The sequence below is a fragment of the Ornithorhynchus anatinus genome, chromosome 5 (assembly GCF_004115215.2).
Source record: "Ornithorhynchus anatinus isolate Pmale09 chromosome 5, mOrnAna1.pri.v4, whole genome shotgun sequence".
Taxonomy (NCBI): Eukaryota; Metazoa; Chordata; class Mammalia; order Monotremata; family Ornithorhynchidae; genus Ornithorhynchus; species Ornithorhynchus anatinus.
Window position 1 is genome coordinate 102,610,815 of NC_041732.1, and position 120,006 is coordinate 102,730,820.

The 120,006-nt window shown below is 55.3% G+C and overlaps 3 protein-coding genes and 2 long non-coding RNA genes across 5 annotated transcripts; 3 read left to right on the plus strand and 2 right to left on the minus strand.

Annotated features, from left to right (window-relative positions):
* The first annotated feature begins 1,465 nt into the window (after positions 1–1,465).
* On the plus strand, positions 1,466–13,572 carry BOLA3 (bolA family member 3). The gene is made up of 4 exons (XM_029064497.1): positions 1,466–1,544; positions 3,635–3,758; positions 8,588–8,676; positions 12,977–13,572. Exons 1-4 carry the CDS (start codon positions 1,503–1,505, stop codon positions 13,040–13,042), a joined length of 321 nt encoding a protein of 106 aa, XP_028920330.1. The 5' UTR covers positions 1,466–1,502; the 3' UTR covers positions 13,043–13,572.
* A 1,444-nt stretch (positions 13,573–15,016) lies between these two features.
* On the plus strand, positions 15,017–19,609 carry LOC103165514. Its single transcript, XR_484581.3, has 2 exons — positions 15,017–15,523; positions 18,748–19,609. It is a non-coding gene; the product is annotated as an uncharacterized LOC103165514 (long non-coding RNA).
* A 4,369-nt stretch (positions 19,610–23,978) lies between these two features.
* Positions 23,979–52,867, minus strand: MOB1A (MOB kinase activator 1A). The gene is made up of 6 exons (XM_029066728.2): positions 52,770–52,867; positions 49,505–49,671; positions 44,669–44,762; positions 30,513–30,646; positions 28,878–29,041; positions 23,979–25,100 (listed from the first exon to the last, which is right to left on the minus strand). Exons 1-6 carry the CDS (start codon positions 52,781–52,783, stop codon positions 25,023–25,025), a joined length of 651 nt encoding a protein of 216 aa, XP_028922561.1. The 5' UTR covers positions 52,784–52,867; the 3' UTR covers positions 23,979–25,022.
* Positions 52,868–62,390: 9,523 nt separating this feature from the next.
* On the plus strand, positions 62,391–96,800 carry MTHFD2 (methylenetetrahydrofolate dehydrogenase (NADP+ dependent) 2, methenyltetrahydrofolate cyclohydrolase). The gene is made up of 8 exons (XM_029066665.2): positions 62,391–62,620; positions 74,506–74,690; positions 80,969–81,091; positions 85,786–85,938; positions 87,824–87,931; positions 92,538–92,630; positions 94,374–94,499; positions 96,524–96,800. The coding sequence occupies exons 1-8, from the start codon at positions 62,391–62,393 to the stop codon at positions 96,685–96,687; spliced, it is 1,182 nt and encodes a 393-aa protein (XP_028922498.2). The 3' UTR covers positions 96,688–96,800.
* A 14,339-nt stretch (positions 96,801–111,139) lies between these two features.
* LOC120638392 lies at positions 111,140–117,252 on the minus strand. Its single transcript, XR_005660043.1, has 3 exons — positions 117,002–117,252; positions 115,721–115,788; positions 111,140–111,706 (listed from the first exon to the last, which is right to left on the minus strand). It is a non-coding gene; the product is annotated as an uncharacterized LOC120638392 (long non-coding RNA).
* Positions 117,253–120,006: the final 2,754 nt, after the last annotated feature.

Genomic DNA, 120,006 nt, shown 5'->3' on the forward strand with positions numbered 1-120,006 from the left:
TGGGCGGATGGATGGATGGATGGATGGATGGATGGATGGATGGATGGATGGATGGATGGATGGAGGAGCATCATGGCCTAGTGGCAAGAGCCGGGGCTTGGGCGTCAGAGGTCGTGGGTTTTAATCCCCGTTTCACTACTTGTCTGCTCTGTGACCTTGAGCGAGTCTCTTCACTTCTCTGGGCCTCAGTGACCTCATCTGTAGAATGGGGATGAAGCCTGTGAGCCCCACGTGGGACAATCTGATCACCTTGTATCTACCCCAGTGCTTAGAACAGTGCTTGGCACAAAGAAAGCGTTTAACAAATACCATCGTCATCATCATCATTATTATGGATGGATTCCTGGGGACCCCACGGCCTCGCCTTTGGGGGGGGGGATTCATTCATTCAATAGTATTTATTGAGTGCCTACGATGTGCAGAGCACTGTACTAAGCGCTTAATTCCATAACCTCCCCCCTCTCCCCCAGGGTCCAGCTGCTCCGAACAGCTTTGCTGCCAGAAAACCGGGCCGGGGCCATCAGCTCCCCTTGGGCAGGGAACACCCCTCTTCTGTTGTACCATTGAACCCTCCCAACCGCTTAGTCCACTGCTCTGCACCCCAGCCTTCACTTTGCTAAGTTGAGCAACATAGCATCGTAGACAGAGCACGGGCCCGGGAGGGAGAAGGTCGTGGGTTCTAATGCCGCCACTTGTCCGCTCCGGGACCTCGGGCAAGTCCCTCCGCTTCTCTGGGCCTCAGTTCCCTCATCTGCAAAACGGGGATGGAGCCCGTGAGGCCCCCCGTGGGACAGGGACCGCGTCCGACCCCGTTTGCTTGTACCCACCCCAGCGCATAGTACACTGCCTGGGGGAAGCAGCGTGGCTCACTGGCAAGAGCCCGGGCTGGGGAGTCCGAGGTCATGGGTTCGAATCCCGGCTCCGCCGCTTTCCAGCTGTGTGACTTTGGGCCAGTCACTTCACTTCTCTGGGCCTCAGTGACCTCATCTGTCAAACGGGGATTAAAAACTGTGAGCCGCACGTGGGACGATCTGATGACCCCGTATCTCCCCCAGCGCTTAGAACAGTGCTTTGCACCTAGTAAGCGCTTAACAAACACCACCCTTTTTATTATTACAAAGTAAGCGCTTAACAAACGCCATCATGATTCTAGGCGCTCAATAAATACGACTGAGTGAGCGAGTGAGAGCGCGGGCGGGCTGAGGAGGAGGGGGGTGTGAGGCGTCTTCCGGGGCGGCAGGGGGCGCTCGGCCCCCCTCCCCCCCGCCGGGCGCGCGCGCTGTCCCGAGTTGCCCTTTTCCCTCCCCCCCCCCTGCTTCGACCGCGCCCATGCGCGCGTGCGCTGAGCCGCGTTCTATCCCGCGCAGGCGCGCTCCCCCGTCACGTGGTGCCGCCGCGGCCCGCCCTCCCCCCCCCCGCCGCACGCGGCCGCGGCGCGCGCCCCGCCTCGCGCCCGGCTCCGCTCCGCCCCCTGGCGGCGGCTTTGGGGCCTGCCCTTGGCCATGGCGATGGCGGCGGCCGCGCGGCTGCTGTGCGGGAGCCGGGTGAGGAGGGGGAGGGGAAGGGAAGGGGGAGGGGGAGGAAGGAGGTTGGGGTGACCCTCGGGGGGGCCCTGAGAATTGGGGGGTGCGGGGAGGGGTCTGCCCCTCCTCCCCAGGCGGGTGACCTTGGGCAGCGCCCGCTGTCACCTCTGCCAGCCTCGCCTCTGCCTCCCTCCGTGGCCTTTCTGGAGCACCCACTGTGTGCAGAGCGCTGGGGAGAGGGCCGTGCAACAGCCAACATGGTTCCAATGGGTGTGAGCCTCACGTGGGACCGCCTGATGACCTTGGATCTCCCCCCGCGCTTAGAACAGGGCTTCGCACATAGGAGACGCTTAACAAACACCACCCTTGTCAGTATTGTTAAGCACATTCCCTTCCCCCAGTGAGGTGACAGTCTAGAGGAGGAGAGCCAGACTTTAATGGAAATGTGGAAATGACAGATGTGGACATAAGTGGTGCGGGGAGGAGCAAAGGGAGCCAGTCATTCATGCATTTAATTGTAGTTATTGAGCGCTTACTATGTGCAGCGCACTGGACTGAGCGCTTGGAATGGACAATTGGGCAACAGATAGAGACCATCCCGGCCCAACCACGTGCTGACGGTCCAAACAGGGGAGACGGATAATAATGGTGGTATTTTGTAAGCGCTTACTGTGCGCAAAGCACTGTTCTGAGCGCTGGGGGGGGATCCAAGGTGATGTGGTTGTCCCACGTGGGGCTCGCAGTCTTCACCCCCATTTGACAGATGAGGGAACTGAGGCCCAGTGAAGTGACTTGCCCAAAGTCACCCAGCTGACAAGCAGCCGAGCCGGGATTGGAACCCACGACCTCTGACTCCCAAGGCCGGGCTCTTTCCGCTGAGCCACGCCGCAAGTCGGGGCGACGCAGAAGGGAGTGGGAGCCGAGGAAAATCGGGGCTCAGTCAGGGAGGGCTTCTTGGAGGAGGCGGGCCTTCGACACATTCCAAGCGCTTAGTCCAGTGCTCTGCACATTGTAGGGGCTCAGTAAATACGATTAAACGAATAAGGCTTTGAGGTGGGGGTGGGGGGAGAGTCATCGTCTGTGGGATTAGAGGAGGAAGAGCTTTCCAGGCCAGAGGGTCGACGGCGGGACCGGTGAGCCGGAGGCCCAGGGAGGAGGTGAGCGGCGGCAGAGGAGCGGAGGGTGCGGCCCGGGATGGAGGAGGAGGAGAGGAGGGAGGGGAGGGAGGAGGGGGCCAGGGGATGGACACCTTGGAAGCCCGTGGTGACAAGTTTTTGCTCGATGCAGAGGTGGATGGACAACCGCCGGAGATTCCTGAGGAGCGGGGGTGACATTCCTTCATTCGGTGGCATTTACTGAGCGCTTACTGTGTGCAGGGCACCGGACTAAGCGCCCGGGAGAGGACGATACAACAATAAACGGAGCCCAGGCCTGGGAGTCAGAAAGTCATGGGTTCTAATCCCGGCTCTGCCACTTCTCCGCTCTGTGACCTTGGTCAAGTCATTTCACTTCTCTGGGCCTCAGATACCTCATCTGGAAAATGGGGATGGAGATCGCGAGCCCCAAGTGGGACAACAACCCGATGACCTTGTATCTACCCCAGCAGTTAGAAGAGTGAGCGCTTAGAACGGTGCTTGGCACATAGTAAGCGCTTGACAAATGCCATCATCCTCCACAGATACGTTCCCTGCCCACCGCAAGCTGACAGTCTAGAGAGTGCACCGGTACCTCGAGGATCCCTGCTCGGGGAGCTAATCGGTGGAGTTGGACCCGGGTGGCAGTAATGATAATGAGAATAATTATCACGGCCCGTGTTGAGCGCCTGCTCTGTGTCAAGCACCGTTCTAAGCGCTGGGGTAGATCGGAGCCGATACCGTTCCGGCTTCAGGTCTGCCCCGGGGCCTGCTGTGTGAGCTCAGACCCTCAGCTGCCCTCTCTGGGCCCCGGGGCCGCGGCCGTCCGGGAGGGGCCGGGGAGGCAGCCCCCCGACTCCGGGAGCCCGCGGCCGAACTAGAGGCCGCCCGGTCCGGGGGGGCTCCGGGGGCGGGCGGCCGTGGCCGCCGTCCCCTCCGCGGGGCCGTGGCCTGACCCGCCTCTCCCGACGGCTCCAGGTTCTTCTGCTGGGCTGCCCGCGGAGGACGTTCGCCGCTCAGACGCAGGGAGAGCTGAGAGTCGCCCGCCTCCTCCGAGAAAAGTTTCCTCGGGCTGCGGCCATCAGAGTCGTGGACATCTCAGGTGACTGCTGGGGGCCGGGAGCTCTCTCTGCGGGGCTGGGACTGCAGTAATCACGATGGTATTTGTAAAGCGCTTACTTTGTGCCGAGCGCTATTCCGAGTGCTGGGGTAGATAGAAGGTCATCAGCTGGTCCCACTTAGGGCTCACGGTCGTAATCCCCGTTTTACGGATGAGGGAACCGAGGCACCGAGAAGTCAAGTGGCTTGCCCAGAGTCCCACGGCCGACAGGTGGCGGAGCCGGGATTAGAACCCATGACCGACGACTCCCAGGCCCGGGCTCTTGCCACTAGGCCAATGCTGTCTCTCGCATCCGGAGCCCAGAGCGGGGCCTTTTAGCCCCGGCCCTGACGGGGGCCGCAGACACCCCCCGAAGCTCCTCCCACCCACCAGCTTTTTGGACTGATTGTGTGCGTTGGATGGTTCCGTTGGATTCTCCCTAGTGCTCAGTACAGTGCCGTGCACAGAGTAAGCCCCCCACAGATACCCTTGACCGACTGTTACTGTGACTGTTGAGAAGCAGCGTGGCTCACTGGAAAGAGCCGGGGCTTTGGAGTCAGAGGTCATGGGTTCGAACCCCGGCTCTGCCACTTGTCAGCTGTGTGACTTTGGGCAAGTCACTTCACTTCTCGGTGCCTCAGTTCCCTCATCTGGAAAATGGGGATGAAGACCGTGAGCCCCACGTGGGACAACCTGATTCCCCTGTGTCTACCCCAGCGCTTAGAACGGTGCTCGGCACGTAGTAAGCGCTTAATAAATACCAACATTATTACATTATTATGTTACACTGGGGAAGGAGCAAGGCCTCGTGGATAGAGCATGGGCTGGGGAGACGGACCTCTAATCCCGGCTCTGCCACTCGTTTGCTCTGTGACCTTGGACGAGTCACTTCACATCCCGGGGCCTCGGTCCCCTCACCTGGAAAATGGGGATGAAAACTGAGCCCCTCGCGGGACAGGGATCGTGTCCAACCCGACTATCTTGCATCTCCCCCAGCGCTTAGAACAGTGCTCTGCACATAGTAAGCGCTTAACAAATACCAACATTATTATTATTATCATTATTATTAGTAGTATTTTTCCCTTTGAACCTACCCTTTGGTGTGGCTTCACCATCCAGAGCATAAGCAGTGTAGCCTAGTGGAAAGAGGCCGGGCCTGGGGGTCAGGGGACTTGCGTTCTCACCCCAGCTTTGGCCGCTGGGTGACCGTGGGCAAGACCCTTCACTTAATAGCGCGGCTAGTGGAAAGAGCCCCGGGTTTGGGAGTCAGAGGTCGTGGGTTCTAATCCCGACTCCGCCGCTTGCCAGCTGTGTGACTGTGGGCAAGTCGCTTCACTTCTCTGGGCCTCAGAGATCTCATCTGTCAAATGGGGATGAAGACTGTCAGCCCCACGGGGGACAACCTGATCACCTTGTATCCCCCCAGCGCTTAGAATAGTGCTTGGCACAGAGTAAGCCCTTAACAGATACCACCGTTATTATTATTATTGTTAATAATAATGATAATCATCATCACTGTGCTATTTGTTAAGCGCTTCCTACGTATCAGGCCCTGGACTAGGTCCTGGGGTGGATCCAAATAAATCGGGTCAGACACAGTCCCCGTCCCATCTGGGCCTCACAGTCTTCATTCCCATTTTACAGATGAGGGGACTGAGACCCAGGGAAGGGAAGTGACTCGCCCAAGACCACACGGCAGACAAGGGGCGGGGCCGGGATTAGAACCCACGACCTCCCGACTCCCAGACCTGGGCCGTAGCCACTAGGCCGGGCTGTTTCCGCGGATGGGGCGGTGTCTCCCTGCCCCTCCGCTTCAGTCCGGCGGAAGCCTCGTGGGCCGGGAGTGAGTCTTGGTTGTGGTTCTGTGGTGTCTCCCGAGCGCTTAGCGCAGTGCGCTGCGCCCAGAGGGTCCTCAGTAAACGCCGTTAACGTTGACGAAGGGCGGCGTCTGAGGGGGCGGGGGCGAATCCTCTCTGTTCCCCGTCTCCTCGGGGGGTCCCAAACCGGAAGGGGTCCCAGAGTCCTGTCGTCCGTCAGTCCGTCGAATCGCATGGAGCGCTTACTGCGTGCGGAGCGCTGAACTGAGCATTTGGGAGAGGACAGCACAACACTAGAACAGACACATTCCCAGCCCACAACGAGCTGACAGCCCGGCGAGGGGAGACGGACAGGAATAGAAATAAATCGATGACGGATACGGACGTAAGCGGCGCGGGGCCGGGAGGGGGGATGGAGAAGGGAGCCGTCGGGGCGACGCCGAAGGGAACGGGAGAAGAGGAGAGGGGGGCGCAGCCAGGGAAGCCTTCTTGGAGGAGGTGGGCCTGCGATAAGGCTTCGAAGCGGGGCGGGGGAGAGTCATCGTCTGTGGGATGGGAGGAGGGAGGGCGTCCCGGGCCAGAGGCGGGACGTGGGCCGGGGGTCGGCGGCGGGCCGGGCGGGCCGGACGCCCGAGGCCCAGTGCGAGGGTTGGCGTTGGAGGAGCGGAGGGTGCGGGCAGGGTTGGAGCAGGGGGCCGTGGGGGGTCCGAGCACCGGCCCGCCCTTCCGGGGCAAAGGCCCGGGGTCGGGCGAGCGGCAGCGGGGAGGGATTTCTTCCCGAGATCAGGGACCTCCGTGCAGGTGGCCCTGAAGGGTGGCGGGAGAGGCCTCCTCTTCCTCTTCTCCTCTTCCTCCTCCCCGTCTTCCTCCCGGCCCCCTCCCCCTACCAGAGAGGGTGGGGCGGGGTGGCGGTGAGCGAGCCTCGCCCCCCCCCCCCGGAGACCCGGGCAGCGGGCCGCCCCACCCTCGGGGCCCACCGGCCGCTGCCTGCCCCGGATAGCTAATCTGGGAGAGCCGGCGGGGGGGCGGCGGCCTCTTCGCCGTCTTGGTCGCCATCGTGGTGGCCGCTTACTGTTCATTCATTCATTCATCCATCCATCCATTCATTCGATAGTATTTATTGAGCGCTTACTATGTGCAGAGCACTGGACTAAGCGCTTGGAATGGACAGATCGGTAACAGATAGAGACGGTCCCTGCCCTTTGACGGGCTTACGGTCTAATCGGGGGAGACGGAAAGACAAGAATACTGTGGCCCGGGCGCTGTCCTAAGCGCCGGAGTCGATACCCGCTGATCAGCTGGGACACAGTCCGGGTAATAATAACGATGGGATCTGTTAAGCGCTTACTATGTGCCAAGCACTGTTCTAAACGCCGGGGGAGAGACAAGGTCATCAAGTCGTCCCACGTGGGGCTCACCGTCTTCATCCCCCTTTTACAGATGAGGTCGCCGAGGCCCAGAGAAGTGAAGTGTCTTGCCCAAGGTCACACAGCTGACAAGCGGCAGAGCCGGGATTAGAATCCACGACCTCTGACTCCCGAGCCGGGGCTCTCTCCACCGAGCCACGCTGCTCCTGTCCCCCACGGGGCTCACCGTCTTCGTCCCGTTTTACAGAGGAGGTAACTGAGGCACAGAGTACAGAGCAGTGTATTGAGTGCGTGGGAGAGGAGTCCAATTCAACGGGTCGGGCAGACCTGGTCCCTGCTCAACGCAAGCTTTCAGTGTAGACGAGCATTTAGTACAGTGCTTTGCACAGAGTAAGCGCTCAGTAAATACGACCGAATAGACTGCTGTCGGGTTCAGGTACCCCTGGATGGGTCTGCAGCCTGTGAGCGCTGTGCGGCCCGGCACGGAGGCTGCAGCACGGCCCAGTGGTTAGAGCCGCGGCCTGGGAGGCAGGAGGACCTGGGTTCTCATCCCGGCTCCGCCCCTCGTCTGCTGCGTGACCTCGGGCGAGTCGCTTCACTTCTCCGGGCCTCAGTTCCCTCGTCTGTCAAATGGGGATGGAGACCGGTGAGCCCCACGTGGGACCGGGGCTGTGTCCAACCCCATTTGCTTGTATCTCCCCCAGTGCTTAGTACAGCGCCTTGCATATAGTGAGCGCCTAACAGAGAAGCAGCATGGCTCAGTGGCAAGAGCCCGGCTTGGGAGTTAGGTCGTGGGTTCTGATCCCAGATCTGCCACTTGTCTGCAGTGTGACTTGGGGCAAGTCACTTCATTTCTCTATGCCTCAGTTCCCTCATCTGCAAAATGGGGATTAAGACTGGAGCCCCATGGGGGGCAACCTGAAGCTCATTGTGGGCAGGGAGCGTGGCTCAGTGGAAAGAGCCCGGGCTTGAGAGTCAGAGATCATGGGTTCGAATCCCGGCTCTGCGACTGTGGGCAAGTCACTTCACTTCTCTGTGCCTCGGTTCCCTCATCTGGAAAATGGGGATGAAGACTGTGAGCCTCACCTGGGACAACCTGATGACCCTGTATCTACCCCGGCGCTTAGAACAGTGCTGGGCACATAGTAAAGCGCTTAACAAATACCAACATTGTTATTATTATTATGATTGTCTGTTTATTGTATTGTCGTCATGGCTCAGTGGAAAAAACCCGGGCCGGGGGGGTCAGAGGTCATGGGCTCTAATCCCGGCTCCGCCACTTGTCAGCTGTGTGACTTCTCTGAGCCTCAGTTACCTCGTCTATAAAATGGGGGTTAGGACTGTGAGCCCCACGTGGGACAACCTGATCACCTTGTATCCCCCCCAGCGCTTAGAACAGTGCTTCGCACAGAGTAAGCGCTTAACAAACACCATCGTAATTATTATTACTACTCTCCCAAGCACTTAATACAGTGCTCTGCACACAGTAAGCGCTTAACAAATACCACCACTATTATTATTATTACTCTCTCAAGCGCTTAATACAGAGCTCTGCCCACAGTAAGCACGCAGTAAGTACGACTGAGTGAACGAGGTCCGGTTGTTATCATCATCCTCACTTACAATCTTTGGCAAACGCTCGTCGTAGGCGGCTGCGGAGCAATGTACGAAATCCACATCGAATCCGAAGAGTTTAAAGAGAAAAGGACCGTGCAGCAGCACCAGATGGTCAATCAGGTTCGTGTCGTGCTCCACCCCGGGGTCGGGCGGCTGGCCGGTGCAATCGTCTCTGCAGTCCTCTGCGCGGGAAGCTCCTTGCCGGCGGGGAGTGGCTGGCGTGTACTGTGCTGTCCTAAGCGTTCATTCATTCATTCAATAGTATTTATCGAGCGCTTACTATGTGCAGAGCACCGGACTAAGCGCTCGGAATGAACGAGTCGGCAACAGATAGAGACGGTCCCGGCCGTTCGACGGGCTCACGGTCCGATCGGGGGAGACGGACGGACGAGAACGACGGCGATAGATAGAGTCGAGGGGAAGAACGTCTCGTAAAGACGATGGCGACTAAATAGAATCGAGGCGATGTACAATTCATTGACAGAATAAATAGGGCGATGGAAATATATACGGTCGAGCGGACGAGTACGGTGCCGTGGGGAAGGGAAGGGAGAGGGGGAGGAGCAGAGGGAAAAGGGGAAAAAGAGGGTTTAGCTGCGGAGAGGTGAAGGGGGGGCGGTAGAGGGAGTAGAGGGAGAAGAGGAGCTCGGTCTGGGAAGGCCTCTCGGAGGAGGTGAGTTTGAAGTAGGGTTTCGAAGAGGGGAAGAGAATCGGTTTGGCGGAGGCGAGGAGGGAGGGCGTTCCGGGAACGCGGGAGGACGCGGCCCGGGGGTCGACGGCGGGACGGGCGAGACCGGGGGACGGCGAGGAGGCGGGCGGCGGAGGAGCGGGGCGTGCGGGGTGGGCGGTAGAAAGAGAGAAGGGAGGAGAGGTAGGAAGGGGCGAGGTGACGGAGAGCCTCGAAGCCTAGAGTGAGGAGTTTTTGTTTGGAGCGGAGGTCGATGGGCAACCACTGGAGTTGTTTAAGAAGGGGAATGACGGGCCCAGATCGTTTCTGCGGGAAGATGAGCCGGGCGGCGGAGTGAAGAATAGACCGGAGCGGGGCGAGAGAGGAGGAAGGGAGGTCGGAGAGAAGGCCGACACGGTGGTCTAGCCGGGATATAACGAGAGCCCGTAGCGGTAAGGTAGCCGTTCGGGTGGAGAGGAGAGGGCGGATCTCGGCGATATCGTAGAGGTGAGACCGGCAGGTCTCGGTAACGGATAGGACGCGGGGGGCGAACGAGAGAGACGAGTCGAGGACGACGCCGAGATCGCGGGCCCGAGAGACGGGAAGGACGGTCGCGCCGTCCACGGTGATGGGGAAGTCCGGGAGAGGACCGGGCTCGGGAGGGAAGACGAGGAGCTCGGTCTCGCTCACGTCGAGTTTTAGGTGGCGGGCCGACATCCGGGCGGAGACGTCCCGGAGGCGGGAGGAGACGCGAGCCCGAAGGGAGGGGGAGAGGACGGGGGCGGAGACGTAGATCCGCGGGTCATCCGCGTAGAGACGGTCGTCGAAGCCGTGACAGCGGATGAGTTCGCCGAGGGAGTGAGTGTAAATGGAGAACGGAAGAGGGCCGAGAACCGACCCTCGAGGAACTCCGACGGTTAAAGGATGGGAGGGGGAGGAGGCGCCGGCGAAGGAGACCGAGAACGACCGGCCGGAGAGGTGAGAGGAGAACCGGGAGAGGACGGAGTCCGTGAAGCCGAGGCGAGATAAGGTATGGAGGAGGAGGGGACGGTCGACGGTGTCACAGGCGGCAGAGAGGTCGAGGAGGATCAGAATGGAGTAGGAGCCATTGGATTTGGCAAGAAGGAGGTCACGGGTGACCTTAGAGAGAGCAGTCTCGGTAGAGTGGAGGGGACGGAAGCCAGATCAGCAGCCAGAGCAGCAGCGTGGCTCAGTGGAAAGAGCACGGGCTTTGGAGTCAGGGCTCATGAGTTAGAATCCCAGCTCTGCCACTTGTCGGCTGTGTGACTGTGGGCGAGTCACTTAACTTCTCTGTGCCTCAGTTCCCTCATCTGTAAAATGGGGATTAAGACTGTGAGCCCCACATGGGACAACCTGATTCCCCTATGTCTACCCCAGCGCTTAGAACAGTGCTCGGCACATAGTAAGCGCTTAACAAATACCAACATTATTAGATCGGAGGGGGTCCGGGAGAGAATGGGAGTTAAGGAATTCTAAGCATCGATTGTAGACGACCCGTTCTAGGATCTGGGAAAGGAAGGGTAGTAGGGAGATAGGGCGATAACCGGAGGGGGAAGTGGGGTCGAGAGCGGGTTTTTTTAGGATGGGGGAGACGTGGGCATGTTTGAAGGCAGCGGGGAAGGAGCCCTTGGAGATCGAGTGGTTAAAAATAGAAATTAAGGAAGGGAGGAGGGCAGGGGCGACGGTTTTAATAAGGTGAGAGGGAATGGGGTCCGAGGCGCAGGCGGAGGGGGTGGCACTCGCGAGGAGGGAGGAGATCTCCTCTGAGGATACCGCAGGGAAGGATGGGAAAGTAGGGGAGGGGGTCGGTGGGGGGGAGGGGAGAGGCGGAGGGGTGACTTTGGGGAGCTCAGACCCGATCGTGTTGATTTTCGTGAGGAAATAGGTGGCCGGATCATTGGGGGTGAGAGATGGGGGAGGGGGAGGAACCGGGGGCCTAAGGAGAGAGTTACAGTTCCGGAACAATCGGCGGGGGTGACGGGCATGGGTGTCGATGAGGGAGGAGAAGAAGCTTTGCCTGGCGGAGGAGAGGGCAGAGTTAAGGCAGGAAAGGATAAATTTGAAGTGTGTGAGGTCGGCTCGGTGCTCGGACTTTCGCCAGCGGCGCTCGGCAGCTCGACCGTAGGAGCGTAGGAGGCGGACGGAGGAGGCGATCCGGGGCTGTGGGTTAGTGGAGCGAGAGCGGCGGAGGGAAAGGGGGGCGAGAGAGTCGAGATGAGTAGAGAGGGTGGAGTCGAGAGCGGACACCCGATCGTCGAGAGTGGGAAGTGAGGACAGGGCGGCGAGGTGAGGAGAGATGCTTTTGGAGAGACGGATGGGATCGAGAGAGCGGAGGTCTCCGTGGGGCAGTAGCGAAGATTTGCGGGGGGAGGGAGTGTGAGAGATGAGGCAGGTGAGAAGGTTATGGTCGGAGAGAGGGATTTCAGAGTCGGTGAGGGAGGAGATAGTGCAGCGGTAGGAGATGACGAGATCGAGGGTGTGACCGAGTCGGTGAGTGGGCGCGGTATGGTGGCTAAGCGCTTAGCCCAGTGCTCCGCACACAGCAAGCCTCATTGATTGATTGGCGTTTACACCATACCCGAAGAACAGAGGTTCGTATTTTCCCGGCCACCCAAGCTAACCCTGTCCCTGAGAAACTAGGGAAGCGGCTCGGCCTGGAGGGAAGAGCACGGGCCTGGGAATCAGAGAACCTGGGATCTGATTCCCGGCTCCGCCGCTCCTCCGCCGTATGACCTCGGGTAAGTCACTTCAGATTCCCTGAGCCAGAGTTCTCTCGGCCGTAAAATGGGGATTCAATCTTCCCGCCTCCGGCTTGGCCCGCCGAGGCCCATGTGGGACGGGGACCGTGTCCAACCTGATGAGCTTCTTTTTACCCAGTGCCCGGCACATAGTAAGCGCTTAACAGATACCGTTAAAAAACCCAAAAACCCTCCAGCAGGCAATCGATGGCAAGTACGACGACGATACTTGAAGGGTGATATAATGAGTTAGTAGATGTGCGTTGTGGGCAGGGAATGGGTCTGTTCATTGTTCTGTTGTACTCTCCCACGCATTCAGTAAAACGCTTTGCACGCAGTAAGCATACAATGAATACGATCGAGTGAACGAACAGATGAACACAGTCCCTGTCCACAACGAGCCCGGCAGCTGAGCTCGAGGAGACCTTCGGGTCGGCTCCCCGTTCTGATCCTGCCTCTGGCCACCGTCTCGCCGTGTGACCGTAAGCAAGTCATTTTCTGACTCGGGGCCTCGGTCTCCTGCTCTGTCAAACGAGGGCGGGGGAGTGAACCCGGGGTCACCGCAGAGAGCATTATTCCGAAGGAGGGAGCCACTATCACCCCCAGCTTTAGTAAAGGATTTCGCGGGGACTAAATCATCCTTATTATTAGGGTATTTGTTAAACGCTCACTAGATGTGTCAAGCACTGTTCCAAGAACCGGGGTAGATCCAAGCTAATCAGGTTGGACCCAGTCCCCTGTCCCGCATGGGGCTCACACTCTTAATCTCCATTTTCCAGAGGAGGGAACTGAGGCCCAGAGAAGCGACTTGCCCCGCGTCACCTGGCGGATGAGTGGCAGAGTCGGGATTTGAACCCAGGTCCTTGGGACTCCCAGGGCCGGGCTCTACCCCCAGGCCGCACTGCTTCTGCAAACTACTGGAAAACTGGAGAATTCTGTCACGCGGAGGCAGGCGGGGGCGAGTGCGAACTAATGCGCCTCTTTATTTCTTTAGGCACTAAAAGAAGAGATTAAAGAAATGCACGGCCTAAGGATATTCACGTCTGTCCCGCGGTCCTGAAGACACCCCCCTCACCCCACCCCCACCCCCGCCTCTCCCTCTCCCTCTCCCTCGCCAACCCCAGCCGGTCCCTGCGCGGGTTGAGACAGTTTTCCAAGATGACCGACGAGCCCATTTGCCCAGCAGCCCGGAGACTTGTAATCGCAGATAGAGATTTTGGCCGTCGGGATGCTCGTTCGGTGCAGAGCGACGCCGGAGGTGCGATTTCTGAAAAGGGTGATGCTCCTGTTTGCCCTTTTCCCCTCGGAGGGAGACGCCGGACTTTGGTTCTAAAGAAACAGAGAAGGTCGTGGCTCCCGTTCACCCGCGGCCTCGGGTCCCCCCGTCTCCCTTCCGCCGTCGGGGTTTGCTAGCGCTCTGCGCGCGGTCAGCGTTCAGTAAATACCGTTGCTGCCTCGACGGACTGGTAGAGATGGGGTGACCGGTCACCTTTCGGCCTCTATGACTTGGGGAGGTTTTTTTTTTTCATTCTTTATTTAAGATCGGCAGCGGAGTAAGAGGAAATAAAAATCCGAGCTTGTGACGTCCAAGTGTGAGTCGCGTGCCCGAGCGGAAATTTCTGCAGACCGATGCTAGGTCTCCTCTGCCCCGGAGGAAAGGGGAAAAATGGGTCTGGCCGTTGGCCGTTAGAAAGCGAAGGAGATTTGTTTGTCAGGAATGTCTGTAATTATTATAATAATGGTATTTGTTAAGCGCTTACTATGTGCCAAGCACTGTTTTAAGCGCAGGGGTCCACGCAAGGAGATCAGGTTATTCCACGGGGGGCTCACAGAAGCAACGTGGCTCGGTGGAAAGAGCCCGGACTGGGGAGTCAGAGGTCATGAGTTCTAATCCCGACTCCCCTGCTGTCAGCTCTGTGACCTTGGGCCAGTCACTTCACTTCTCTGGGCCTCAGTGACCTCATCTGGAAAATGAGGATGAATAATAATAATGTTGGTATTTGTTAAGCGCTTACTATGTACCGAGCACTGTTCTAAGCGCTAGGGTAGACACAGGGGAATCAGGTTGTCCCACGTGGGGCTCACAGTCTTAATCCCCATTTTACAGATGAGGGAACTGAGGCACAGAGAAGTTAAGTGACTTGCCCACAGTCACACAGCCGACAAGTGGCAGAGCTGGGATTCGAACTCATGAGCCCTGACTCCAAAGCCCGTGCTCTTTCCACTGAGCCACGCTGCTTCTCTAAAGACTAGTCAAGTGAAGCAGTGGGAGTGGAGAAGGAACAAAGAAATCTGTAACTGACTGTGATCAATTAATTATAAATTCCACTCTGGAGCCCCACGTGGGACAACCTGATCACCTTGTATCTCCCCCAGCGTTTAGAATAGTGCTTGGTACATAGTAAGCGCTTAACAAATGCCCTTATTTTTTTTTCTCTGTGCCTCACCTGTAAAATGGGGATTAAGGCTGTGAGCCCCACATGGGACAACCTGATTACCTTGTATCTCCCCCAGTGTTTAGGACAGTGCTTGGCACATAGTAAGCGCTTAATAAGTACCATTATTATTATTATTAATCCCCATTTTATAGGTGAGGTAACTGAGGCACAGAGAAGTCGAGTGGCTTGCCCCAAGTCACAAAGCAGACAAACGGCAGAGCCAAGATTAGAACCCTCATCCTGTGACTCTGACCTAGGGAGGAAACATTACAAAGGGCAGCTTAGGCCGTGAGCTGCGGGCGGGTCCCAGACTGTGCCTCACCTCACAGAGGAAGTCTGTAACGGGCAGGGAACCTAACTGCTAATTCTGATGCAACAGAACCTCCCAAGCGCTTAGTACAGTGCCCTGTACAGAGTAAGTGTTCAACACATATCACTGACTGATCATCGGGTAGGTGCCCAGCCCTGCGTATGGTCTGGGCACATAATAAGTGCTTAACAAATACCACTATTATTAGTAATGATTATGCTAATTAGAGAAGCAGCCTGGCTTAGTGGCAAGAGCCCGGGCTTGGGAGTCAGAGGTCATGGGTTCTAATCCCAGCTCCTCCACTTGTCAGCTGTGTGACTTCGGGCAGGTCATTTCACTTCTCTGGGCCTTATCACGCTTATTATTATGACGTCTGCGCTGGGACGTTGCGTGCCTCCGTGGGTGTGCTGATGCTCGTGTAAGTGCCCACAGTGTGTGGCGCAAGGTACTGCCAGAGTCTGGGAGAGACTTGGCCGTCCAGGCCGCTCGTCGCGGTCAAGGAGCGAAGTCTTTGATCTGGTTTCCCGTCGGGTAGCGGCAGTCGGTGGGCGTGAGCAGCCTCTGATATTTCTGTCGTAGGCTCAGCTGCCGGGCTGAGAAAACGGAACTTTAATTTTCCGCAGCTTCTACCGTGACCTTTCGGGAAAGGATGGAAAGTTTTTTTTGCCCGTCACGACGCGAGAGAGCTACGTGACCGGTCGACCGTCGTCGCCGATCTGACCCGGCTCCCGCCGCGCCGCTCTGACGACGTCTGCGTTACGGCAACGATGGGCTGACTTACCGGAGGCCTCGTGTACGTCTTACGCCTCGTCAGCGCGCCGCTTCCTTCCCGGTTCTGGTTGGCATCTGGCCCGCGGGCCGCGTCTCTCCTCTCAAACCGTTCCCTCCGCTGTCGGGCGGCACTCGCCGTAAAGAAGGCCTTCGTTCTCGTCTCTGATCTCGTTCTGCTGTGGTCGGGGTCAGCGGAGCGTCGGCACTGTTCTCGACCGTCCGCTCGGGATTAATAAGGACCGTGGTATTCGTTAAAGCCTTCGCTGTGTGCCAGGCCCTGTACCGAGCGCTGGGGTGGATCCAAGCGGATCAGGTTGGGTACAGTCCCTGTCCCGTGCGGGGCTCGCAGTCTCCACCCCCCTTTTGCAGATGAAGTAACTGAGGCCCAGAGAAGCGATGTGACTTGTCCAAGGCCACACAGCAGATAAGTGGGGGAGTCGGGATAAGAACCCGGGACCTTCCGACTCCCGGGCCGGTGCTCTGACCATTAGGCCACGCTGAGATTAATGGGGAGAAGCAGCGTGGCCTAGAAGGCCCTGGCTAATCCCAACTCCACCCCCGGTCACTTAATAATAATGATATTTGTTAAGCGCTTGCTATGTGCCGAGCACTGTTCTAAGCGCTGGGGTCGATACAAGGTCATCAGGTTGTCCCACGTGGGGCTCCCGGTCTTCATCCCCATTTTCCAGATGAGGTCACCGAGGCCCGGAGAAGTGACTTGCCCGGAGTCACACAGCTGATAAGTGGCGGAGCCGGGATTAGAACCCACGACCTCTGACTCCCAAGCCCCGGGCTCTTTCCACTTAACTTCTCCGTGCCTCGGTTCCTTCGTCTGGAAAATGGGGACGAAGACCGCGAGCCCCACGTGGGCGATCGGGTCGGACGTCGTCCCCGTCCCACGTGGGGCGCGCAGTCTTCATCCCCATTCCTCAGCGTCGGGTACAGTGACATCTCAACGTAAACCCGTGGGGAGGAGGAAGCGCCTCTTCCAACTCTGTTGTAGCCCGTCCACCCCAGCGCTTAGTCCGGTGCCTACCACGGAAGCGCTTAACGAATCCCCCAATTATTATTATTATCCTACAGATGACCCCATCGTCTCCTCTCTACCCCAGTGCTTGGCACAGAGTTAGTGCTTAATACTTTAAGCTAAGCACAACCTCCATCCCCTCCCACACGGCCCACACCCGGATGGGCACTGGCTTCTAAATAACCGGCTCTAAGTAGTAGAGCAAATGATTGGCTCTGTCATTATCATTAGAAGCCGAGGAGGCTCGAGGTTTGAAAATTTCTCTCCGGCTCCGAGGCGGGAGAAGGGGGAAGGCGCAGGAGGAAGGCGTGAAGGGGCCGGTGCCCGCTCAACCCGCAGAGGAGGAGCTGAGCCAGCCCGCGGGCTCTCCATTTCTCAGCCCGCTGAAACGGATCAAGGAACCGCCCCGCGGGCCCGTGTTCCTCGGTGTCGTTACACATCACCTCCTGCTCCTTCGCCTCAGGGCTGAATGAATGGAAGCCCTGGAGCGGGACCTTTTTTTTTTTTTTTCCTTAAATGCTATTTGCTAAGTGCTTACTAAGTGCCAAGCACTGGAGTAAGACGGATTTAGAGAAGCGGCGTGGCTCAGTGGCAAGAGCCCGGGCTGGGGAGTCGGAGGCTGTGGGCTCTCAGCCCGGCTCCGCCGCTTGTCGGCTGTGTGACCTCGGGCGGGTCGCTGCGCTTCTTTGGGCCTCGGTTCCCTCATCTGTCAAATGGGGAGGAAGACTGGGAGCCCCACGGGGGACGACCTCATTACCTTGTATCTACCCCAGTGTTTATAGAACAGCGCAGTAAGTGCTTAACAATACCAGTATTATTATTATTATTATTAATAATCCCCATTTTACAGGTGAGGTAACAGGCACCGAGAAGTTAAGTGGCTTGCCCCAAGTCGCAAGTCAGACAAATGGCAGAGCCAAGATTAGATTACCTGATTACCCCAGCGCTTAGAACAGTGCTTGGCACATAGTAAGTGCTTAAATGCCATCATCATCATTATTATAAGCTAATCAGGTTGGACACAGTTCCTGTTCCATGGGGGGGGGGGGGCTCACAGTCTTCATCCCCATTTTCCCGATGAGGGAAAAGAGAAATGAAGCGACTTGTCCAAGGTCTTACAGCAGACAAGGGGCGGAGCCGGGATTAGAACCCAGGTCCTTCTGACTCCAGGGCCTGTGCTCTATCCACTAGGCCGTGCTGCTTCTCAGTCCGATCACCTTGTATGTACCCCAGCGCTTAGTGCAGGGATTGGCACAGATTAAGCGCTTCACTCTAAGCTCGTGGTGGGCAGGGAAGGACACCTGCCAACTCTCATATTATACACTCCCAATCACACGGTACAGCACGTAGTAAGCGCTCAATCGATACCACTGATTGATTGGGGGCTCCCTCGCAGATGAGGGAATTGAGAAGGGAAGTGACTCGCCCCAGCTAACAAAGCAGCCAAGTGGCGGAGGGGGAATTAGAACCCAGGTCCCCCTCTCTCCACCAGGCCACACTGCTGCCCTTAAAAGCAGAGTCTTAGCGTCGCCCCTTAACGACATTTCCCGCCCTCCTACAGCCGGACCCCTCCCTCGCCCGCTGCACCTGGTCGAAGGCTTTGTTTCTCTTCGACAACTGGGACGGAGTCGCCTTGCTCTGGAAATCCATACTCCGCCGGGGACTCGGAATCAATCCATCGGTGGTGTTAACTGAGCACTTACCGTGTGCCGAGCCCTGTACCGAGCGCTTGGGAGAGGACGACAGAGCTGGAAGACAACGGTCCCTGTCCTAGATGACCTTACAATCTAGAGGATCTGCGGTGATTTAACGGCTCTTGACGGAAGAAGCGGTGTGGTCTAGTGGGTAGAGCCCGGGAGTCAGAAGGAGCTGGGTTCTGATCCCCGCTCCGCCACTCGCCTGCTGGGTGACCTTAGGCAAGTCACTTCTCTGGGCCCCATTTCCCTCATCTGTAAAATGGGGATTTAAGTCAGTGAGCCCTATTTGGGACAGGGACCGCGCCCAACCCGATTTGCTGGTTTCCACTCCAGCGCTCAGTACAGCGCCCGGCACATAATAAGCCCTTAACGAATACCACAATCATTACGGTGACCGAGGGTTCCCATACCGGCCCAACCCCTGAAGCTCACCCAAGGCAGGAGAGTACTCCGGACCCGTTTCCGAAGAGCTCTCCGAAACTGCTTGGCTACTTCACCGTGGTTCTCAATTTTCCGTTCCAGCGGACCCCCCTAAGGAACTCGGCCTCCTGGCTCCAAGGCAGCCCTTTACGGAAGGAGCGAATAACTCCCGGGGAAAAACAGCTCGGACACTGCCGTGGGTTTTAATTAGATCGAGTCATCTCATTCCACATGCTTTTTATTCTGGTGAAAAATAAAGTTACAAAAGTAGATACAAAAACACTCTGTAAAAAGTATAATAAACAGTCCACTCCCCCCCCCCCCACCAACTTCCCCAAGCCCCTAAAGCTTTAAAGAGCAACATATAGAATTTATTTTCTGGTAAAAACTTTATAAAACTCTTCTGTGGACCAAGGCTACTTGAGGCAAACCGTCTTTGAGGCATTAAAAGATGAATAAAAGACAGGAGGAGCAGAGACGGTCGGATGAGCCGGGCGTGGGGCGAGAGAAACTTTCCCCCGAGACAGAAAGTCCCTCGCTCGCGTTACCGACCACCGTTTCCGGAAGCCCGACGGCGAACACGAGTCTTGAGCCGGAAAGCCAGCCGAGCACGCTTCGCCGCCGGCGGCTTCGACGGGAGGCTGGCTTACCCGGTCGGGGGAGACGGCGCCTCGCACCGTGCTTGGCACCGGGTAAGCCCTTGAACAGATCCCCTCAAAAGGCGAGAATAAACCACGCTGGAGGCAGGGAACGTGTCCACCAAGTCGGATGTGCTGCATCTCCCGAGCGCTCAGTACCGTCCCTCTAGACGTGGCTCGTTACGGGCAGGGATCGTGTCTGCTAAATCCGTCGGGGCTCTCCCGAGCGCTCAGTAGAGTGCTCTGCTCAGAGCAAGCGCTCAATAAATAGCATTGATTAATGGCTCCGGCCACAATAAACAGTCAATAGGAAAGGTGAAACACAACATTTGATGGTATTGATGCCTGTCTACCCGTTTCGTTGTCCGTCTCCCCCCTCAAGACCGCGAGCCCGTCGTCGGGCAGGGGTCATCTCTATCTGTTGCCCAGTTGTACTTCCCAAGCGCTTAGTACAGTGCTCTGCACACAGTAAGCGCTCAATAAATACGAATGAATGTGCGGAACTCTGACAATAGATACTGTAGTACCTACCCTATCACATTTTTCTGCTGCAAAGACTGTCCTCGTAAAGAATACAGACGAAATGAACAGGTGACTTCCTAGTTTTCAGGCTCCTCAATCGAGCAGTAGTACTCCAACAGCTTTGTACAGTGCTCTGCACACAGTATATCTAATAATAATAATGATGTTGGTATTCGTTAAGCGCTTACTACGTGCAGAGCACTGTTCTAAGCGCTGGGGTAGATACAGGGTCATCAGGTTGTCCCACGTGAGGCTCACAGTTAATTCCCATTTTACAGATGAGGTAACTGAGGCACAGAGAAGTGAAGTGACTCGTCCACAGTCACACAGCCGACAAGCGGCAGAGCCGGGAGTCGAACCCATGACCTCTGACTCCGAAGCCCGGGCTCTTTCCAGAGCCACGCTGCTTCCCAAATATCTCTATCAGATATGTCGGTTAGAGTGGTATATTAGGCAGGGATTGTCTCTATCTGTTGCCGAATTGTACATTCCAAGCGCTTAGCGCAGTGCTCTGCACATAGTAAACGCTCAATAAATCTTATCGAATGAATATCAAGAAGGAGAGAGGAGAGAGTTTTGCCATCTGTATCTGACGCAGTTCGCCTCTAAGCAGCCTGAGGCTATTTTCTCTTTCGCCTCCTTGTCGCTCTTTCTGCAAAGAGTATGCGCTCGATAATTAAATTCCATGGATCGACTGAGTACTTAGGCTGGGCAGAGCACTGTACTGGACTCTTGGAAGAGTACGGTGGATGAAGAAAGAAAAAGGAGAAAAAGGAGAGGAAAACATGAGCCCTGCACACAACGAGCTTGCAGTGTAGCGAAGCATAAAAGAAAGGCCAGATAGGAGCATCTCAAACTGCTGAACTGAGGCCTCCCGCCTGAAATGATACTAATAACTCGTATTTGTTAACTGTCTCTTAAGTGCCAGGCACCGTACTAAACGTTGGGCACCAAAAGGCAGTAAAAGCGTGAGTGACTCCCCTGGACACTACCCTGTTCTGTTTCAAGGATTTCTACTTCCAAAAGTACTCTTTAGTCAAATTCTTCTCCCTACTGTCTTTAAAGCAAAGTGGCACACAGAGATGGATGGCTTAGTGGACAGAGACGGTCCTGGGTTCAAATCCCGGCGTGGCCACTTGTCTGCTGTGTGGCCTTGGGCAAGTCACTTCTCTGGGCCTCAGTTCCCTCATTTGGAAAACGGGGATTAAGACCGCGAGCCCCTCGCGGGCCAGGGACTGGGTCCAGCCTGATTAGCTGGTATCTGCCCTAGCACTTAGCACGGTGGCTGGTACGTACTAGGTGCTTAAACAGCATTTAAAAAAAAGTCACAGATGCTCTCTCAAACAACCAGGTCACGGTGAAATCTGCTCCAACAGCAGCCATTTGGGATGCTTCGAAGACCAGGGTTTTTACACCTGCTCTCTTTTCCGTTTTAAAAAAGAAAAGCGCATGCCGGTCGGACCTTTCTATTCTTTTTTTTCCCCTCCTTAAAGTTTCAAGCAAGGCTGAAAATAAAAACACTGTGAATTTTTTACTACGCTAAGGCCTTTTAAGAGGGCCGGTCATTTACTGAGAAGATTTACCGAAATGTCCGCTAAGGACCGAAAACACCAGGGTAACCGTTTTCTTGGAGTGTTTTACAGAGGGTTGATTGGCTTGTTTTTGAGGAGGGAGAACGCCTTAAACGCGAGCGAAAAGTTAGCTGAAATAATCACGGTTTTTGTTAAGCGCTTACTATGCGCCAGGCACTGTTCTAAGCGCTGGGGTAGATACGAGATAATCGGGTTGTAGGTCTCGGTATCCTCCCTGGTGTACAGAAGGGAAGGCAGTGTGGCCTAGTGGACAGAGCCCGGGCCCGGGAGTCAGGTTCTAATCCTGGCTCCGCCACTTCTCTGCCGTGTGACCTCGGGCAGGTCACTTCCCTTCTCCGGGCCTCACTTCCCTCCTCTGAAAACTGGGAGACTAAGACCGTGAGCCCCATGTGGGACATGGGACGGTGTCTAACCCGATTTGCTTGCGTCCACCCCAGCGTTTAGTACAGCTCCCGGCACATAGTAAGCGCTTAACTACCATAAAAAAGGGAAAAAGAAAGAAGAGAATCACGAGGTACCCGGACTCGGCCCTCCCAGTGAAGAAATACGGGGCGAAGAGCTCGTCTCTAGACTGTAAGCTCGACGTGGGCAGGGAGTGTGTCTACTGTCCTCTCCCAGGCGCTTACTCCAGTGCTCTGCACGCAGTAAGCGCTCAATAAATACGACTGAATAATGAGTGAAAGCAACCAGCGAGGAGGGACTCAGGTGGGGCTGGACAAGGGCCCCGGGGGAGGAGCCCGAGCTTGACTACATTCTAGCCAAATCGTCGTGCTCGCGTCAACGGGGGCCGTTCGGGGTGTAGACGGCCAACGCTTTTTCTGCGGCACCGACCGGCTGACAAAGGTCCTACTGGCCTCGCTCTTCTCTCTGTGTTGGGGATGTTCTGGGTGTTGCCTGCCTTAACATCCACCTTAGGAAGTTGCCTTTTTTCCCGGCAGTCCTGGGACAAATAACGACTGAAAAATGGGGCAAAAACAGGTATACTGTCCTCTCCCAAGCACTTAGTACTGTGCTCTGCACACAGTAAGCGCTCAATCCGACTGAATGAACGAATGAGGCGGTGTGGCCTAGTGGGAAGAGCCCCGGCTTGGGAGTCGGGAGGACCTGGGTTCTCATCCCGGCTCTGCCATCTGTCTGCTGTATTTCCCTGGGCGACACAGTCACTCAACCTCTCTGAGCCTCCAATTTCCTCATCTGCCAAACGGGGATGGAATACCTGTCCTCTCTTCCTCTGAGACAGGCCTTCCCTGACTAAGCCCTCCTTTCCTCCCACTCCCTTCCGTGTCCCCCTTTTCTCATCCCCATTCCAGCCCCACCCCCGCAATTACATCCCTATCTCACATCGATTTATTTCTACTCCTGTCCGTCTCCCCCTCTAGACCGTCGGCTCGCGGTGGGCAGGGAACGGGTCCGGTTACTCTTCCACCGTCCTCTCCCAAGCGCTCAGTGCAGTGCTCTGCACAAAGTAAGGGCTCAGGAGATACGACCGACTGAGTCCGACCTGGTGACCCGGCATCTGCCCCGGCGCTGGACACCCAAGAGGCTCTTAGCAAAAAGACCACGAGCGGTTCGGGTGTTTGGGCCTCTCCCCCGCGGGGTCCTTGCTCGCTGCCCGGCCTGGACGATGGAACCGTCCACCCGCTTCTGACCTACGGAACTGTGCTGTCGCCAGCCCGGGGAGATTTCGGAAAACCGGCGCTGCTCAGGCTGGTTTGAAACTACGGTGCCGACGGATTCAAACTCGCCGAGGTGTGCGGCGTCTGCTTCTCGATACGCTCTGGACGACCGAGCTACCCATGTATCTGGAATGTACGGGGTCCGAACAACCACCTAGAAATCAACCCGAACTACCGAAAGCACTCCAGGCACCCAGACGCACCAGCACTCAGTACGGCGCCTGGCACAGAGTAAGCGCTTAACAAATACCATTAACAAAAAAAGAAAGTACGAAAGGAGACACGCTCAGATTTCCCGGCAAAATCGAGAGGAAAAATCCCGCTTTAGCCTTCGCTCGGTCCATCTCTCTTTAGAGCCGGGGCTTGGGGGTCGCGGGACTTGGGTTCTAATCCCTGCTCCGCCACCTGTCTGCTAGGTGACCTTGGGCAGGCTATTTCACTTCTCTGGGCCTCAGTTCCCTTGTCTGAAAAATGGGGATAAAAACTGTGAGCCCCCCTGAGGGACAGGGACAGTGTCCAACCTGATTAGCTCGTTATCTACCCCGGCGCTTAGTACAGAGCCTGGCACATAGTAAGCACGTAACCCATACCGTTCAATCATGCCTTGGTTTATCAGCCTGGTTTTTAAGGAGGTCGGCAAAGCCCATATAGTAGCCCTCTGAGCCGTGACTGTCTTGTGTCCACGCCATTCAAATCAGAAGCTTATTTCCCCGTTCGCATCCTCTCTGATTCCCGGCTTTTTGTCTCTCCTCCATCTCACTGCTCAAATCGTCGCATTCTAACAGCCACGTCTTCCCACCCCGGTCAATAAATACTATTGAATGAATAAAAGTCTTCCTGAGGCTCGAAGGCAAATTCAAAGTGCATCTAAAAATACAGACTTCAAACCCAGGAAACTAAAACTGAAAATCATTCAAGCATTTATTTTTTTAAAAAAGACCCCCCCCCCAAAGTAGTTTTTCCCACACAGAGCATTTTAAAAGACTTTGAACGTCAGGAAGAGCAGGCTTTATAATACCATCTTGCATTTTTCCTAGAAAGCTCTCCCCGCAAATTCCCTGGAGAGAAGAGGAATCTGGATTGAAGCCAACCAGAAGGGCGGCTTCCCCAAAACGAGACAAACCAGACCGTGTCCCCCGGGCCCCAAAACCACCCAGACCCTTGGGCAGATTATATACGTAGTCACAACACTCCCCGAAAGCATCGCCGACTTAAAAAGTAATTTTAAAAATTCATTTGGCTGTTTCCCGCATCAACTCTTGATCGCTCTATGACCTGATTCTATATATTAAAAAAAAAAAAGCCACAGGTGTCGATGTCCATTGGAAACAGGCCAGCACGTGTAGAAAGAAGAAAAAAAAGTGACCGTCTAGTTTAAAAAACAAAATACTGACACGTCAAGCTTCGAAAGAGCAAGAGCTTCATCCCATGTAAAAAAAAAAAAAGTCTCTAAAAACTTGCTATGGAAATTTAGCAGAGGGCTTTATGAAAACGTCTCGAAAAGAAAGAAAAATCTCATCGGGAGATTAACCATTTTGGCGAACTATCGCTAGGAAGACATTCCGAACGTCAATGACTTCTCCCTCCTGACCCAGAAGGGGAGACTTCCTTCTCAGCTGCAGAAGCTGGAAAAGAGACCGAGTCGTAAGGCTATTTTACAAGAAAGCGGGATCACGACCGAAGAATTTCGGCCCCGCGAGCAACGGGTGGGGCCAAAAATAGGACCTCGGGACCCGCAGCACCAGGGCAGTGCCAATTCTCTCCGGGGCCTCTCGCCCTAAACCGCCGCCCCCGCCGGAGGGTGGAGGGGGGCTTTACGATTCGCCCTACGTCGTCGCTGTCACTAACCGATCGCTAAACGGCAATGAAAGGGCTGCAGTGGCAGATGAAGCGGATAAATGCGGAACGGGGATCTCAAAGCGGACGGCGGGGCCCTCCCGCAGTGGCTTTTATCTGTCTTTGGAGCCGAGCTTCTCGATGAGTTCCTGAAGGGGTGCCAACTCACGCCTGTCGATCAGGTTGAACTCCTAGGAGGGAAAAGCAGAGAGACGAGAAGGTCGGACCCGGCTCTTCGACTCGCGGGGGGATGCGCCCGTTCAGGGTGCCAACGGGGCCGGACTCTCCTTGGGTCAGTCGGTCGTGTTCAACGAGTGCTTACCCACTCGCTCATTCAATTCAATCGGGTGGACTGAGCGCTTACTGTGTGCGGAGCACTGGGCGAGGCGCTCGGGAGAGGACAACACCGCAGTGAGCGGACACATTCCCCGCCCGCGACGAGCTTACCGTCTGGGGGCGGGGGGACCGATACAGAGAAACGAAATGACAGATAGGGACGTAAGCGGAGTGGGGTCGGGTGGGGGAGAGCCAAGGGAGCGGGTCGGGGCGACGCAGAAGGGAGTGGGAGATGAGGAAAAGTGGGGCTCGGTCTGGGAAGCCCTCTTGGAGGAGGTGGGCCTTCAGCAGGGCTTTGAAGAGGGGAGAGTCGTCGTCTGTTGGATTTGAGGAGGGAGGCCCTTCCAGGCTAGACGGAGGACGGGAGCTAGTGGGAGAAGTCCGGGCCTGGGGATCAGAAGGACCCAGGTTCCACTCCCGGCTCCACACCCCCCGTCCGCTGTATGACCGTGGACAAGCCACCTCACCTCTCTGTGCCTCGGTTACCTCATCTGCAAAGTGGGGATGAAGACGGTGACCCCCATGTGGGACAGGGACCGTGTCCAACCTGACTACCCTCTATCTACCCCAGGGCTTAGGACGGTGCCTGGCAAGACACCGCACTTCTCTGGGCTTCAGTTCCCTCACAAGGAAAATGGGGATTGAGACCGTGAGCCCCGGGTGGGACGGGGATTGGGATCCAACCCGATCTGCCCGTATCCACCCCAGCGCTTAGTAGAGTGCCTGGCACACTGTAAGCGCTTAACAGATACCGCAACGATTATTATCGTTCCTGCACTGGACTAAACGCTTGGGAGAGAACAGTGTACTAACATAACAGACACATTCCTTGCTCACCGGGAGCTTACAGACCTTCAGCGTCCGGCTGGGCTGCTTTGATGGGGACGGGTGTCCAAAAGGACCCTGGCCAATCCATCAGCCAATGAGCTTTACTGAGCGCTTACTACTACTAGTAATAATGATAATTATGGGATTCGTTAAGCGCCTACTAGGTGCCAAGCACTGTTCTAAGCGCTGGGGTAAATACAAGGTAATCGGATTGTCCCACACGGACGGTCTCAAGCCCCATTTCAGAGATGAGGTAACTGAGGCACAGGGAAGTTAGGTGACTTGCCCCAAGTCGCACAGTTGACAAGTGGTGAAAACGGGGATTAGAACCCGTGACCCATGACTCCCAACCCCGGGCTCTTGCCACTAGGCCACGCTGCTCTTCGCAGAGCTTGGGAGAATATAATGCAACCCACTGGGCGGACCCGACCCCCGTCCTTTAGGAGTTCACGCATTTATTCATCCGTTCAGTCGTATTTATCGAGTGCTTACTGTGTGCAGAGCGCTGTATTTAAGCGCTCGGGAGAGGACAGTACAACAATAAACAGAAACATTCCCTGCCCACAGGGAGCCGATAGGCTAGAGGGGGAGACGGACAGGAATAGAAATAAAGGATGCATATGGACAGAAGTGGAGTGGGGCTGGGAGGGGGGATGAATAAAGGGAGCCAGTCGGGGCGACGTGAAAGGGAGTGGGAGAAGAGGAAAGGGAGAGCATAGTCAGGGAGGGCCTCAATAATAATAATAATAATAATAATAATTTTGGTATTTGTTAAGCACTTACTATGTGCCAAGCGCTGGGTAGAAACAAGGTAATCGGGTTGTCCCACGGGGGGGGGGGGGGGTCACAGTCTTCATCCCCATTTTCCAGATGAGGTCACTTGAGACCCAGAGAGGCGAAGTGACCTGCCCAAAGTCACACAGCTGAGAAGCGGCGGAGCCGGGATCGGAACCCTTGACCTCTGACCCCCCAGCCCGGGCTCTTTCCACTGAGCCACGCTGCTTCTCTTACGAGTCCAGCGCATCGCCCGTCTTGCCTTGGCCCTCTTGCCCGTGTCCTGCGATGACCTCCCTCCCCATACCCGACCGACGATGACTCTCCTCGCCTTCGAAGCCATCTCCACCGAGAGGCCTTCCCGGACTGAACCCTCCTTTCCCTCTTCTCCCGCTCCCTTCTGCGTCGCCCTTACACTTGGATCTGTTTCCCTCTTTTCCCTCGGCCCCAAGGCGCTTCCGTCCCTATCCGTCGTTTATTTCCGGTAAAGTCAATCCCCCTCCAGATTATCAGCTCGCTGTGACCGCGGGGACCGCGTCTACCGGCTCTGTCATTCCGTCCTCTTCCAAGGGCTCGGTACAGCGCTCGGCACACGGTCGGCGCGGCGCTCAACAGAGGCTGAACGATTGACCGTGGGGGAGGCAGACAGAAAAATCAATGACACAGGTAGGGGGAAGGGGCTTGTTTCCCCAAACCAGGGGGCGGTGCCCGAGTGAAGGGGGATGTCTCGATAATGACTAAGGCCCGGGCTAAGCATTAGGGGTAGCTTTGAGGTTGGCCGTTACGGGCTGGGCAACGCTCGTTTCGAACTCCAGTCCTACCGCACACTTGGCTCCCCTGAAGCCAACCTAGTCACCGTACCTCGTTCTCGTCCCCCTCACGCCAACCCCTCGCCACCTCCCACCCCTGACCTGGAACGCCCTCCCTCCTCACCTCCACCAGACTAGCACACTTCCCCTGCTTCAAAGCCCTCCTGAGAGGTCACCTCCTCCAGGAGGCCTTCCCAGACTGAGCCCCCCTTTTCCTCAGCTCCCCCTCCCCTCCCCATCGCCCCGACCCCCCGCCTCTGCTCTACCCCTCTCCCCGCCCCACAGCACTTGCCTATATTCGTACATATTTATTATTCTTTTCATTTCACCACCGATGCGTACACATCTATAATTCTATTGATTTATATTGATGCTACTGGTGCCCGTCTGCTTGTTTTGTTGTCCTCTCCCCCCTTCTAGACCGCGAGCCCGCTGTTGGTCTCTATCCGTTGCCGAATTCTACTTTCCAAGCGCTTGGTACCGTGCTCTGCGCACGGTAAGCGCTCGATAAATACGACTGAATGAATAAGCATAAGAAGCATGAGAAGCAGCGTGGCTGAGCGGAAAGAGCCCGGGCTTGGGAGTCGGGGGTCGGGGGTTCGAATCCTTGCCAGCCGTGTGACTCTGGCCACGTCACTTCACTTCTCCGGGCCTCAGTGGCCTCGTCTGGAAAACGGGGATGAAGACCGCGAGCTCCACCTGGGACAACCCGATCGCCTTACCCCGGCGCTTAGGACGTAGTGAGCGCTTAACAGATGTCGTCAATGTTAGTGCTATCATCAGTAAGCCCTCCTTTCCTCGTCTCCCACTCCCTTCTGCGTCGCCCCCATTCGCTCCCTTCATTCATTCCCCGCTCCCAAACCCGCGGCAGACACGTCCGCGTCCGTCGCTTCTCTTCCGATAGACAGGTCCGTCTCCCGCTCTAGACCGTAAGCTCGGTGCGGGCAGGGAACGCGTCCGCTCTACTGTCCTCCCGCGAGCGCTCGCTCGGCCCAGCGCCCTGCACCCGGTGAGAGCTCCACAGACGCGACCGGCCGAGCGTCACGTCGCGGGAGATGGGCGGGGGCTGAGGGAGGGGCCGGCTCGGGATCGAGCCCGTCCGGGGGCGGGGATGGCGGGGCGGACGGGCCGGCGGGGATCCCGGGGGGGGGGGGGGGGGGGGGGCCGGCTTCCAGAAGGGCGGAGGGCAGGGGAGGGCTGAGGGGCAGGGCCGTGACTGACCTGAACGAAGAAGATAAAGTGCTTGAAGGAGGTGTTGAGGTGGGCCTCTTCTTGCAGCTGAATCACGGAGTCAAAATGCTGGTGGTAGATGTGGGCGTAAACCCTAAACAGACGCTTCAGGATCGTCTTGGCCACCGACATGAAGTTCTTAGGGAACGGGACCCCTTCGGACCAAACACACACACACACACACACCTCGGTCGATCGAGCCAACGGATTTCCCGAGTGCCCGCTACGTGCAGGGCGCTGGCAAGCAGCGGGGCCCAGTGGAGGGCAGCCAGAGGGACCCGGGTTCTAATCCCGGCTCGGGCCCCTCGTCGGCCGACCTGGGGCGGGTCGCTTCACTTCCCCGGGCCTCGGTTCCCTCCTCTGGAAAATGGGGATGAAGACTGGGAGCCCCTTGCGGGATAGGGCCGGGTCCAACCCGATTATCTTGTATCCACCCCGGCGTTTAGTATAGTGCTTGGCACATGGTAAGCGCTTAACAAATATCGCAGCAGCGTGGCTCGGTGGAAAGAGCCCGGGCTTCGGAGTCAGAGGGCATGGGTTCGACTCCCGGCTCTGCCACTTGTCAGCTGTGTGACTGTGGGCGAGTCGCTTCACTTCTCTGTGCCGCAGTGACCTCATCTGTCAAATGGGGATTAACTGTGAGCTTCATGTGGGACGACCTGATGACGCCGTATCTACCCCAGCGCTTAGAACAGTGCTCTGCACGTAGTAAGCGCTTAACAAATGCCAACATTATTATTTTTATTATCATTAGCAGTGTGGCTCAGTGGAAAGAGCCCGGGCTTGGGAGTCGGAGGTCATGGGTCCTAATCCCGGCTCCGCCACTCGCCAGCTGTGTGACTCTGGGCAGGTCACTTCACTCTTCTGTGCCTCAGTGACCTCACCTGGAAAACGGGGATGAAGACTGTGAGCCCCACGTGGGACAACCTGATCACTCTGGATCTACCCCAGCGCTTAGAACAGTGCTTGGCACATAGTAAGCGCTTAAGAAATACCGTAATTATGATGACTATAACAGAGTTGGCAATCGCGTTCCCTGCCCTCGACGACCTCACAGACTAGAGGAACACACATCTTCAGTCTCAGGTCCAACAGCGAGGGCAAGAGGCTAGCTGCTCTTACAGAACCATGGCCTGGGAGTCAGAAGGATCTGGGTTCTAATCCCGGCTCCACCACGTGTCTGCTGTGTGACCTTGGGTGAGTCATTTCACTTCTCTGTGCCTCAGTTCCCTCCTCTGGCAAACGGAGATTGAACTGGGAGCCCCACGTGAGACGGGGACTGTGTCAAACTGGATTGTTTATTTCCACTCCAGGGTTTAGTACAGTGCCCGGTACCTAGTAAGCGCTTAACAAACACCATTATTATTATTAACACATGCCATTAAAAAATATAAATTCTAAAAGAAGTCGCTTCCCCTATTCATCTAATTAAGATGGAATTTTGCTAAGCGCTTACCATGTGCCAGGTAAATAGTAGAGTAGGTGTGAGGTTTTCATTTTGGCCGCGGTCCCTGTCCCGTGTGGGATTTACTCCCCATTTACACATGAGGGACCTGCGGCCCAGAGAAGTGAAGCGACTCGTCCAAGGTCACTTCGATCCAGGCCCCTCAGCATCTGGAAACTCACCGATCTTGGAAGGGAAGAGGGTCTCGTCGTCCAACTGGTCCTGTACCCAGGTCATCAAATAGTCGATGTATTTTGGAGCGGAGCACTTGATCGGTTTCTTTATATTGGTCCCGTCTGCCCAGTGGTATTCATATCTACGGGGAAAATGGTTTCAGTGAGACGCCGGCCCAGAGCCCGTGTCCTTCCAAACACGCGTAATTTCGCTCAGTGGTATTTATTGAGCGCTTACTGCGTTCAGAGCACTGTACTGAGCGCTCGGGAGAGGACGATACAGTGACAAACGGACACATTCCCTGCCCACAATAAGCTCACGGTCTAGACTGGGGTTGGGGGAGAGAGGAGACAGACATTAATACAAATAAATGACCCATATGGACACAAGCGGGGTGGGGCTGGGACAGGGGGAGAGCGAAGGGAGCGAGTCGGGGCGACGCAGAAGGGAGCGGGAGCAGAGGAGAGGAGGGTGCAGTCGGGGAAGGCCTCCCGGAGGAGGCGGGCCGTCGATAAGGCTTGGAGGGGGGGAGAGTTATTGTTCGGCGGGTCTGAGGAGGGAGGGCCTTCCAGGCCCGAGGCGGGACTTGGGCCAGGGGTCGGCGGCGAGACAGACGAGATGGAGGGACAGTGAGACAGTTGGAATTAGAGGAGCAAAGTGTACAGGCTGGGTTGGAGTAAATTTATTATATTTATAATAAATAGAAATTAATCATTTCCTCCAGCCTGGATCATTCTCCCAAAGTCCCGACTGGAAGGCAAATCCCTTGCTGGAGACTTGCCAGAGGACCGGCAAAGTCCCACACTGGATGGGACAATTGTGGGTATTCAATCATTTATAACAATAATAATAATAATTGTGGTATTAGTTAAGTGTTTACTACGTACTAGGCACGGGGGTGGATCCAAGCCATTCGGGTGGGACCCAGTCCCCGTCCCACACGGGGCTCACAGTCTCCATCCCCGTTTTATAGATAGGGGAACTGAGGCCGAGAGAAGTCGGGCGACTCGCCCCAGGTCACCCAGCAGACAAGCGTATTTCTCCCCAGGGACTTTCTGAGCGGACGGCGGGGACGGTCCCGGTCCAAGGCGAGGGCGAGACGTGGCCGCCGCTCGAGACCACGAGAGGCCACTACGGGCCCGGGACCCGGGGTCGTTCGGGGTTCCCGGGACCCGGCTGAAAAGGTCGGTCGTATTTACTGAGCGCTTATTGTGTGCGGAGCACTGGACCGAGCGCTCGGGAGCGGACAATACGACAGTATATAGACACATTCCCTGCCCACAGCGACCTGACAGTCTAAAGGGGGAGGCAGACATTAATAGAAATAAACGATACGGACCTAAGCGCCGTGTGGTGTGGCTCGGTGAAGAGGTCCCGGGCCTGGGTTCTAATCCCGGCATCGTCACGGGCCTGCTGCGGGAGTTGGGCAAGTCACTTTGCTTCTCTGGGTCTCGGTTCCCTCAACTGCAAAATGGGGACTCAATCTCTGGGTTCCCTCCCCTTTAGACCGGGAGCCCCACGTGCGACCCAATTAGCTCGGCCTAGTGGGTGGAGCCCATGCCTGGGAGTCAGAAGGTCACGGGTTCTAATCCCGGCTCTGCCACCTGTCTGCTGTGGGACCTAGGGCAAGTCGCTTCACTTCTCCGGGCTTCAGTTCCCTCATCTGTAAAATGGGGATTAAGCCTGTGAGCCCCACGTGGGATGGGGACTGTGTCCAACCCGATTTCCTCATATTTATCCCAGCGCTTAGAACGGTGCCTGGCACATAGGAAATACTTAACAAATACTATAATTATTATTATTATTACCCCAGTGCTTGGTACAGTGCCTGGCCCATAGTAAGCACGTAACAAATACCACCTAAAATTTTTTTTTGAAACTACTGTGATTATTTCTTACCCGCTTACTATGTGAGAAGCAGCATGGCAGAGTGGAAAGAGCGCAGGTTTAGGAATCAGAGGCCGTGGGTTCTAATCCCACTCCGCCTCACGTCTGAGTGACCTGGGGCAAGCCACTTCACTTCTCTGTGCCTCCGTTCCCTCACCTGGAAAATGGGGATTAAGAAAGTGAGCCCCACGTGGGACAACCAGATGACCTTGAATCTACCCCAGCTCTTAGAGCAGTGCTTGGCACGGAGTGAGCCCTTAACGAATGCCATCATTATTATGTCTAAGTGCTGGGACAGATCCAAGCTAATGGGGTTGGGCACAGTCCCTGTCCCACTTTGGGCTCACGAGCTAAGGAGGAAGGAGCTGGATTGACTCCCCATTTTACGGATGAAGAAATAGGCAGAGAGGAGGGAAATGGCTTGTTCAGGGTCACAGAGCACTGTACCGAGCACTCGGGAGAGTACGATACAACAGAGTTGGCAGACACGTTCCCTGCCCACGGCGAGCTTAGTCTAGAGGAAGCCGGGGCGAGAGGGACAGGGAGATGGAGACGGAGAGAGGGAGACAGGGAGACGGGGAGAGGGAGAGAGGGAAACAGGGGGAGGGAGAGGGTAATTATAATAATAATGTTGGTATCTGTCAAGCGCTTACTATGTGCAGAGCACCGTTCTAAGCGCTGGGGAGATACAGGGTCATCAGGTTGTCCCACGTGAGGCTCACAGTCTTCATCCCCATTGTACAGATGAGGGAACTGAGGCCCAGAGAAGTGAAGCGACTTGCCCGCAGTCACACAGCTGACAAGTGGCAGAGCCGGGACTCGAAGCCATGACCTCTGACTCCCAAGCCCGGGCTCTCTCCACTGAGCCATGAGGGTAACAGGGAGAGGGAGATAAGGAGAGAGAGGGAGAGGGAGAGAGGGAGATAGGGAGAGGGTAACACGGAGATGGAGATAGGGAGATGGAGACAGGGAGAGGAAGAGAGGGAGGGGGAGAGAGGGAGTCAGGGAGAGGAAGACAGGGAGAGGGTGACAAGGAGATGGAAAGGGAGGGGGAGAGAGAGACAGGGAGAGGGAGACAGGGAGACAGGGAGAGGGTGAAAGGGAGATGGAGACAGGGAGATGGAAAGGGAGGGGGAGAGAGGGAGACGGAGAGGGAGACCGGGAGAGAGGGAGACGGAGAGGGAGACAGGGAGAGGGAGACAGGGAGAGGGTGACAAGGAGATGGAAAGGGAGGGGGAGACAGGGAGACGGAGAGGGAGACAGGGAGAGGGAGACAGGGAGAGGGAGACAGGGAGAAGGTGACAGGGAGATGGAAAGGGAAGGGGAGAGAGGGAGATGGAGAGGGAGATGGGGAGAGAGGGAGACGGAGAGGGAGACAGGGAGAGGGAGACAGGGAGACAGGGAGAGGGTGAAAGGGAGATGGAGACAGGGAGATAGGGAGAGGGAGACAGGGAGATGGAAAGGGAGGGGGAGAGAGGGAGACAGGGAGAGGGAGACGGGGAGGGATGGAGACAGGGAGAGGGAGACAGGGAGAGGGAGACAGGGAGAGGGAGACAGGGAGAGGGAGACGGAGATGGCAAGGGAGGGGGAGACAGGGAGACAGGGAGAGGGAGACAAGGAGAGGGAGACAGGGAGAGGGAGACAGGGAGAAGGTGACAGGGAGATGGAAAGGGAAGGGGAGAGAGGGAGACGGAGAGGGAGATGGGGAGAGAGGGAGACGGAGAGGGAGACAGGGAGAGGGAGACAGGGAGACAGGGAGAGGGTGAAAGGGAGATGGAGACAGGGAGATAGGGAGAGGGAGACAGGGAGATGGAAAGGGAGGGGGAGAGAGGGAGACAGGGAGAGGGAGACGGGGAGGGATGGAGACAGGGAGAGGGAGACAGGGAGAGGGAGACAGGGAGAGGGAGACGGAGATGGCAAGGGAGGGGGAGACAGGGAGACAGGGAGAGGGAGACAGGGAGAGGGAGACAGGGAGAGGGAGACAGGGAGAGGGTGACAGGGAGAGGGAGACAGGGAGGGGAAGGCGGGGGGGAGACGGGGAGAGGGAAAGGGAAATGGGGTGAGGGAGAGGGTGACGGGGAGAGGGAGACATGGAGAGGAAAGCTCTAGCCTGCTGGCCCTATTTCTGACTGGCGGAAAACTCTTTCCAAGGGAGAGAAGGATGAGACTGGGGAAAGGAGATAAAGAGAAAAGGGAAGAGAGGCAGAAAGGGGAAAGAACGGGAGGAGGGGAAGTGTGGGGCGGGGGGCGGGGGCCGGGGGGAGGGGAAGAAAACTGCAGCATTTGCGGAAAGAGCTGCTGGGGAAAGAGAAGGAACCACAGGGCATCTGCTAGCAGGAGATTTCAATGGTACTAACCAAATACGGCAGCAGGCATTTCGCCCGAAATGATGCTATCTGGATAAAAAGGAAGGTTTCATTCTTTTTTTTTTTTTGGCAACCAAAGGAGATCGAAGTGTACACTCCAAGCGCTTAGTACAGTACTCTGCACAAAAAGTAATAATGTTGGTATTTGTTAAGCGCTTACTATGTGCAGAGCACCGTTCTAAGCGCTGGGGGAGATACAGGGTCATCGGGTTGTCCCACGTGAGGCTCACAGTTAATCCCCATTTTACAGAGGAGGTCACTGAGGCACAGAGAAGCAAAGTGACTTGCCCACAGTCACACAGCTGACGAATGGCAGAGCCGGGAGTCGAACCCATGACCTCTGACTCCCAAGCCCAGGTTCTCTCCACTGAGCCACGCTGCTTCCCCATAGTAAGCGCTCAATAAATACGATTGATTGAATTAAGGTGACACCTCCTCCAAGAGGCCTTCCCCGATGAAGCCCGCCTTTCCCCGGCTCCCTCTCCCTTCCGCGTCGGCTCTGCACTTGGATCTGTGACTTTGGGGCATTTGAGAGCCGCTCCATCCTCAACCCTGCGGCACTTCTGCACCTGTCTATGAATTATACATTCTAAATTCTTTATTTATAGTCCTGCCCCTCTAGACCGTTTGTTCGGGAAACGCGTCCGCCAACTCTGTGGTACTCTACCCTCTCGGGCGCTTAGTACAGTGTTCGTCACACAGGAAGGACTGAGGAAATACCAACGACGAGACTGAGAGGGAGAGAGAGTGCAGCGTCGAAGAGCCCGGGCTCGGGAGGCAGAGGATCCGGGTTCTAATCCCGGCTCCGGCACCTACCCGCTGTGTGACTTTGGGCAAGTCGCTTCACCCCTCTGGGCCTCAGTTCCCTCATCTGGAAAACGGGGATTCAATCTATCCCTGTTCTCCCTCTTACTTGGACTGGGAGCCCCATGTGGGACCTGATGATCTTGCATCTTCCAACGCTCAGTACGATGCTTGGCACATAGAGACCCTTACGCTGAGAAGCAGCGTGGCTCAGTGGAAAGAGCACGAGCTTTGGAGTCAGCGGTCATGGGTTCGTATCCCAGCTCTGCCACCTGTCAGCTGGGTGACCGTGGGCAAGTCACTTCGCTTCTCTGTGCCTCAGTGACCTCATCTGTAAGATGGGGATTAAGACTGTGAGCCCCACGTGGGACAACCTGATTCCCCTGTGTCTACCCCAGCGCTTAGAACGGTGCTCGGCACATAGTAAGCGCTTAACGAATACCAACATTATTATTATTACAGACCACAATCATTATTAGAGACACGAAAACAGGGAGGTGAAAACAGAGGAGACGACACAAAAGGCTAAGAGCCTAGTGGATAAGAACACGGGCCTCCAAGTCAGGACTTGTGTTCTAATCCCGACTCCGTCACTTGTCTGCCGAATGACCCTGGGCAAGTCACTTGACCTCTCTGGGCCTCAGTTCCCTCATCTGTAAAATGGGGATGAAGACTGCGGGCCCCATGCGAGACAGGGACCGAGTCCAACCTGATTATCTTGTATCTCCCCTAGTGCTTAGTACAGTGCCTGGCGCGTAGTAAGTGCTGAATAAATACCATTTAAAAAAAGAGCTTAGGGGACGGGGGGTAGCTGCCCGGGGAGAGAGCATGGGGGTCACTGCGACCCCCTAAACTCACTTGATTTCATTTCCCAGCAGCCCGGAGTTTGGGGGGAGAGGGGCGTCGGAGGGGGAGGCAATGGTTGATAGTTATGGAACTTAGGAATAATAATCATATTAATTATTGTAGCATTTGTTAAGCGTTACTATGTGCCAGGCACTGTATTAAGCGTTGGGGTAGATACAAGAAGATCGGGTTGGACCCGGTCCCCGTCCCACGTGGGGCTCACAGATGAGGGAACCGAGGCCCGGAGAAGTGAAGTCACTTGCCCGAGGTCACAGAGCTGTCCAACGTCAGAACCGTTAGAGAAGCAGCGTGGCTCAGTGGAAAGAGCCCGGGCTTGGGAGTCGGAGGTCACGGGTTCTAATCCCGGCTCCGCCACTGGTCAGCTGTGTGACTTCACTTCTCCATGCCTCACTGACCTCATCTGGGAAATGGGGATGAAGACGGTGAGCCTCATGTGGGACAACTTGATCATCTTGTATCCCCCCAGTGCTTAGAACAGTAGGCACGTAGTAGGCGCTTAATAAATGCCATCATTAACCGGAATTAGAACCCAGGTCTTTCTGACTCCCAAGCCCGGGTCCTAGCCACGAGGCCACGCTGCTTCCCGGGTCATAGCGTGGGCACCCCGGGGCAGAGGTTTTCCCCCTCTGACCACCCCCCCTCCCCCCGGGGAGTTATTCGCCCCCGGCCCGGAAGCGAGCGGAGGGCCGCCTCTCCCGGGAAGCCGCCATTTCGTGTCCCCGTCTTCCAGCCCCCGACCGACCTCCGTAGGTCGGTGAGGCCGCCCAAAGGGTCTGAGGCCCCCGCCGGGACACCCACCGAGCAAACGAGGGTCGAAGAGGAAGTCTTCAGAGGAAGCCACGCTAAATTTAGAAAGGGGAAACCGCGCGGGGCAGACAGCGCCGGGCCGAGAAGGCCTGGCCGCCGCGCCGGGCCCCGAGCGGAGTCACGTCGCAGGTTCCCGACCGATCGCATCTGCCCGACCGGCCTCGCGGGAGGCGGCCGGGAAGGAGTCCAGAGGGGATACAGCCCTCGTTTCCCAGCCCCGGGACTTTTGGCTGTGACTTCCCCACTGGGCCTCCCCCGTCGCCAGGGGAGGGGTGGCCCGCAGAAACCAGAGCCCCGTCTCCGCCGGCGGGCCAGTTTCGTTTTCGACATCAGCTGCGAAAATGGCCCGACTGCAGTTGAGGTCAGAGAGGCGGCGTTGGGGACGGAGGAGCGGCTCACCACTCCCGACTCTCAGAGGACCGGGGTGCGACTTTCGGCTCCGCCGCTTGTCTGCTGTGGGAACCGGGCCTCAGTTCCCTCATCCGCAGAATGGGGATTGAGACCGTGAGCCCCACGGTGGGCTGGGGGGACAGGGACTGTGTCCAACCTGATGACCTCGTATTTACCCCGGTGCTTAGAATAGTGCTTGGCACACTGTAAACGCTTCACTACCGTAATTATTATTACCTGCTCTCCCTCTCCCTTTGTGAGGCCCATGTGGGACCTGATGATCTTGCATCTAACCCTGGCGCTTGGTATAGTGCTTATTAAAAATAAGAGTAATAATAATAATAGCATTTATTAAGCGCGTTCATACAAGTAAATCGGGTTGGACACAGTCCCTGGGCCCACATGGGACTCACGGTCTTATCCCCATTTTAATAATAATTTTGGTATTTGTTAAGCGCTTACTACGTGCAGAGCACTGTCCTAAGCGCTGGGGGAGATCCAGGGTCATCAGGTCGTCCCACGTGAGGCTCACAGTTAATCCCCATTTTACAGATGAGGTAACTGAGGCACAGAGAAGTGAAGTGACTTGCCCGCAGTCACACTGCTGACAAGTGGCAGAGCCGGGATTCGAACCTATGACCTCTGATTCCCAAGCCCGGGCTCTTTCCCCTGAGCCACGCTGCTTCTCATATTTTACAGATGAAGTAACTGAGGCCCAGGGAAGTGAAGTGACTCGCCCAAGGTCACACAGCAGACAAGTGGCAGAGCCGGGATTGGAACCCACGACCTGCTGGCTCCCAGGCCCGGGCTCTATGTCAGTGAGTTAGTCGGTCCTATCTATTGAGTGCTTACTGGGTGCAGGGCACTCTACCAAGTACTTATTATTATTACTATTATTATTATTACAGTGCCATAGAGTCGTCGCCAATTCCTAGCGACTCCACGGATAGACTTTCTCCAGAACGTCCTGCCCTCTGCCATCATCCGCAACCTTCCTAACGGTTCTTCCGTTATGGTTGGGATGGTCTCTCTCTGTCTAGTTGCCGGGCTGCCTCTCCCACCTTTTCCCTGGACTTTTCCCAGCATTAATAATAACAATGTTGGTATCTGTGAAGCGCTTACTATGTGCAGAGCACTGTTCTAAGCGCTGGGGGAGATACAGGCTAATCAGTTTGTCCCACGTGAGGCTCACAGTCTTCATCCCCATTTTACAGATGAGGGAACTGAGGCCCAGAGAAGTGAAGTGACTTGCCCCCAGTCTCACTGCTGACGAGTGGCAGAGCGGGGATTCGAACCCATGACTTCTGACTCCCAAGCCCGGGCTCTTGCCACTGAGCCACGCTGCGTCTTCTCCAGAGAAGCCGTCCTCTTGATCATGGGTCCAATATCTGCTCATCTAAGTCGAGTCATGGGCCTTCCAAAGACCACTTTGGTTTCATCTGCTCCAAAATCCATTCACTTGTTTTTCAGGCAGAAGTGCTTGGGAGTGGCTCCGCCACTTAATAATAATAATAATTTGGTATCTGTTAAGTGCTTGCTATGTGCTGAGCACTGTCTATAAGCGCTGGGGTAGATACAGGGTAATCAAGTTGTCCCGAGTGAGGATCACAGTCTTCATCCCCATTTGACGGACGAGGGAACTGAGGCACCGAGAAGTCAAGTGACTTGCCCAAGGCCACACAGCTGACAAGTGGCAGATCCGGGATCAGAACCCACGACCTCCGACTCCTAAGCCGGTGCTCTTTCCACTGAGCCACGCTGTTTCCCTTGGCTGTGTGACTTTGGGCAAGTCACTTCACTTCTCCGGGCCTCAGTGCTCTCAACTGGAAAATGGGGATGAAGACCGCGAGCCCCACGCGGGACAACCTGATCACCATGTATCTACCCCAGCGCTTAGAACAGTGCTCGGCACATAGTAAGCGCTTAACAGATACCATCATCATCATCACCATCAAACACGTCTACCAGCTCTATTATACTGCACTCTCCCAAGCGCTTAGCCCGGGTGCTCTGCACACGCAGGTGCTCAATAAACACCACCGACTGATCGACTAAGCTTGCTTTGGGAAGGGAACGTGCCTATCGACTCTACTGGGGCGCAGAGAAGTGCCCAAGGTCACCCAACAGACAAGCGGCGGAGCCGGGATTGGAACCCAGATCCTTTGGACTCCCAAGCCTGGGTTCGTCCCACTATACACAGGGCACACGTCTAGCAGCTCTGTCGTTCTCTCCCAAGCGCCTGGCACGGTGCTCTGCACACAGTAAGAGCTCGAAAATTACTGATTAAGCTCACTGTGGGCAAGGAACGCCTCCACCAACTCCACTGGACCGGCCTCGCGTTCACTCGGTCGCATTTATGAGGCGCTCACGGTGCGCACAGCACTGTACTAAGCGCTTGGGAGAGGACAATACAATAAAGAGTGACGATCCCGGCCCACAGAGAGTTCACAGTCTCCCGAGAGCTTGGCCCAGTGGTCTGCACGGAGCAAGAGCTCGACGGCTACGACTGACGGACGGATTTGACTTCTCTGCTGCCCGACCACCCTCCCCTCCGAGACGACTCCGGGAATCTCCCGATTTTTCCCCCTTCCTCTCCCACCGCTCCTTCTCCGTCTCCTCCGACGGCTCCGCCTCGCCGGTCCCGGAACCGCTGGGACGGCTCCCAGGGGGTCACGGCTCCCGCAGCTCTGCTCTCTGCCCCCCGCTCCGCCCGTCTTCGGGATGTGCTGAGCGCTTCCTCAGATGCGGAGCGCCGGGGAGAGGACGACCCGGCCGGCTCGGGAGGGACGCCGCACCGCCTGGGGGTCCCGAGCCCCGGCTCTGCCGCTCGTCCGCTGTGTGACCGCGTGGCGAGAACCCACAGTGAGCTGCTTTTTTTGTGACTTTGACCCTGTGAACAACAACAACTTTGCAATGCCACTGATGGGCTCTACCTGGGACAGGTGATTGCGGACCGGTGCGGGGAGGAGGAGCAGGGAGGGAGGCGAGGCTTTCTCTCCCCGTTCTACCCCGTAAGGGGCCGGGGCCCGGACCCGTCAACAGCTTCCGGCACACTGTAAACGCTTTAACACCGTAATTATTATTACCTGCTCTCCCTTTGACTGTGAGCCCCATGTGGGACCTGCTGATCTTGCATCTACCCTGGCGCTTGCTACAGTGCTTATTAAAAATAATAGTAATACTAATAATAGCATCTGTCAAGCGCTGACGTACAAGTTAATCGGGTTGGACACAGTCCCTGGGCCCACATGGGACTCAAGGTCTTATCCCCATTTTAATAATACTGTTGGTATTGTTACCGCCTGCCAAAGGCAGATAAAAGGCGGTCGTTCTGAATCTCGAGGGGGCACGCTGAAGGAGCCCCGAAGGCGGCACGCAGAGAGGCAAGCAGGGAGCAGCAGAGAAAAGAAAAAGTTGGTATTTGTTAAGCGCTTACTATGTGCAGAGCACTCAGCGCTGGGGAGATCCAGGGTAATCAGGTGGTCCCACGTGAGGCTCACAGTTAGTCCCCATTTTCCAGATGAGGTCACAGGCCCAGAGGAGCGACTTGCCCCCAGTCACATAGCTGACGAGGGGCAGAGTCGGCATTCGGACTCGTGACCTCTGACTCCCCAGCCCGGGCTCTGGCCACTGAGCCAGGCTGCTTCTCAGCAGCACCCGGGAGCAGAGAGGAGCGTTGGCACGCTGGGCTCCTTTGCCCACAGACTGGCACTGGACCCTCGGGTGGTGGAGTGAGGGAGCGTAGGTACCTGTCGCTCCCTCGCACGTTGGTATAAAGCTTTTCGCAATAACCTCGGCGATCAGAGGTGCTGTTCGACCTCTCCTCCGTGCCACCGAGGATTTCCCCCATCCGGGAAGGTCCTGGTTCATTACTGAGCGCTTACTATGTGCAGGGCACTGTGCTAAGCGATCGGGATGTACAATCTGGCAACAGATAGAGACAATCCCCGCCCAATGACGGGCTCACAGTTGGTACAAGCCGGGGGCTCGCGACACCAGGAAGCTTTAATGAGGAAGCTGACGGCGCTTAGCACAGAGGAAGCGCTTCGCTTGCGAGAGGCAGCGTGGCTTAGCGGAAAGAGCCTGAGCCTGGGGCGTCGGGGGTCACGGGCTCTGATCCCGGCTCCGCCACTTGTCAGCTGTGTGACTTTGGGCCAGTCACTTCACTTCTCTGTGCCTCAGTGACCTCATCTGGAAAATGGGGATGAAGACTGGAAGCCCCATGTGGGACAGCCTGACGACTCTGTATCTACCCCGGCGCTTAGAACACTGCTTGGTATGTAGTAAGCGCTTAAATACCATTATCAGAGAAGTAGCGTGGCTTAGTGGAAAGAGCCCGGGCTTGGGAGTCAGAGGTCATGGGTTCTAATCCCGCCTCCGCCGCTTGTCTGCTCTGTGACCATGGACAAGTCAATTCATTTATCTGTGCCTCATTGACCTCATCTGGAAAATGGGGATGAAGACCGTGAGCCCCACGGGGGACAATCTGATGACCCTGGATCTACCCCAGCGCTTAGAACAGTGCTCGGCACACAGTAAGCGCTAACACCATCATTATTATTAGCTGTAAAATGGGGATTGAATCTGTGAGCTCCGAGGGGGACGTTGACCGCGTCCAATCGGATTAGTTTGGATTTACCTCGGGGCTTAGTATGGTGCCTGGCACATAGTAAGCGCTCAACAAAGGCCATAAAAAAACCAAAACCAATACAGTAGAGTTGGTAGACATTATCCTGGCCTACCAAGAGCTGACGCTATAGTCTTGGACGTCCTCCTGCCCGTCATCTAAATTATTTAGACTGTGACCCCCACGTGTCTGACCTGATTATCCTGTAGCTACCCCAGCACTTAAAACAGTGTGCTTGGCACACAGGAAGCGCCTAACAACATAATTATGATTATTTTTTAGGTGACAATCAATGGTATCTATGGAGCGCGTACTGCTTGCAGAGCACTGTACTAGGCGCCTGGGAGCGTTTAACAGAGTTGGTCAACACGGTCCCTGCCTAGAAGGAGCTTAGTCTAGAGACCAAAATTAGCCTCTTTTATCTAAACTCTCTCCTCAGCCTCGTCCCCGTCCCACCAGCTCACACCCTCCTCGTCACCTGCCACCTCACTCTCCTGTCCTCCCTCCTACGGGAAGCAGCGTGGCGTAGCGGATCGATCCCGGGCCTGGGAGTCAGACGGTCATGGGCTCTAATCCTGGCTCCGCCACTTGTCTGCTGGGTGACCTCGGGCAAGTCACTTCACTTCTCTGGGCCTCAGTTCCCTCATCTGTAAAATGGGGACTGAGACTGTGAGCCCCACGTGGGACGGGGACTGTGGTCCAACTGAACTGGCTTGGGTCCACCCCAGCGCTTAGCACAGTGCCTGGCACAGAGTGAGTGTTTAACTGATACCAGAATTATCATCATCATCTCCTCTGCCACCTTGTTCTCCATTTTTCCCTCATCTCATCTGCCCCTTTGCTCTTCTCTCGTGCCGTGTGCCGTCTTTTCTTTCCTCCCTCATCACGACTGCCACCTCGCTCTCCTATCCTCCCTCTCCTTGTCTGCCATCTCATTCTCCTTTCTTCCTTCATCTCATCTGCCACCTCGCTCTTCTTTCGTCCCTCATCTGCCACCTCACTCATCTTTCCTGCCATCTCCCTCTTCCCTCATCCCGTCTGCCACCTCACTCTCCTTTCTTCCCTTTCCTTGTCTGCCACCTCACTCTCCTTTCCTCCCTCATCTCATCTGCCATCTCCTTCTTCTTTCCTCATCTCGTCTGCCACCTCGCTCTCCTTTCCTCCCTCATCTCGTCTGTCACCTCACTCTCCTTTCCTCCCTCTCCATGTCTGCCATCTCCTTCTTTCCTCACCTCGTCTGCCACCTCGCTCTCCTTTCCTCCCTCAGCTCATCTGCCATCTCCTTCTTCTTTCCTCCCTCAGCTCATCTGCCATCTCCTTCTTCTTTCCTCACCTCGTCTGCCACCTCGCTCTCCTTTCCTCCCTCAGCTCATCTGCCATCTCCTTCTTCTTTCCTCATCTCGTCTGCCACCTCGCTCTTCTTTCCTCCCTCATCTCGCCCGCCATCTCCTTCTTCTTTCCTCATCTTGTCTACCACCTCCCTCTCCTTTCCTCCCTCTCCTTGTCTGCCATCTCCTTCGTTCCTCATCTCGTCTGCCACCTCGCTGTCCCTTCCTCCCTCACCTCGTCTGCCACCTCACTCTTTCCTCCCCCATCTTGTCTGCCACCTCGCCCTCCTTTCCTCATCTCGCCTGCCACCTCGCTCTCCTGTCCTACCTCGTCATCTGCCACCTCACTCCCCTTATCTTACTCAGCCAAGCCTACTGAGCACTTACTGTGTGCAGAGCACTGTACTAAGTGCTTGGGTGAGTAAAACATAACAGATAAATTCCCTGCCTACGACGAGCGTTACAATCTAGAGGGGGAGACAGACATTAACAGAGATAAATGTCATTAAAAAAAGTCATTTCACTTCTCTGTGCCTCAGTTCCCACATCTGCAAAACGGGGATTCAATATCCGTTCTCCCTCCTACTTAGACGGTAAGCCTTGTGTGGGATCTGGTTAACTTATATCTACTCCCAGAGCTTAGAACAGTGTTTGAATACATATTAAGTACTTAACACATATAATAATAATATAGAATGAACTTCCGGGCACAAAGGTACAGAAATCTTTACAGTAAGTCAGTCAGTCGGTCGCATTTATTGAGCGCTCGCTGTGTGCAGAGCACTGTATTACGCGCTTGGGAGAGGACAACGGTACAGACACATTCCCTGCCCGCAACGAGCTTACGGTCTAGAGCGCGGAGACGGACACTAACGGAATTGGTTTTGACGCCTGATCAGTTGTTTTGTTGTCTGTCTCCCCCGTTTAGACCGTGAGCCCATCGTCGGGCAGGGACCGTCTCTATCCGTTGCCCAACTGTCCATTCCCAGCGCTTAGTAGAGTGCTCTGCACAGAGTGAGCGCTCAATAAATACGACGGAACGAACGTATGGCAAGAAATCAACGACAGGGCACACAAACCCGTCTTACCTCGGTCCTGCGGACATCACTGCGCAACTTGATTCCGTGCAGAATTCAGTGATGGTCCCGTATAACATGTTGATCTGATTGAAGAAATCGACAGCTGCAGGGACAGAAGGAGGGAGTTCAGCGGGACGGAGGCGGGTCAGTGTGCCCGTAGACATAAGCGCTGAGGGAATACCACCGACCGACAGGCTGATCCTGCCTTTCCTCGGCTCCTTTTTTTAAAAGACACGGGAACTCTTTTCTTTTTTTGAGTGCTTCCCTCGTTTAAGCGCTTACTACGGGCCAGGCACTGTACTGAGCGCCGGGGTCGGGACTCTTCAGTCTGGGATTAGAACTGGGTGTCCTTTAATAAGAATAATGGTTATTATTTAATTACTTAATAATAATAATCGTTAAGCGCTTACTATGTGCCGAGCGCCGTTCTGAGCACCGGGGTAGATACAAGGTAATGAGGGTGTCCCACGTGGGGCTCAGGGTCATCATCCCCATTTTCCAGGTGAGCTCACTGAGGCCCAGAGAAGTGAAGTGACTCGTCCAAAGTCACGCAGCTCCTAAGTGGCGGAGCCGGGATGAGAACCCACGACCTCTGACTCCCCAGCCCGGGCTCTTTCCGCTGAGCCACACTACTGTCCTTTAGTGCACGGGCTTGAGAGTCAGAGGCCATGGGTTCGAATCCCAGCTCTGCCACTTGTCAGCTGTGTGACTGTGAGCAAATCACTTCACTTCTCTGCGCCTCAGTATCTCATCTGTAAAATGGGGATGAAGACAGCCTCACGTGGGACAACCTGATGACCCTGTATCTCCCCCAGTGCTTAGAACAGCGCTCTGCACATAGTAAGCGCTTAACAAATACCAACATTATTATTATTAGTGACAGGAGCAGTGGATCTGAGGCGTGGCTGAAGAGTTTCCTCGGTGTCACAGCTAGAAAGGGCTCGGGCAGCACATCCTCCATTCAGTCACTGATTCCTTCGCTCGATCCTATTTCTTGAAACCTCACTGTGTGCAGAGCAATGTACTAAGCGCTTGGGACAGTACGATAGAAGCAGCGTGGCTCAGTGGAAAGAGCCCGGGCTTTGGAGTCAGAGGTCATGGGTTCGAATGCCGGCTCTGCCACTTGTCAGCTGTGAGACTGTGAGCAAGTCACTTCACTTCTCGGTGCCTCAGTGACCTCATCTGGAAGATGGGGATCACCTGTGAGCCTCATGTGGGACAACCTGATTCCCCTGTATCTATCCCAGCGCTTAGAACAGTGCTCTGTACATAGTAAGCGCTTAACAAATACCAACCAAAAAAACCAATAGACACATTCCCCTCCCACAATGAACTATCTCTTCCATCTCCTCCAAGAAGCCTTCCCTGACTGCGCCCTCCTTCCCTCTTCTCCCCCTCCCTTCTGCGCCGCTCTGCCTCGCTTTCTTCATCCCCCCTCCCCGCCCCACACCACTTATGTCCATCTCCATTATTTATTTATAGTAATTTCTACCTCCCCTTCTAGACTCTGAGTTCACTGTGAGCAAGGAATGTGTCTATCGCCTCTGTTGTCGTGTCCTCTCCTGAGGGCTCAATACCGGGCTCTGCCCGCAGCAAGTGCTCGGTAAATAAAATATGAAAAAAAAATAAATGTTGGTATTTGTTAAGCGCTTACTATGTGCCGAGCACTGTTCTGATCCCTGGGGTAGATACAGAGTCATCGGGCTGTCCCACGTGGGGCTCCCGGTCTTCATCCCCATTTGACAGATGAGGTCACTGAGGCACTGAGAAGTGACTTGCCCACAGTTACCCAGCTGACAGGTGGCAGGGCTGGGATTCGAACCCATGACCTCTGACTCCCAAGCCCGGCCTCTTTCCACTGAGCCACGCCGCTTCCCAGTAAATACAATCAACTACCTGAGGCGAATTTGTAAACCCAATCTCCTCAGAGTCATCCGACTGAGCTCGCTCTCAACGACAACAACGGAACCAGTTCTACGTGGGAAACCGGAGGTTCGCAAAGCTCCGGGGAAGCAGCACGGCGCAGTAGCCACAGCACAGGCCTGGGAGTCGGAAAGTCACGAGTTCTAATCCTGCCTCTGCCACACGTCCTCTGTCTGACCTTGGGCAAGTCGCTTCACTTCTCTACGCCTCCTTTTCCCTCATCTGGCAAACGAGGATGGAGACTGAGCCCCACGTGGGACAGGGACTGCGTCCAACCCCATTTGCTTCTATCCATCCCAGCGCTTAGTGCAGTGCTTGGCATTCATTCATTTAAATCGCATTTATTGAGCGCTTACCGTGTGCAAAGCACTTTACAAGGGCTTGGGAGAGTACGCTATAACAACCGACACGTTCCCTGCCCACAACGAGCTCGCAGTCTAAAGGGGGAGATGGACATTAATATAATAATAATGCTGGTATTTGTTAAGCGCTTACTGTGTGCCGAGCACTGTTCTAAGCGCTGGGGTAGATAGAGGGTAATCAGGTTGTCCCACGTGAGGCTCACGGTTAACCCCCATTTTACAGATGAGGTAACTGAGGCCCAGAGAAGTGAAGTGACTTGACCACAGTCACACAGCTGACAAGAGGCAGAGGGGGGATTCGAACTCATGACATCTGACGCCCAAGCCCTTGCTCTTTCCACTGAGCCACGCTGCTTCTCTAATATAAATAAAGAGATAAATGCTCCGTCAGGCAAGCCTTCCCGGAGGAGATGTGCGTTCCATAAGGCTCTGAAGCAGCGCAGCGTGGCTTGGTGGAAAGAGCACGGGCTTGGGAGTCAGAGGACATGGGTTCGAATCCCGGCTCTGCCACTTGTCAGCTGTGTGACTGTGGGCAAGTCACTTAACTTCTCTGTGTCTCAGTTCCCTCATCTGTAAAATGGGGATTAAGACTGTGAGCCCCACGTGGGACGACCTGATTCCCCCATGTCTACCCCAGCGCTTAGAACGGTGCTCTGCACATAGTAAGTGCTTAACAAATATCAACATTATTATCGTGAAGGGGGGAGAGCAATTATCTGTCTGATACGAGGACGGAGGGCGTTCCGGGTCAGAGGCAGGATGTTCAGACTGTGAGCCCGTTTTTGGGCCGGGATTGTCTCTATCTGTTGCCGAATCGTTCATTCCAAGCGCTTAGTCCAGTGCTCTGCACACAGTAAGCGCTCAATAAATACGACTGAATGAATGTGGCGAGAGGATGGCGGCGAGATAAGCGAGATCAAGGTACAGTGAGAAGGTGAGCATCAGAGGCTGTAGTGGGACGGCAGCGTCAATACTGTGACGATATTAAATAATTATAAAAAAACCCCCCAAATAATGATGCCATGACTATTATTACCTACTCTTATTAACAAATATGTGCTCGGCACATAGTAAGCACTTAAATACCACAGTTTGGGGAGTTTTTTTTGGACATCTGTCCAGGTTCAGTTCTGTGTCCCTAAAAATACAGGTATTTAAGATCTCTCCGGGGGCATTTGGACAGAAAACATGAGGGTGTCACACTGAGAACAGGAGAGCCCAGGCCTAGGAGTCAGAAGGTTGTGGGTTCTAATCCCGGCCCCACCACTTGTCTGCGGTGTGACCTTTGATGAGTCACTTTGCTTCTCTGGGCCTCAGTGACCTCACCTGTAAAATGAGGATGGAGACTGTGAGCCCCACGTGGGGCAGGGGCTGTGCCCAATCCCATTTGCTCGCATCCACCCCAGCGCTTAGTCCGGTGCCTGGCACACAGGAAGCGCTTAACGAGTACCACAATTATTATGATTCAGTACAAAGTCAGCGCCCAATTCCACTCGCAGCAGCTCTGCGTGAGACGCGGGCAAAGGATTCATGGCCTCGATTTTTCCATCTCCAAAATGGGTCCAACGCCCCCTCCCACCAGCTTACAGGAGAGCTGGGAGCTCTTCACCGGCGACACAATCCCAAATCACACACTGTCATCACAACCACACTCCTTAAATGAACATCCCAGTTCTCTTTACGGTATTTGTCAAGCACTTACTGTGTGCCAAGCTCTGTACTAAGCGCTGGGGGCGACGGAAGACATTCAGGTTGGGGAAGCAGCGTGGCTCAGTGGACAGAGCCCGGGCTTGGAAGTCAGAGGTCCTGGGTTCTAATCCCGGCTCCTCCACTTGTCAGCTGTGTGACTTTGGGCAAGTCACTTCGCTTCCCTATTGGGTAAGTGCTCAATAAATATGACCGAATGAATAAACTTCCTTAGCGGACTGCTAAAAGGAAAAAAAAAGAAAAGGTGGTGAATGTGGAAAATAAAGGGCCTAGGAGTGCTCGTTTTGGAAAAAGGGAGAAAAAAATTCCAAATTACGAAGCCACGGAAATCACTGAGGAGCCCTGCAGTGGAAAAGAGGCACCCACAAACCTTCGAAATAATGATAATAATAATGTCGGTATCTGTTAAGCGCTTACTAAGTGCCGAGCACTGTTCTAAGCGCCGGGGTAGATACGGAGGGTAATCGGGTTGTCCCACGTGAGGCTCACAGTCTTCTTCCCCATTTTCCAGATGAGGCCGCTGAGGCACCGAGAAGTGAAGTGACTTGCCCACAGTCACACAGCTGACAGGTGGCGGGGCCGGGATTCGAACCCACGACTTCTGACTCCCAAGCCCGGGCTCTTTCCACTGAGCCACGCTGCTTCTCTAAAACCCCTCGGGCCGGGGCCGAACCCATCTGCCCGTCTCCACCCCAGAGCTCATTTCAGTGCCTGGCACATAGTAAGCGCTTAACAAATGCCATGACTATTATTACCTACTCTTATTAAATCGGCAGCCAACAGGGATGGGAGAATACCGATCACCTCATCTCATCTCGGAATTTCGGGAAGTTAGCTTTCCCTCCGGACTTACTGTTGACTGCGATCCACTCGTTGAGATCTTCCCCTTCGGGCAACATGACGGCTTGTCTTAGATTTCCGCTGCCCAAGGTTGCCTCCGCATGCTTCAGGAGCTCGTACTGATGCGACCCTTCGGGGATGTTCTTCTTGGGTTTGAACGTTTTAGAAGACCGGCTGCCACTGTTGGGCCAAAAAAAGAAATAATTGATATGTTTTAACTAGGGAACGGCGCATAATCAATGCCACCGACCGACTGGCTGCGCTTGAAACCACTCAAGGAGATTTTAAAACCGGGAAGCTGACGGGTATTAATGAATGTTGGTATTTGTTAAGCGCTTACTATGTGCAGAGCGCTGTTCTACGCGCTGGGGTAGATACAGGGTCATCAGGTCGTCCCACGTGAGGCTCACAGTCTTAATCCCCATTTTCCAGATGAGGGAACTGAGGCGCAGAGAAGTGAAGTGACTTGCCCACAGTCCCACAGCTGACAAGTGGTAGAACCGGAATTCGAACCCATGACCTCTGACTCCCAAGCCCGTGCTCTTTCCGCTGAGTCCCGCTGCTTCTCTATGAGCAAGTGGAGCGGATAATTAGCTCAGAGACGCTCTCTTCCTGTCCGTCTTTGGGAAAACGATCCGCACTGGGAAACTCCCGTTGCAAGTGAAATGAAAGTGGAATTTTTCCATTTTCCAGGGAGAGGTGCGACAGCCCTGCTTCTTCTCCTCGTTTTACCACCTTCTCCGGCGGCCTCGGGAACGATGAGGCCCGCGGGAATTCTCTGCTCGACCGTAAGCTCTTTGAAATGCTGTGCGTTTGCAAGCTCCCATTTCAAGAGAAAGTGGAATTTTTCCCATTTTCAAGGGAAAAATGTGACAGCCCAACTTTTTCTCCTTCCTCCTAGTTTTACCGCCTCCCTCGAGAACGATGAGGCCCACAGGGATTCTCTGCTAGACTAAGTTCCTGGATGGTAGGGATCGTGTCTGTCGACCGTAGGAGAAGCAGTGGGACCCAGTGGAAAGCGCACAGGCCTGAGGGTCGGAGGACCTGGGTTCTAATCTTGACTCCGCCACTTCTCTGCTGTGCGCCCTCGGGCAGGTCATTTAACTTCTCTGTGCCTCCGTTACCTCATCTGGGGTTTAAGACTGGGACCCCCAAGTGGGACGGGGACTGTGCCACTATTATCTTAATAACTGTGACCTGATTTATCTTCATAACTGTGATATTCTTTAAGCGCCACGTGCCAAGATCGTACTAAGCGCCGGGGTCTCGTTCATCTGCACTAGTGCTCACTACAGTGCCTGGTACACAGTGAGCGCTTCAATACCATTTGAGAAACAAAACAGATGACAAAATAAGCGCTCAATACATTGTTCTGCACCAAGTAACGAATTCCACTGAGTGACGGAAGGACTGCCGCCTAAACTCCTTGGGGGCAGGGAATATATCCACCAAGTCTGCTGTATTATCATACTGTCCTCTCCCAAAGCGCTTAGTCCAACGCTCTGCACACAGTAAGTGCTCGATAAATATGATTGACCGCGCTCCCCTTTGAACGGATAATTCAAATAATCCGATAATACGGAAGCTGTAGGGCGTGACCGGGGGTAGGTCGTTTAACTTCTCCGTCCCCCTTCCCCATCTGTAAAATGAGAATTCAATCCCCGTTCTCTTTTTCGCTTAGGTTGGGGGCCCCGTAATAATAATAATAATTGGGGACTTTGTTCATTCATTCAGTAGTATTTATTGAGCGCTTACTTCGTGCAGAGCACTGTACTAAGCGCTCGGAATGGACAATTCGGCAACAGATAGAGACCAGGGACGGGCTCACAGCCTAATCGGGGGAGACAGACGGATAAAAACAAGACGACTTGATCATGATAAATAGAACCGAAGGGGATGGACACCTCAAGAACAAAACCAAGAGGGTAAAAACATGGAACGCTTCACGGATTTGCGTGTTAGGTGATTAGTACGTGCTGGGCAGCGTACTGAGCGCCGGGGCGGACAGCAGCAGAGGGGGTGGGACACGGTCGCGGTCCCGCGTGGGGCTCCCCGGCTCCAACCCCATTGGACAGGTGAGGGAAGCGAGGCCCAGGGAAGTGTAATCCCACCTGTGGCGGAGGCGGGATTGGAACCCAAGACCGTCTACCTTCAGGCCCCCCCACTTACGTCATGCCTTAGGCCCCGCCCAGACCCGACGTCACGTTTCAGGCCCCGCCCCCACTGCGCCTTTACGTCACGACCTTGACCACGCCCCCGCGCTCTGACCTAGGCCCCACCCCCACCCTTACGTCATGTCTCAGGCCCCGCCCCCAACCACGCCCTTACGTCCCACCAGAGGCCCCGCCCCGATGACGCCCTCACGTCCTGCCCTGCCCCCAGGCCCCGCCCACAACCCCTCACCCGCCCCAGGCCCCGCCCCCTCATTGCATGCGAAGCATTGGGGCTCGGGGGCAAGAGCCCGGGCTTGGGAGTCAGAGGTCGGGGGTTCGAATCCCGCCTCTGCCGCTTGTCAGCTGTGTCAGTTCACTTCTCTGGGCCTCAGTTCCCTCGTCTGTTAAATGGGGATGAAGCCCGTGAGTCTCCCGTGGGACACCCTGATGACCCTGTGTCTCCCCCAGCGCTTAGAACAGTGCTCTGCACATAGTAAGCGCTTAACAAATACCACCATTATTATTCTTATTATCCTGCCAGGCCCCGCCCCTCCCACCCTGCCTCTTGTCCCACCTTCAGGCCCCGCCCCCTCCTGCTCCCAGGCCCCTCCCCCGCCCTCACACCTTCACCAGACCCCGCCCCCTCTCTCACATGTCACCTGACCCCGCCCCCTCAGCACGTGCCTCAGGCCCCGCCCCCTCAAACACGTCATCTGCCCCCGGCCCTCCCTCAGGCCCCGCCCCTCTCTGTCACGTCCATCTGGCCCCGCCCCCTCAGACACGCCACTGACCACGCCCCTCAGCACGTGCCTCAGGCTCCGCCCCTCCCTCCGACGTGTCACCTGGCCCCGCCCCCTCTCTCCGACACGTCACCTGGCCCCGCCCCTCGGCACTTCCCTCTGGTCCCGCCCCTCCTTCAGACACGTCATCGGGCCCCGCCCCCACTCTACGTCATCTGGCCCCGCCCTCAGGCCCCCGCTCCTCCCATCACCCCCTGACCCCGCCCCTTCTTCACACCCTCCCCTGGCCCCGCCCCCTCCTTTAGCCCCTCCCCGCAGTGGCCCCTCCGGGTCCCGTCCGGGCGGCGGGCAGGGGGATCGCCCCGTCCCCCTCCCCCTCACTCACAAGAGGAAGCTCATCTTGCGTCCGGGGTGGCGGCTTGGGCCGCCGTCGTCGTCCCCCGCCTTCCCCGCCCCGGGCGCTTCGGCGTCGCGGGCCCCGGCGCGCACGCGCGCCCCCACTCCCTCTCGCGGGCGCGCGCCGGCGCGCGAACCCCCCGGGCCTGAACTTGGCGACCCCGCGCCCCAACTCTCCCCCAAAGTGCCGAACCCAACTCCGGCTCTCGCGAGAGCACGCTCGGGCGCGCCAGCCCCGCCCGCGAGAGAGGGGGGCCGGGCGGGAGATGGAGGGGACGGAGGCAGCCAATGAGCGGCCCGGATCTGGGAGCGCGCGCCCGGCCGGGGGAGGGGGACGGGGGCAGCCAATGAGCGGCCCGAATCTGGGCACGAGCTCAGCGGGGGGGGCGAGGGGGACGGGGACAGCCAATGAGCGCCCGGATCTGGGCGCGCGAGCCCAGCCGGGCGGGGAAGGGGGACGGAGGCAGCCAATGAGCGGCCCTGATCTGGGCACGAGCTAATGAGCGCGCGCGCTCAGCCCAGCGGGGGGGGGGACGGAGTCAGCCAATGAGCGGCCCGGATTTGGGCGCGAGCTGACACCCGCGCGCGCGCCCAGCGTCTTCTGGGAGGCCTGAGTGTGTCCCCCCCCCCCCGGGGGCGAGGACCGACCCGGCCTTATAATAATTACAATGATCCTAATAATCATAATGATGTCACATTATTATCATTATTAATTAATAATAATTATTAATAATAATTATTATTTCTTAAGCGCTTCCTAGGTACCAAGCACTGCTCTAAGCGCCCGGGTAATAATAATAATAATAATGTTGGTATTTGTTAAGCGCTTACTATGTGCCAAGCACTGTCCTAAGCGCTGGGGTAGACACAGGGGAATCGGGTTGTCCCACGTGAGGCTCACAGTTAATCCCCATTTTACAGATGAGGGAACTGAGGCCCATTGAAGTGAAGTGACTTGCCCACAGTCACACAGCTGCCAAGTGGCAGAGCCGGGATTCGAACTTATGACCTCTGACTCCCAAGCCCGTGCTCTTTCCACTGAGCCACGCTGCTTCTCTGGTCACTAGGTTCTACGTAATAATGATATTTCTTAAGCGCTTATTAGGTGCCAAGCACTGTTCTAAGCGCCAGGGTAGGTCCAAGGTCATCAGGCTGTGCTTAATAATAATGAGAATGTTCTTTCTTAAACGCTTATTAGGTGCCAAGCACTGTTGTGAGCGCCAGGGTAGACACAAAGTCACCAGGTTGTACTTAATAGTAATAATGATGATATTTCTTAAGGACTTATTAGGTGCCAAGCACTGTTGTAAGTGCCAGGGTAGATGCAAGGTGATCAGGTTGTGCTTAGTAGCAATGCATGGCTCAGTGGAAAGAGGCCAGGCTTGGGAGTCAGGGGTCGTGGGTTCTAATCCCGGCTCCGTCGCTTGCCAGCTGGGTGACTGTGGGCAAGTCGCTTCACTTCTCTGGGCCTCAGTTCCCTCATCTGGAAAATGGGGATGAAGACTGGGGAGCCCCACGTGGGACACCATGATCACCTTGTATCCCCCAGCGCTTAGAACAGCGCTTGGCACATAGTAAGCGCTTAACAAATACCACCCTTTTTTTAATTTTAATAAGGATAATGGTATTTCTTAAACGCTTATTAGGTGCCATGCACTGTTCTAAGCGCCAGGGTAATAATAATGTTGGTATCTGTTAAGCGCTTACTATGTGCTGAGCACTGTTCTAAACGCTGGGGGAGATAGAGGGTCATCAGGTTGACCCACTTGAGGCTCCCAGTCTTCATCCCCATTTTCCAGATGAGGTCACTGAGGCCCAGAGAAGTGACTTGCCCACAGTCACCCAGGTGACAAGTGGCAGAGCTGGGATTCGAACCCATGACCTCTGACTCCCCAGCCCGGGCTCTTTCCACTGAGCCACGCTGCTTCTTATTCCATACTAAGAAGTCCACAGTTTGACTTGCCCCAAATCACACAGCAGACAAGAGGTGGACCTGTTGGTATTTGTTAAGCGCTTACTATGTGCCGAGCACTGTTCTAAGCGCCGGGGTAGACACAGGGGAATCAGGTTATCCCACGTGGGGCTCACGGTCTTCATCCCCATTTTACAGATGAGGGAACTGAGGCCCAGAGAAGTGAAGTGACGCCCACAATCACACAACTGACAAGTGGCCTAGCCGGGATTCGAACCCATGACCTCTGACTCCAAAGCCCGTGCTCTTTCCACTGAGCCACGACCTGTGTTTAGAACCCAGGTCCTCTGACTCCCAGGCCCAGGCTCAGACAGTGGGTGGGCAACCCCTGGAGGGTCTTGAAAAGTGGGGAAAGGTGGCCTCGATGGTTTTGCAAAAAAAAATGATCTGGGCAGCAGAGCGAAGCATCCACTGAGGTGGGGAGAGACAGGAAGGAAGTTTCGTACTCACCCCCACACTTAGTTTACCCCCTTCTCCTCCTCACAGCACTCGTGTATACTCGTATATATTATTTACTACTCTATTTTATTAATGATTTGTATATATCTACGATTCTCTTTATCTCTTTGGATGGTACTGATGCCCGACTACTTGTTTTCCTCTTTTTATAATAATAATAATACTGTTGGTATTTGTTAAGCGCTTACTATGTGCCGAGCACTGCAGCGTGGCTCAGTGGAAAGAGCCCGGGCTTGGGAGTCAGAGGTCATGGGTTCGAATCCACGCTCTGCCACTTGTCAGCTGGGTGAGTGTGGGCAAGTCACTTCACTTCTCCGGGCCTCAGTGACCTCATCTGCAAAATGGGGCAACGTGGGGCAACCTGATTCCCCTGTATCTCCCCCAGCGCTTAGAACAGCGCTCTGCACATAGTAAGCGCTTAACAAATACAAACACTGTTCTAAGCGCCGGGGGAGATCCAGGGTCATCAGGTTGTCCCATGTGAGGCTCACAGTTAATCCCCATTTTACAGATGAGGGAACTGAGGTACAGAGAAGTTCAGACTTGCCCACAGTCACCCAGCTGACAAGTGACAGAGCTGGGATTCAAACCCATTGACCTCGGACTCCCAAGCCCGGGCAGTTTCCACTGAGCCGTGCTGCTTCTCGTATTTTATTCATTCATTCATTCAATCGTATTTATTGAGCGCTTACTATGTGCAGAGCACTGTACTAAGCGCTTGGAATGGACAGTTGGGCAATAGATAGAGACCATCCCTGCCTAATAACGGGCTCACAGTCTAAAGGGGGGAGACAGGCAGCAAAGCAAAACAGAACAAAACAAAAACAACTAGTCTGGTGTAGATATTAGACTGTGAGCCCGTCTCCTCCAAGAGGCCTTCCCTGACCGCGCCCTCCTTTTCTCCCATTCCCTTCTGCATCACCCTGACTTGTTCCCTTTAATTCATCCCCTTTCCAGCCCCACACCACTTCTGTTCGTGTCTGTAATTTTATTTATTTCTATTAATGTCTGTCTCCCCCTCTAGACTGTATCCCCGTTGTGGACAGGGAATGTGTTTGTTATTTTGCTCTACTGGACTCTCCCAAGCTCTCAGTACCGTGTTCTAAGGGTAGGGATCGTCTCTTCCTCTGGCCGAACTGTACTTTCCAAGCGCTTAGTACAGTGTAGGGATGGTCTCTGTTGCCGAATTGTCCTCTCCCAAGCGCTTAGTCCAGTGCTCCGCACACGGTAAACGCTCGATCAATACGATTGAATGACTGTTCTGCACACAGCAGTGCTCAATAAATATGATTGAATGAATGAACAATAATAATAATAATGTTGGTATTTGTTAAGCGCTTACTCTGGGCAGAGCACTGTTCTAAGCGCCGGGGGAGATACAGGGTCATCAGGTTATCCCTCATGAGGCTCACAGTCTTCACCCCCATTTTACGGATGAGGGAACTGAGGCCCAGAGAAGCGAAGTGACTTGCCCACAGTCACACGCTGACAAGTGGCAGAGCCGGGATTCGAACCGGTGACCTCTGACTCCCAAGCCCGGGCTCTTTCCACACAGAAGTGCTCAAGAAATACGCTTGAATGAAGGAATGTGCTGCACACAGTAGTGCTCAATCAAGACGAGTGAATGAACGAGTGTCCTGCACACATTAAGCGCCCGATAAGTACGATTGAATGAATAATTGAGTGAATAAACCTACAGATTTAGGTCCCACAACGAGCTTAGAGTCCGGAGGGGGAGACAGAGATGAATACAAATAGGTAAATGAGGGATGTGGACAGAAGCTGTAGGGGGCTGAGAAGGGGGATGAAGAAAGGGAGCGAGACAAAGGATGGAGAAGGGAGGGGGAGAAGAGGAAAGGCGAGACTGAGTCAGGGAAGGCCTCCTGGAGGAGGTGGGCCTTCAGGGAGGCTTTGAAGCGGGGAAGGGGAGAGTCCTGGGGTCACTGAGGAGTCCTGCGTGTGACTGAGGGCAAGTCACTTCACTTCTCGGTGCCTCAGTGACCTCATCTGTAAAATGGGGATGACTAATAATAACAATGTTGGTATTTGTTAAGCGCTTACTGTGTGCCGAGCACTGTTCTAAGCGCTGGGGTAGACATAGGGGAATCAGGTTGTCCCACGTGGGGCTCCCAGTCTTCATCCCCATTTGACAGATGAGGTCACTGAGGCCCAGAGAAGTGAAGTGACTTGCCCACAGTCACACAGCCGACAAGAAGACTGGGAGCCTCAAGTGGGACAACCTGATTCCCCTGTATCTACCCCAGCGCTTAGAACGGTGCTCTAAACAGAGTCAGCGCTTAACAAATACCAATATTATTGTTATTATTGTTATTATTATTATTATTATCATCATTAAGTCCGGCCAGGTCTCTCCCTCCCTGGGCCGCACCCGCCTTGTCCTTTCTTCGCCGCTAGGCGGCGCCCACCTCAAAGGCAACCCTGCGCTATTCATTCATTCGTTCACCCATTCATTCATTCATTTTTCATTCATTCAATCGTATGTATTGAGCACTTACTGTGTGCAGAGCACTGGACTGAGCACTTGAAAAGTACAATTGGGCAACAACGGAGAGAGAATCCCTGCCCTCTTTCATTCATTCATACATTTGTTCGTTCATTCATTCATTCAATCAATCGTATGTATTGAGCACTTACTGTGTGCAGCGCACTGGACTGAACACTTGAAAAGTACAATTGGGCAACACACAGAGAGAATCCCTGCCCTCTTTCATTCATTCGATCATATTTATTGAGCACTTACTGTGTGCAGAGCAGTGGACTGAGCACTTAAAAAGTGCAATTCAGCAACACAGAGAGAGAATCCCTGCCCTGGTTTGTTCATTCATTCATTCAATCATATTTACTGAGCACTTACTGTGTGCAGAGCAGTGGACTGAGCGCTTGAAAAGTGCAATTGGGCAACACAGAGGGAGAATCCCTGCCCTCGTTTGTTCATTCATTCAACTGTATTTATTGAGCGCTTACTGTGTGCAGAGCAGTGGACGGAGCGCTTGAAAAGTGCAATTGGGCAACACAGAGGGAGAATCCCTGCCCTCTTTTGTTCATTCATTCAACTGTATTTATTGAGCGCTTACTGGGTGCGGAGCACTGTACTAAGCGCTTGGAAACTACGATACAGAGACAATCCCTGCCCTCATTGGTTCATTCATTCATTCAGCGTGCTTACTGTGTGCAGAGCACTGCGCTAAGCGCTCAGAATGTACAAGTCGGCAACAGATAGAGGCGATCCCTGCCCTCAATCATTCATGCGGGCATTCAGTCCTATGTCCTGAACCCTTACTGTGTGCAGAGCACTGTGCTCAGCGCTTAGCATGGACAGTTGGACAAGAGACAATCCCTGCCCTCATTCCTTTGTTCATTCACTCACTCACCCATTCATTCATTCAATGGTATTTATTGAGCGCTGACCGTGCGCAGAGCGCTGGGGAGAGGACCATCCAGCGGTCTGCGGAGGCGGGGGCAGAGCCAGACAGCCACAATAAAAAGAAATTGAATTACACATGTGGGTTGAAGTCCATTTGGGGGAAGCAGCGTGGCTCAGTGGCAAGAGCCCGGGCTTGGGACTCAGAAGGTCATGGGTTCTAATCCCGACTCCGCCACCTGTCAGCTGGGTGACTGTGGGCAAGCCGCTTCACTTCTCTGGGCCTCAGTGACCTCATCCGTCAAATGGGGATGAAGACTGCGAGCCCCACGGGGGACCACCCGATCACCTTTGTCTCCCCCAGCGCTTAGGACAGTGCGCGGCACATAGTGAGCGCTTAGCAAATACCACAATTAGTAATATAAGTGGTGCGGGGTTAGGAGGGGGGATGAGTGAAGGGAGCAAGTCAGGGCGACGCAGAAGGGAGTGGGGGATGAGGAAAAGTGGGGCTTAGTCCGGGAAGGCCTCTTGGAGGAGGTGGGCCTTCCCGGATTAAGCCCCCCCTTCCTCTTCTCCCGCTCCCTTCATCTTCTCCCTGACTTGCTCCCATTATTCATCCCCCCTCCCAGCCCCACAACACTTATAATACTACTACTACTAATGATGATATTTGCTAAGCGCTTCCTATGTGCCAAGCACTGTCCTAAGCGCTGGAGTAATCATAATAATAATAATGTTGGTATTTGTTAAGCGCTTACTATGTGCCGAACACCGTTCTAAGCGCTGGGGGAGATACAGGGTCATCGGGTTGTCCCACGTGAGGCTCACCGGCTTCATCCCCATTTTCCAGATGAGGGAACTGAGGCCCAGAGAAGTGAAGTGACTCGCCCACAGTCAACCAGCTGACGAGTGGCAGAGCCGGGATTCGAACTCATGACCCCTGACTCCCAAGCCCGGGCTCTTTCCACTGAGCCACGCTGCTTCTCTTGAGTAGATACGAGGCGATCACGTTGTCCCTTGTGGGGCTCACACTTTTAATCCCCCTTTTGCAGATGAGGTCACCGAGGCCCAGAGAAGATAAGTGACTTGCCCAAGGTCACACAGCGGACAAGTGGCGGAGGCAAGATTAGAACCCACATCCTCTGACTCCCAGGCCCGGGCTCTTTCCACTAATGATTCATGTCTTTCTCCCCTGCTCTAGACTGTGAGCGCGTTGGGGGCAGGGAAGGTGTCTGGTTATTGTTGTATCATACTTTCCCAAGCGCTTAGTACAGTGCTCTGCACACGTAAGTGCTCAATACATACGATTGAATGAATGACTTGTCTCTCTTTGTTGCTGAATTGTACTTTCCAAGCGTTTAGTACAGTGCTCTGCACATGGTAAGTGCTCAATACATACGATTGAATGAATGGTCTCCCTTTTTTGCTGAATTGTACTTTCCAAGCGCTCAGTACAGTGCTCTGCACGTGGTAAGTGCTCAATACATACAATTGAATGAACGAATTGGCTCTATTTGTTGCTGAATTGTACTTTCCAAGCGCTCAGTACAGTGCTCTGCACGTGGTAAGTGCTCAATACATACAATTGAATGGTCTCCCTTTTTTTGCTGAATCGTACTTTCCAAGCGCTTAGTACAGTGCTCTGCACGTGGTAAGCGCTCAATACATATGAGTGAATGAATCGTCTCTGTTGCTGACTTGTACTTTCCAAGCGCTTAGTACAGTGCTCTGTACGTGGTAATTGCTCAATACATACGATTGAATGAATTGTCTCCCCTTGTTGCTGAATCGTACTTTCCAAGCGCTTAGTACAGTGCTCTGCACATGGTAAGCGCTCAGTACGTATGAGCGAATGAATCGTCTCTGTTGCTGACTTGTACTTTCCAAGCGCTTAGTACCAGCGCTGAGCACCCGGTAAGCGCTCAATACATGCGATTGAATGAATGGTCTCTGTTGCTGAATTGTCCTTTAAGCGCTTAGTACAGTGCTCTGCACGCAGTCCCAGAGAAGCAGCGTGGTTCAGTGGAAAGGGCCCGGAGTTGGGACTCAGAAGGTGGTGGGTTCTAATCCTGATCCCGCCTCTTGCCAGCTGTGTGACTTTGGGCAAGTCCCTTCACTTCTCTGGGCCTCAGTTCCCTCATCTGGAAAATGGGGATGAAGACTGGGAGCCCCACGTAGGACAACCTAATCCCCCCGTATCTCCCCCCAGTGCTTAGAACAGTGCTTGGCACATAGTAAGCGCTTAACAAATACCAACATTATTATTATTAGCAAGCGCTCGATAAATATGATTAAATAAATGAACGGTCTCCGTTGCTGAATCGTACTTTCCAAGCGCCTAGTACGGCGCTGTGCACGCGGTGAGCGCTCAATACATGCGAGCGAATGAATGAATTGGTCTCTGTTGCTGAATTGTACATTCCAAGTGCTCAGTACAGTGCTCAGCACATGGTAAGTGCTCAGTACATACGATTGAATGAATGAATGGCCTCTGTTGCTGAATTACACTTTCCAGGCACACAGTACAGTGCTCTGCACACGGTAAGTGCTCAGTACAGTGCTCAGCACATGGCAAGTGCTCAGTACATACAATTGAATGAATGAATGGCCTCTGTTGCTGAATTACACTTTCCAGGCGCTCAGTACAGTGCTCTGCAGGCACATAAGCGCTCGATACATGAGTGAATGAACTGTCTCTGTTGCTGACTTGTACTTTCCAAGCGCTCAGTACGGTGCTCTGCACACGGTAAACGCTCAGTACATACGATTGAATGAATGGCCTGTGTTGCTGAACTGTCCATTCCAAGCGCTCAGTACGGCGCTCTGCAGGCGGGAAGCGCTCAATACATATGATTGAATGAATGAATGGCCTCCGTTGCTGAACTGTACAATCCAAGCGCTCGGCACGGTGCTCTGCACGCGGTAAGCGTTCAATACGTACGATTGCATGAATGTTCCCCGTTGTTGAATTGTCCTTTCCAAGCGCTCAGTACGGTGCTCTGAACACAGTAAGCGCTCAAAAAACGAATGAGTGAATGAATGGTCTCGGTTGCTGAATTGCACATTCCAAGCGCTCGGTACGGTGCTCTGCAGGCGGTAAGCGCTCAGTACATAGGAGTGAATGAATGAATGGTCTGTGTTGCCCAACTGTATATTCCAAGCGCTCAGTACGGTGCTCTCTGCAGGCGGTGAGCGCTCAGTACGTACGAGTGAATGAATGAATGGTCTGTGTTGCCGAACTGTACATTCTAAGCGGTCAGGACGGTGCTCTGCACAGGGTAAGCGCTCAGTACATAGGATCGAATGAATGAATGGTCTCTGTTGCCGCATTGGACCTTCCAAGCGCTCAGTACGGTGCTCTGCACAGGGTCAGCGCTCAGTACGTACGAGTGAATGAATGGATGCTCCCTGTTGCTAAATTGTAAATTCCAAGCGCTCAGTACGGTGCTCTGCAGGCGGTAAGTGCTCAGTACGTACGAGCGAGTGAATGGATGGGGTGTGTTGCCGAACTGTGCATTCCAAGCGCTCAGTACATAGGAGCGACTGAATGCACGAATGAATGCACGAATGAATGCATGAATGAATGAATACCCCCTTCTTGTCCTCCCCCCCCCCCCGGCGGGGCCTCCCGGCTTATGCAACGGCGGCGGGCTGTTGCCGCTGCCCCTCCCGTCCAATCAGCGCCCGGCGAGCCCTCGGCGGCGGCCAATCGCGGGCCGCCCCGCCTCCGACGTCATCCCGGGGCCGCGCTTCGGGCGCCCACCAATGGGAGGCCGCCGGGCGGGGGGGTTCGGCCAATGGGCGGCGGGGGCGGCGCGGCGCGCGCCGGGCCCGGGGTAAAAAAGGCGGGAGGCGGCGCGCGGCGGCCCCTGTGTGCGGCTGGGCCCGGGCGCGAGGGCGCCATGCTGCAGCTGGTCGGCAGGAGCGGCCCCGCCGTGGCCCGGCTCAGCCCGCCGCTCTCCCGCCTGCTCCGCCCGGGGCCGCCCCGCTGCAGGCCCCGCACCACCCTCCACCTCTCCGCCGCCCGGTAAGACCCCCCCCCCGATTCTCCCTTCCAAGCGCTCTGCACGCGGGGGGCGCTCAATAAATACCCCCGAACCCCTCCGTCCACGCGTTCATCCGGGGATGGTCTCCCTCCGTTGCCCGACCGTCCCTTCCAAGCGTCCAGCACAGCGCTCTGCACCCAGTGGGCGCTCACTAAATACCCCTGAATGAATGAATCCATCCGGGGATGGTCTCCCTCTGTTGCCCAGTTGTATTTTCCAAGCGCTTAGCCCAGCGCTCTGCGCCCAGTAAATAGGCCTGAATGAATGCATCCATCCATCCTCCATTCATCCATCAGGAATGGCCTCTATCCGTTGCCCAGTTGTCCATCCCAGGCGCTCAGCACAGCGCTCTGCACCCAGTAGGCGCTCAGTAAATAGGACCGAACGAATGAATCCATCCATTCATCCAAGGATGGTCTCTATCTGTTGCCCAGTTGTCCATCCCAGGCGCTCAGCACAGCGCTCTGCACCCAGTAGGCGCTCAGTAAATAGGACCGAACGAATGAATCCATCCCCCATCCATCCAGGGACGGCCTCCCTCTGTTGCCCAATTGTCCCTTCCAAGCGCTTAGCGCAGTGCTCTGCACCCAGTAAGCGCTCAATAAATACTATCGAATCCCTCCATCCGGGGATGGTCTCTATCTGTTGCCCAATTATCCATCCCAAGCGCTCAGCACAGCGCTGTGCCCCCAGGAGGTGCTCAATAAATACGACCGAATGAATCCCCCCATCATCCATCCATCCCCCATCCATGCTTAGTACAGTGCTCTGCACCTAGTAGGCGCTCAATAAATACTATTGAATGAATAAATGAATCCAGGGATTGGCTCCCTCTGTTGCCCAATTGTATTTTCCAAGCGCTTAGCACAGGGCTCTGCACCTAGTAGGCGCTCAATAAATACGACCGAATCCATCCATCCATCATCCGTCATATCTACGGGGCTCCAACTGTGTGCGGAGCACCGGAGCGCTTAGTACAATGCTCTGCACGTAGTAAGCGCTTAGCGAGTGAATGAATGAATGATCCGGTGACTCCTTGGTAGCTATTGAGCGCCTGCCTGTGCGGGGCCCCGAACTAATCGATGATACCTATTGGACGCCCCCAAGTGTGGAGCACTGGACTGATCCCTCCAGGAGTCCACGGTAGCTATTGAGCGTCCACTCTGTGCTGAGCGCTGAACTGATCAATGAATCGGTGCTAGGCCTGGGGCACCCACTCTGTGCCGACCGCTGAACCAATCAATTGACGGTAGCTATTGAGCGCCTACTCTGCGCAGAGCACTGGACTGATCAATGAATCGGGGGGACCTATCGGGTCCCTGCTCTGTGCCGAGCACTGGGCTGATCAGTCGGCAAGTCATCGGTAGCTACTGAGCGCCTGCTTTGTGCAGAGCACTGGGCTGATCGATCAGTAAATTATGGGTAGCGATTGAGCGCCTACTTTGTGCAGAGCACTGGACTGTCGTTTCTTGTAGTGTCCTCTCCCCAGTTCTTAGTCCAGTGCTCTGCACCCAGGCAGCGCTCCATAAATAGGACTGATCGAATGATGGCACGGGAGAAGCCGAGCGGGCAGATCCCGGGCCTGGGAGGCGGAAGGTCCTGGGTTCTAATCCCGCCTCTTCCCCCTTGTCTGCTGTGTGACCCCGGGCCGGTCACTTCACCTCCCTGGGCCTCAGTTGCCTCATCTGGAAAATGGGGATGGAGACCGTGAGCCCCACGGTCCGACCCCATTGGCTTGCATCCTCCCCAGCGTTTAGTACAGTGCCCGGCACATAGTAAGCGCTTAAATGCCACCCAAACCATCTATTATTAATATTATTACTGCAAATGATCATAAGGGTGACTTTGCTCCTCCATCCTCCCTCCCGTCGCCGCTGCACCTAGATAGAGCTGTCATTCATTCAGTCATATTTATTGGGCGCCTACCGTGTGCAGAGCCCTGTACTAAGCGCTTGGAGAGCCATTTCTCTATTTTCTCTATTTCTATTCATGCCTGTCTCTCTCCCCCTGGACTGTGAGATCGTTGTGGGCAGGGAACGGGCCTGTCACATCGTACTAGTCGCCTCTCCCCAGTGCCCTGCCCAGAGCGAGCGCTCAGTGAATAGGATCGAAAACCCTTCCGGCACTGTGGGTGGTTGTATTTCTTGGCGCTGGTGCCCGCCTCCCCTTCTACACTGTCACCTCTCCTTTCGGGCAGGGAAAGGGTCTCTTTAGTGTTGGAGTGTCCTCTCCCAAGCGCTCAGTACAGTGCTCTGCACACAGTCGGCGCCCAATAAACAGGAGCAAGCGAGTGAAGGCGGGAAAGAGGTGCGAGAGCCGCAGGATTTTAGACTCTTGATGTGCAGGGGAGGGGAAACTTATCTGGGGTGGGGGGCTTCCCTCGCCCTATCCCCCCCCCCCCCGGTGTCATTGAATTATCTCTATTAATAATAATAATTATAATGGTATTTGTTAAGCGCCTACTGGGCGGCAGGCTCCGTACTAGGCGCTGGGGTGGATACAAGTAAATGGGGTTGGACACAGGTCCTGTCCCACTTTTGTCCCCATCTCCCTCCCTCCCCCCGTGTCATTGATTTATTTCTATTAATAATGATAATTATTATTATAATGACGGCTTTTGTTAGGCACCTACTAGGTGGCAGGCTCTGTACTAAGCGCCCGGGTGGATACAAGCAAACTGGGTTGGATACAGGCCCTGTCCCACTTTCATACCCATCTCCCTCCCTCCCCCGTGTCATTGATATATTTCTATTAATAATAATAATTATAACAATGATGGTATTTGTTAAGCACTTAGTGTGTGGCAGGCTCTGTACTAAGCGCCGGGGTGGAGGCAACCAAATCGGGTCGGACGCAGTCCCCGTCCCACTTTTGTGGTCTCCCCACCCCCCCCCCCCCGCCGCCATTTATTTCTATTAATAAGCATGATAATAATAAAACGATGGCTTTTGTTAAGCGCTTACTATGTGCCAGGCACTGTACTAAGCGCTGGGGTGGCTACAAGCAAATTGGGTTGGACCCAGGCCCTGTCCCATTTTCGTCCCCATCTCCCTCCCTCCCTCCCTCCGTGTCATTGATTTATTTCTATTAATAAAAATTATTATTACCATAATGATGGTATTTGTTAAGCACTTAGCGTGTGGCAGGCTCTGTACTAAGCGCCGGGGTGGAGGCAAGCAAATCGGGTCGGACGCAGTCCCCGTCCCACTTTTGCCCCCCCCCCGTGCCATTTATTTCTATTAATAATCATGATGATAATAAAACGATGGTATTTGTTAAGCGCTTACTATGTGCCAGGCACCGTACTAAGCGCTGGGGTGGCTACAGGCAAATCGGGTCCCTATATTAATGAATGTCCGTCCGTCCCCCCCCCCACCTCCCATGACCGTGAGCTCCTTGTGGGCAGGGAATGTCTGCTCTCGTCCTCTCCCAGGCGCTTAGCACAGTGCCCCGCACGTAGTAAGCGCTCAATAAGTAGATTGAAGGAACGAGCAGCCGCCCCAGTGCTCAGGACAGGGCTTGGGGCCCAGTAAGAGCTGAAGGAACAGCAGGAAAGAGAAAGCAAAACAAGGGAGGAAGAAAACCAACCTCCCACCCCGGTTTTTTGGGGGTGTTGGGGTGTCTCCCCCGCGCCCCCGGGGGCTACGTCTGCGGCACCCCCGAGTTTGGGGCGGCACCCCCGAGTTTGGGGCGGCACCCCCGAGTTTGGGGCGGCACCCCCGAGTTTGGGGCGGCACCCCCGAGTTTGGGGCGGGCCCGGGCTGTGGCGGCTGAGGAAATCCCCCAGCAGGTTGCCCCGCATCCCTCGCTCCCCGCCTCTTTTCATTCAGTTGCCTTTATTGAGCTCTTACTATGCGCAGGGCGCTGTACTAAGCGCTTAGAAGAGGAGAGTGCGACCCGACCCGTAAACAGGCCCATTTCCTCCCAGCAGTGAGCGTCTCCCCCCCCCCCCCCCCTTGTCCTCCCGCAGCCCCTGGGGGCAATCGTTAGGCACTCACTATGTGCCAGGCCCCCGTGCTAAGGGCTGGGGTGGATCCCCGTCTGCCGCGTGACCTTGGGCGAGTCACCTCATTTCTCGGGGCCTCGGTTCCCTCCTCCGAAATGGAGATGGAGACGGTGAGGAAGCGGGGCCACCCCAATTAATAATCATAACGTTGGCATTTAAGCGCTCATTAGGTGCTGAGCGCTGCTCTGAGCGCCGGGGGGGAGATGCAAGGGGATGAGGTCGGCCCACGTGGCGCTCACGATCCCCATCCCCGTTTTGCAGATGAGGTTACCGAGGCACAGAGAAGTGAAGTGACTCGACCGAGGTCACGCAGCATTCATTCAGTTCCTCGGTTGTATTTATCGAGCGCTGTCCTAAGCGCTCGGAAAGTCCAGTTCGGCCATAAGGAGAGGCCGTCTCCAGCGGACGGGTGGCGGAGGCGGAACCAGAACCCAAGACCTTCCGACTCCCAGCCCCGGGCCCTCTCCACTACACTGCCTCTGGTGTAATGTTGGGATTTATTAAGCGCTTACTCTGTGCAGAGCGCCGTTCTAAGCGCCGGGGGAGACACGGGGTCATCAGGTTGTCCCCCGTGGGGCTCACCGTCTTCATCCCCATTTTACAGACGAGGTCACTGAGGCCCAGAGAAGTGACTGGCCCATAGTCACCCAGCTGCGCCGGGGGGGGGGGGGGGAGCTGGGATTCGAACCCGTGACCTCTGCCTCCCAAGCCCGGGCTCTCGCCACCGAGCCACGCCGCATCTCCATATGCCGTCTCTCGCGGTCCGTCTCCCCCGTTTAGACCGTGATCCCGTCACTGGGCACTCCCGAGCGCCTAGTGCAGCGCTCAGCACATAGTGAGCGCCCGATAAATACTACCGAAGAAAGGATCCGGTGTTCCGGGCTACGTTCTGCTCTGCCTTAATGTACCAACTCGGAGTTTCCCGATCTAAATCGGGAGGGCCACTGCCTGCCCCTCCCCTGTCGCCGCCGCCGCCGCAGCGCTCAGAACGGTGCCTGGCACGTAGTAAGCGCCTGACAGATGATCGTTAGCACATCGAGGGATGTCTGAGGCGCCCCGGCCTAGGAGAACTTAGTTTTCGAAATTCCCCGGGGGCCTCGCCTCCTCTCCGCTCCCCCCGCCCTCCCCCGGAGGCGTTCAGTTCGTTTCTCTGCTCGGTAAATCCCACCCCGACTGATCTGGAAATGGCCCCGAGGATCGGTATGAATCGTCTCGGGGGGCGTCCTCGCCGGCTCCGCGGTAGGTTCAGGAACGAGGAAACGATTTCGGCTTTTTAACTCCGAAAGGTGATGTTGTCGTAGGGAAGTGACTAAACGGTGGGGAGGATTCATGAGTCCGGGGGGAGATTGCCCCTGGGTTCACGGGACCCAAATAAGGGAGAGATCATAAGAATCAATAATGGCGGGATTAAGCGCTTACCATTCCTTCAGTAGTATTTATCGAGCGCTTACTATGTGCGGCGCACTGGACTAAGCGCTTGGAATGGGCAGTTGGGCCGCGGATAATAACGTGGGTATCCGTTAAGCGCCCGCTACGTGCCGAGCGCCGGGGCAGACGCGGGGGAATCGGGTTGTCCCCCGTGGGGCTCCCGGTCTTCATCCCCGTTTTGCGGGGGAGGGAACCGGGGCCCAGAGAAGTGAAGCGACTCGCCCACAGTCACCCAGCTGGCAAGTGGCGGAGCTGGGATTCGAACCCGTGACCTCCGACCCCAAAGCCCGGGCTCTTGCCGCTGAGCCGCGCTGCTTCTCCCAGACCATCCCTGCCCGTCGACGGGCTCGCGGTCTGAACGGGGGAGACGGACGAGCGAAACGGAATGAACCGAAAGCAAGACAACGGCATCAAGATAAAAATGATAACCGTGGTACCTGTTAAGCGCCCGCTGCGTGCCGAGCGCCGTTCTAAGCGCCGGGGGAGAGGCGGGGTCGTCGGGTGGTCCCACGTGGGGCTCCCGGTCTTCATCCCCCATTTGACGGATGAGGGAACTGAGGCCCAGAGAGGTGAAATGACTTGCCCACGGTCACCCAGCCGACGAGCGGCGGAGCCCGGGATTCGAACCCACGCCCTCCGACTCCCCAGCCCGGGCTCCCGCCGCTGAGCCGAGGAAGAAGCGGGAGGTTTTCCACGTAGGATTGAGACTTTTAAAATCATCAGGTCCCACCCGGGGCTCACGGTCTAAGTAGGGGGAGTCAGAAGGGCGTGGGTTCTAATCCGCTCGCTCCGCCGGGTGACCTTGGGCGAGGCGCCGCACTTCTCCGGGCCTCAGTTTCCTCATCTGGAAAGCGGGGATGAGGACCGTGAGCCCCCCGCGGGACAGGGACTGCGTCCAACCCCATTTGCTCGAACCCACCCCTGCGCTCAGTACGGTTCCGTGGCACATAGTAAACACTTCGTAATAATAACTGGGGTATTTGTTAAGCACTTACTATGTGCCAGGCACCGTACTGAGCGCGGGGTAGAATCAAGCGCCTAGTCCAGGGCTCTGCACCTAGGAAGCGCTCGATAAATCCGATCGAACGAATCCGAGTCAGCTGTGTGACTGCGGGCCAGTCGCTTCACTTCTCTGGGCCCCAGTTTCCTCATCTGTAAAATGGGGATGAAGACCGGGAGCCCCACGCGGGGCGACCCGATTCCCCCGTGTCTCCCCCAGCGCTTAGAACGGTGCTCCGCACAGAGTAAGCGCTTAACCGTTGCCGACGTAATTATTATTATTAAATCGGGTCGGACCCAGTCCCCGATGGGACCTGGTGATTTTGAAAGTCTCAATCCTACGTGGAAAAACCTCCCCCTTCCTCCTTGGCTCGGCGGAAAGGGGCCGGGCTGGGGAGTCCGAGGTCCTGGGTTCGAATCCCCGCTCCGCCGCTTGTCGCCTGGGTGACTTGGGGCAAGTCACTTCACTGGGCCTCAGTGACCTCATCTGGAGACTGGGGATGAAGACCGGGAGCCGCACGGGGGACCACCTGATCGCCTTGGATCCCCCAGCGCTCGGGACGGTCTTCGTCCCCGTTTTCCCCAGGAGGGAACCGGGGCCCGGAGGAGCGAGGCCACCCGCCCCGGGCCTCACGGCAGACGGGTGGCGGAGCCGGGATTAGAACCCGCGCCCTTCCGACCTCCGCCCGGCAGGCCCCGCCGCCTCCCTGCAGATGCCGCGGATGTTGACGATGATTCCTCTTAGGATACGGTAACCGGAGCGGAGGGATTAACCGGGGCAGCCCGGGACCCCTTCGGCGGCCTCTCGTTTCCTCCCGGGTTCAGACTCTCAGGTCTCCCCCGGCCGGGAGGGCGGGAGCGGGCGTGGGGGTTCCTTCGTCCCAGAATAGATCCGGACTGGATCCGGAATGTCCCTGGATAAACACGAGTTGTACGGGACCGTCCTCTGATTATCGGCTCAGAGGGCGGAGTTCCTTAAAGCCGGAATAGACCGGGAGGTTTAATGATAACGTTGGTATTCGTGAAGCGCTTACTATGTGCGGAGCGCTGGGGGAGATACGGGGTCGTCGGGTTGTCCCCCGTGAGGCTCACGGTCTTCGTCCCCATTTTCCAGATGAGGGAACTGAGGCCCGGAGAAGCGAGGCGACTTGCCCACCCAGCTGACGGGGGGCAGAGCCGGGATTCGAACCCAGGACCTCCGACTCCCAAGCCCGGGCTCGTCCCACTGAGCCACGCTGCCCCATTCTGTGTCCTAGGAGCGGCGGGGCTCTGTGGCAAGAGCCCGGGCTTGGGGGTCGGAGGTCCTGGGTTCGAATCCCGGCCCCGCCACCTGTCATTTCATTCAGCAGTATTTATTGAGCGCTCACTAGGCGCAGAGCACTGGACTAAGCGCTTGGAATGGACAAGTCGGCGACAGATAGAGACGGTCCCTGCCCGTTGACGGGCTTACAGTCTAACATTGTCAGCTGCGTGACTCGGGGCAAGTCACTTCACTTCTCTGTGCCTCAGTTCCCTCGTCTGTCGAATGGGGATGAAGACCGGGAGCCTCAAGTGGGACGACCTGATGCCCCCGTATCTCCCCCAGCGCTTAGAACGGTGCCCTGCACATAGTAAGCGCTCAACAAATACCAACGTTATAATTATTTAAGTAAAATCAGCTGATAGACAATGAATACGAATGATATCTCTCGAGCTCTTCCTCGGCAGAACGCCGTTAGAAACTCTTTACGAGAGTACGGTACGGTTGACGTAACAGCCGTCTTCAAGATAGCAAGATTCACCGGAAGCGGCGTGGCTTAGTGGGTAGAACCCGGGCCTGGGGGGCAGAAGGTCATGGGTTCTAATCCCGACCCTGCCACCTGTCAGCTGTGTGACCTCGGGCAAGTCACTTCACTTCTCTGCGCCGCAGTTCCCTCATCTGTAAAAGGGGGATGAAGACCGGGAGCCCCACGGGGGACAATCTGATCACCTTGTTTCCCCCCCCCCCAGCGCTTAGAACAGTGCTTGGCGCGTAGTAAACGTCCGTCTCCCCCAGTTAGACCGTGAGCCTGTCGGTGGGCAGGGATCGTCGCTATCTGTTGGCGAATTGTCCATTCCAAGCGCTTCGTACAGTGCTCTGCACAAAATAAGTGCTCAATAAATATGGCTGAATGAATAGTAAACGCTTAACAAATACCAACATTATTAAGTGGAGGAGCCGGGATGAATAATAATAATAATAATACTAATGTTGGTATTTGTTAAGCGCTTACTGTGCCGAGCACCGTTCTAAGCGCTGGGGTAGACACAGGGGAATCAGGTTGTCCCACGTGGGGCTCACAGTCTTAATCCCCATTTTACGGATGAGGGAACTGAGGCACAGAGAAGTGAAGTGACTTGCCCACAGTCACACAGCTGACCTGGCTCCCAGGCATAGAGAAGTAAAACGACCCGCCCAAGGTCAGTCAGTCGATTAGACCGTGAGCCTGTCGGTGGGCAGGGATGGTCTCTATCTGTTGCCGAATTGTCCATTCCAAGCGCTCAGTACAGTGCTCTGCACAAAATAAGTGCTCAATAAATATGATTGAATAGGAAACGCTTAACAAATACCAACATTATTAAGTGGGGGAGCTGGGATTAGAACCCGTGACCTGGCTCCCAGGCACAGAGAAGTAAAATGACCCGCCCAAGCTCCGTCAGTCGATTAGCCTGTCAGTGGGCAGGGATCGTCGCTATCTGTTGCCGAATTGTCCCTTCCAAGCGCTTAGTACGGTGCTCTGCACATAGTAAGCGCGCAGTAAATACCGTTGAATGAATTAGATCTGTCAGGTGTATTTATTGAGCACGTACTGTGTGCAGAGCAGACAAGTAGCAGAGCGGGACTAGAACCCGGGACCTTCTGACCCCCAGGCCCGTCCTCTAGTCCAATTCTGCTTCCGTCGCAGAGGCAGGTATCTCCTCCGCCATTATCGATATCTACCGAGTGGTCGACGGTGAGGCGGACTGGCTGGAGCCCGGGCCTCGGAGTCACACAGGTCATGGGTTCCAATCCCGGCTCTGCCATCTGTCTGCTGTGTGACCTTGGGCCAGTCACTTCACCTCTCTGGGCCTCGGTTCCCTCATCTGTAAAACGGGGATCGAGACAGCGAGCCCCACGTGGGACAGGGACCGGGTCCAACCCCGTTTGCTCGTCTCCACCCCGGCGCTGAGTACGGTGCCTGGAACCTAGTAAGCGCTTAACAGATATCATCGTCATTATTAGTAGTAATGATTATAATTATTAAAACATGGTACCAAGCCCCTGGGGGAGAACAACTAAATAAAGACCACTGACAATTGCTGCCCTCCCGGAGTTTACGATGTAATTTACAAAGCGAGTGTCGATTCTATTGCTGTTTTCGAACTTACAAGGTTTTTGCAAATAGTGTCCCTCTGTAATAATAATGTTGGTATTTGTTAAGCGCTTACTACGTGCAGAGCCCCGTTCTGAGCGCTGGGGGAGATCCGGGGTCATCGGGTCGTCCCACGTGAGGTTCACGGTCTTCCTCCCCATTTTACAGATGAGGTCACCGAGGCCCAGAGAATCATAATAATGTCGGTATTTGTTAAGCGCTTACTACGTGCAGAGCACCGTTCTGAGCGCTGGGGGAGATCCGAGGTCATCGGGTCGTCCCACGTGAGGCTCACGGTCTTCGTCCCCATTTTACAGATGAGGGAACTGAGGCCCAGAGAAGCGAAGTGACTCGCCCACAGTCACGCAGCTGACGCGTGGCAGAGCCGGGATTCGAACCCGTGGCCTCTGACTCCCAAGCCCGGGCTCTTTCCACTGAGCCACGCTGTTTCTCTGTACGGGTTTTGTGTCTGATAGCTGATATTTTAAGAAGACTGTGACCTGACACGCCTGCGCATTCTGAGGTATTAAAAAATAAAGCAGACCGTGCTGCGGCTTCTAATCCAAATCGGGCTAGCTGGAGAATGGCTTAGAGGAAGATTCAGTTCTGGGTTCGGCCCTGGCCGCTGTCGGATTGACCGGCCCGATAAGGCCGGACCAGATCTCGTTGAACTGGCCAGACGAAAAGCGGGTTCTGGGAGCTTTGGGTCCCCAGAGAGGGACGTGAGGCCCGGGGGCGGGGGGGGGGCGGGGGGGGTCGGCCCTGATGGAGAACGGCAGGCCTCGCTTGGGCGGCGTCGACGAGAAGCGGCAGCGGGTGGCCCGATGGGTAGGGACAGCCCGGCCCGGGGAGTCGGAAGGACCCGGCTCCGGTCATTCGTTCGGTAGTATTTATCGGGCGCTTGCTATGCGCGGAGCGCCGTGCTAAGCGCTTGGAATGTACAGTTGGGCAGCGGATGGAGACCGCCCCTGCCCAATCACGGGCTCACGGTCTAATCGGGGGAGACAGATGGACAGAAACAAGACAACTTAATAGCCATAAATAGAATCAAGGGGATGGACACCTCATTAACCAAATAAATAGGGTAATCAAGATCTGTATAAATGAGCGCCGAGGGGAGGAGCGGAGGGAGAGGGGGGGGGAAGGGGGCTTAGCTGAGGGGAGGTGAAGGGGGAGCAGAGGGAAAAGGGGAAGCTCAGTGTGGGAAGGCCTCTCGGAGGAGGTGACCTCTCAGCAGGTTCTAATCCCGGCCAAGTCACCTCACTTCCCTGGACCTCAGTTCCTTCGTCTGCAAAATGGGGATGGAGATTCGGAGCCCCACGCGGGACTGTGTCCGACCCGATTGAGGGTGCTTAGAACGGTGAGCGCGTTGTGGGCAGGAATGTGTCTGTTCTCTTGTCCTCTCCCAAGCCCTCCGTCTAGTGTTTTGTGCACGGTAGGCGCTCACTAGATACAACTGAATGAATGACTAAATGCCTGGCCCCTAGTAAGCGCTTAACAAATCCCATGGAAAAAAAACAGAGTAAGTGCTTAACCTGTGCAAAAAAATATAGTCAATGCTTAACAAATACCGTTTTTTCCAAAAAGCACATCCTCCGCCAGTGGAATTTATAATAATAATAATGTTGGTATTTGTTAGGCGCTTACTATGTACAGAGCGCTGTTCTAAGCGCTGGGGTAGATACGGGGGGATCAGGTTGTCCCCCCGTGAGGCTCACCGTTAATCCCCATTTGACAGATGAGGTAACTGAGGCCCAGAGAAGCGAAGTGACTTGCCCACGGTCGCCCAGCTGACAAGGGGCGGAGCCGGGATTCGAACCCGGGACCTCCGACTCCGAAGCCCGGGCTCTTTCCCCCGAGACGGCGTGCGAAGCGCCGTTGCCGGATTGTATTTTCCAAGCGCGCCGCGCACGGTAAATACAACTGAATGAACGAATGAGGGCTGGGCACCCTCGGCGGCGCCCCCCCCCCCCCCGCCCCGCACCCCGGGACGATCCCCGGGCGTCCGGGTCGGAGCTCTCTCGGGTTGCGAGGCCGAGCGCGTCGCTCCCTCCCTCCGCAGGAACGAAGCCGTGGTCATCTCCGGAAGGAAACTGGCCAGGCAGATCCGAGAAGAGGTGCGGCACGAAGTGGAAGAGTGGGTGGCCTCCGGCAACAAAAGGCCACACCTCAGCGTCATCCTCGTGGGAGAAAACCCCGCCAGCCACTCCTACGTGCTCAACAAAACCAAGGCGGCGGCCGACGTGGGTATGTTCCCCCGAAGACAACGCGCCCGATTGGGATTTTGTCTTCAGCCGAGAATCAGAATCAACTGTGGTATTTGTTAAGCGCTTACTCCGTGCCGAGCACTGTTCTAAGCGCCGGGGGATACCAGGTGATCGAGTTGTCCCACCTGGAGCACACGGTTTTACTCCCCGTTTGACAGATGAGGTAACTGAGGCCCGGAGAGGTGAAGTGACTTGCCCAAGGTCACACAGCTGACTAGCGGCGGAGCTGGGATTAGGACCCGTGCCGCGTGGCCTAGTGGGAAGATCTCTGACCTGGAAGTCGGAGGGTCGTGGGTTCCAATCCCGGCTCCTCCGCTTACATGATGATAATGATGGTAGGGTTAAGCGCTTACTCTGTGCAGAGCACTGTTCTAAGCGCCGGGGGAGATACGGGATCATCAGGTTGTCCCACGTGAGGCTCACAGTCTTCATCCCCGTTTTACGGATGAGGTGACTGAGGCCCAGAGAAGTGAAGCGATTAGCCCACGGTCACCCAGCTGACGAGTGGCAGAGCGGGGATTCGAACCCACGACCTCTGACTCCCAAGCCCGAGCTCTTCCCACTGAGCCGCGCCGCTTCTCCTTGTCTGCTGGGTGACCTCAGGCAAGTCACTTCTCTGGGCCTCAGTGACCTCAGCTGTAAAATGGGATGAAGACTGAGACCCATAAGGGACAGGGATTGGGTCGAGCCTGATGACCTTGTATCTCCCCCAGTGCTTAGAACGAGTGCTTGGCACATAGTAAGTGCTCAGTTAATACCAAAATTGTTATTGTTGTCATTAGGAGCCCGGGCCTGGGAGTCGTGGCGGGGCCTGGATTCTGATTCCGGCTCCGCCCGGGCCTGCTAGGTGACCCTGGCCAAGTCGCTTTGCTTCCTCGGGCCTCAGTTCCCTCTCCGCAAAATGGGAATTTGATCCTTGTCGATAGTAATAATGGCCATATTTGTAAAGCGCTTAATCTGGGCCGGGCACTGTACTGAGCGCCGGGGTGGGTACAAGCAAATCGTGTTGGACTCCGTCCCTGTCCCATGTGGAGCTCCCAGTCTCAATCCCCCATTTTACAGATGAGGGCGCTGAGGCCCAGTGAAGTGACTTGCCCAAGTTCACACAGCAGACAAGAGGCAGAGCTGCGATTAGAACCCATGACCTGCTGACTCCCCCTGCTTATTATGGACTGTGAGGCCCAGGTGGGACCTGATGATGTTTATCAACCCCAGCGCCTAGTACAGTACTTGGCACGTAATAAGCGCTCGATAAATTCCCCAGTGATCATTATCGAAGCCCTTGGAGGCAAGTATTCGGCATTTCCGCGCATAATAATAACAGTTTTTTGTTATCCCCTTACTATCTATCTGCTGTACTGAGCCTTGGGGTAGAAAGCAAGATCAACAGATAATAATAATAATGGTATTTGTTAAGCGCTTACTATGTGCTGAGCACCGTTCTAAGCGCCGGGGTGGTTACAGGGTTGTCCCACGGGGGGGGCTCGCACTGTGTGACCGTGGACAGGTCACTTCACTTCTCTGGGCCTCGGCGACCTCATCTGTAAAATGGGGATGAAGACGGTGAGCCTCACGTGGGACAACCCGATCACCCTGTATCTCCCCCGGCGCTTAGAACAGCGCTCCGCACGTAGTAAGCGCTTAACAAATACCAACGTTATATTAGTCAGATGAGGGAACTGAGGCTCAGAGAAGGGAAGCGGCTTGCCCGAGGTCACACAGCGGACAGGTGGCGGAGCCGGGATTAGGACCCGTGACCTCTGACTCCCGACCCCGAGCTCTCTCCGCGCCGCTTCTCTAGCCACCCGGGCCTCCGCCGCCCGTCGGGTGGGGACGGGTTCGAGGATCCGCTTGGGGAGGGTGAGAGACTGAAGTCGGAAAGGCTAAGCCACGGAAGGTTGATTCCGCACGGCGATTTGAGCTTCCCTTGCGGGAGGGATACGCTTATACGTAGTTACTCGCACCCACTCTCCTCCACACAGAGAAGCAGCGCGGCTCAGTGGCAAGAGCCCGGGCTTGGGAGTCCGAGGTCGTGGGTTCGGATGCCGGCTCTGCCGCTTGTCAGCTGGGCGACTGTGGGCGAGTCACTTGACTTCTCAGTTCCCTCATCTGGACAATGGGGACGAAGACAGTGAGCCTCACGTGGGCCGACCTGATTCCCCTGTATCTCCCCCAGCGCTTCGAACAGTGCTGTGCACCTAGTAAGCGCTTAACAAATACCGACATTATTATTAGCCCCACAGACGCTTCCCACTCGGGAGGAATTCACTGAGGCTGCCTAGCTCCAACTCCTAGCAGCTGGTGGAACCGGGAAAGAGCTATGGGGGGTGTCCGGGGGCTACTTTTCCAATCACCTGGCTAATTGAGCTCTCCGGGAATGCCCGTTTCATTGTCGTAGAAGCAGCGTGGCTCGGTGGCAAGAGCCCGGGCTTGGGAGTCAGAGGTCATGGGTTCGGATCCCGGCTCGGCCGTTTGCCAGCCGTGTGACTTTGGGCAAGTCACTTCACTTCTCTGGGCCTCAGTTCCCTCATCTGGAAAATGGGGATTGAAAACGGTGAGCCCCACGCGGGACAACCTCATCACCTTGTATCCCCCCCAGCGCTTAGAACAGTGCTCTGCACATAGTAAGCGCTTAACAAATACCACATTATTATTATCACTCTGCAGAGCACTGGACCAAGCACTTGGGAGAGGACAATAGAACAATAGACAGACACAGTCCCTGCCCGCAACGAGCTGACGGTCTAGAGGGGGAGACGGATATGAATGGAAAGAAATAAATGATAATAATAATGTTGGTATTTGTTAAGCGCTTACTTTGTGCAGAGCACTGTTCTCAGCGCAGGGGGAGATACAGGGTGATCAGGTTGTCCCACGTGGGGCTCACAGTCTTCATCCCCATTTTACAGATGAGGTCACTGAGGCACAGAGAAGTGAAGTGACTCGCCCACAGTCACACAGCTGACAGGCGGCCGAGCTGGGATTCGAACCCATGACCTCTGAGTCCTAAGCCCGGGCTCTTTCCACGGAGCCACGCTGCTTCTCTGATGATGGAGCTGCACACAAGTGGGGTGGGGCTGGGAGAGGGGAAGAGCAAAGGGAGCCAGTCGGGATGATGCACAAGGGAGCGGGAGAAGAGGAAAGGAGGGCGCAGTCAGGGCAGGCCTCTGGGAGGAGATGGGCCTTCGATAGGGCTGTGAAATAATAATGATGGCATTTGTTAAGCGCTTACTATGTGCGAAGCACCGTTCTAAGCGCCGGGGAGGATACAGGGTCGTCAGGTGGTCCCCCGTGGGGCTCACAGTCTTCATCCCCGTTGGACGGTTGAGGGAACTGAGGCCCGGAGAAGTGAAGTGACCTGCCCGAAGTCACCCAGCTGACAGGCGGCGGAGCTGGGATTCGAACCCGTGACCTCTGAGTCCCCAGCCGGGCTCTTTCCGCTGAGCCACGCTGCTTCTCTATGCGGAGGAGCGCGGTCTCCTGTCAGATAGGCGCGGGGGGCCAGAGGCGGGACCAGGGCGACGTGTCGGCGGTGAGATGGACGGGCTAGAGGGACAGCGAGAAGGCTGGCACGAGAGGCTCCGGCGAGGGGGTCGGTTCAGTCGTTCAGGGGTATTTATTGAGCGCTTACCGTGTGCAGAACACTGTACTAAGCGCTGGAAACGGGCATTCGGGCGACAGATAGAGACCGTCCCCGCCCAACGACGGGCTCACGGTCTAGAAGGGGGGAGACGGCAAAGCGAAACAAGTAGACGGGTCCAGTCAGTGACCGCCTCCGGGTAGAGGCGACTCGCCACGTGGGTGTGACGGAGTCGCAACCTACTTCCAAGGGTTGGTGGAGCCCCCTTCCCAGAAAAACCTTGCCCCCGCCCGGTCCTCTTCCCTCCCGTTGCCCATATTTGGTGGGGAAAAGGATCGTACGACATTGGCGGTGCCGTTTTCCTCATTCCGCGGCTAACCGTTCAGGCTTTTTGGTCTCCCGCCCCTGCTCCGGGCTACTCCGTAGCCTCCCGAGAGGAATGCGGTGTGTCTGTTTAGCCTGGCTTCGTTGAAAGAGCCCGGGCTTGGGAGTCAGAGGTCGTGAGTTCTAATCCCGGCTTCTCCACTTGTCAGCTGTGTGACCTTGGGCCAGTCACTTCACTTCTCTGGGCCACAGTTCCCTCATCTGGAAAAGGGGGATGAAGACTGGGAGCCCCACGGGGGACAACCTTATATCTCCCCCAGCGCTTAGGACAGTGCTTGCCACACAGGAAGCGCTTAAATACCAACATCATTATGATTATTGTTATCATCGCTCTCAACCAGCTCCCGCGGGCCTAGCGAGCCGAGGCCCGACCGCTCGCGGGCCCTCTAAGTAGGAGGGTCGGCAGGTAATGAGCCCCCGTTTTGAGGGTGAGGGAACTGAGGCCCAGAGAAGTGAAGTGACTCGCCCAAGGTCTCTCAGCAGACAAGGGGTGCAGCGGGATGAGAACCCAGGTCCTTCTGACTCCCAGCACCAGGCCACACTTGCTTTTCTTCGGTTCCCCCCATCTCGGCACTGCCCACAGCAGACGGACCCGCCCCACCGCTCTCCCCATTTTCAGATCCCATCTCCTCCAGTAAGCCTTCCCCAATTACTCTCCCAGCACCCCTAAATAATAATAATATTGATGCTGCCATTTGTTAAGCGCTTACTACGTGCCACGCACCGTTCTAAGCGCTGGGGAGGATCCAAGGTCATCGGGTTGTCCCACATGGGGCTCCCAGTCTTCATCCCCATTTTACAGATGAGGGAATTGAGGCACAGAGAAGTTAAGTCACAGTCACCCAGCTGACAAGTGGCAGAGCTGGGTTTTATTGAGCGCTTACCGGGGGCAGAGCACTGTACTAAGCGCTTGGAATGGGCAATTCGGCAACAGATAGAGACGGTCCCTGCCCAACGACGGGCTCACGGTCTAAACGGGGGAGACAGGCAGCAGAACAAAAGAGAACAAAACACAGATAGAATCAAGGGATTGCACACCTCACAGTAAGCGCTCAATAAGTACGACTGAATGGATGAACCAGGATAAGGATTTGGGTCCTCTGATTCCTAGGCCCGGGATCGACCCCTAGAAAAGAGACAATGGATTCGTTGACTTTACCCACTTGGAAACAAAGCATAGGGTCCAGCAGGGCGTGGGTGGCGGGGAAGAGGAGTTCATTCAGTTCACTCAGTCGTATTTATTGAGCGCTTACTGCGTGCAGAGCACTGTACTAAGCCCTTGGGGGAGGACAGTATGGCAGTAGAACAGACTCATTCCCTACCCACAGTGAGCTTCGTCTAGAGCCTGGACTGTGAGGAAAGGGTCGGGTCTGACATGGTTAACCCCAGGGCTCGACACAGAGCAGGTGCTTAACGCATACCGTAATAGTGCTCCATCGACAGTATTTATTGAGCGCTCACTCTGTGCCGAGAGCACGCACGGGGTACTAAGCCCTAAACAATGTACGTTTACTTCAGCTCTTAGAAGAGTGCCTGGCACGTAATAGGCGCCTAAAGACCAAAAAGAAAAATCCCAGCCCCGCCCACTGTCTGCTGTGTGACCTTGGGTAAGTCCCTTAACTTCTCCGGGCCTCGGTTCCCTCATCTGTAAAAATGGGGATTAATATTAATTATAATGATGTTGGTATTTCAGTGCTTACGATGTGCCGAGCACTCTTCTAAGCGCTGGGGGAGATCCAGGGTCATCAGATTGTCCCACGTGAGGCTTACAGTCGTATTCCCCATTTTACAGATGAAGGAACTGAGGCACAGAGAAGTGAAGTGACTTGCCCAAAGTCACACAGCCGAGCGGGGATTAGAACCCATGACCTCCGACTCCTAAGCCCGGGCTCTTTCCCCTGAGCCACGCCGATCAAGACCGTGACCCCCATGCGGGACAGGACGGTGTCCGACCCGACTGTCTTTTATTTATCCCGGTACTTAGTACAGAGCCTGGCCCACAGTAAACACTTAGCAGATACCGTAAAAGAAAAAATTCCTGGCTCTTCCCCTGCCGCGTGGCCTTGGTCAAGTCAAGTTTGGGGCCTCGGTTCCCTCATCTAGAAAGATGGGGATTAAGACCGCGAGCCCCGGGTGGGACGTGGGCTGTGCCCAAGGCGATCAGCTTGGATCTACCCCAGCGCTTAGTACGGCGCCTGGCACGGTAAGCGTTTCACAGATACCGTTAAAAAAAAAAAAATACACCACGCTATCGGTCGCCGGAGTCACGTCGCGATCGATTTTCACCGTCGCAGGAATCAGCAGCGAGACGATCGTGAAGCCCGCCTCCATCTCCGAAGAAGAGCTCCTCTATCTGATCGGCACGCTGAACGACGACGACAATGTGGACGGCCTCCTTGTCCAGCTTCCCCTCCCTGGTGAGTTGGCGGAGTTCGGTGCCATTTCAAGAAAAAAGAGCGTCGCTCGGCGAAGTCAAGTCAAATCGTAATTCTTGGGCTCCTTGTTCGGCTTCCCCTGCCCGGTGAGTGGGCGGAGTGTGGTGCCATTTCAGAAAAAGGCAAAGAAAGAAAGTCAGTCATATGTACTGGGCTCCACATTTAGCTTCCCCTGCCCAGTGAGCTTGCAGAATTTGACACCGTTTAAAAATAAAGTCAGTCCTGTGAGCCGGTCGCGTCGCAATTACTGCGCTCCTTGTTCTGCTTCCCCTGCCCGGTGAGCTGGCAGCGTTTGGCACCGTTTACAAAAAAGCGAGTCAGTCAGTTGTATTTATTGGGCTTCCTGTCCGGCCTCCCCCGCCTGGCGAGTTTGCAGACTTCGGCGCCGTTTGCCAGAAAGGAAAAAGTCAGTCGAGTCGGATTTGCTGGGTTCCCGGTCCAGCTCCCCCTGCCTAGTGATTTGCGGGTCTCGGCACCGTTTAATTTAAAATAAAGGAAAAATCAGTCGGTCGGTCTATCGTACTTATTGGGCTCCTTGTCCGGTTTCCCCTGCCCCGTGGGTTGGCGGAGTTTGGTAGCATTTATGGGAAAAAACCCCCTGCCTATCTTGCATCTACCCCAGCGCTCAGTAAATGCCTAGCACGTAGTAAGCACTTAAATACCATAAAAAAAGAGTGGGTAGACAAATTCCCTGCCCACAAAGGGTTTCCAGTCTGCGTGTCTGTGCCTCCGTTTCCTCAGCTGTAAAACGGGGGATCGAATCGCACTCCCTCCTGCCTAGACCGTGAGCCCCACGCCGGGCAAGGGATTCATTCGTTCAATAGTATTTATTGAGCGCTTACTACGTGCAGAGCACTGTACTGAGCGCTTGGAATGGACAAGCCGGCAACAGAGACAATCCCTGCCCCTTGACGCGCTCACAGTCTAATCGGGGGAGACGGACGGACCAAAACAAGACAGTTGCCGACTTGTTCATCCCAAGCGCTTAGTACAGTGCTCTGCACATAGTAAGCGCTCAATAAATACTATGGAATGAATGAATAAATTCAACCGAATGAATGAATTTTCCAGATGAGGTCACTTGAGGCCCAGAGAAGTGAAGCGACTCGCCCAAGGTCACACAGCAGACAAGTGGCGGAGCGGGGTTTAGAACCCATGACCGTCCGCCTCCCAGGCCTGTGCTCTATTCACTACGCCGTCCTGACTGTGTCCAACCCCGTTAGCCTGTATCTACCCCAGTGCTTAGTACAGTGCCTGGCACATAATAAATCCTTAACAAATACCATTAAAAAAAAAAAACTTGATCTGAAGGGTCTCCAGACCCTCTGGTCTGATGGGGGAAGGTTGGGGAGAGCTTTTCATCCAGTTAGACGGAGGAAGCGATCAATCGGTGGTATTTGTTAAGTGTGTACTGTGCGCAGAGCGCTATACTAACCGCTCGGGAGAGGTGGTAGACGTATTCCCTGCCCACGGTGAGTTTATAGCGCAGAGGGGGAGGGATCATGACCCAGAGACTGAGCTGAGGCCGTCTGCTGAGGGTTTTAGCTGTCTCGGCCTTTTGGGTTTAGGACCAAAGCGAATCTTTCATCCATTCAGTGCTATTTATTGAGCGCTTAGTATGTGCAGAGCGCCTAGCGCTTGGAATGGACAATCGGGCAACGGAGAGACACCGTCCCTGCCCGACGACGGGCTCCCAGCGAGGAAGATCGCAAGGGTTTTAGACGGACCCTCACGGGGTTTGCCGGGATGAGCGGTAGTGTGGCCGAGTGGAAAGAGTCGGGGCCTGGGAGTCTGAGGACCTGGGTTCTAAGCCTCACGTGGGTCAACCTGATGACCCTGTATCTACCCCAGCGCTTAGAACAGTGCTCTGCGCATAGTAAGCGCTTAAATACCAAAAAAACCAAAAACAAATAATCCCAGCTCTGCCCCCCGCCTGCTGTGAGACCTTGGACAAGTCAGTTTTTTATGGTTTCGGTCAAATGGGGATTAAGTCCGTGAGCCCCACGTGGGACAACCCGATCGCCTTCCGTCTACCCCAGTGTGCGACACGTAGCAAGCGCTTAATAAATACCAACGTTAGTATTATTATTGTTCTTATCGCTTATCACGTGCCAGGCGCCGTACCGAGGGGTGGGGTAGATAACAAACAAGCGGGACACAGATCCTGTCCCAGAACGGGCTCAGTCTCAATCCCCGTTTTACCGATGAGGAGACCCAGAGAGGTCAAGTGACTCGTCCAAGGTCACTTCACTCCTCTGGGCCTCCGTTACCTGTAAATGGAAGTCGATCCTTCCAACGTAGCCTGGGAGCCCCGGGCGGGGATCGCGTCCGACCTGATAATCAGGCATCCGCCCCGGCACTCCGTACAATGCGTGGTATACGGTAAGCATTTGCCAAGGACCGATAAACCGGAGTTATCAGTTCAAAGGCAAAAAGAAATTAAAAAACGCAGTCCTCGGCCTATTAACCTTGAAGTCTGCAGCGTCACGATTTTTCTCACGTTCCTGGTAACGAGATGTATTTTGTTTTTTCCCCAAGCCCTCTTAGGGTACAGAATGTCCCAGAAGCTTGCCTCTCTCCCCCACCCCAGGGGGAAAAAATAGATAAAAATTTTTTTTGAATTAAATTTATGAGCGCTTATACTGTGTTCAAGGCACTGTATTAAGGGCCGGGGGAGAGTCCAGTATAACAGTAAACAGACCCATTCGCTGCCCAGAAGGAGCTGACGGTCTGGGGGGGAGGGAGACCTGAAGAGAAGGAAATAAATTACGGATATGTGCGTGAGCGCCGGGGGGTCGGGAGGGGAGATGAATAAAAGGAGCAAGTCAGGGTGACGCAGAAGGGAGTGGAGAGGGCGTAGTCAGGGAGGGCTTCTCGGAGGAGGTGGGCCTTTAATCAAGCTTTGAGGAGGGGGAGAGTCATTGGATTGGATGTGAGAAGCATAGAGAAGCAGCGGGGCGGAAAGAGCCCGGGCTGGGGAGTCCGAGGTCGTGGGTTCTAATCCCGGCTCCGCCGCTCGTCTGCTGTGTGCCCTTGGGCAACTCGCTTCACTTCTCTGTGCCTCAGTGACCTCCTCTGGAAAACTGGGGATTAAAAAATGCGAGCCCCACGTGGGACAATCTGATTACCCTGTATCGACCCCAGCGCTCGCAACAGTGCTCGGCACGGTTTAAGCGCTTAACAGATACCGTCGTCATTATTAATTATCACGTGAGGAGGGAGGGCCTTCCAGGCCAGAGGCGGGACGCGGGCGAGGGGTCGGCGGCGAGACAGAGGAGGTGGAGGGACGGTGAGAGGTTGGCGTTAGGGGGGTGAAGTGTGCGAGCCGGGGTGGAGTAGGAGAGCGGCGGGGTGAGGTAGGAGGGGGCCAGGGGATGGACGGCTTTAGAGCCGACGGGAGGGGTTTCTGTTTGCCGAGGCGGCCGGGCGACCACCGGAGTTTCTTGAGGACCGGGCAAACACGGACTCAACATTTCTGTAGAAAAACCATCCGGGCAGCAGAAGGAAGTGTGGATTGGAGTGAGGAGAGGCAGGGAGGTCAGCGAGGAGGCTGATAGAGAGAAGCAGCGTGGCTCCGTGGAAAGAGCCCGGGCTTTGGAGTCGGGGGGTCATGAGTTCGAATCCCAGCGCTGCCACTTGTCAGCCGTGTGACTGTGGGCGAGTCACTTCACTTCTCTGGGCCTCAGCTCCCTCATCTGTAAAATGGGGATGAAGACGGTGAGCCCCACGTGGGACGACCCGATTCCCCCGTGTCTACCCCAGCGCTTAGAACAGTGCTCTGCACGTAGTAAGCGCTTAACAGATACCAACATTATCATTACTCTTCTCTGGGCCTCGGTTCCCTCATCTGTAAAATGGGGATGAGGACGGTGAGCCTCACGTGGGACGACCCGATGACCCCGTATCTCCCCCCGGCGCTTAGAACAGTGCTCTGCACATAGTAAGCGCTTAACAGATACCAACATTATTATTATTACTGGCTTCTATCTGCCCCGCTTGTCCGCCGTGTGACCTTGGGCGAGTCGCTTCCATTTCTCCGTGCCTTAGTTCCCTCGTCTGTAAAATGGAGATTTGGTCTGTGAACCCTATGGGGGACAAAGGACTGTTTCCAACCTGATTATCGGGTACCTACCTTGCACTCAGTGCAGTGGCTGGCAAATTTTTTTTTTTTTAAAGCGGGTCGACGGGTTTCCGGCCCACAAGGAGCCTCCGGTCGAGTCCACTTAACTTCTCTGGGCCTCGGTTTTCTCATCTGTAAAATGGGGGGGGATCGAATCCCAGTCCGTCCTATCCAGCCCGCGAGCCCCGTGCGGGACAGGAACCGTGCGCGACCTGATGAGGTTGTATCTACCGCAGCGCTTAGGACAGTGCTTGGCACGCACCGAGGGCTTGACAGGTGCAAATGTTATTAGTTATGATTGTTATCATTAGAAGATTCTGCCTCAAAATGGGCGAGTGGGCTCTAACCCGGTCCGCCTTTGCTCCCGATGCCCGTCTGCTCGTTTCGTTTTGCTTTCTGTCTCCCCGCTTCTAGACCGTGAGCCCATCGGGCGGGGACCGTCTCTATCTGTTGCCCAACTGTACTTTCCAAGCGCTCAGTCCGGTGCTCTGCCCACGGTAAGCGCTCAGTAAATAGGACTGACTGAACGAACGAACGAACGCCTCTCGGTTCCCAGAGCACATCGACGAGAGGAGGGTCTGCAACGCCGTGGCTCCGGACAAGGACGTCGACGGTTTTCACGTGGTCAACGTCGGCCGGATGTGCCTGGACCAGTACTCCATGCTCCCCGCCACCCCGTCGGGGGTGTGGGAGATCATCAAGAGGACGGGTGAGAGCCCCCCTCCCCCCCCGAATCCACCGCCTTCCCTGACTGCGCCCTCCTTTCCTCTTCTCCCACTCCCTTCTGCGTCCCCCTCACTGGCTCCCTTTAATAATAATAATGTGGGTATCTGTTAAGCGCTTACTATGTGCCGAGCACCGTTCTAAAGCGCTGGGGTAGATACGGCTGCCACTTGTCAGCTGTGTGACTGTGGGCAAGTCACTTAACCTCTCTGGGCCTCACTTACCTCATCTGTAAAATGGGGATTAGGATTGTGAGCCCCATGCGGGACAACCTGATTCCCCCGTGTCTCCCCCGGCGCTTAGAACGGTGCTCTGCACACAGTAAGCGCTTAACAAATACCAACATTATTATTATTACGGGGTCATCGGGTCGTCCCACGTGAGGCGCACCGTCTTAATCTCCCGATGAGGTCACTGAGGCTCGGAGAAGTGAAGCGACTCGCCCACAGTCACCCAGCTGACGAGCGGCAGAGCTGGGATTCGAACTCATGACCTCTGACTCCCAAGCCCGGGCTCTTTCCACTGAGCCACGCTGCTTCTCTATTCATCCCCCTCCCAGCCCCACACCACTTCGGTCCACCTCCGTCCTTTATCTACTCCTATTCATGTCTGTCTCCCCCCCCGGACTGTCAGCTCGTTGTGGGCAGGGAATCTTTCCGTTATACTGTCCTGTTGTCCCTTCCCGAGCGCTTAGTACAGTGCTCTGCTCATAGTAAGCGCTCGGTAAATACAGTGGACCGACTGACTGGATTTCATGACGTCGCGAAGCAGCGTGGCCTAGTGGAAAGAGCCCAGGCCCGGAGTTAGGAGGAGCCGGGTTCCGATCCCTCTCTCCGCCCCTTGTCTGCTGTGTGAACTTGGACAAGTCACTTCACTTCTCCAGGCCTCAGTTCCCCCGTCCGTAAAATGGGGATGAAGAGCGTTGAGCCCCATGTGGGACAGGGGCTGTGTCCGACCTGATAAATCTGTATCTACCCCAGCGCCTACTACAGCGCTTGGCACAGAGTAAGTGCTTAACAGGTCCCGTGATCAGGCTGTACTCTCCCGAGCCATTCGTTCGGTCCGTTCGTTCAGTTGTATTTATTCATCCGATAGCGTGCACTGAGCGCTTGCAAGCAGCGTGGCTCGGTGGAAAGAAGCCGGGCTGGGGAGTCAGAGGTCATGGGTTCGAATGCCGACTCTGCCCCTCGTCAGCTGGGTGACTGCGGGCGAGCCGCTTCACTTCTCTGTGCCTCAGTTCCCTCATCTGTAAAAGGTGGACTGAGACCGCGAGCCTCACGTGGGACGACCCGATGACCCTGTGTCTCCCCCGGCGCTTAGAACGGTGCTCTGCGCGTAGTCAGCGCTTAACAGATACCAACATCATTATCATTATGTGCAGAGCACCGGACTAGACGCTTGGAATGTACGATCGGGCAGCAGACAGAGACAATCCCCGCCCAAGGACGGGCTCGTGTCGAGTGCTTACCGTGTTGCAGGGCGCTGTACAAAGCGCTTGGGCGACTACAGCGTGTCTGCCGACGCCGATGCGGTGTTCTCTCCCAAGCGCTTAGTCCAGCGGTCTGCACACGGTAAGCGCTCACTAAATACCGCCGACGGCTGGGGTCACGGCATTTCACGACATCCCCCCGACACTTGACAGTGCGCCGCTCACGGTGAGCGCCCAGTAAGCGCGTACGTATCGGTAACGTATTTACCTCCACGGATGTCCGTCTCGCCCCCTCTAGACCGTAAGCCGGTCGCGGGCGGGGAACGCGTCCGTTGACGTGTGGCCCTCTCCCGAGCGCTTAGCCGAGCGCTCCGCGCGCAGTAAGCGCCCCGTGGGTACGACCGAGGGTGTGACCGGATCTCCCGGCGTTGTGTTCCCGTAGGAATCCCGACGGTCGGGAAGAACGTGGTGGTGGCCGGGAGGTCCAAGAACGTGGGGATGCCCATCGCGATGCTCCTGCACACGGACGGCAGGCACGAGCGGCCTGGGGGTGAGCCGCCCGCCATCACGGGGGGGGGGGTGGGGAGGGCCCCGGGACCTGGGTTCTAATCCCCGCTCCCCCGCTCGCCGGGTGACGTCGGGCAGGTCGCTCGGCTTCTCCGGGCCTCCGCTCCCTCGTCTGCAAAATGGGGATCCGGTACCCGTTGTCCCGCCTGCTTGGGTCATCCACTCGTACGGGTTGAGGGCAGAGAGGCCCGGTGGCTAGAGCACGGACCTGGGAGACGGAAGGACCTGCGTTCTAATCCCGGCGCCGCCGCTTGTCTGCGAGAAGCAGCGTGGCTCAGTGGGAAGAGCACGGGCTTTGGAGTCAGGGGTCACGGGTTCGAATCCCGGTCCGGCCACTTGTCGGCCGGGTGACTTCGGGCACGTCACTTCACTTCTCGGTGCCTCAGTTCCCTCATCTGTAAAATGGGGATGAAGACTGGGAGCCCCACGTGGGGCAACCTCATTCCCCTGTGTCTACCCCAGCGCTTAGAACGGTGCTCGGCACGTAGTGAGCGCTTAACGGATACCACCGTTATTATTATTGCTGGGTGGCCTTGGGCCAGTCGCCTCGCTTCTCTGGGCCTCGGTGACCTCATCTGGAAAATGGGGATGAGGATCGGGATTAAGAGTGGGACAGCGCGGCTCAGTGGAAAGAGCCCGGGCTTGGGAGTCGGAGGTCACGGGTTCGAATCCCGGCTCCACCGCTTGTCGGCTGGGTGACTTTGGGCAAGTCATTTGACTTCTCCGGACCTCAGTGACCTCATCTGTCAAATAGGGATGAAGACTGGGAGCCTCACGTGGGACCACCCGATGGCCCCGTATCTCCCCCAGCGCTTAGAACGGTGCTCTGCACGTAGTAGCAGTGTGAAGCAGCGTGGCGCAGTGGAAAGAGCCCGGGCTTTGGAGTCAGGGCTCATGAGTTCGAATCCCAGCTCTGCCACTTGTCGGCTGTGTGACTGTGGGCAACTCACTTCACTTCTCTGGGCCTCGGTTCCCTCATCTGTCAAATGGGGATTAAGACTGTGAGCCCCACGTGGGACGACCTGATTCCCCTGGGTTTACCCCAGCGCTTAGAACAGTGCTCTGCACATAGTGAGCGCTTAACAAATACCAACATTATCAGTAAGCGCTTAACAGATACCAACGTTATTGTCATCACTATTATTACCACCCTAGCTATTACAACAGGGCCCGGCACAAGAAGCAGCACGGCTTAGTGGCTAGAGTGGGTGTCATCGTGGGCTCCGATCCCGGCTCTACCCTCGCCTGCTGGGACCTTGGGCGAGTCACTTCCCTTCTCCGGGCCTCAGTGACCTCATCCGGAAAATGGGGATGAAGAGCGGGAGCCCCGTTTGGGACAGGGACTGTGTCCGACCTAACTTGCATCTACTCCAGCAGCGCTTAGAACGGTGCTCTGCACGTAGTAAGCGCTGAACAAATACCGACATTATTGTTATGACTTCCGATCCTCTCTTTCCTCGTTTCCAAAATGGGGATTCAGTTCCTGTTCTCCCTCCTACCTTGACTGTACCTACCTTGTACCTCGCTCAGCAGTCAGTACAGTGCTTGGCACATAGTAAGCGCTTAACAGATACCACGGCAATTAAATAAACCGTGGTATCTGTTAAGCGCTTACTATGTGCCAAGCACTGTTCTAAGCGCTGGGGGATACAAGGTGATCAGGTCGTCCCACGTGGGGCTCCCGGTCTTCATCCCCATTTTCCAGATGAGGTCACTGAGGGACGGAGAAGTGAACTGACTTGCCCAGGGTCACACAGCTGACAGGCGGCGGAGCCGGGATTAGAACCCGTGACCCTCTGACTCCCAAGCCCACGCTCTTTCCACTGAGCCACGCTGCCTCTCTGACGAGAAGTGATAATTATCACTCGTCTCTTGGTTCTCCCATCAGACTGCCCTCTGCTTATCAATCGATCAGTGGAATGTATTTTTTTTTTTTTTAAGTGCTTACTATGTTCCAGGCGCTGTTCTGAGCACTGGGGTAAGATAGAAGCTAATCACATCGGACAGAGTCCCTGCCCCACGCTCATAACCCCCATTTTTCAGACGAGATGGCCGAGGCCCGGAGAAGCGGCAGAGCTGAGATGAAAATCCGGGTCCTCCTAACTCTCAGGCCCGTGCCCTATCCGCTAGGCCACGCACTGAGCGCTCACTACGTGCAGGGCACCGAACTGAGCGCCTGGGAGAGTCCAGTGGTACGGGAGGAGCCGACACGATCCCCGCCCGTACCGACCTTCCTCCCGCGTCCTTAATTCTCTCCCCCGCGACTCCACTTAGGCTGGGGAGCCCCCGGCACTTCCCGCGCTTAGTACGGCGCCTGGCACAGAGCAAGCGCTTAACGAATGCCGTCATCACTCCTGTCGTCGTCGCCGGAGAGATTGGATCGACCCGGGCGACCGTGACGCAGGGCCCAAAAACCCAAAAAGTCGCGAGGCCGCTCAAACGGTCGGTGAGGTTTATTGAGCGATGGCTACCTGCCGGGCACCGCGGAGTCGGTAGACACGTGCCCTGCCCACTCGGCGCTGACGGTCTCGAGGGAGTCAGCGTGGTCTGATGATAATAACGATAATGTTGGTATCTGTTAAGCGCTTACTATGTGCAGAGCACCGTTCTGAGCGCTGGGGTGGATACAGGGTCATCGGGTCGTCCCACGTGAGGCTCACGGTCTTCATCCCCGTTTTACAGATGAGGTCACTGAGGCCCAGAGAAGTGAAGCGACTCGCCCACAGTCACCCAGCTGACGAGCGGCAGAGCCGGGATGCGAACCCATGACCTCTGACTCCCAAGCCCGGGCTCTTTCCACTGAGCCACGCTGCTTCTCTGGTCTAGTGGGTCGTGGGTCCTCATCCAGGCTCCAACACTCATCCGCTGTGGGACCTTGGGCAACTCACTTCACTTCTCTAGGCCTCAGTTTCCTCAACTGCCAATTGGGGATGGAGACCGTGAGCCCCACGTGGGGCAGGGACTGTGTCCAACCCGATTTGCTTGGATCCACCCCGGCGCTTAGCACACTGCCTGGTAAGCGTTTAACGTTTAAGCGTTTAACAGATTCCACTGTCGTTATATATTGGGAAGCAGCGTGGCTCAGTGGAAAAGAGCCCGGGCTTCGGAGTCAGAGGTCATGAGTTCGACTCCCGGCTCTGCCGCTCGTCAGCTGGGTGACTGTGGGCGAGTCGCTTCACTTCTCTGTGCCTCAGTGACCTCATCTGTCAAATGGGGGATTAACTGTGAGCCTCACGTGGGACGACCTGATGACCCTGTATTTACCCCAGCGCTTAGAACAGTGCTCTGCACGTGGTAAGCGCTTAACGAATACCAACATTATTATTATTATTATATCTGTTTTCCCTCCCACTTGGATCCCCTTGCGGGACGGGAACCGTGTCCTACCCGATTACCTTGTATCTACTCCGGCGCTTAGGACAGTGTCTGACATATAGTGAGTGCTCAATTAATAGCCCGAGAAGGAGCCTACAGTCAACTTTAAGCTCGCTGTGGTCACGGAGCACACGTCCGCTAACTCTGTTATGCTGAACTCTCTGCGCTTGGTATATTATTATTAACGATAATAATAATGGTATTAAGCGCTTACTGCGTGCCACGCACTCTACTAAGCGCCGAGGCGGATAAAGGCAAATCGGGGTAGAAACGGTCCCCGTCCCGCGTGGGGCTCCCTGTCTCAATCCCCATTTCACCGAAGAGGAAACCGAGGCCCCGAGGAGTGAAGTGACTTGCCCACGGTCACACGACGGACAAGTGGCGGATTAGAACCCGTGACCTTCCGACTCCCAGGCTCTATCCACTACGCCGGGCTGCTTCCCCGCCTCCCTCAACAGAGTGCTCTGCACACAGTAAGCGCTCAATAAAAGCAGTCACTTAACTTCTCTGTGCCTCAGTTCCCTCATCTGTAAAATGGGGATGAAGACCGTGAGCCCCACGTGGGACAACCTGATCACCTTGTATCCCCCAGTGCTCAGAACAGTGCTCTGCACATAGTAAGCGCTTAATACCAACACTATAAATACCGTTTGACGCTGATAGGGGTTGCTCGGGCTAGAGGGGTTCGTCTTTCATTCGGTCGTATTCGTTGAGCGCTTCCTGGCCGCGGAGCGCTGTGCTGAGCGCCTGGGAAGTACGAATGGGCAACAGAGAGAGACCATCCCTGCCCAACGCGGGGCTCAGTCCCCGTCCCTTCTGCGTCGCCTTTAAGGATTTTCGCCCTTGGTTCACCCCTCCCATCATAAAAACCAAAAGGAAGAAGAAAGGAAGCGCCCGGAAAATCCGACCCGGTGGCTAGGGGCCGGGCCTAGGAGTCAGAAGGTCGTGGGTTCTGATCCCGGCTCCGCCACTCGTCTGCTGGGTGACCTCGGGCGAGTCGCTTCGCTTCTCTGGGGGACCCCAGCTGAAAAATGGGGATCGGGACCGCCAGCCCCACGGGGGACGGGGACTGGGTCCGACTCGCTTTGCCCGCCTCCACCCCGGGGCCCGGCGCCCAGCGAGCGACCTTTTTATTATTCTCGATCGATCCGTCCGAGGGAGGGGCGTCGGGTGGGGGGTCCTCGATCCAGCCCGCGTGACCGTTCCCTCCGCAGGAGACGCCACCGTCACCATCTCCCACCGCTACACTCCCAAGGAGCAGCTGAAGCAGCACACCATCCGAGCCGATATCGTCGTGGCGGCCGCAGGTGAAAAGAGCGTCTCCGAGGAGGCCCGGTTCATCCAGCGCTCGCTGCGCGCGGTCCGCCGGGCTAGACGCTCGGGAGAGGGCAATGTGACCGGCGCATTCCCTGCCCGGCGCGAGCTTACGGTCGAGGCGGGGGGCCCGGCGTCGATAGAAATAAATCGGTGACGGAGGGGGACGTGAGCGGGTGTGGGGCGGGGAGGGGGGCGATGGATATAAGTCACTTCTCGGGGCCTCGTCTGGAAAATGGGGATGGAGACCGTGAGCCCCTCGTGGGACGGGGACCGTGTCCGACCCGATTTCGCTTGTATCCACCCCGGCGCTTAGTACGGTGCCTGGCCCACAGTAAGTGCCTAACAGATACCAGAATTATTAGCGGTCCTGGCACACATTAAGTCTTAAATACCACAGTTATTATTATTGTTATTAATGAAATGGGGACTCAGTACCTTTTTCCTTTCCCCCTAGGCTGGGAGCCCCACGTGGGACAGGGACTGCATTCATTCATTCGCTCAATAGTATTTATTGAGCGCTTACTATGTGCAGAGCACTGGACGAGGCGCTCGGAATGGACAATCTGACTGACGATCTCCTTCTAGAGGAGCAGCGTGGCTCAGTGGAAAGAGCAGGTCGTGGGTTCGAATCCCGGATCTGCCGCTTGTCAGCTGGGTGACTGTGGGCAAGTCACCTCACTTCTCGGTGCCTCAGTGACCTCATCTGTAAAATGGGGATTAGGACTGTGAGCCTCATGTGGGACAACCTAATAACCCTGTATCTACCCCAGCGCTTGAACAGTGCTCTGCACATAGTAAGCGCTTAACAAATGCCAACATTATTATTATTATTGTTATCTCATATCTACTCCAGTACTTAGTCCAGGGCTCGGCACATAGTAAGCGCCGGACAGAGAACAGAGTTACGATTAATGTCGGGCATCGTGGCTCAGTGGAAAGAGCCCGGGCTTTGGAGTCAGAGGTCATGAGTTCGGATCCCGGCTCTGCCACTTGTCAGCTGGGTGACACTGTGGGCGAGTCACTTCACTTCTCTGGGCCTCAGTCGCCTCATCTGTAAAATGGGGATGAAGACTGTGAGCCCCACGTGGGACATCCTGATTCCCCCGTGTCTCCCCCAGCGCTTAGAACGGTGCTCGGCACATAGTAAGCGCTTAACAGATACCAACATTATTATTACTATTACATTTAAAGCGGGAGGTCGGAAAGGCCGGTGGAAGCGATTTCCATGCAGTGTCTTCCCTCTGACGTCCCCCATCGTTCCTCACCCCTCCCCCCCGTAAGGAAGCAGCACGGCCTAGTGGCCAGAGCCCGGGCCTGGGAGTCAGAAGGCCCTGGGTTCTAATCCTGCCTCTTCCACCTGTCTGCTGGGTGACCTGGGGCAAGTCCCTTCGCTTCTGGGCCCCCGTTCCCTCATCTGGAAAGTAGGGATTGAGACTGTGAGCCCCATGAGGGTCAAGGGACTGTGTCCAGCTCCATCACCTTGCGTCTACCCCACCATATAGAACAGAGAGTCAAACCATCACGCTTCCCCCCGCCTTCAAAGCCCTTCCGAAGACTCACCTTTGTTAAGCGCTTAACAGATACCTCCGTTATTATTTGCTGAATTGTACTTTCCAAGGGCTTAGTCCAGTGCTCTGCCCACGGTAAGCTCTCAAGAAATACGGCTGAGCGAATGAATGATGAATAAGTGCTTAACAAATAGCATCCCATCATTATTATTGTTGCTATTCCAGGTATCCCCAATCTGATCACGGCTGATATGATCAAAGAAGGAGCGGCCGTCATCGACGTGGGGATAAACAGGATAAACGATCCCGTCACTGCCAAACCCAAGCTGGTGGGCGATGTGGATTTTGAAGGTAAGGGGGGGATGTCGGGAGATGGGTCCGAGCGTCAACGAACCGGCGAGCTCTGGCCCGCGGGCCGGGTCGTCCGTCGCCGACGTAGCCCCGGACCGTGGGCTCCGGGTGGGAGGCGAACGTGTCCTACCGCTTCCGTCCTACTCTCCCAAGCGCTCGGCCCGGGGCTCTGCCTGCGCCGCAGAGGAGAGGCGGGGTGGCCTAGTGGCTAGATAATAATAATGTGGGTATTTGTTAAGCGCTTACTCTGTGCAGAGCACTGTTGTAAGCGCTGGGGGAGATACAGGGTCATCAGGTGGTCCCACGGGAGGCTCGCACTTACTCCCCGTTTGACAGATGAGGTCACTGAGGCCCGGAGAGGTGAAGTGACTGCCCACAGCTGACAAGTGGCAGAGCCTGGATTCGAACCCGAGTCCGAGCCTCGGCGTCAGAAGGATCTGGGTCCGCCACTCGTCCGCCTTGCAAGTCGCTTCACTTCTCTGGGCCTCAGTTCCCTCATCTGTCAAATGGGGATTAAGACTGGGAGCCCCTCGGGGGACAACCTCATTCCCTTGTATCTCCCCCAGCGCTTAGAACGGCGCTTGGCACATAGTAAGCGCTTAACCAATGCCATCAACATCGTTATTATTATAAGATTTGGCTAATATCAGTCAAAAGTATTTAATGAGCGCTTGCCGTGTACAGAGCACGGTGCTGAGCGCATGGAAGGTAAAGCGTTACAGAATCGGGTAGACATCCCTGCTCTCAAAGATGTGTGCGGAGCACTGTACTGTTAGAAGCAGCGTGGCTCAGTGGAAAGAGCCCGGGCTGGGGAGTCAGAAGTCATGGGTTCGAATCCCGGCTCCGCTGCTTGTCAGCTGTGTGACCTTGGGCCGCTCACTTCACTGCGCCTCAGTCCCCTCGTCTGTAAAATGGGGATGAAGACTGCGAGCCCTACGTGGGACAGCCTGATGACCTTGTATCTCCCCCAGCGCTTAGAACAGTGCTCGGCACACAGTAAGCGCTTAACGAATACCAACATTATTACTGTTATTACGAAGCACTTGGAAAGTATAGCAGGAAAGAGAAACAATCCCTGCCCACACAGGGCTTACAGCCTAGCGGCGGGGAGACAGACATTCATTCGGTCGTATTTATAATAATGTTGGTATTTGTTAAGCGCTTACTATGTGCCGAGCACACTGAGTGCTGTTAGTGAGCGCTACTGGGTGCGGAGCACTGTACTGTGCACTTAAAAACAAAGTACTATGTTAAGTACTCTGCACTTAAAAACAAAACAAACATCGAAACAGGTACTCTCCCGAGGTCTTAGTCCAGTGCTCCGCACATTGTAAGGGCTCAATAAATGCCACTGATGCCGTATCCATAATTTCCCTATATTCCTGTCTGTCTCCCCCTCTGTAAACTCACTGTGGGCAGGGGAACGTAAGTGCTTAACAAATGCCGTAATTATTATTAATTATTATTCCTCTCTACATAGTAAGCACCCCATAAATACCGTCGATTGCTCCATCAGTCCAATTCTGTACCGAACTCTCAAAGCTTAAAATGATCATCTTCCCACGGGCACCCAGGGCCCAAGCGAGTTAGTACAGTGCCCTGCACCCAGTCAGCGCTCAGTAAATACCAGTGACGATGAAGAACGGGCTTTGGAAATTATCTGCGTCAGGGAATCGGTGCAACCGACTTAGAGGAGCCGTGTGGCTCGGTGGATGGAGCACGGGTCTGGGAGTCAGAAGGTCCTGGGTTCTAGTGTCAGCTCCGCCACATGTCTGCTGTGTGACCTCGGGCAAGTCATTTCATTTCTCTGGGCCTCGGTTCCCTCCTGTAAAAATGGGGATGAAGAGTGTGAGGCCCAGGTGGGACGAGGGCTGTGTCCAACCTATCTCAGTGCTTAGGGCTTGGTACAAAGTAAGCACCTCACAAGTACCGTAATTTTATCATTATTATTAATAATTGACCTTTTCCCCCCTCTCTTCCTTCCCTTTCTCCTTCATACCTTCCCATTGATTCTCCTTTTTTAGAGGTGAAGAAGAAAGCCAGTTTTATCACTCCAGTTCCTGGGGGTGTGGGCCCCATGACTGTCGCCATGTTAATGAAGAACACCGTCATAGCCGCGAAAAAACTCTTGAAGCCTAAAGAACTTGAAGCACTGAAACCAAAGGAGCTTGAAGCAGTAACTGCCTAAGAGCTGAATTGTTTTTTTTTTTTTTCCTAATTTTCTCCGCTACTTCCACATCAGAACATTCCGTGATAACTCCACAAAACAGGCCGATTGAAAAATGCAATATTTATTTATTCTGTAGATTTCAAATGGTGCTTCTGTTTGGAGTCGGGAGGTTATTTATTGGAAGCACAAGGGAGCGGATGGCGTGTGGACGCACTGGGCTTTGTGGAGCAGCGACCCTTGCCGTTCTTCTGACGCACCTCCAGCCGCCTTGCCCTTCCGGCGACTTGTCGCGGTTGCCCCATCAACCTCCGGTCGGAGATTCAGCCGAGACGACGGCGACGACCGCCATTTGTTAAGCGCTCACTATAGGCCGGCACCGTACTAAGCGACGGGGTGGCAAGCACCTTACCGGGGAGGACGCCGTCCCCGTCCCGCTTTGGGGCTCTCAAACCTCGCCTCCGTTTTACAGACGAGGGAACCGAGGCGTAGAGAAGTTAACTGACTCAGTCACGTAGACAGGCGGCGGAGCCCGGATTAGAACGCAGGTCCTTCTGACTCCCAGGCCCGGGCTCCTTCCACTTCTTATTTATTGAGCGCTTACGGCGCGCAGGGCCCGTACTAAGCCCTAGGGAGAGTACGATGTAATAGTAAACGCACATTCCCTGCCCGCAACGGGCTCACGGGCTAGGTCTTTGAGATTAAAAGCGTTCAGGATCCCAAACGTTAACCATCTTTGGTCCTTGGGGCAATTGGAAATGCTTCAGAAGACCAGGTTAATAAAAGAGAGATCTTTTCGATTAGAATTACCCTGGAAGAGAAGCCAGAGGTGAGGGCTGTATATCGTCGGCAAAGATGGACCCGTCACGAAATGCTCGGGAAGCAGCGTGGCCTAGTGGGAAGAGCCCGGGCCTGGGAGTCGGAGGACCTGGGTTTTAATCCGGCCTCTTCCCCTCGCTCGCTGTGTGACCTTTGGGCGAGTCGCTCTGCTTCTCTGTGCCTCAGTTCCCTCATCTGCAAAACGGGGATTCGATACCTGTGCACCATCCTACCTGAGACAGGAACTGCGTTCAACCTTATATACTTGTTAATTCGTTCATTCAGTAGTATTTATTGAGCGCTTACGATGTGCAGAGCACTGTACTAAGCACTTGGAATGGACGATTCGGCAACAGACAGAGACCATCCCTGCCCACTGACAAACTTACAGTCTAATCGGGGATGTTCCTACCCCTTGTAGCTACCCCTGCACGCGGAACAGGGCTTGACCCCTAGAAAGCGCTTAACAAATATCATTTAAAGAAAAAAAAAAAAAAACGGCTAGAGTTGTCGTCGGAATGACAAGTACTCATCTCCCGGTTCTCGTTTTTTCGGAATAGGATAGGAATCGGTACTGGCTCTGCGTTTGAGCTTGGGCTTTAGGAATCTTGACGAATGCGCTCCAATCCCGTGACGGCAGCAAGGATGGGATCGATGAGCCAAACGTGAATGGCAAGGGTGTTTTTGCGGTGTGATTTTTGGTTTGTTTTGTTTTTTTTTTACATATCCTGGAACTTTATAACTGGTACGTAACGAGCGGGGGCTTTCCGCTGGAGAATTCCCGTCGAAGAGCTTTAGTGGCCGCCGGCTTTTTTTTTTTTTTTTTCGTAAACCAAATACCTACTGGTTTCCGTGGAAGGCTTTAAAGTCTTATTTGAGAAAACTTGGCTTTTGTTTTTCCAGGCTGTTTTTCTGAATAAAACTTTTTAAGAAAAGTAACACGGTGTGGTTTCTGTCCGTGAAGGGCGTCCCCTCTAAACTTGGGAGGAGATGAGAAGCAGCGTGGCCTAGTGGCTAGAGCACGGGCCTGGGAGTCAGAAGGACCTGGGTTCTAATCCTGGCTCCGGCACTTGCCTGCTGTGTGATCTTGGGAAAGTTACTTCACTTCTGTGCCTCGGTCACCTCATCTGTAATATGGCGATTAAGACTGTGAGTCCCAGGTCAGAAGCAGCGTGGCTCAGTGGAAAGAGCCCGGGCTTGGGAGTCGGAGGTCATGGGTTCAAATTCTGGTTCCGCCACTTGGCAGCCGTGTGACCGTGGGCAAGTCACTTCACTTCTCTGTGCCTCAGTGACCTCATCTGGAAAATGGGGATTAACTGTGAGCCTCACGTGGGACCACCTGATGACCCTGTATCTCCCCCAGCGCTTAGAACGGTGCTCTGCACAGAGTAAGCGCTTAAATACCAACTATTATTATATGGACTGTGTCCAACCCGATTAACTTGTATCTACCCCAGTGCTTAGTATGATGCTTGTCACATAGTTAAGTGCTGAACAAATACCATATTTTTTTTAAAAAAAGGGGGTAGCTGGATGGAGAAGAAAGGGCAGGTTTTGGTGATGTTGAACTGACAGGATTTGGTGACACTGAGGATGTGGGTTGCCTGAGATGAGGTGAGGATAACACCGAGGTTATGGTCTTGTGAGGGGGGGAGGAGGGTGGCGGTGTCTACAGTGATGAGAAAGTCAGGGTGAGGGCAGGGTTTGGGTAGGAAGATGAGTTCTGTTTTGGACATGTTAAGTGTGAGGTGTCGGCTGGACATTTAAGTAGAGACGACCCGAAGGCGGGAGGAAATGAGATTGCAGAAAAGAGAGATCAGGACTGGAGGTGTAGATACGGGAATCGTCCGCATCGAGGTGGGAGTTGAAGCGAGGGGAGTGAATGAGTTTTCCAAGGGAGTGGGTGAAGAGGGAGAAGAGAAGGGGACCCCCACGGTTAGGGGGTGGGAGGCGGAGGTGGAGCCCGGGAAAGAGACTGGGAAGGAACGGCCAGAGAGACGGGAGGAGAACCAGGACGGTGTCAGCGAGGCTGAGGTTGGATAATATTTCCAGGAGAAGGGGGTGGGCCGCAGCGCCCAAGGCAGCCCAGAGGTCGAGGAGGATGAGGAAGAAACAGAGGCCGCCGGATTCTGCAAGGAGGACATCGTTGGTGACCTTCGAGAGGGTGGTGTCCTTGGAGGGAAAGGGGCCGAAGTCAGAGCGGAGAGTATCGAAGAAAGAATCGGAGGAGAGGAAGTGGAGGCAGCCGGCGCAGACTCATTCATTCATTCAATAGTATTTATCGAGCGCTTACTACGTGCAGAGCACCGTACTAAGCGCTCGGAATGAACGAGTCGGCAACAGATAGAGACGGTCCCCGCCGTCGGACGGGCTCACGGTCCGATCGGGGGAGACGGACGGACGAGAACGACGGCGATAGATAGAGTCGAGGGGAAGAACGTCTCGTAAAGACGATGGCGACTAAATAGAATCGAGGCGATGTACAATTCATTAACAAAATAATATAAACAGTTGAGCGGACGAGTACGGTGCCGAGGGGATGGGAAGGGAGAGGGGGAGGAGCGGAGGGAGATGGGGGGAAAAGAGGGTTAAGCTGCGGAGAGGTGAAGGGGGTTGGTAGAGGGAGTAGAGGGAGAAGGGGAGCTCAGTCTGGGAAGGCCTCTCGGAGGAGGTGAGTTTGAAGTAGGGTTTCGAAGAGGGGAAGAGAATCGGTTTGGCGGAGGCGAGGAGGGAGGGCGTTCCGGGACCGCGGGACGACGCGGCCCGGGGGTCGATGGCGGGACGGGCGAGACCGAGGGACGGCGAGGAGGCGGGCGGCGGAGGAGCCGAGCGTGCGGGGTGGGCAGTAGAGAGAAGGGAGGAGAGGTAGGAAGGGGCAAGGTGAATTAGAGCCTCGAAGCCTAGAGTGAGGAGTTTTTGTTTGGAGCGGAGGTCGATGGGCAACCACTGGAGTTGTTTAAGAAGGGGAATGACGGGCCCAGATCGTTTCTGCGGGAAGATGAGCCGGGCGGCGGAGTGAAGAATAGACCGGAGCGGGGTGAGAAAGGAGGAAGGGAGATCGGAGAGAAGGCCGACACGGTGGTCTAGCCGGGATATAACGAGAGCCAGTAGCGGTAAGGTAGCCGTTCGGGTGGAGAGGAAAGGGCGGATCTCGGCGATATCGTAGAGGTGAAACCGGCAGGTCTCGGTAACGGATAGGACGCGGGGGGCGAACGAGAGAGACGAGTCGAGGACGACGCCGAGATCGCGGGCCCGAGAGACGGGAAGGACGGTCGCGCCGTCCACGGTGATGGGGAAGTCCGGGAGAGGACCGGGCTCGGGAGGGAAGACGAGGAGCTCGGTCTCGCTCACGTCGAGTTTTAGGTGGCGGGCCGACATCCGGGCGGAGACGTCCCGGAGGCGGGAGGAGACGCGAGCCCGAAGGGAGGGGGAGAGGACGGGGGCGGAGACGTAGATCCGCGGGTCATCCGCGTAGAGACGGTAGTCGAAGCCGTGACAGCGGATGAGTTCGCCGAGGGAGTGAGTGTAAATGGAGAACGGAAGAGGGCCGAGAACCGACCCTCGAGGAACTCCGACGGTTAAAGGATGGGAGGGGGAGGAGGCGCCGGCGAAGGAGACCGAGAACGACCGGCCGGAGAGGTGAGAGGAGAACCGGGAGAGGACGGAGTCCGTGAAGCCGAGGCGAGATAAGGTATGGAGGAGGAGGGGACGGCCGACGGTGTCAAAGGCGGCAGAGAGGTCGAGGAGGATCAGAATGGAGACGACTCGCTCACGGAGTTTGGAGAGGAAGAGATGGATTATAATTATCATTTGGGGATTTCAACAGTTGCAGAGGGAAGGAGGGAGGGGGCAAATGTTTTGCTAAGGGCGAAGGGATCGGGTCAGACGCGCGGGTGGAGGGGCTGGATTTTGAGAGGAGGCGGGAATCTCGAGATCCTGCTGGGAAGGAGGGGAGAGTTGAAGAAGGGGCAGGAGGAGGAAGGGACTGGAGAAGGGAAGATCCGTAGGCAAATCGTGCCCGATGGCTTTAATGTTCTCACTAAGGTAGGCGGCCAGGTCATTAGGGGCCAGGGATGGAGGAGTCGGGGGTGGGAGGAGGGGGGGCTTGAGGAGGGAGTTCAACATCCCAAACAACGCGTGAGGGCACTGGGCTTGGGAGTCAATCATTCCATCGTATTTACTGAACGCTTACTGTGTGCAGAGCGCTGAACCGAGCCCTCGGAGAGTACGACAGAACAATAAAAGACAAGTCCCCCGCCCGCAACCAGCTCACAGTCTACAGGCCATAAGGGACGGAGAAATAATGTTGCCGGGTAGAGGAGAGGGCAGGGTTAAAGCAGGCAAGGATGGAGTGGAGATGGACGGGGTCGGCAGGGTAACTATTTCCGTCAGCGGCTCTCGGGCTCGGGCACGGGAGCGAAGGAAGCGGAGAGCACCGAGAAGCAGTGTTGCCTAGTGGGTAGAGCATAGGGCCTGGGCTCTAATAATAATAATAATGTCGGTATTTGTTCAGCGCTCACTCTGTGCAGAGCACTGTTCTAAGCACTGGGGGAGATACAGGGTAATCAGGTTGTCCCACGTGAGGCTCCCAGTCTTCATCCCCGTTTGACAGATGAGGTCACTGAGGCACAGAGAAGTGAAATGACTTGCCCGAAGTCACACAGCTGACAAGTGGCGGAATTGGGATTCGAACCCATGACCTCTGACTCCCAAGCCCGGGCTCTTTCCACTGAGCCACGCTGCTTCTCTAATCCCAGCTCTGCCACTTCTGTGCTGTGTGACCTTGGAAAAGGCACTTCTCTGTGCCTCAATTCCCTCATCTGCCAAACGAGGATTAATTCAGTAAAGTCCCTTGTGGACCTGATTACCTTGGATGTGCCCCAGTGCTTAATACAGTGCCTGGCACGCAGTAAGCGATTAATAAATGCCATAAAAAAAAAAGACAAACCTCACTATGTTGCTGCTTTTGAGAATACCAATTCTGGAAAATCCCGAGTGACCCCTCGGAAATGAAGGGTCCCCCCCACCCGAAGAGATGATTCGCACAGAAAGAGGTGTGGTGGATAGACCCCGGGCTTGGGAGTGAGAAGGTCATGGGTTCTAATCCAGGCTCTGCCACGTGCCTCCTGTGTGACCTCGGGCAAGTCACTTCGCTTCTCTGGGCCTCAGTTCTCTCATATGGAAAATGGCGATGGAGATCTTGAGCCGCACCTGGGACAGGGACTGTGTCCAACCCCATTTGCTTCTAGAGAAGCAGCGTGGCTCAGGGGACAGAGCCCGGGCTTGGGAGTCAGAGGTCATGGGTTCGAATCCCTGCTCTGCCACTTGTCAGCTGTGTGACTGGGGGCGAGTCACTTCACTTCTCTGTGCCTCAGTGACCTCATCTGTCAAATGGGGATGAAGACTGTGAGCCTCAAGTGGGACGACCTGATGACCCTGTATCTCCCCCAGCGCTTAGAACAGTGCTCTGCCCATAATAAGCGCTTAACAAATACCAACATTATTTATTATTAGCCACCTCAGCGCATGGTACAGTGCCTGGCACATAGTAAGCACTTAACAAATACCACAATCATCCCCCGTTCTCCCGCAGATAATAAAGTCAGGTGTCAAACCCACGGCTCTCAGCCCACTTTTACAAAATAATATCTGTACAAAGAGACATTTGGGGGGGGGGGTAAAACTTCTCAATATGTCCCCTTCTCCCCACCTGAACCCACTACCTCTCAATGAATCAGAAGACGGGGTTCTGTCACACTTCTGGAAACGAACCTTCCGACGTGAATTTTGGGGAAGTTCTAAGAGGGTGGGTGGAGATGCCTGTCCCGTGAACCTTTCTTTTTTTGGTTTCGTTTTGAAGGAGGACCGTAGTACAGACCGGTGCTCTGCACACGGTAAGGGCAATCCTTCAATCAATCAATTCCTTCGATGGTATCTATTGAGCGCTCTCCGTTCAGTCGTATTTACTGAGCGCTTATCATGTGCAGAGCAGTGGACTAAGCTCTTGGGAGAGTCCAACACGATACACAGACCCGTTTCCTGCCCACAATGAACTTGCAGGCTAGAGGGGAGGGAGACAGACATCCGCCCTTTCCTCTCCAACCAAACGTCTACCTTACCGTTACGGGCTCTCGTTATATCCCGGCTAGACTACCGCGTCGGCCTTCTCTCCGACCTCCCTTCCTCCTTTCTCGCCCCGCTCCGGTCTATTCTTCACTCCGCCGCCCGGCTCATCTTCCCGCAGAAACGATCCGGGCCCGTCACTCCCCTTCTTAAACAACTCCAGTGGTTGCCCATCGGACCTCCGCTCCGAACAAAAACTCCTCACTCTAGGCTTCGAGGCTCTCCGTCACCTCGCCCCTTCCTACCTCTCCTCCCTTCTCCCTTTCCACCGCCCGCCCCGCACGCCCCGCTCCTCCTCCGCCCGCCTCCTCGCCGTCCCTCGGTCTGGCCCGTCCCGCCGTCGACCCCCGGGCCGCGTCCTCCCGCGGTCCCGGAACGCCCTCCCTCCTCACCACCGCCAAACTGATTCTCTTCCCCTCTTCAAATCCCTACTTAAAGCTCACCTCTTCCGAGAGGCCTTCCCACACTGAGCTCCCCCCTTTTCCCTCTGCTCCCTCTAACCCCCCCCTTCACCTCTCCGCAGCTAAACCCTCTTCTCCCCGCTCTCCCTCTCCTCCTCCCCCTCTCCCGTCCCATCCCCTCGGCGCCGTACTCGTCCGCTCGACTGTCTATATCTTCATCACCCCATTTATTCTGTTTAATGAGATGTACATCTCCCTGATTCTATTTATTTGCCATTGTTTTAATGAGATGTACATCCCCTCGATTCTATTTATTGCTATTGTTTCTGTCCGTCCGTCTCCCCCGATTACACCGTGAGCCCGTCAAAGGGCGGGGACTGTCTCTATCTGTTACCGATTTGTCCATTCCGAGCGCTTAGTACAGTGATCTGCACATAGTAAGCGCTCCATAAATACTATTGAATGAATGAATGAATAGGTGGTGTGGGGCTGGGACGGGGGGATGGATGAAGGGAGCGAGTCGGGGCGACGCAGAAGGGAGTGGGAGAAGAGGAAAGGGGCGCTGAGTCTGGGAAGGCCTCTTGGAGGAGACGGGCCTTCAGGAAGGCTCAGAAGGGGTGGAGAGTCATCGTCTGGGGGGTTTGAGGAGGGAGGGCCATCCGGGCCAGGGGGCGGCTACGAGACAGGTTCATTCATTCATTCAATAGTATTTATGGAGTGCTTACTATGTGCAGAGCACTGTACTAAGCGCTCGGGATGAACAGGTCGGCAACAGATAGAGACGGTCCCTGCCGATTGACGGGCTTACGGTCTAATCGGGGGAGATGGACGGACGAGAACAATGGCAATAAATAGAGTCGAGGGGAAGAACATCTCGTAAAAACAATGGCGACTAAATAGAATCAAGGTGATGTACAATTCATTAACAAAATAAATAGGGTGAGATGGAGCCGTAGCGAGCAGGTGAGCGGCACCAGAGGAGCGGAGCGGAGCGTGCGCGCTGGGATGGAGAAGGAGAGAAGGGACGTGAGGTAGGAGGGGGCGAGGAGATGGACGGCTTTAAAGCCAAAGGTGAGGAGTTTTTGTTTGATGAAGAGGCGGATGGGCAACCCCTGGAGATTTCGGAGGAGCGGGGTGACCTGTCCTGAGCCCTTTCCTCTCCATCCAATCTGCTACGATGCTGATCCCCAGCGTCCTTCTTCTGATCCAAGCCCTTATCCTCTCCGGCCTCAACTACTGCGTCAGACTCTTTGCTGACCTCCCGTCCTCTGCCCACGGAAACATTCAGTCCGTGTTTCCCCGTGTTTTTGTTGGATAAGACGTTTGGCATCTCCACATCTAGCAGAAATCCTCACCGAGGGCTTAGAGATCTCTCTCTTCGTTGAATTATCTTCTCTCCCACTTCAGCCCAGCCCGCACCCTTCACTCCTCGCTCTCGGCTCTCATTTCTGACCCTTTGGTCGCATCCTCCCTCCTGGAGTTCCCATCCCTAACAGAGACGCTTACACCGAGAAGCGGCGTGGCCCGGTGGCTGGAGCCCGGGCCTGGGAGTCAGAAGGACCTGGGTTCGAAACCCGGCTCCGCCGCTTGTCAGGTGGGTGACCTCGGTCATGTCGCTTCGCTTCTGGGGTCCTCAGTTCCCTCATCTGTAAAATGGGGATTAAGTCAGTGAGCCCCCTTTCCCTCTGCTCTTCCCCTCCCCTCAGCACTGTGCTCATTTGTATAGATTATTTATTCCCCTATTTATTTTGTTAATGAGGTGTCCATCCCCTTGATTCGATTTATCGTGATGACGTTGACTTGTTTTTGTCCGTCCGTCTCCCCCGATTAGACTGTGAGCCCGTCGTTGGGCAGGGACGGTCTCTATCTGTTGCTGAACTGTCCATTCCAAGCGCTTAGCACAGTGCTCTGCACATAGTAAGTGCTCAATAAATACTATGCAGTGAATGAATGCTCTAGCACACCGTAAGTGCTCAATAAATACTACTGAATGAATGAATGAATCTGGGACGTGGATTGTAAGCAACCTGATTAGCTTGGGCCTAACCCATTGCTTAGTACAGTGCCTGGCACGTAGTAAGCGCTCAATAAATACTATTGAATGAATGAATGAATCTGGGACATGGACTGTAAGCAACCTGATTAGCTTGGGCCTAACCCATTGCTTAGTACAGTGCCCGGCACGTAGTAAGCGTTCAATAAATACGAGTAAACACACTCAGCTTGTATCTACCCCAACCCTTAATACAGGGCCTGGAACATAGTAAGCACTTAAATATCATAAAAAAAGAGTGGGTAGATATGTTCCCTGCCCACAAAGTCTGTCGGTGCCTCAGTTTTCTCATCTGTAAAACGGGGGATTAAACCACATACCCTCCTACCTAGACTGTGAGCCCCATGCCGGGCAAGGGATTGTATCAGACCTGACGATCTTGTATAATGATAATTATTGTACTTTCCAAGCGCTTAGTACAGAGCTCTGCACACAGTAAGCGCTCAATAAACACAATTGAATGAAAACAAACAAAACCCACAGCCAGCAGAGCACCACGCTCCCCAGCTGGAAGGGAGGGAACGTGTTGTATCGTACCTTCCCAAGCGCTTAGTACAGAGCTCTGCACACAGTAAGCGCTCAATAAATACGACTGAATGAAAACAAACAAAAACCACAGCCAGCAGAGCACCACGTTCCCCAGTTGGGAGGGAGGGAACGTGTTGTATCGGACTTTCCCAAGCGCTTAGTACAGAGCTCTGCACACAATAAGCGCTCAATAAATACGACTGAATGAAAACAAACAAAACCCACAGCCAGCAGAGCACCACGCTTCCCAGCTGGGAGGGGTTGTGTCGTATCGTACCTTCCCAAGCGCTTAGTACAGAGCTCTGCACACAGTAAGCGCTCAATAAATACGACTGAACGAAAACAAACAAAACCCACAGCCAGCAGAGCATCACGATCCCCAGTTGGGAGGGAGGGAACGTGTTGTATCGGATTTTCCCAAGCGCTTAGTCTGGGGCTCTGCACACGGTAAGCGCTCAATAAATACCACGGATTGTCGATCGTATTTATTGAGCGCTCACCACGCGCGGAGCCCCGGATTAAGCGCTTGGGAGAGTACAACAGAATTAGCAGACATATTCCCCGCCTGATTAACTGAGTGACTACTTAGACGGTGACCCCCTACTCTGGACAGGGACCGTGTCAGCCCTGATGATCTTGGATCCATCCCGGCGTTTACTACAGTCCTGGACACTCAGTAAGCTCTAAACAAATACTACAGTTACTAATCGCTAAGCGGCAGGGTGTAATGGATAGAGCCCGGGCTTGGGAGTCCGAAGGTGGTGGGTTCTAATCCTGACTCTGCCACTTGTCTGCCGGGTGACCCGGGGGAGGTCACTTCACTTCTCTGGGCCTCAGTGACCTCATCTGTCAAATGGGGACGGAGACTGTGCACCCCACACGGGACAGGGACTGTGTCCAACCCGGTTTGATCTACCGCAGCGCTTAGTACAGTGCCCGGCGCATAGAAAGCTCCTAACGAATACCGCGGCTATTATTATCGTTATTAATGATCATAATTGCGCCGTACAACGGAAACAGGGCAAAAGCGATCAGAATTTCAATGTTTATTGGATTGTGGCAGCTTGACAAATATAAAATATAAACGGTCTACCTCGAACTAGCAATTGAACAAAACCTGCCGACTCCTCGGGGATTGGGCTGGGTTCACATATATGTACAAAAAAGTATAAACAGCACGACGACGTGAAAACTGCAGTGATTGGTTGGGTAAAAAGCAAATTGAGCTCGTTAATCAAGCACACCCGCTCCTCGTGAGTCCGGGAAGCTTTTACGGCGAAGGCAAGTACTCCTCTAAGTCGGCCTATCTTTAAATTCTGACGATTTTTCAAAAGCGTGGCTCCTTACCTACCAAGCGGGATTAGTTCCACAATACAGGGGAAATGGTCAGAACGAGTTCAGGTTCCTCATTCGCGACCTCTCAGGGCAACGCTTCCCCTTCCGCACAGTCGCGAGAGCTCCGGGAAGCGACGGGATTTCGATTCACTGGTCCAATTGCATTTATTGAGTGCCTACTGTGTGCAAAGCACTGTACTAAGCATCTGGGAGAGTCCAATACAACGACAAACGGACACCCCCCCCCCCCCCCCGGGCCCTGAGCTCACAGCGTCCCGATCACCGCATTAGGGAAGCAGCGTGGCTTAATGGAAAGAGCCCGGGCTTGGGAGTCAGAGGTTGTGGGTTCTAATCCCGGCTCCGCCACTTGTCTGCTTTGTGACTCTGGGCAAGCCGCTTCACTTCTCTGTGCCTCAGTTCCCTCATCTGTAAAATGGGGATTGAGACCGTGAGCCTCACGTGGGACGACCTGATGACCCTGTACCGACCCCCGCGCTTAGAACAGTGCTCTGCACGTAGTAAGCGCTTAACAAATACCAACATTATTATTATTATTTTCTGCATGCCCCGGACAGAACGTGGACAGTCGGGATGAGAAATTTTGGGGGGGGATCTCCGACGCTGACGGGACCGTGGCCTCCCCGTGGCCTGACCGAGGTTCGGCCTCGAAGCCGAGCTTTTCCTACTCTCCTGCCTGTTTGCCGGGAGCCGAGGCTCGGTCGTCGGGGCTTGGTCGGCTCGTCCTTTCGCCGGTTCATCCCCAACTTCCTAAACTGGGGTAGAGCAGTTGAGCACCTCTGGACACATCTTGGAGCCCCCCAACCTGAACCTGATTTGAGAATCCGCCTCCCCAGCTCGACCGGGGGCTCCTCGAGGACCGGGATCGTGACTTTATCGTTCTCTTCCAAGCGCTCAATGCAGATTCGACTGTAAGCCCATCATCGGGCAGGGACTGTCTCTATCTGTTGCCGAATTGTCCATTCCAAGCGCCTAGTACAGTGCTCTGCACATAGTAAGCGCTCAATAAATACTATTGAATGAATGAATGAACGAGCGCTCGGCATACAGAAGACTGTCACCTCCTGGAGGGCAGGCCCGCTTACTCTACTGTCCTCTCCCAGGCGCTCAGTACACTGCTCTGCACACCTCAGGTGCTCAATAAATAGTACTGATTGACTGTCGGCTTCAAGGTACACCTTTACTCTCTAATCGCATTTTCCAAGACCTCAAAGGCCTCCTTATAGCGGGACGCTTTATCGTTATTTGTTAATGCGTTAATTTGTTAATCAGAACCCGGAACTTCACAGAAGCAGAGTGGCTCAGTGGAAAGAGCACGGGGTCGGGAGTCAGAGGACGTGGGTTCTAATCCCGGCTCCGCCACCTGTCTGCTGGGTGACTTTGGGCAAGGCGCTTCACTTCTCTGTGCCTCAGTGGCCTCATCTGTCAAATGGGGATGAAGCCTGGGAGCCCCACGGGGGGCAACATAATGACCTTGTATCTCCCCCAGCGCTTAGAACAGTGTTTGGTGCAGAGTAAGCGCTTAACATCATTATTATTATTATTAGACGAAAGCTAAGGGCAGAGCTTCAGAGTCAGAGGGGAATTTAGCTTCCACTTGGGGTCCTGAGTTCCAGGTTGTTGCTTGGCTTAATTCTTTGCTTGAAGAGGAGGATCCCTGACTAGGTTGGTCACAAAACGAAACACAAACTGGCAAGGAGCGTGCCCAGGGGAAAGTACCCGGGCCTGGGTTCTAATACCGCACCGTCTTTGGCCTTGCCAACCTTAGGCAAGTTACCTAACTTCTCTGTGCCTCAGTTTCCTCATGGGCTTGAGATAACTGACTGCCCTTCCTCTCAGACGGGAGCCTGGGACCGATCGGATTATTCTGTAAGAGCTCAAAAGTTTGGGGCATTAACGAATAACACAATTATTAGTAAGTACGACGCACTATTGAAGAGCCTTGGGGCTACAGATGGGATAATAATAATAATGATGATGATGGAAAGCAGCGTGGCCTAGTGGAAAGAGCCCACGCCTGGGAGTGGGTAGGACCTGGGTTCTAATCCCGGCTCTGCCACTTGTCTGCTGTGTGACCTTAGGCAAGTCACTTCGCTTTTCTGGGCCTCAGTTCCCTCATCTGGAAAATGGGGATTGAGAGTGTGAGCCTCATGCGGGACAGGGACTGTGTCCTACCTGATCTACTCCAGCGCTTAGTACAGTGCTTGGCACATGGTAAGCGCTTAACAAGTGCCACGATTATTTACTTATTATTACAGGAGCTGGAGGGCAGGCCCTGGTTGGGGAAGAGTAGGGGAATGTGGTTAAATGAACTTGGAGAGCCCAGGTGGATGGAGTTGGGCATCTTCTCCCCTGCGCTCAGTACAGTGCTCTGCTCACAGTAAGCGCTCAGTAATGACCACAGATCTGCTGGGGACCCCCGGGGCTTGTCATGGTCAAAACTCAGCTGCCCTAGAGTGTCCAATCCTAAATTCATTCAATGGTATTTATTGAGCGCTTACTACGTGCAGAGCACTGGACTAAGCGCTCGGAATGGACGATTATGCAAGCCCCATCCCAAACCTGCAGAAGCCAGGACCGGGTAGCCTTCCCCTCCCCCAACCCTGCCTCCCTCCTCTGCCCTAAATCCAGCACGCTGCAGCCCGCTGGGCCCAGGTACAGAGGCGAAAGGGAACAGAGGGGAGGTGAGCGTGGCCTAGGGGCTGGAACCCGAGCCTGGAAGTCAGCAGGTTCTGGGTTCTAATCCCACCTCTGCCACTTGTCGGCTGGGTGACTTTGGGCAAGTCATTCCGCTGCTCTGGGCCTCAGTGGACCTCATCTATAAAATGGGCAGAAAGACTGAGCCCCACGAGGGACACCCTGATGACCTCGCATCTACCCCCAGCGCTTAGGACAGTGCTTGGCACATAGCAAGCGTTTAACAAATACCAGCCTTATTATTATTATTGTTACTCACCCTAGGAAGGAAGAAGGAAAGCGTGCGTGCGCATGCTCCGTGCTGGGAGGTGTGAAGCGGGAAAGCGGGTGTGCGCATGCTCCATGTTGGGAGATGGGGGAGCGTGTGTGCGCATGCTCCACGCGGGGACGGGGGAGCATGTGTGCGCATGCTCCATGCTAGGAGACGGGGGAGCGTGTGTGCGCATGCTCCACGCGGGGCCGGGAGAGCATGTGTGCGCATGCTCCATGCTAGGAGATGGAGAGCGTGTGTGCGCATGCTCCACGCTGGGAGGCGGGAAGAGGGAAAGCGTATGTGCGCATGCTCCACGCTGGGAGATTGGGGGACCGTGTGTGCGCATGTCCCATGCTGAGAGGTGGGAAGAGGGAAAGCGTGTGTGCGCATGCTCCCTGCTGGGAAGGTTGCGGGGGAGGGAAAGCATGCATGCGCACACGCTGGGAGGTTGGGAGGAGAAGCACGTATGCCTCACACTGTGACAGGTGGACGGGAAGAAAGGGCGTATGCGCAGGCCTCGCGGTGGGTTAGGGCAAGAGCGCGGGGAGAGCCTGTGTGCGCATGCGTCACGCGGGGTGGAGGGGCCGAGGGAAAGCGCGCATGCGCGCGCCTCCTGGTCGGCGGGCGGGAAGCCCGGGCGCGCGCGGCTACAGGGTGGTCTCGCCGCCCAGGTCCCTGGGACGCTTCTCCAAGTCCGCGTCGTTGTAGTCGGACTCCACTTCGATCCTCACGTGCGGCGCGGCGCGGCCGGGGCTCCGGGGGTGGCTGAAGGCGGGGGAGGACGGGCAGGAGATCTTCAGGTGCAGGGTGATGCTGCGGGGCGGGCGACGGAGACCTGTCACTCACTGACCGGCGGCCGCGGGGATTGGCGCGACGCACGCGCGGTGGGCGGGGCGCGCGACGTGGTGGGCGGGGCTTGGTGGGGCGCGCGACGTGATTGGCGGGGCGCGCGATGCGGTGGGCGGGGCTCGAGCGGGGCGCGCGACGCGCTGGGCGGGGCTTTGGGCGCGCGCCATGGTGGGCGGGGCTTGGGGCGCGCGACACGGGGGTGGGGGCTTGGCGGGGCGCGCGACCCGGTGGGCGGGGCTTGGGGGCGCGCGCCATGATGGGCGGGGCGCGCGACGCGGTGGGCGGGTGCTGCCCTCTAGTGGCCATTGGCTGTGAGCACAGGCTCACCCTCTCCTCCGGCCTACACAATAATCATAACGATAAATAATATAACGCTACTACTAATGCTGGCATTTGTTAAGCGCCTGCTATGTGCCAAGCGCCGATCTTAGCCCTGGGGTAGATAGAAAGTGATCAGGTTGTCCCCCGTGGGGCTCACTGTCTTGTTGCCCATTTTGCAGATGAGGTCACTGAGGCCCAGAGAAGTGAAGTGACTTGCCCAAGGTCACGCAGCTGACAAGTGGCGGAGCCGGGGTTCATAATGGTATTTGTTAAACGCTTACTCTGCGCCAAGCACTGTTCTAAGCGCTGGGGGAGATACAGGGTCATCAGGTTGTCCCATGTGGGGCTCCCAGTCTTCATCCCCATTTTGCAGATGAGGTCACTGAGGCCCAGAGAAGTGAAGCGCCTTGCCCAAAGTCACCCAGCAGACAAGTGGCAGAGCCAGGATTAGAACCCACCACCTCTGCCCCCCAAGCCCGGGCTCTTACCTCTAAGCCACGCTGCTTTATGCTACTTATAAGGATTATGGCATCTGATGTATTTGGAATTTTGCAATAATTACGGTATAATAATAATAATGTCGGTATTTACTAAGCGCTAACTATGTGCAGAGCACTGTTCTAAGCGCTGGGGTAGACACAGGGGAATCAGGTTGTCCCACGTGGGGCTCCCAGTCTTCATCCCCATTTTACAGATGAGGGAACTGAGGCCCAGAGAAGTGAAGTGACTTGCCCACAGTCACACAGCTAACAGGTGGCAGAGCTGGGATTCGAACTCATGACCTCTGACTCCAAACTCCGTGCTCTTGCCACTGAGCCACGGCTGCTTCTCGTATGGTATGGTCGGGTAATGGTAATTATGGTATTTAAGCGCTCACTGAACATATCTGTAATTTATCTGTTTATCAATTAATTTATATTAATGTGTGTCTCCTCCTCTAGACTGTGATCTCGTCGTGGGCAGGAAGGTGTCTGTTGTTCTGTTGTACTCTTCCAACCGCTTATTATTATTATTATGGTATTTGTTTAATTAAGCATTTACTGTGTGCCCAGCACTGAGCTAAGCGCTGAGGTGGATGCGAGCAAATCAAGTTGGACCCAGTCCGTGTCCCGCGTGGGGCTCGCTGTCTCAATCCCCATGTTACAGCTGAGGTAACCGAGGCCCAGAGGAGACAGGTGACTCGCCCAAGATCACACAGCAGGCGAGAGTGGAGTGGGGATTAGAACCCATGACCTCCTGACCCCCAGGCCGGCGCTCTAGCCGCCATTTCGAGCTACATCAGGGAAGCAGCCCGGCGGAGTGGATTGAACCCGGGCCTGGGAGTCAGAGGGTCATGGGTTCTAATTGTCATGGGTTCTGATTTGGGCTCCGCCACTTGTCTGCCGGGTGACCTTGGGTAAGTCACTTAACTTCTCTGTGCCTCAGTTTCCTCATCTGTAACAATGGGAATTAGGACTGTGAGCCCCACTGGGACAGGGACACTGTGTCCTATCCAATCATCTACCCGGAGTTTAGAACAGTGCCTGGCCCATAGTAAGCCCTTAACAAACACCATAATAATTATCATTGTTTCCTCCGAGGTTTAGCATCCCAGGTAGTCAGTGTCCATCTCAGTGCTGAGCACAGTGTCGGGCCGAGAATAACCATTCTTCTTATTTAGTGGTTAAAGCCCGGTCCTGGGAGTCAGAAGGTCATGGGTTCTAATTCCAGCTCCGCCACCTGTCTGCTGTGTGGCCTTGGACAAGTCACTTCTCTGGGCCTCGGTTCCTTCATCTGTAAAATGGGGATGAAGACTACTGTGAGCCCCGCGTGGGGCAGGGACTGGGTCCAAGCTGATTAACTTGTATCTAAGAGCACGGGCTTGGGAGTCAGAGGACATGGGTTCGAACCCCAGCTCTGCCACTTGTCAGCTGTGGGACTGTGGGCGAGTCACTTCACTTCTCTACCTCAGTTCCCTCATCTGTAAAATGGGGATGAAGACTGTGAGCCCCACGTGGGACAACCTGATCACCTTGTATCCCCCCAGTGCTTAGAAAGTGCTTGGCACATAGTAAGCGCTTAATGAGTATCATCATTATGATGATGATGATGATGATGACCTCCGCGGTGTGCCCTTTGAAATTCACCCTCCCCTCAGCCCCAGAGCAAGGCCAAGTGGCTAGAACCCAGGCCTACGTGTCAGAAGGTAGTGTGGCCCAGTGGAAAGAGCCCGGGCCTGGGAGTCAGAGGTCACGGGTTCGAATCCCCAGCTCCGCCGCTTGTCTGCTCTGTGACCTTGGGCAAGACATTTCACTTCTCTGGGCCTCAGTTCCCTCATCTGTAAAACTGTGAGCCCCACGTGGGACAACCTGATGACCTTGTGTCTGCCCCAGCTCTTAGAACAGTGCTTGGCGCACAGTAAGCGCTTAACAAAAACCATCGTTATTAGTATCATTATTAGTTCAGTGCTCCGCACACAGTAAGAGCTCAATAAATACGAAGGATTGATCGATCAAACCCGCTGTGGGCAGGGACCGCATCTCCCATCTCTGTGGTAGCGTGGCTTAGTGGAAAGAATATGGGCTTGGGTTCTAATCCCGGCTCCGCCACCTGTCTGCTGTGTGACCTTGGGCAAGCCACTTCACTTCCCTGGGCCTCAGTGACCTCATCTGCAAAATGGGGATGAAGACCGTGAGCCCCGTGTGGGACATCCTCATTACCTTGTATCTCCCCCAGCACTTAGAACAGTGCTCGGCCCAGAGTAAGCACTTAACAAATACTATCATTGCGTGGTTTAGCGAAAAGAGCCCGGGCTTGGGAGTCAGAGGTCGTGGGTTCTAATCCCGGCTCCGCCACTTGTCTGCTCTGTGACTTTGGGCAAGTCACTTCACTTCTCTGGGCCTCAGTTCCCTCATCTGTAAAAATGGGGATGAAAACTGTGAACCCCACGTGGGAAAGCCTGATCACCTCGTATCCTCCTAGCGCTTAGAACAGTGCTTGGCACATAGTGAGCGTTTAACAAATGCCATCATTATTATTATACTAGTCAAGCGCTCAGTACAGTGCTCTGCCCACAGTCAGCATTCCAGAAATCCCAAGGACTGACCGTTGGTTGGCAGAACCCCTCCCCTCCCCCCCCCCCCGCACCGGAGAATTGGGTCACCCCTGGGTGGGCTGGAGGAGGGGCGGGGGGGCTTTCCTGTGGCTCAGTGGCAAGAGCCTGGGCTTGGGAGTCAGAGGTCATGGGTTCTGATCCCGACTCCGCCACTTATCAGCTGCGTGACCTTGGGCAAGCCACTTCACTTCTCTGTGCCTCAGTGACCTCATCTGTAAAATGGGGACGAAGATTGTGAGCCCCACGGGGGACAGGGACTGGGTCCAGCCCGACCTGTATGATAATGTTGGTATTTGTCAAGCGCTTACTATGTTCAGAAGCACTGTTCTGAGTGCTGGGGTAGATATAGGGTCATCAGGTGGTCCCATGTGAGGCTCACAGTCTTAATCCCCATTTTACAGATGAGGGAATTGAGGCCCAGAGAAGTGAAGTGACCTGCCCACAGTCACACGGCTGACAAGTGGCAGAGCCGGGATCCACCCCAGCGCTTAGTACGGTGCCTGGCACATGGTTAAGCGCTTAACAAATGCCATGATTATTTATTATTATTATTATTCCTTTACCTGTGGTCCTGGTCGGAGTCACTGGGGGAGAAATCAGAGAGGGTAACTCCAACTGGAAGATCTCTTTCCTGTGGGGAGAGAGGAGAAGGCACATGACTCGCGCGACGCCAGGGAAGAGGGTGGAAACGAGGAAGACCCTCCCCCTCTATCCCCCCGCTCCTGCTCCCCGTCTTTCCTGGGAGAGAAATCCTGAAGCCACCGAGAGCCGTCCGGCGGGCGTCACCCAAGGAGTGAGAAGCAGCGTGGCCTAGGGGCTAGAGCCCGGGCCTAGGCGGCAGAAAGTCATGGGTTCTAATCCCGGCTTCGCCACTTGTCTGCTGGGTGACCTTGGGCCAGTCACTTCACTGGGCCTCAGTTCCCTCATCTGGAAAATGGGGATGAAGACTACGCGCCTCACGTGGGACAACCCGATTCTCCCGGATCTCCCCCAGCGCTTAGAACGGTGCTCGGCACATAGTAAGCGCTTAACAGATACCACGATGAGCCGGGGGGGTTAAAAAGGTCACGAGACGGACGGCGAGTCCCGAGCGGTGACGTCCCCACTGGCTTCGCCGCCTCCCCTCGGACCCTGTGACCCTCACGCGACCGCAGCCCCTTGTCCGCTGCGTGACCCCGGGCGAGTCACTTCACCTCTCCGGGCCTCGGTTCCCTCGTCTGTAAAATGGGGATGGAGACCGTGAACTCCGGGTGGGACAGGGACCGAGTCCAATTTGAGATCCACCCCAGCGCTTAGGACGGTGCCTGGTACAAAGTCAGCGCTTAAATACCCCAGTCGTTATTAAAACAGTCACGCCTCAGGGTTCGGGGCAGCCCGACCGGCCTCCGACCTCCCTTCGGAGGCCGACGCTTGAAGTCGAGCCGAAAAGAACAGCGGGGAACGCCGCTTTCTTTCGTTCCCCGGCTCCCCAGGGGGACGAACGTTTGCGCGTGGGCTGGTCGTCCCCTCGTGCTCGTTCGCACGGCCCCGTTAAGGACGCGGACGGTAGGCAGCGTGCAGAGGTTACAAAATCCGGGAAACGGTCCGGAATCGAAAGAGGTAGGAAAGGCCGAGCCGGGATTTTGTAATGAGCGTCGGGTTTGATCGGGCTCTCGGCCCGAGCGCGGCTCCCCTCCCGGTCCCTCATCCCCTTCCTGCCGCCGTCCCGCCCGCCCCCGACCCCGTCTGCCCGCCGCGGGGCCGAGCCGGAGCTTCCGGACCCCGTCGGTGGGGTCTCGGCGAGTCCTCGGACGGTCAGCGAGCGGCGGGCCGGGGCCGATAGGTAGCGAGAGGGTTCTACTTACTGGCGATACAGTGGATACCGTTTTGGGGGTCTGTCTGGGCAAGGTCCGAGGGGATCTTTATAACTGAGGGAGGAGGGAGCCGGGGCTGGGGAGAAACAGCAGGAAAAAGACGGGTAAGAGACGGTGAGGGCCGGAAGCGCGGGCAGCGTTAGGCGGGGGCAGCCTGCTGAGCCGGTTGGGAAATCCGTCCATCCCTCCGTCCGGCCATCCATCCACCCCCCCCACCCACCCATCCGCCCACCCGTCCGTTCGGCCAGTCGCCCATCCGTCCATCCGTCCATCCAACCGACCCACTCATTCGTCCACTCGCCCATCATCCGTCCATTCATCCACCTATCTGTTCACGCTTCCATTCATCCCCCCAGCCACTGGTCCACCCATTTAGCCTTCCCCCCGTCTGTCCATTCATTCATCCATCCAACCAACCATCCATCCCATCACCCATCCACCCACCCATCCCCTGTCCGTCCATTCATTCATTCATCCATCCATCCAACCAACCATCCGTCCACCCGCAGGCCTATCCGTTCATCCACCCGTCCAACCACCCATCCGTTCACCCACTCACCTAGCCGTCCATCCATCCATCCAACCACCTGCCCGTCGACTCATTCATCCAGCCAACCATCCACCCGTTCACCCATCCACCTACCCCCCCCCCCCACTCAATCCTCCATCCACCCACCCATTCACCCATCCACCTGTCCATCCACTCATTCCTCCAACCAACCATTCGTCCATTCACCCATCCACCCACCCACCCCCACTCACCTATCCATCCACCCACCCATTCACCCATCCACCTGTCCATCCACTCATTCACCCAACCAACCGTCCATCCTTCCATGAATTCATCCACCCACCCACCCATCTGTGCATCCGTCCACCTCTCCATCCGTCCAACCAGCCATCCATTCTTCCATCCATCCACCCACGGCTCTTACGTTCACGACCGCCGCCGGTTGACCCTCGAACGTATATATGACCGCCATCAGCATATAAAGCAGTTTAACATCGATTCCCGTGCTCTCATTCGTTCATACGCTCGCTCCTTTCGGTCGTATTTACGGTTTCCCTTCTTTTCCCACTCCTTTATGCCTGTCTGTTTTCTCCATTGGCCTGTAAGTTCCTTAAGGGCCAGGGGTCACATCTTTCACTTCTAATGGACTCTCAAGCGCCCAGCACAGCGCTCTGCTCACAGGACCTACCTCGTACAGTGCTCTGGGCCCCGGCTCCGCACACAGTGGGTGTCCACGACGGCGTGCGGACAATAGGCACCTATTACGGCGCTTGGCACATAGTAAGCACTTAACAAATACCGTCGTTATCATTATTATTAAAGCGGGAGGCTCAGAGGTGAATAATAATGAAGGTATTAATTTGTAACAAGTTGACTAACTCATATCTACCCCAGCGCTTAGAACAGTGCTTGGCCCAGAGTAAGCGCCTAATGAGGACCATGATTATTTATGATTATTAAAGTATTTATTGAGCATGCACTCATGTTGTGCCAAGCACTGTGATGAGCAGTTATTTTCAAATGGAAAAGTGGTCTGCGTTTCCATTGGTTCTTCTATTTATGTCACCAAATTACTTTGGAGATGTTCACTGTGCTTAGAGAAGCAGCACAGCCTAACGGATAGAGCCCGGGCCTGGGAGTCAGAAGGTCATGGGTTCTAATCCCGGCTCTGCCACTTGTCTGCCCTGTGACCTCGGGCGTGTCACTTCACTGGGCCTCAGTTCCCTCGTCCGTAAAATGGGGATCGAGACTGTGAGCCCCACATGAGACAGGGACTGTGTCCAACTCGATTTGCTTGTATCCACCCTAGCGCTTAGTACAGTGCCTGACACTTAGTAAGTGCATAACATCGTCATTATTATTATTATCATAAGCTGCGGGGTAAGATCCAAGATAGACTGGAAACGGGGACTCACAGTCTAAAGGGGAGGGAGAACAGTTACTGAATCCCCATTTTACCAACGAGGGGACCGAGGCCCAGAGAAGTGAAGTGACCTGCCCGAGGTCACTCGGCAGGTACAGGGCAGAACGGGATTAGAACCCAGGTGCTTCTGACTCCCAGGCCTGGGCTCTTCCCCTGAGGCCTCGCTCCTTAAGCTCGTAGTGGCCAGGGAATGTGTCTGCTTATTGTATTATACCCTCCCAACCGCTCAGTACAGTGCTGTGCACACAGCAAGCTCCCAATAAATGAATGAAAAATAACGACAAGCAAAAATGTATTATACTCCATTATATCATAATTATGGTATTTGTTAAGCGCTTACTATGTGCCGAGCACCGTTCTAAGCGCTGGGGTGAATACAAGGCAACGAGGTCGTCCCACATGGAGCTCACAGTCTTCATCCCCATTTTACAGATGAGGGCACTGAGGCACAGAGAAGTGAAGCGACTTGCCCAAGTCACACAGCAGGCAAGTGGTGGAGCCGGGATTAGAACCCGTGTCCTCAGACTCCCAAGCCCGGGCTCTTTCCACTAAGCCACGCTGCTTCCATAAAATGTGAAATCTATATTGCTGTAGAATATGTCGCATGATAATATATCAGTATAACATATAAATATATTGTACAATAATATATCGCAGCTCAGACAATATAGTGTCATATAGTATAGAGAGAAGCAGTGTGGCCCAGTGGAAAGAGCCTGGGCCCGGGGGTCAGAGGTCACGGGTTCGAATCCCCGCTCCGCCACTTGTCAGCCGTGTGACTGTGGGCAAGTCACTTCACTTTTCTGGGCCTCAGTTACCTCATCTGTAAAATGGGGATGAAGACAGGGCGCCTCACGCGGGACAACCCGATTACCCTGTATATGTCCCAGCACTTAGAACGGTGCTGTGCACATAGTAAGCGCTTAACGAACACCAACATTATTATTGTTATAGCGTATTGTAAATAATAATAATGATAAGTAATAAAGGAATGAATAAAGCCATTGGGATCGAGCTGCTGCTTTGCCCAGTCGGCCGCGTCCTCACCCCCGAGTCTCACCT

Excerpts from the sequence above, each read along its gene's own strand:
- MOB1A (XM_029066728.2), bottom strand. Across the intron at positions 30,647-44,668 it reads GTGATGTCCGCAGGACCGAG|ATATGAATACCACTGGGCAG; the intron begins GTAAGACGGGTT and ends TTTTCCCCGTAG. Across the intron at positions 29,042-30,512 it reads CCTCTTCCCTTCCAAGATCG|GGGTCCCGTTCCCTAAGAAC; the intron begins GTGAGTTTCCAG and ends TTTGGTCCGAAG.
- MTHFD2 (XM_029066665.2), top strand. The coding sequence starts at position 62,391 with ATGGGCGGCGGGGGCGGCGCGGCGCGCGCCGGGCCCGGGGTAAAAAAG. Across the intron at positions 62,621-74,505 it reads CTCCACCTCTCCGCCGCCCG|GAACGAAGCCGTGGTCATCT; the intron begins GTAAGACCCCCC and ends CTCCCTCCGCAG. Across the intron at positions 92,631-94,373 it reads TATCGTCGTGGCGGCCGCAG|GTATCCCCAATCTGATCACG; the intron begins GTGAAAAGAGCG and ends TTGCTATTCCAG.
- BOLA3 (XM_029064497.1), top strand. The coding sequence starts at position 1,503 with ATGGCGATGGCGGCGGCCGCGCGGCTGCTGTGCGGGAGCCGG. Across the intron at positions 1,545-3,634 it reads GGCTGCTGTGCGGGAGCCGG|GTTCTTCTGCTGGGCTGCCC; the intron begins GTGAGGAGGGGG and ends CGACGGCTCCAG. Across the intron at positions 8,677-12,976 it reads AGCACCAGATGGTCAATCAG|GCACTAAAAGAAGAGATTAA; the intron begins GTTCGTGTCGTG and ends TTATTTCTTTAG.